We start from the raw sequence: 144,179 nt of genomic DNA on the forward strand, positions 1-144,179 counted from the left end.
CTATGGCAACCATTTTTGGCGGTTTTTTGCACTAGGGGGAGGGGTTTGTGTATGCTTAAATGTTTGCTTCACTTGTATGTTGTTGGTCTGATGAAGGGGAGCATTCCCCGAAACGTTACTGAATAAACTACTTGTTTTTTACTTAAGTCCAGAGAGTGCTGTTTCCTGTTTTGCTATATATATATATATACACACACACACACATACGATTAATCATTTTATGTTACCATCTCAAAGTGTTTAATGTCGTTTTTAAGAAAGCACTGCTCATATTCCATGAAAGCTAAAAACATAATGGTATTTCTTTCATGTAATTGGCAAGAGTCCATGAGCTAGTGACGTATGGGATATACAATCCTAACAGGAGGGGCAAAGTTTCCCAAACCTCAAAATGCATATAAATACACCCCTCACTACACCCACAATTCACTTTTACAAACTTTGCCTCCTATGGAGGTGGTGAAGTAAGTTTGTGCTAAGATTTCTACGTTGATATGCGCTTCTCAGCATTTAAAGCCCGATTCCTCTCAGAGTACAGTGAATGTCAGAGGGATGTGAAGGGAGTATCACCTATTGAATGCAATGGTTTTCGTCACGGGAGATCTATTTAATAGATTCTCTGTTATCGGTCGTAGAGATTCATCTCCTACCTCCCTTTTCAGATCGACGATATACTCTCATATTCCATTACCTCTACTGATAACTGTTTCAGTACTGGTTTGGCTATCTGCTATATGTGGATGGGTGTCTTTTGGTAAGTATGCTTTCATTACTTAAGACACTCTCGGCTATGGTTTGGCACTTTATGTATTTATATAAAGTTCTAAATATAGGTATTGTACTTATATTTGCCATGATTCAGGTTTTCAGTATATTTCCTTTTTTCAGACTGTCAGTTTCATATCTGGGAAATGTTTTTTTTTTTTTTTTAGGAATTTCTTGTATGTATGTATTTCTTACCTGGGGTATAGTCACTTTTTCAAATTGACTGTCTTTTAAATTCGCGGGCAGAATTAGGCTCGTGAGTGCGCAAAATGCAAACGTTTATTGCGTCATTCTTGGCGCAAAGTTACGTTCGTTGATGCAAATTTGTAATTTCCGGCGTCTTAGTCGACGTCAAGTCCTTCACAAGGTTGCGTCCTCTGTGACACGAGTGTGTCATTTCCGGACGTTTTGGCGCCAAAAAATATTTTTCTGTTTGTTGTGCGTCAAATATTTTCATTATTTAAGACCCCATTCCTATATGCCTCTGCTTTTTGTCTCTATCAGAGGGCTATGCTGTTTGCATTTTTCCCATTCCTGAAACTGCCATATAAGGAAATTTATCATTTTGCTTTATATGTTGTTTTTTCTCTTACATTTGCAAGATGTCTCAATCTGATCCTGTCTCAGAAATCACTGTTGGAACCCTGCTGCCTGATAACAGTCCTACCAAAGCTAAGTGCATTTGTTGTAAACTTGTGGAGGTTATATCTCCTGCTGTGGTTTGTAATAGTTGTCATGATAAACTTTTACATGCAGAGAATGTATCCATAAGTAGTAGTTCATTACCTGTTGCTGTTACCTCAACATCTAATGCACAACATATACAGTACCTGTAAATTTAAAATAATTTATTTCTGATTCTATTCAGAAGGCTTTGTCTGCCATCCCACCTTCTAATAAACGTAAAAGGTCTTTTAAAACTTCTCATAAAGTTGATGAGATTTCAAATGACCGGCAACATGCTGAATTATCCTTCTCTGTTGGGGATCTGTCTGGTTCAGAAGATACTGCCTCAGATATTGACACTGACAAATCTTCTTATTTATTTAAAATGGAGTATATTCGTTCTTTGTTAAAATAAGTGTTGATTACATTGGATATGGAGGAAACTAGTCCTCTTGATATTAAAACTAGTAAACGTTTAAATTCTGTTTATAAACCTCCTGTGGTTATTCCATAGGTTTTTCCAGTTCCTGATGCTATTTCTGATATGGTTTCTAAGGAATGGAATAGGCCTGGTACTTTTTTTATTCATTCTTCAGGGTTTAAAAAATTGTATCCTTTGCCAGCAGTTACTTTAGAGTTTTGGGAAAAGATCCCCAAAGGGGCTATCTCTATTCTTGCTAAACGTACTACTATTCCTACAGAAGATAGTACTTCTTTTAAAGATCCTTTAGATAGGAAACTTGAATCTTATCTAAGGAAAGCCTATTTATATTCAGGTCATCTTCTCAGGCCTGCAATTTATTTGGCTGATGTTGCAGCTGCTTCAACTTTTTGGTTTAAAACTTTAGCGCAACAAGTATTGGATCATGCTTTGTCTAGTATTGTTAAATTGATTCAACATGCTAATAATTTTATTTGTGATGCCATTTTTGATATCATCAAAATTGATGCTAAATCTATGAGGCCTACTTATCAAGCCGTCAACCGCAAATATGCTGGAATTTCGCAGCGTAATTGTGGAGAGCCTGATTCCCCTTAGTTATCAAAGCCTACAGACCGGCAAAAGTTGAAAACTGTGACGTAACATACGATCCGCCGGTCTCAGTCCGACACAGATCGATGCTTATGTCATTACAGATGTTCCCGAATGCAAATTCGGCACTATCTGACTACTTTTGCTAGTTAACAAATATCTACGCTGGGCCGGAATAGTGGCGAGCGTACCTGCTTTTCAATCTGCCGCCCTGGAGGTGCGAATGCCATAGGAATCAATAGGTGTCTGAAAGCAGTGAAAGCTCATGTTCGCTGCTGCCTGATACCCCATTGATTCCTATGGGAGAATAAAAGTTACGTTTACACCTAACACCCTAACATGTACCCCGAGTCTAAACACCCCTAATCTTCCGACCCCGACATCGCCGCCACCTACATTATACTTATTAACCCCTAATCTGCCGCCCGACACTGCCACCACCTACATTATACGTATTAACCCCTAATCTGCCACCTCCTACACCGCCGCCACCTAACTTATACCTATTAACCCCTAATCTGCCGCCCCACCTACATAACGTTATTAACCCCTATTCTGCCGCTCCCGGAGCCCACCGCAACTAAATAAATGTATTAACCTCTAAACCCCTGGCCTCCCACATCACTAGCACTTACTAAACCTATTAACCCCGAAACCGCCAGCCCCCCACATCGCCATAAACTAAATTAAACTATTAACCCCTAAACCCAACAACCCGCTAACTTTATATTAAATATTAACTCATCCCTATCTTATAATAAATTTAAACTTACCTTTAGATTTAAATTATTGTATATTAAACTATTAATTAATCTACCCTACCTGTTATACTAAAATTACATTAAACTATATTAAACTAATAATGAACCTACCCTAACTATTATACTAAAATTACATTAAACTATATTAAGCTAATAATGAACCTACCCTAACTATTATACTAAAATTATATTAAACTAATAATTAACCTACCCTAACTATTATACTAAAATTACAAAACCTGCTTATATTTTCCCGCCTCTGGTTCTTCTTCCAAGAGTGATCTCCAAAATCATCATGGAGCAATCGTTTGTGTTGCTGGTGGCTCCAGCATGGCCTTACGGGTTTTGGTATGCGGATCTTGTTCGGATGTCCAGTTGCCAACCTTGGCCACTTCCAATAAGACCGGACCTTCTGTCTCAAAGTCTGTTTTTCCATCAGGATCTCAAATCATTAAATTTGAAGGTATGGAAATTGAACGCCTAGTGCTTAGTCATAGAGGTTTCTCTGATTCAGTGATTAATACTATGTTACAGGCTCATAAATCTGTTTCTAGAAAGATTTTTTATCGAGTTTGGAAGACATACATTTCATGGTGTTCCTCTCATAAATTCTCTTGGCATTCTTTTAGAATTACTAGATTTTTACAGTTTCTTCAGGATGGTTTGGATAAAAGTTTGTCTGCAAGTTCCTTGAAAGACCAATCTCTGCTCTTTCTGTTTTATTCCACAGAAAAATTGCTAAACTCCCTGATATTCACTGTTTTGTACAGGCTTTGGTCCGTATCAAGCCTGTCATTAAATCAATCTCTCCTCCTTGGAGTCTTAATTTGGTTTTGAAGGCTTTACAGGCTCCTCCATTTGAGCCTATGCATTCTTTGGGCATTAAACTACTTTCTTGAAAAGTGTTGTTCCTTTTGGCCATCTCTTTTGCTAGAAGAGTTTCTGAATTATCTGCTCTCTCTTGTGAATCTCCTTTTCTGATTTTTCATCAGGAAGGCAGTTTTGCGGACTTCATTTAAATTCTTACCTAAGTTTGTGAATTCTAACAACATTAATAGAGAAATTGTTGTCCCTTCTTTGTGTCCTAATCCTAAGAATTCTTTGGAGAGATCTTTACATTCTTTTGATGTGGTGAGAGCTCTGAAATATTATGTTGAAGCTACTAAAGATTTCAGGAAGACTTCTAGTCTATTTGTTATCTTTTATGGTTCCAGGAAAGGTCAGAAGGCATCTGCCGTTTCTTTGGCATCGTGGATAAAAGCTTTTGATTCATCAAGCTTATTTCAAGTCCGGTAAAGCCCCGCCTCAGAGAATTACAGCTCATTCTACTAGAACAGTTTCCACTTCTTGGGCTTTTAAGAATGAAGCTTCAGTTGATCAGATTTGCAAAGCAGCAACTTGGTCTTCTTTGTATGCATTTACTAAATTCTACCATTTTGATGTATTTGCTTCTTCGGAAGCAGTTTTTGGTAGAAAAGTTCTTCAGGCAGCTGTTTCAGTTTGATTCTTCTGCTTATGATTTAAGTTTTTCCTTTTATTTATGAGAATAAACTTATATTTGGGTTGTGTGGATTTTTTTTTTTTTTATTTTATCCCTCCCTCTCTAGTGACTCTTGCGTGGAGTTCCACTTCTTGGGTATTGCTATCCTATACATCACTAGCTCATGGATTCTTGCCAATTACTTGAAAGAAAACATCATTTATATAAGAACTTACCTGATAAATTAATTTCTTTTATATTGACAAGAGTCCATGAGGCCCACCCCTTTGTTATGGTGGTTATGATTTTTTTGTATAAAGCACAATTATTTCCAAATTCCTTTGTTGATGCTTTTTACTCCTTTCTTTATCACCCCACTACTCGGCTATTCATTAAACTGAATTGTGGGTGTGGTGAGGGGTGTATTTATAGGCATTTTGAGGTTTGGGAAACTTTGTCCCTCCTGGTAGGATTGTATATCCCATACATCACTAGCTCATGGACTCTTGCCAATATGAAAGAAATTAATTTATCAGGTAAGTTCTTACATAAATTATGTTTTTGTTAATGGGAAATATGCGACTTGAACAGCTAATACAACAGTGTTAGAAATAAGAACTATTGACAGTCACCTTGGCTTAATGCTTGCAAAACACTCACCTAAGATTATTAGGCAGACTTTATGTTACCATAGTGGAAAAAAAATGTGTGAGGTTTGTTTTTGGCATTAAGATACAACGTGTTGATTTAATACATGCAGTAACAAGTCACAGCTACTGGTGTTTTTTGTTTTTATGAAACTCTCTACCTTAACACCCAAGTAAACTGGGAGGAAAGCGGAGACCTGTTTTTTTTTTTAATTATTCTAGTGCAAATAACATCTCTCTGGAAGAACAGGGAAACACAATAATATAGATTTAGACTTAAGAATATTCATTTGGAGACTAGGCTACAGCCTGGACAGAGTAAATATTCTTAGGTGACTAGTTTAAGCCTTACACATTTTCCACAGGCAATTAAAGGGACACAAGTCAAAATTAAACTTTCATTATTCAGATAGAGTGTGTATGCCATTTTAAACAACTTTCCAATTTACTTCCATTAACAAAATGTGCACAGTCTTTTTATATTTAAACTTTTTGAGCCACCAGCTCCTACTGAGCATGTGCAAGAATTCACAGAATAAGCGTATATGCATTTTGTGATTGGCTGATGGCTGTCACATGGTATGTGTATGCATTTGTGATTGGCTGATGGTTGTCACATGGTACAGGGGGGAGTGGAAATAGACATAACTTTTAAAAATGTCAGAAAATAAATCTACTACTCATTTGAAGTTCAGACTAAGTGCTATTGCATTGTCTTGTTATCTTTGTTGATTATGCAAATCTACTGTGTTGACTGGTCCTTTAAGTCCAAAAAGGTCAGTGTTTATGGTGCAGAAATACTTCACATGTAACCAGGCCATGTTAACAGAAGCCACATCTATACTGTACCAAATTCATATTCAGGCTTCAATAATGTTCCCAAAACACTGGACCTAAACATTGAATAAGTTGCATCTGACAAATGGCCGATTTAAAGGTAGTTGCATCGGAGACCTTCAGGCTTGCCAGAAACACCAATTATGAAGCAGCGGTCTAAAGACTGCTGCTCCATAACCTGTCCGCCTGCTTTGAGGAGGCGGACAGACATCGCCGCAATTCAACCCGATTGAATATGATCGGGTTGATTGACACTGCCCTGCTAGCGGCCGATTGGCCGCAAATCTGCAGGGGGCGGCATTGCACAGCAGTTCAAAAGAGCTGCTGGGCAATGCTGAATGCGGAGAGCGTATTGCTCTCCGCATTCAGCGATGTCTGTCGGACATGATCCGCTGATCGGATTATGTCGGACAGACACATAATAAATAGACCCCATAGTCTTTTTTGTTTTTACTAAATAGAAGTCTATTATCCGATTTGCTTCATTCTCTTGTTGAAGGAGATGATATGCATTACTGGGAGCTAGATGAAAACATCAGGCAAGCCAAAGACAAGAGGCATCAATGTACAGCCACCAATCAGCAGCTAGCTTGCAGTAGTGCATTGTGGCTCCCAATCCTACCTAGGTAGGCTTTTTTAACAAAGGATACCAAGAAAATAAAGTAAATTTGATAATAGAAGTAAATTGGAAAGTCGTTTAAAATTGCATGCGCTATCTGAATCATTAAAAAACTAAATTGGGGGTTCATGTCCCTTTAAAGGGCCATTATACACTCATTTTTTCTTTGCATAAATGTTTTGTAGATTATCTATTTATAAAGCCCATAAAGTTTGTTTTTTTAAAAATGTATAATTTTGCTTATTTTTAAAGAACATTGCTCTGATTTTCAGACTCCTAACCAAGCCCCAAAGTTTTATGTGAATACCGTCAGCTACCTTCTCCAGCTTGCTCCTGTTTGTGTAAAGGGTCTTTTCATATGCAAAAGAAGGGGGAGGAGGGGAGTGTCTTATTTCCCACTTGCAGTGGGCTTTCCATCTACCTTTTCAACAGAGCTAAACTGACAGCTTCTAAGTTTTTAAACAGTTTTATACTGGATTTTATATCAGTATCTATGCATCTTATTCTTTATAGTAGTGTCTATTACATGCAGTTATATGAAAATGAGAGTATACTGTCCCTTTAAAGAAACATAGTCTGGGGTACAGGAATTAGAAATGGTTCAAAGACATAGAACAGATTATTCATTTTTTTATCATTACCCTTATGATCTCACATGATGCTTTAACTGGATATAAACTGAAACTGAACATTATGCAGATATAGGGATAAGGCTCTCAATAAGCCCAGCACTATGTACCTACATTCACAATGATCATGAAACTAGAAAGTTCATAAATACATAGAAGTCTTTATTTACAACAGAACAAAAAAATATAACATACAATGTGACATTTATCATTTGTATTTAACATAATTGCACTGGCAAAAATATATATATAATAAATCTGATGTATACAGTAACAGCTGCAATCCTGGATAAAGCCAATGTGAGTTCTGTGCATGTCCTGTGATAGTGCGCTAACTGGGCAGGTTTTATGTCATTATTTGTATGCTTGTTGTTGAAAATGGCCTATGGCCAGAGCTTAAAAAAACCCATATATATCAAGCTCCTTTTTGGCTCATCTCTCTTCCAAATAGATCTCCATAAATATAATCCCTGTATTCATATACACTGAAATCTGGTAAAAGTTTTATAACTAGTAGATTTCCTTAAAGGGATACTAAACCAATTTTTTTCTTACATGATTTAGATAGAACATGCAATTTTAAGCAACTTTATTTACTCCTATTACCAAGTTTTCTTCGTTCTCTTACTATCTTTATTTAAAAAGCAGGAATGTAAATCTTAGGAGCTGGCCCATTTTAAGTTCAGCACCCTGGATAGCGATTGCTTATTGGTGGCTTCATTTAGCCACCAATAAGCAAGCGTAACCCAGGTCTGAACCAAAAAGGGTCCGGTTTCTAAGATTTGTTTCCTGCTTTTTTAATAAAGAGAGCAAGAGAACAAAAAAAATTGATAATAGGAGTAAATTAGAAAGTTGCTTAAAATTGCACGCTCTATCTGAATCATGAAAAAAACAGAATTTATGTTTACCTGATAAATTACTTTCTCCAACGGTGTGTCCGGTCCACGGCGTCATCCTTACTTGTGGGATATTCTCTTCCCCAACAGGAAATGGCAAAGAGCCCAGCAAAGCTGGTCACATGATCCCTCCTAGGCTCCGCCTACCCCAGTCATTCGACCGACGTTAAGGAGGAATATTTGCATAGGAGAAACCATATGGTACCGTGGTGACTGTAGTTAAAGAAAATAAATTATCAGACCTGATTAAAAAACCAGGGCGGGCCGTGGACCGGACACACCGTTGGAGAAAGTAATTTATCAGGTAAACATAAATTCTGTTTTCTCCAACATAGGTGTGTCCGGTCCACGGCGTCATCCTTACTTGTGGGAACCAATACCAAAGCTTTAGGACACGGATGAAGGGAGGGAGCAAATCAGGTCACCTAAATGGAAGGCACCACGGCTTGCAAAACCTTTCTCCCAAAAATAGCCTCAGAAGAAGCAAAAGTATCAAACTTGTAAAATTTGGTAAAAGTGTGCAGTGAAGACCAAGTCGCTGCCCTACATATCTGATCAACAGAAGCCTCGTTCTTGAAGGCCCATGTGGAAGCCACAGCCCTAGTGGAATGAGCTGTGATTCTTTCGGGAGGCTGCCGTCCGGCAGTCTCGTAAGCCAATCTGATGATGCTTTTAATCCAAAAAGAGAGAGAGGTAGAAGTTGCTTTTTGACCTCTCCTTTTACCGGAATAAACAACAAACAAGGAAGATGTTTGTCTAAAATCCTTTGTAGCATCTAAATAGAATTTTAGAGCGCGAACAACATCCAAATTGTGCAACAAACGTTCCTTCTTTGAAACTGGTTTCGGACACAGAGAAGGTACGATAATCTCCTGGTTAATGTTTTTGTTAGAAACAACTTTTGGAAGAAAACCAGGTTTAGTACGTAAAACCACCTTATCTGCATGGAACACCAGATAAGGAGGAGAACACTGCAGAGCAGATAATTCTGAAACTCTTCTGGCAGAAGAAATTGCAACTAAAAACAAAACTTTCCAAGATAATAATTTAATATCAACGGAATGCAAGGGTTCAAACGGAACCCCCTGAAGAACTGAAAGAACTAAATTGAGACTCCAAGGAGGAGTCAAAGGTTTGTAAACAGGCTTAATTCTAACCAGAGCCTGAACAAAAGCTTGAACATCTGGCACAGCAGCCAGTTTTTTGTGAAGTAACACCGACAAGGCAGAAATCTGTCCCTTCAGGGAACTTGCAGATAATCCTTTTTCCAATCCTTCTTGAAGGAAGGATAGGATCCTAGGAATCTTAACCTTGTCCCAAGGGAATCCTTTAGATTCACACCAACAGATATATTTTTTCCAAATTTTGTGGTAAATCTTTCTAGTTACAGGCTTTCTGGCCTGAATAAGAGTATCGATAACAGAATCTGAGAACCCTCGCTTCGATAAAATCAAGCGTTCAATCTCCAAGCAGTCAGCTGGAGTGAAACCAGATTCGGATGTTCGAACGGACCCTGAACAAGAAGGTCTCGTCTCAAAGGTAGCTTCCAAGGTGGAGCCGATGACATATTCACCAGATCTGCATACCAAGTCCTGCGTGGCCACGCAGGAGCTATCAAGATCACCGACGCCCTCTCCTGATTGATCCTGGCTACCAGCCTGGGGATGAGAGGAAAGGGCGGGAACACATAAGCTAGTTTGAAGGTCCAAGGTGCTACTAGTGCATCCACTAGAGCCGCCTTGGGATCCCTGGATCTGGACCCGTAGCAAGGAACTTTGAAGTTCTGACGAGAGGCCATCAGATCCATGTCTGGAATGCCCCACAGCTGAGTGACTTGGGCAAAGATTTCCGGATGGAGTTCCCACTCCCCCGGATGCAATGTCTGACGACTCAGAAAATCCGCTTCCCAATTTTCCACTCCTGGGATGTGGATAGCAGACAGGTGGCAGGAGTGAGACTCCGCCCATAGAATGATTTTGGTCACTTCTTCCATCGCTAGGGAACTCCTTGTTCCCCCCTGATGGTTGATGTACGCAACAGTTGTCATGTTGTCTGATTGAAACCGTATGAACTTGGCCCTCGCTAGCTGAGGCCAAGCCTTGAGAGCATTGAATATCGCTCTCAGTTCCAGAATATTTATCGGTAGAAGAGATTCTTCCCGAGACCAAAGACCCTGAGCTTTCAGGGATCCCCAGACCGCGCCCCAGCCCATCAGACTGGCGTCGGTCGTGACAATGACCCACTCTGGTCTGCGGAATGTCATCCCTTGTGACAGGTTGTCCAGGGACAGCCACCAACGGAGTGAGTCTCTGGTCCTCTGATTTACTTGTATCTTCGGAGACAAGTCTGTATAGTCCCCATTCCACTGACTGAGCATGCACAGTTGTAATGGTCTTAGATGAATGCGCGCAAAAGGAACTATGTCCATTGCCGCTACCATCAACCCGATCACTTCCATGCACTGAGCTATGGAAGGAAGAGGAACGGAATGAAGTATCCGACAAGAGTCTAGAAGTTTTGTTTTTCTGGCCTCTGATAGAAAAATCCTCATTTCTAAGGAGTCTATAATTGTTCCCAAGAAGGGAACCCTTGTTGACGGGGATAGAGAACTCTTTTCCACGTTCACTTTCCATCCGTGAGATCTGAGAAAGGCCAGGACGATGTCCGTGTGAGCCTTTGCTTGAGGAAGGGACGACGCCTGAATCAGAATGTCGTCCAAGTAAGGTACTACAGCAATGCCCCTTGGTCTTAGCACAGCTAGAAGGGACCCTAGTACCTTTGTGAAAATCCTTGGAGCAGTGGCTAATCCGAAAGGAAGCGCCACGAACTGGTAATGATTGTCCAGGAATGCGAACCTTAGGAACCGATGATGTTCCTTGTGGATAGGAATATGTAGATACGCATCCTTTAAATCCACCGTGGTCATGAATTGACCTTCCTGGATGGAAGGAAGAATAGTTCGAATGGTTTCCATCTTGAACGATGGAACCTTGAGAAACTTGTTTAAGATCTTGAGATCTAAGATTGGTCTGAACGTTCCCTCTTTTTTGGGAACTATGAACAGATTGGAGTAGAACCCCATCCCTTGTTCTCTTAATGGAACAGGATGAATCACTCCCATTTTTAACAGGTCTTCTACACAATGTAAGAATGCCTGTCTTTTTATGTGGTCTGAAGACAACTGAGACCTGTGGAACCTCCCCCTTGGGGGAAGTCCCTTGAATTCCAGAAGATAACCTTGGGAGACTATTTCTAGCGCCCAAGGATCCAGAACATCTCTTGCCCAAGCCTGAGCGAAGAGAGAGAGTCTGCCCCCCACCAGATCCGGTCCCGGATCGGGGGCCAACATTTCATGCAGTCTTGGTAGCAGTGGCAGGTTTCTTGGCCTGCTTTCCTTTGTTCCAGCCTTGCATTGGTCTCCAAGCTGGCTTGGCTTGAGAAGTATTACCCTCTTGCTTAGAGGACGTAGCACCTTGGGCTGGTCCGTTTCTACGAAAGGGACGAAAATTAGGTTTATTTTTTGCCTTGAAAGGCCGATCCTGAGGAAGGGCGTGGCCCTTACCCCCAGTGATATCAGAGATAATCTCTTTCAAGTCAGGGCCAAACAGCGTTTTCCCCTTGAAAGGAATGTTAAGTAGCTTGTTCTTGGAAGACGCATCAGCCGACCAAGATTTCAACCAAAGCGCTCTGCGCGCCACAATAGCAAACCCAGAATTCTTAGCCGCTAACCTAGCCAATTGCAAAGTGGCGTCGAGGGTGAAAGAATTAGCCAATTTGAGAGCATTGATTCTGTCCATAATCTCCTCATAAGGAGGAGAATCACTATCGACCGCCTTTATCAGCTCATCGAACCAGAAACATGCGGCTGTAGCGACAGGGACAATGCATGAAATTGGTTGTAGAAGGTAACCCTGCTGCACAAACATCTTTTTAAGCAAACCTTCTAATTTTTTATCCATAGGATCTTTGAAAGCACAACTATCCTCTATGGGTATAGTGGTGCGTTTGTTTAAAGTGGAAACCGCTCCCTCGACCTTGGGGACTGTCTGCCATAAGTCCTTTCTGGGGTCGACCATAGGAAACAATTTTTTAAATATGGGGGGAGGGACGAAAGGAATACCTGGCCTCTCCCATTCTTTATTAACAATGTCCGCCACCCGCTTGGGTATAGGAAAAGCTTCTGGGAGCCCCGGCACCTCTAGGAACTTGTCCATTTTACATAGTTTCTCTGGGATGACCAACTTGTCACAATCATCCAGAGTGGATAATACCTCCTTAAGCAGAATGCGGAGATGTTCCAACTTAAATTTAAATGCAATCACATCAGGTTCAGCCTGTTGAGAAATGTTCCCTGAATCAGTAATTTCTCCCTCAGACAAAACCTCCCTGGCCCCATCAGACTGGGTTAGGGGCCCTTCAGAGATATTAATATCAGCGTCGTCATGCTCTTCAGTATCTAAAACAGAGCAGCCGCGCTTACGCTGACAAGTGTTTATTTTGGCTAAAATGTTTTTGACAGAATTATCCATTACAGCCGTTAATTGTTGCATAGTAAGGAGTATTGGCGCGCTAGATGTACTAGGGGCCTCCTGAGTGGGCAAGACTCGTGTAGACGAAGGAGGGAATGATGCAGTACCATGCTTACTCCCCTCACTTGAGGAATCATCTTGGGCATCATTGTCATTATCACATAAATCACATTTATTTAAATGAGAAGGAACTCTGGCTTCCCCACATTCAGAACACAGTCTATCTGGTAGTTCAGACATGTTAAACAGGCATAAACTTGATAACAAAGTACAAAAACGTTTGAAAATAAAACCGTTACTGTCACTTTAAATTTTAAACTGAACACACTTTATTACTGCAATTGCGAAAAAACATGAAGGAATTGTTCAAAATTTATCAAATTTTCACCACAGTGTCTTAAAGCCTTAAAAGTATTGCACACCAAATTTGGAAGCTTTAACCCTTAAAATAACGGAACCGGAGCCGTTTTAAACTTTAACCCCTTTACAGTCCCTGGTATCTGCTTTGCTGAGACCCAACCAAGCCCAAAGGGGAATACGATACCAAATGACGCCTTCAGAAAGTCTTTTCTAAGTATCAGAGCTCCTCTCACATGCGACTGCATGCCATGCCTCTCAAAAACAAGTGCGCCACACCGGCGCGAAAATGAGGCTCTGCTTATGCTTTGGGAAAGCCCCTAAGGAATAAGGTGTCTAATACAGTGCCTGCCGATATTATTATATCAAAATACCCAGATAAAATGATTCCTCAAGGCTAAATATGTGTTAATAATGAATCGATTTAGCCCAGAAAAAGTCTACAGTCTTAATAAGCCCTTGTGAAGCCCTTATTTACGATCGTAATAAACATGGCTTACCGGATCCCATAGGGAAAATGACAGCTTCCAGCATTACATCGTCTTGTTAGAATGTGTCATACCTCAAGCAGCAAGAGACTGCACACTGTTCCCCCAACTGAAGTTAATTGCTCTCAACAGTCCTGTGTGGAACAGCCATGGATTTTAGTTACGGTTGCTAAAATCATTTTCCTCATACAAACAGAAATCTTCATCTCTTTTCTGTTTCTGAGTAAATAGTACATACCAGCACTATTTCAAAATAACAAACTCTTGATTGAATAATAAAAACTACAGTTAAACACTAAAAAACTCTAAGCCATCTCCGTGGAGATGTTGCCTGTACAACGGCAAAGAGAATGACTGGGGTAGGCGGAGCCTAGGAGGGATCATGTGACCAGCTTTGCTGGGCTCTTTGCCATTTCCTGTTGGGGAAGAGAATATCCCACAAGTAAGGATGACGCCGTGGACCGGACACACCTATGTTGGAGAAAATGGGTTTAGTATCCCTTTAACTGGACTATGTACCAGGAAAATCCTAAAGAAACTTGGAGATCTCGAGAACACTTCAGGTGTTTACTCCCTTTGGTCCTTTCTTAGAACAAACTTCTAAAAAGAAACTTATTTTATAACTTGTTGCTGCATTTCTAATAATGTTAATCATAATGATACAGTTTGAAAATGTATAAAGTTAATCAAGTGTTGGTGTAAGACATTTTTATACCTGACTTTTCTAGGTTATATAAAAGTAATCAGTTAAGCATCTCATATCTTCATAAAAAAATATTTTCTGTGCTTTTAAATGTACTTGTTAATATTAAATTGTAAATGTGATTATAAAATATAGGTGCTGGATTTGATTTCTTACAAGACTTAAAGGGACACTGAACCCAAATTTTTTCTTTCGTGATTCAGATAGAGCATGCAATTTTAAGCAACTTTATAATTTACTCCTATTATCAATTTTTATTTGTTCTCTTGCTATCTTTATTTGAAAAAGAAGACATCTAAGGTTTTTTGTGGTTCAGACTCAACACTTTTTTATTGGTGGATGAATTAATCCACCAATCAGCAAGAATAACCCAGGATGTTCACCAAAAATGGGCCGGCATCTAAACTTACATTCTTGCATTTCAAATAAAGATACCAAGAGAATGAAGAAAATTTGATAATAGGAGTAAATTAGAAAGTTGCTTAAAAATGCATGCTCTATCTGAATCACACACACAAAAAAATTTGGGTTCAGTGTAACTTTAAAAAGGGATACAAAACCCATTTTTTTTTTTCTTCATGATTCAGATAGAGCATGCAATGTTAAGCAACTTTCTAATGTACTCCTATTATCAATTTGTCTTTGTTCTCTTGCTACCTTTATTCGAAAAAGAAGGCACCTAAGCTAAGGAGCCAGCCAATTTTTGGTTTAGGACTCTGGACAGCATTCTAAACTGTCCAGAGTGCTTCTAAACTTACATTCTTGCTTTTCAAATAAAGATAGCAAGAGAATGAAGAAAAATTGATAATAGGAATAAATTAGAAAGTTAAAATGTGGGTTCATTGTCCCTTTAAGTAATAAATTGAATAAGCCTTGCCTAAGGTTCTCTCCTGTTATGGATGCCAGACCAATATGTTCACAGCACTAAACATTTGTGGCAGATTGTCCTTACTTCTAATAGAAAAAGTAGTATAAGTAAGGAATGCACAGCCACTGCAAGTAGTTCACCAGCAGACTAATTCATGAATGAAGAATACACAAATATCAGATGAGGAAATATTAATTCATATCCTTTTATCCATTAAGTGGTCAGCAATGCTTGACAAATCTGTTTAAAATGAGAGGCCAGTTAGAAATTAAGAGCCAGACATACTTTTGGGAGCCCGACAGTAGTATTTGTATAGAGATATATGAAGAATAACTCAAAAAGTTAGGAGCCAGGGGTAGATTTCTAGGTGCCAGTGGCACCATGGCTCCTGGGTTTGTCAAGCCTTGTCTTACAGTGCCTTTAATCAGCAAAGAAAAACATCACTGGTCCTTGCATGAATTAAGCATAAATACTGTTAGCATAGCACAATTATTGCCCTCTATAAAGTGACCGAATCTACTAATCTTATACTTATTTCCTTTACCTATACTGTTACTAAGATCTCATATTTTGGGTTACACAGTCTAATAAAACCATAACATGTACAATGAGTGTATATAAATTAAGATTTTCTTTAAATTTGTATGGTTCATTTTTTTCTTCTTCCCGTTAACTGGTCCGTAAGGTTGATCGAAAATGACCTGGCCTTTTTTTTTTTATTAATAAGAAGATGTTTCTTGGTTAATTTAAATTAATAGAGAAAAACTATTTTTAAACAAAGATTTCATGAGGATCCTATGAAGCTCAAAATAGTTATAAGATGAAAGGAAGTACAGCACTTTTTATTGCCACTTTTATTTAGTCTAAGGCACATTCTCGGCATTTATGTTGTTTTTGGGGACTTGCTATTCAATATGAATAGTAATCTATTCTCTAACTAGCAAACTCCAGTTTAGGCCATATAAATGCTTGTGTCATCCGTCACAACCTTTTTTAAAATAAAATCCGCTTGGCAGTCATGATTGTGCAGACTTGCTAAGTGGATGGTCTAATGGAAGCGTCTGTAAATGTAAATAAAACATGAAGAAATAAGAACTATTGACAGTCACCTCGGCTTAATGCTAGCAAAACACTCACCTAAGATTATTAGGCAGACTTTATGTTGTTTGCTGGGCTCTGTACTTGATTTCTGTCTGCTACAAACCCTTCCAAAATAAAGTCCTTGAAACAGGTTTCATTATTACCATAGTGAAAAAAAAATGTGTGAGGTTTGTTTTTGGCATTAAGATACAACGTGTTGATTTAATACATGCAGTAACAAGTCACAGCTACTGGTGTTTTTTGTTTTTATGAAACTCTCTACCTTAACACCCAAGCAAACTGGGAGGAAAGCGGAGACCTGTTTTTTTTTTTTTTTAATTATTCTAGTGCAAATCACCTCTCTCTGGAAGCACAGGGAAACACAATAATATAGATTTAGACTTAAGAATATTCATTTGGAGACTAGGCTACAGCCTGGACAGAGTAAATATTCTTAGGTGACTAGTTTAAGCCTTACACATTTTCCACAGGCAATTAAGTCCAAAAAGGTCTGTGTTTTCGGTGCAGAAATACTTCACATGTAACCTGGCCAACCCTTAACAGAAGCCACATCCATACTGTACCAAATTCCTATTCAGGCTTCAATAATGTTCCCAAAACACTGGGCCTAAACATTGAATAAGTTGCATCTGACAAATGGCCCATTTAAAGGTAATTGCATCTGAGACCTTGAACAAAATCTGTGATTATTGAAGCAAGTAAGGCACTGCTTCTTATTCAGAAATGCTATACTCTGAAGTAGCTTGGTTCAAATAAGTGAGGTTACAGCCGTTAACACACAACTTCTGCTTGTATCTCCTGAAGAGCAGTAAACTGATTTCTCACACCTTTCAGGTCAGTCTCTATGGCTTCCTGGCTTTCCAGCTGCCGGCATGGGCAATGTACAGTGTATGAAGCCAACAGAACTAATTCCTCTGTGCCCTCTTGGGGCTTAAGTTCATTTTCCTTCTGTTCACAGGCTGTGTCCTGATCCTTGGACTCTGTATAAGAGGTGAGCCATGGGTGTTGTAGGCACTGCTCTGCTCGAGCCCTTTTCCTGCAAATATTAGGGAAGATATTAGTTTACAGAAAGCCTACAATATATTAGCATTAAATAGACTGTATTGATAAATACAATTGAAACTTGACATATGTATGCCTGTTCTGATTTGCTCATAACGCTGTTCTAGCACATTGTTAGCTCCGATCTATACCACATGGCTTCAAATTGAACAATTACTCGCATGTGCATGATATCACATGTAAAGTTATTATCATAACCAAACCAAAAACACCATCCCACACATTGTTTAAGAAAGCCTGCACAGATAACTGAACTAAAAATGCTAAAATGTTCAAATCAATATCAGTGACCACAATAAACTGCAGCCCATAAACTGTTAACTGCATTGTATCAGAGGATTGCTCTCAGTATTAAACTAATAATACCATTATGCTAGTAAAAAAACACTACAGAGCATGGTGCATTCATCAAATAAAGGCTTCCGGTCATCAAAAGGTGGATGCAGACCTGTTTCGTGTGGGGTTACCACACTTGCTCACTGCTAACCCCACACGAAACATGTCTGCATTTTTTGCCTCTACTGAAAACTACTATTTGGTGTTGTGAGCTGCATGCTCACTTTTGTTTTTAAGCTGACTCACTAATAAAGGTTACTTTTTACGGTTTTGGCCCCCCTGCACATTCTTTAATTATTCTCTCACTTCCTTGTGATGCCCAGAAGCCTTTGTTTGATGTCTGTTACTTTGACGCTGTGACGTAGGCGTCTGCTGGTCTGGGGCTCGCCAGGAAGTGAGGAAGAGCTTGAAGAGCAAGGAGACCGGTGCTTTGCCGAAGACACGCTGCCCTGAACACAGGTCCCCGGAGGCTGGTAAGCGCCACTATTATTTTGTATGCTGTACATGGTGCATTCATACTGCAGAGTATTGTACAGTCATGCACTACTGTCCTGGTCTCTGCTAGAGTGCACATAGGTGCATGTTAGGAGTCTAATGTTCATAAATTAATGGAACTAAAACAGATAGGAGAAATGGGGTGTTACACTTAAATACTAGATTTTATATATATATATATATATATATATATATATATATATATATATATATATATACCAAAGTTTTCTCATTTGCTGAAATAGCTCTTTATTGTGTTGTATTCATAAGAATGTATAGTATGTTTGTTTAATGTGAACATGGTCCAGTATGATGAAGGTTAACTGAGCATAAGTCATCAGCAAGGGGGGGGGGGGGTCAGTAATGGTGAGATTGGCTGGGGAGCAGATTATATTATACTCACAGTTATTTTAAAGATAACACCTCAAAATAAAATTAAAATACAATTTAGATTAAAAAAAATAGTAACCATTAGAAGAACATTAAAAGTGCAAAAAGAAAATGTGTTTGAGCATTTATTATTGTACTGTTGTTTGCATATAAATATATGTTCAACCCTTGTAAGGGCCAAAACATGTTAGGATAGCAGGAAGAAGTGTCTGGAGAGGCTGGAGGCACCGAGTGTGTCAGGGCCTGAAAATGAGCCATGTCACCTAATCAAAGTGAAAGCATCTATGAGGAACACATGGGCTACTGGTGCTTACAAGTCTGTATACATCCGGGTCAAATTAGATTAAGTGATAAGAATCATGTTTGAGGCAAGCAGAACTACATCTGAATAAGCTTCCAGTGATTCAATTTCTCTCCCTTACAATTAAAAGATGGGTAAAGTGAGTTTTAGAATCATATTGTACTAGAATGTAGAATTTGTAGCTTGGCCTTGTGAAACGTCAGCAAGAAAACCAAAGATCTCTCATATGTTTAAAAAATATTATAAAGGACATGCTGCGAATTGTTTCGAGTATTAAACTATTTTTTTTTCAGTGAAGTAGCCATTTATGAGACTTCTTGAAATATTTCAGCACTATTTGCAGGTACAAGGAAATTATAACTACATCGTTGGCAATAATCAGGTTTATAGAGCTTGTTACCTTGGGTTCTTTACAAGCAGAGATTTGATAAATTCTATGGCAAGATCAGAGATTCCATCAAATTCCTCTTCCGTGTACTGGATATTTACTTGGGAGATGTTAAGGAAGGTCTCCTGTTTTGTTTCTCCTTGGAATGGAGATTCTCCTGTAAGCATAACATATGTCAGCACTCCAATGCTCCTAGGATATAAAATAAAATGAGAAAGAAAAAGATTAGGTCATCTGAAAGGAGTATAAAAGACTCTTGGTATATACAAGCATGACCTTGCATAACAAATGCACAATCTTTGATCTAAAGTATTAAAAACAATTAGATGCCCAGAAGGGTATAATAACTTACTACAGATCAGTCATCAATGGAGAGAGGATGATTACTCACATTTAAATAGCTTCAGTATGGCGTGTCAGAATGTTTTACATTATAATGGTCAGCGAAACAAAAAAGTACGATTATATAGGGCCAGATTACAAAGGTATTTAATGCTCCCACTCGAGTGCTAACTCTGCTAGGAGTAAACTTTTTGCGTGTGTCAGGTAGCACTTGTATTGCAAGTTGAAAGTATGCAGTTTTCACTCACGCACTAACACGATGCGTGCAAAAAGTCAAACTTAGAATATCGTGCACACAATAACGTGTTCCCCAATAGAAGTCAAAGGAGCAAGAAAAGTGGAAAAAAACACCCTACTCGCATGCAAACCAGGTTGCATATTCTCAAGTGTGCTAACCAGACATGAAAATATGAATATTTCACATTCCAATGTTCTTCACCTAGAAGAATATGTTCAATTTATTAATAAATACATATTTCTACATATATCTGATAGTATTTTGGTACAATATAGGTATAGATATATACAAATATATAAGAATATCGGTTTAAAAATACATCAAACGTATTCCCCTATGTTCAGAACATTAGAATGTGAAATATTTACAGTAAATACACAGTACAACACTTACCCTTTATTAAATATTAATATTGCATATATATGATTTTACATGTTTTCATCTACTCGACTATAAGGGCTTCTTTATATGTCTATATATGTATACATATGTATTTCTGTGTATATAAATATATATATATATATATACACACATATACACACACACACACACACATACATATTTAGACATGTGTGTGTATGTATGTACCTCTATGTTAAAGCCTTTTGCATCCTTTTTCTCTAACAATAGAGACCTCATATCTTTAAGCTAAAGCCAGTATAACTTTTTTGTGAAAAAAAAAATTTCAATATTTTTTTATCAGACAGTTATAATGAGTGTGTTTTGTTAAAATTTGCAAAAGTTAACCAGAGCTGTGAGAAGGCAGTAATCATTCTAGAGTAAATTGTGATTGCAATCAAGCAATCAAGTTTACTTTCAACTTGTAATATGAGCGGTAAACCTGATGTGTACAAACCTTGATAGGCCCCTTTTCGCTCACGTGTAACTGTTAACGCATTATTCGTAATCTGGCCCATAATATTTAATAAAAATTACAATTAAAAGACTGGGTGGGGACAACCTTGCTCTAGTAAAAGGAATGCAGCCAGGTCAGTGCGCCCCTCCCTCTGTACAGTAGATTTAAACTTGTTACAACATTTTGTTGCCTGAAAAAAAATTACTTTGATGCTAATAGCTGATCCATTGAGCAGAAACCAGGGGTCAAGTCAAGCGGGAACACATGGGAACGGAGTTCCTGCACTATTTTTGCAGGAGGAACTAAGTTCCCTTTGGACAGAGAACAGAAACACTTCAGAAAACACTGCTGCTACAGCTGCTGCTGGTGGAAGGAACTGGAGCACAGTTTGGTTAAAGGGATAGTGAGATTCTCTAGTATTGGGCAGTTACACTTCCTACAATACACTAAATGTAAGATTGTCCGTGGTCCTGCTGTGTGATCACCCCGCAATGTGTTGAACACCAGGTGCTTACATTTCTCTGTGGCTTGCTCTGGGGATATTTAGCTCCCCTCAGCAGAAATAGGACTATTGCACCTTAAGTGGGTGAGACTCTGTGACAAAGGAGGATTCTCAGGCACAAAGACAACCATTCAACCCTTCATAAGATTTAATTTGCTTTCTCTAACCAAAGTGTATAGATTATTTACATATAAATACAGTCTCTGTGTGTGTATATATAAAATATATATATATAATATACAGGGAGTGCAGAATTATTAGGCAAATGAGTATTTTGACCACATCATCCTCTTTATGCATGTTGTCTTACTCCAAGCTGTATAGGCTCAAAAGCCTACTACCAATTAAGCATATTAGGTGATGTGCATCTCTGTAATGAGAAGGGGTGTGGTCTAATGACATCAACACCCTATATCAGGTGTGCATAATTATTAGGCAACTTCCTTTCCTTTGGCAAAATGGGTCAAAAGAAGGACTTGACAGGCTCAGAAAAGTCAAAAATAGTGAGATATCTTGCAGAGGGATGCAGCACTCTTAAAATTGCAAAGCTTCTGAAGCGTGATCATCGAACAATCAAGTGTTTCATTCAAAATAGTCAACAGGGTTGCAAGAAGCGTGTGGAAAAACCAAGGCGCAAAATAACTGCCCATGAACTGAGAAAAGTCAAGCGTGCAGCTGCCAAGATGCCACTTGCCACCAGTTTGGCCATATTTCAGACATCACTGGAGTGCCCAAAAGCACAAGGTGTGCAATACTCAGAGACATGGCCAAGGTAAGAAAGGCTGAAAGACGACCACCACTGAACAAGACACACAAGCTGAAACGTCAAGACTGGGCCAAGAAATATCTCAAGACTGATTTTTCTAAGGTTTTATGGACTGATGAAATGAGAGTGAGTCTTGATGGGCCAGATGAATGGGCCCGTGGCTGGATTGGTAAAGGGCAGAGAGCTCCAGTCCGACTCAGACGCCAGCAAGGTGGAGGTGGAGTACTGGTTTGGGCTGGTATCATCAAAGATGAGCTTGTGGGGCCTTTTCGGGTTGAGGATGGAGTCAAGCTCAACTCCCAGTCCTACTGCCAGTTTCTGGAAGACACCTTCTTCAAGCAGTGGTACAGGAAGAAGTCTGCATCCTTCAAGAAAAACATGATTTTCATGCAGGACAATGCTCCATCACACGCGTCCAAGTACTCCACAGCGTGGCTGGCAAGAAAGGGTATAAAAGAAGAAAATCTAATGACATGGCCTCCTTGTTCACCTGATCTGAACCCCATTGAGAACCTGTAGTCCATCATCAAATGTGAGATTTACAAGGAGGGAAAACAGTACACCTCTCTGAACAGTGTCTGGGAGGCTGTGGTTGCTGCTGCATGCAATGTTGATGGTGAACAGATCAAAACACTGAAAGAATCCATGGATGGCAGGCTTTTGAGTGTCCTTGCAAAGAAAGGTGGCTATATTGGTCACTGATTTGTTTTTGTTTTGTTTTTGAATGTCAGAAATGTATATTTGTGAATGTTGAGATGTTATATTGGTTTCACTGGTAAAAATAAATAATTGAAATGGGTATATATTTGTTTTTTGTTAAGTTGCCTAATAATTATGCACAGTAATAGTCACCTGCACACACAGATATCCCCCTAAAATAGCTATAACTAAAAACAAACTAAAAACTACTTCCAAAACTATTCAGCTTTGATATTAATGAGTTTTTTGTATTCATTGAGAACATGGTTGTTGTTCAATAATAAAATTAATCCTCAAAAATACAACTTGCCTAATAATTCTGCACTCCCTGTATAATTGTGAGGGGGGTGGGGTGGAAGTCTTGGTGAGTGCCCACACTTTTTTTTGTAGACAACAAAACAAGGGGTGTCTTTTGAACTTAATAAGCAGATATAGCCTACAACTCACTGATCACACCTCACAAGGTGTGACCTAATTTATATATCAATAAACAAAGGGTGTGGGGGCGCCAAGCGACAATCTTCCATTCACTAGAAAATCTTCAATTTTCCTTCTGCAATGTAAATATAGAAAAAAACTTCAAATACACCTTCTGCAATATAAATATAAATATAAATACAGTCGTATGCAAAAGTTTAGGCACCCCTGACAATTTCCATGATTTTCATTTATAAATAATTGGGTGTTTGGATCAGCAATTTCATTTTAATCTATCAAATAACTGAAGGACACAGTAATATTTCAGTAGTGAAATTAGGTTTATTGGATTAACAGAAAATGTGCAATATGCATCCAAACAAAATTAGACAGGTGCATAAATTTGGGCACCCTTGTCATTTTGTTGATTTGAATACCTGTACCTACCTAGCACTGATTAATTGGAACACACAATTGGTTTGGTGAGCCCATTAAGCCTTGAACTTCATAGACAGGTGCATACAATCATGAGAATTTTGGAAGGTGCTGTGGACTGATGAAACAAAGATTGAGTTATTTGGTCATAACAAGGGGAGTTATGCATGGTGGCAAACGAACACAGCGTTCCAAGACAAACACTTGCTAGCCACAGTAAAATTTGATGGATGTTCCATCATGCTGTGGGGCTGTGTGGCCAGTGCCGGTACTGGGAATCATGTTAAAGTTAAGGGTCGAATGGATTCCACTCAATATCAGCAGATACTTGAGAATAATGTTGAGGAATCAGTCACAAAGTTGAAGTTACGCCGGAGCTGGATATTTCAACAAAACAATGACCCAAAACACTGCTCAAAAACTACTCTGGCATTTATGCAGTGGAACAAGTACAATGTTCTGAAATGGCAATCCCAGTCCCCAGACCTGAATATCATTGAAAATCTGTGGGGTGATTTAAATCGGGCTGTCCATGCTCGGCAACCATCAAACCTAAGTGAACTGGAGATATTTTGCAAGGAGGAATGGTCCAAAATACCGTCATCCAGAATCCAGACACTCATTACAGGCTATAGGAAGCATTTAGAGGCTGTTATTTCTGCTAAAGGAGGGTCTACTAAATATTATTGCGATATTTCTGTTGGGGTGCCGAAATTTATGCACCTGTCTAATTTTATTTTGATGCATATTGCACATTTTCTTTTAATCCAATAAACCTCATTTCACTACTGAAATATTACTGTGTCCTTCAGTTATTTGATAGATTAAAATGAAATTTCGGATCCAAACACCCAATTATTTATAAATGAAAATTATGGAAATTGTCAGGGATGCCTAAACTTTTGCATACGACTGTATTTTAATCTACAATCCTGACAAAGGCTTTGTAAAGCTAAAACGCGTAGACACATCTTTTGTAGCTCCTGACAATTGAAATGTGAATACTGGATGAACTCCCATAACAGCTACGCTAAAAATACTACCAAAAACGGAGCGGTAGGAGTTTGAAGCAGTCCTTAAATTTGAATTAGTGCGCGCACTTTTTTGTCACATCGTATTGGACAGAAAAAGGAAACACACCGTTAAACCAACAAAAGGTGTTTATGGACGAGCGGAGAACGCCAGAAAAACAGTGAGTAACAGTGAAAGTAAAAGTAAAGTTAACTTCAAACCGCTGTAAGGGTAACTTCAATCCACTGTGAACATTTTTAAGGCTAAAAAATCGATCACTGTTTAAAAAATCTGATGTAAGAGGAACTGCCACGGTCTATAAAGATTTAAAAAAGCACTATATGGTATGTGCTAGGTGGTGATAAGTAACATACAGATATAACTAAAGACTTTGGGGATTTACAAACTAAATAACCCGCGTATTTGACTATTGCTTAATCATGCATTACTGATGTCTCTCTATTGAAATTATTGAATACCAGCAAATTGTAAACATTAATACATTGTATCATTTTCTAACTTGAATTGTTTCTGTTATAAGACAGGCCACAATAGTTTCAATAATAGTTTCAATATCTGTTCCCTTTAAAGAACAATCAAACACAGGAACTATAGGATAATATTCTACTTATACTGTATTTGTCACTTTATCCTTGTATGTTGCGATTGTATTAATGAAAACTCTAACTCTGTCTTTTTAGACATCTATTTTTTTTCGCATTAATGTTTAGGATCTAGTATGAGTTGTTTAGAGCATACTAATGCTTGAGTAAACTTTTGAACATATTTTTTACTGTGTATCTTTTTATTGTATTGGTATCTTTATTTAGATCCAGACGCCGGTGTCCCTTTTTATTAACATTATGGAATTTTGATGTTTTGATTTGTAGATTAAAATATTTATATTTATATTGCAGAAGGTGTATTTGGAGTTTTTTTCTGTATTTACATTGCAGAAGGTCAATTTGAGGTTTTCTAGTGAATGGCAGATTGCCGCTCGATGCCCCCCACACAATTTTTTTGTAGGGCTTGATCCCTTGGCAGAAACTAATTGGCTGATAAGGAGGAATCCCACAAATCTGCTATTAGCTGCTGCTAATTACTTTATGTAGGAGATTCTGAATGTAATGTCTTGATATTGCCCCATAACTATAGTGTTTATGCTACCTTCAATCCAAGAGGCCTATATATTCAGAACCTTTACCTGACTATTATCATGTGTGTATAAGTTATTTACAACACACTGATAACAAACATTTCCAACACGATCTCTAGTGACAATGGATTGAATGAAAGGTCTTCAATTAAGAAGAAAAGCATTGATTCAAAAAAGTTCTTAAAAATTACAAATTTGAATTATCTTAAAATATTATGTGGCATGTCCCAGAATGAAATAAGTTATACAAGGTGGGGCAACCAAATAAATTAATTTAATATTTTTAATTAATTTTGTTAAGCAACAATATGAAGAAGTTATTGAAAACATCTAATTGTACAAAATATGGCTTACAAGCTACAGAAATACATATAAACTCTTTTCTGCCTAACTTGGGTAGTAAGATATAAAAACACATCCTTTTGTGTGCTTGCACATTCATAGGGCCAAAAAAGCAGAAAAACTAAAATAAATAAAATAATAAAACAATGCATTTTAGAACATTAGTTGGCATATGTTGAAACTCACCACATATCTGTTGCTGTGCTGATCGGTTCATAATTCAGCACCTCAGGAGCTACAATCAATAAGAAATATCAGGATCTCAATTAATGATTGATTGTGATAGGTTTTTAATCCCCATGTGATCGCATGTCTTATCTTTATGTGCAAATTTGTTTGTTATATGACTAAAACAATAAGTTACAGATGTCTTTAGAATGGGAAGAGTTGCCCCATGGTGGTAATACGTGAAAATTCACTCTGGAATCTGAGTGTACTACTGGTAGTAGCATTTATGTGAGTCAGTCTTAATATTAGTAACATATTGAGGGCTCAGTCCCAGGTAGAAGGCTAAATATTTAGTAATTAAAGTATGATTTAATTAAAGGAACATTCCAACCCCTTAATCAAACAAACTCCATGTTCTGTAGACTTACCTACATACTCAGGAGTTCCCAAAATCTCTCGCACTTCTTTAATGCTGTCAACCTGCCTGGACAACCCAAAGTCAACAATACGTATATCACCCAGGGGATTGTCACTTGTAAGAAGTATATTCTGTGGCTGTAACATAGAAATATATAAGAAGATTAGACACTGAGAAAGTAAAAAGGACATTAGCGCCATTGCACTTTTAAATGAGATGCATCCAAACTTGGCACCATTCCATTACTGCCTTCTCCCATGTGGTTTAATCTGAGTAACTGAACAAGTGCTCAGAAATCATGAAAATCTGACCTGTTTTCGTCTGTGTTTGGACCTATAAGTTCACAAATTGTTTTTTTTGTTTTTTTTTAGCAATGATGAGATGTCAATCGGAGTTGGAATTTGGCATCTTAGAGGTACCAGTTTTGTTGCATTTGTGTGAACTGTAAGAGATTGATTCTATGTACACTTCACAGACTACCCCTTCTTATTTTAGTGACTGGGAAAACAGACAAATCAAACAAACTAAACACATTCATTTGAATGTACACTAGAATATAAGCACTGCAAATCAGAGTTCATCTACTCCTGTAACAATATATATATATATATATATTGTGTATTTTTTTAATGTAGTAAAGTATTGCTGAGTGTATTTTTATACCTTGTTGATCCTTCATTCAACATTACTCTCCCGTTTTTAAAATCAAATCCGGAATGTTAGTGACATTTCAGATAGAGTTTAATTCATCAGTTGTAATGAAGCTGTGCTATCACTTACTTTTTAATATACTGTAGATATAAAATTGAAATACCCCACGCTCTGCCGCCTACTTCACAGTCAATTTTTCTGTGAGCTAAAGGTTTGAATTGTTGTCCAATCAGCGCTCTCCCCATATGGCACTTTTGTTGTGGGCAGCAGAGCAGGGGGGTATTTGAATTTCATATCTATATTAAAAAAGTGAGTTATAGTGCATCTTCATTACAACTGATGGATGAAACTCCATCTAAAACATCGCTAATATTTTGTATCTGATTTTAAAAAGGGGAGAGTTTACCATCACTTTAAAATGTGCTAGGATGACACCAAACACACATTGTTAACATATCACATACAGCCCTAGTATTATCTGTATTATAATATATATAATAAGCAGACCATACAGCTTTACATTGAAGTATGGCAAAAGGATCAATCTAAAAGAAAAATGCAACTCATTTACAAATTATAGAAAAAAGTCTCAATTAAATATTCCAAATATGATCACATGTGACCAACCCCTGGTGACTTCCCACTTGCAATATTTTCTCATCCATAATCCTGCAGTTGTAACAATTGTATGCAATATCACAGCCCACTTTATAACTAATTCAAAATCTGGAGTGCAATATAGTTGTTATCGTTTGTGCTAAACTCAATGGTATTCGGCATGTTGCAGCCCTTTTTTTTTTACAGCCAAATGGTTAATTTGACTTTTTCCAAATTTGAGTTGCCCACAAAGGGTTACATGCATTTTTTCAAGACACACTACTTTTATTTACACATATGGCTGTGGGCAGGGCAACATTCTATTTCCATGCCACCAACATTTCTATGTCACAGGACTGTCACCATTAGCAATATAAATGTGACAAATCTGGTTTAAATCCTCTGTATTATGGGTTCCTCTAAATACTACTCCACCTGAAGGTAAAAAAAAACCAAAGCAATACTTTTGAAATAGAGCCATTTATTTTAAAAACTAAAATTTTCCATAAACTTTCCTGTGGACACAAGGGGGCCCATTTACTATCGGTCTGTCCGACATGATCCACTCAGCGGATCATGTCCGACAGACATCGATGAATACCGACAGCATACGCTGTCGGCATTTATCATTGCACAAGCAGTTCTTGTGAATTGCTTGTGCAATGCTGCCTGCAGATTCACGGCCAATCGGCCGCTAGCATGGGGTGTCAATCAGCCCGATCTTATAGGATCGGGCAGATTGCAAACCGCAGCATCAGAGGCAGCGGACCAGTTATGGAGCAGCGTTCTTAAGACTGCTGCTTCATAACTGCTGTTTGCGGTGAGCCTAAAGGCTTGCGCAGAAACAAGGGCATCAAGCTCCAATCGAAGCTTGATAATTCGGCACCAAGATCTCTACATATTTGAATTATCCTCAATGTTTAGCATTTTTTCCTTATTTATTGTTTTTATTTTACTTTTCTCTAACAATCCTTCCTTATGTAGCTTTGCCAAATAGTAATACAAACGGAGAAATGACAAGGATATAGCTTTATTCTACAGACTATTCAGCATGAGGAATCGCAAAAACATAATTTATGCTTACCTGATAAATTCCTTTCTTCTGTTGTGTGATCAGTCCACGGGTCATCATTACTTCTGGGATATAACTCCTCCCCAACAGGAAATGCAAGAGGATTCACCCAGCAGAGCTGCATATAGCTCCTCCCCTCTACGTCAGTCCCAGTCATTCGACCAAGAATCAACGAGAAAGGAGTAACCAAGGGTGAAGTGGTGACTGGAGTATAATTTAAAAGATATTTACCTGCCTTAAAATAGGGCGGGCCGTGGACTGATCACACAACAGAAGAAAGGAATTTATCAGGTAAGCATAAATTATGTTTTCTTCTGTTATGTGTGATCAGTCCACGGGTCATCATTACTTCTGGGATACCAATACCAAAGCAAAAGTACACGGATGACGGGAGGGATAGGCAGGCTCATTATACAGAAGGAACCACTGCCTGAAGAACCTTTCTCCCAAAAATAGCCTCCGAAGAAGCAAAAGTGTCAAATTTGTAAAATTTGGAAAAAGTATGAAGCGAAGACCAAGTTGCAGCCTTGCAAATCTGTTCAACAGAGGCCTCATTCTTAAAGGCCCAAGTGGAAGCCACAGCTCTAGTGGAGTGAGCTGTAATTCTTTCAGGAGGCTGCTGTCCAGCAGTCTCATAGGCTAAACGTATTATGCTACGAAGCCAAAAAGAGAGAGAGGTAGCAGAAGCTTTTTGACCTCTCCTCTGTCCAGAATAAACGACAAACAGGGAAGAAGTTTGGCGAAAATCTTTAGTTGCCTGCAAGTAGAACTTGAGGGCACGAACTACATCCAGATTGTGTAGAAGACGTTCCTTCTTTGAAGAAGGATTTGGACACAGGGATGGAACAACAATCTCTTGATTGATGTTCCTGTTAGTGACTACCTTAGGTAAGAACCCAGGTTTAGTACGCAGAACTACCTTGTCTGAGTGAAAAATCAGATAAGGGGAATCACAATGTAAGGCTGATAACTCAGAGACTCTTCGAGCCGAGGAAATAGCCATTAAAAACAGAACTTTCCAAGATAACAATTTTATATCAATGGAATGAAGGGGTTCAAACGGAACACCCTGTAAAACGTTAAGAACTAAGTTTAAACTCCATGGTGGAGCAACAGCTTTAAACACAGGCTTGATCCTAGCTAAAGCCTGACAAAAGGACTGGACGTCTGGATTTTCTGACAGACGTCTGTGTAACAAGATGGACAGAGCTGAAATCTGTCCCTTTAATGAACTAGCTGATAAACCCTTTTCTAAACCTTCTTGTAGAAAAGACAATATCCTAGCGATCCTAACCTTACTCCAGGAGTAACCTTTGGATTCGCACCAGTATAGGTATTTCCGCCATATTTTATGGTAAATCCTTCTGGTAACAGGCTTCCTAGCCTGAATCAGGGTATCAATAACCGACTCAGAAAAACCACGTTTTGATAAAATCAAGCGTTCAATTTCCAAGCAGTCAGCTTCAGAGAAGTTAGATTTTGATGTTTGAATGGACCCTGTATCAGAAGGTCCTGTCTTAGAGGTAGAGACCAAGGCGGACAGGATGACATGTCCACTAGATCTGCATACCAAGTCCTGCGTGGCCAAGCAGGTGCTATTAGAATTACTGATGCTCTCTCCTGTTTGATTTTGGCAATCAATCGAGGAAGCAGCGGGAAGGGTGGAAACACATAAGCCATCCTGAAGTTCCAAGGTGCTGTCAAAGCATCTATCAGAACTGCTCCCGGATCCCTGGATCTGGACCCGTAGCGAGGAAGTTTGGCGTTCTGGCGAGACGCCATGAGATCTATCTCTGGTTTGCCCCCAACGTCGAAGTATTTGGGCAAAGACCTCCGGATGAAGTTCCCACTCCCCCGGATGAAGAGTCTGGCGACTCAAGAAATCCGCCTCCCAGTTCTCCACTCCCGGGATGTGGATTGCTGACAGGTGGCAAGAGTGAGACTCTGCCCAGCGAATTATCTTTGATACTTCCATCATTGCTAGGGAGCTTCTTGTCCCTCCCTGATGGTTGATGTAAGCTACAGTCGTGATGTTGTCCGACTGAAACCTAATGAACCCCCGAGTTATTAACTGGGGCCAAGCCAGAAGGGCATTGAGAACTGCTCTCAATTCCAGAATGTTTATTGGAAGGAGACTCTCCTCCTGATTCCATAGTCCCTGAGCCTTCAGAGAATTCCAGACAGCGCCCCAACCTAGTAGGCTGGCGTCTGTTGTTACAATTGTCCAGTCTGGCCTGCTGAATGGCATCCCCCTGGACAGGTGTGGCCGATAAAGCCACCATAGAAGAGAATTTCTGGTCTCTTGATTCAGATTCAGAGTAGGGGACAAATCTGAGTAATCCCCATTCCACTGACTTAGCATGCATAATTGCAGCGGTCTGAGGTGTAGGCGTGCAAAAGGTACTATGTCCATTGCCGCTACCATTAAGCCGATCACCTCCATGCATTGAGCTACTGACGGGTGTTGAATGGAATGAAGGACGCGGCATGCATTTTGAAGTTTTGTTAACCTGTCTTCTGTCAGGTAAATCTTCATTTCTACAGAATCTATAAGAGTCCCCAAGAATGGAACTCTTGTGAGAGGAAAGAGAGAACTCTTCTTTTCGTTCACTTTCCATCCATGCGACCTTAGAAATGCCAGAACTAACTCTGTATGAGACTTGGCAGTTTGAAAGCTTGAAGCTTGTATTAGAATGTCGTCTAGGTACGGAGCTACCGAAATCCCTCGCGGTCTTAGTACCGCTAGAAGGGCACCCAGAACCTTTGTGAAGATTCTTGGAGCCGTAGCCAATCCGAATGGAAGAGCTACAAACTGGTAGTGCCTGTCTAAGAAGGCAAACCTTAGATACCGGTGATGATCTTTGTGGATCGGTATGTGAAGGTAAGCATCCTTTAAATCCACTGTGGTCATGTACTGACCCTCTTGGATCATGGGTAAGATTGTCCGAATAGTTTCCATTTTGAACGATGGAACTCTTAGGAATTTGTTTAGAGTCTTTAAATCTAAGATTGGCCTGAAAGTTCCCTCTTTTTTGGGAACCACAAACAGGTTTGAGTAGAACCCTTGTCCTTGTTCCGACCACGGAACCGGATGGATCACTCCCATTGTTAACAGATCTTGTACGCAGCGTAGAAACGCTTCTTTCTTTATCTGGTTTGTTGACAACCTTGACAGATGAAATCTCCCTCTTGGGGGAGATAATTTGAAGTCTAGAAGGTATCCCTGAGATATGATCTCTAGTGCCCAGGGATCCTGAACATCTCTTGCCCAGGCCTGGGCGAAGAGAGAGAGTCTGCCCCCTACTAGATCCGGTCCCGGATCGGGGGCTCTCGGTTCATGCTGTCTTTGGGGCAGCAGCAGGTTTCCTGGCCTGCTTGCTTTTGTTCCAGGACTGGTTAGGCTTCCAGCCTTGCCTGTAACGAGCAACAGCTCCTTCCTGTTTTGGTGCAGTGGAGGTTGATGCTGCTCCTGTTTTGAAATTCCGAAAAGGACGAAAATTAGACTGTCTAGCCTTAGCTTTGGCCTTGTCTTGAGGTAGGGCGTGGCCCTTACCTCCCGTAATGTCAGCGATAATTTCTTTCAAACCGGGCCCGAATAAGGACTGCCCCTTGAAAGGTATATTAAGTAATTTGGACTTAGAAGTAACATCAGCTGACCAGGATTTTAGCCACAGTGCCCTGCGTGCCTGTATGGCGAATCCTGAGTTCTTAGCCGTAAGTTTGGTTAAATGTACTACGGCCTCCGAAATGAAAGAATTAGCTAGTTTAAGGACTCTAAGCCTGTCCGTAATGTCGTCCAGCGTAGAGGAACTAAGGTTCTCTTCAAGCGACTCAATCCAAAATGCTGCCGCAGCCGTAATCGGCGCGATACATGCAAGGGGTTGTAATATAAAACCTTGTTGAACAAACATTTTCTTAAGGTAACCCTCTAATTTTTTATCCATTGGATCTGAGAAAGCACAGCTATCCTCCACCGGGATAGTGGTACGCTTAGCTAAAGTAGAAACTGCTCCCTCCACCTTGGGGATCGTTTGCCATAAGTCCCGAGTGGTGGCGTCTATTGGAAACATCTTTCTAAATATTGGAGGGGGTGAGAACGGCACACCGGGTCTATCCCACTCCTTAGTAACAATTTCAGTTAGTCTCTTAGGTATAGGAAAAACGTCAGTACTCGCCGGTACCCGCAAAGTATTTATCCAACCTACACAGTTTCTCTGGTATTGCAACGGTGTTACAATCGTTGAGAGCTGCTAAGACCTCCCCTAGTAGTACACGGAGGTTCTCCAATTTAAATTTAAAATTTGAAATATCTGAGTCCAATCTGTTTGGATCAGAACCGTCACCCACAGAATGAAGCTCTCCGTCCTCATGCTCTGCGAGCTGTGACGCAGTATCAGACATGGCCCTAGCATTGTCAGCGCACTCTGTTCTCACCCCAGAGTGATCACGCTTGCCTCTTAGTTCTGGTAATTTAGACAAAACTTCAGTCATAACAGTAGCCATATCTTGTAATGTTATCTGTAATGGCCGCCCAGATGTACTAGGCGCCAAAATATCACGCACCTCCCGGGCGGGAGATGCAGGTACTGTCGCGTGAGGCGAGTTAGTCGGCATAACTCTCCCCTCGCTGTTTGGTGAAATTTGTTCACATTGTACAGATTGACTTTTATTTAAAGTAGCATCAATACAGTTAGTACATAAATTTCTATTGGGCTCCACCTTGGCATTGGAACAAAAGACACAGATATCTTCCTCTGAGTCAGACATGTTTAACACACTAGCAAAAAAACTTACAACTTGGTTATAATCTTTTTTAGCAAAAAAACGCACTGTGCCTCAAAGAGGTACTAACGATTAAATGACAGTTGAAATAATGAACTGAAAAACAGTTATAGCATCAAACTTTAAAACAACACAACTTTTAGCAAAGGTTTGTTCCCATTAGTAAAAAACAACACTAATTAAATTTGTACATAAGAAAACAAAACAACGTTTTTTATTCACAGTCACTATAAGAATTCTCACAGCTCTGCTGAGAGAATTTACCTCCCTTCAAAGAAGTTTGAAGACCCCTGAGATCTGTCAGAGATGAACCGGATCATGCAGGAAATATAAAAGTAGCTGACTGGAATTTTTTGATGCGTAGCAAAGAGCGCCAAAAAACGGCCCCTCCCTCTCCCACACAGCAGTGAAGAGAAACGAAACTGTCACAATTAAAGCAAAAAACTGCCAAGTGGAAAATAATGCCCAAATATTTATTCACACAGTACCTCAGCAATGTAAACGATTCTACATTCTAGCAAAAACGTTTAACATGAGAATAGTTATTAAAAGGATTAGTGACCTTTAACACAGTAGTTCCGGTGAAATACCATCCCCAGAATACTGAAGTGTATACATACATGTCATTTTAACGGTATGGCAGGCTTTTCTCATCAATTCCATTCAGAAAATAAAAACTGCCACATACCTCAATGCAGATTCATCTGCCCGCTGTCCCCTGATCTGAAGCCTTTACCTCCCTCAGATGGTCGAGAACAGCAATATGATCTTAACGACTCCGGTTAAAATCATAGTAAAAAAATCTCTGTCAGATTCTTCCTCAAACTCTGCCAGAGAAGTAATAACACGCTCCGGTGCTATTTTAAAATAACAAACTTTTGATTGAAGTCATAAAAACTAAGTATAATCACCATAGTCCTCTCACACATCCTATCTAGTCGTTGGGTGCAAGAGAATGACTGGGACTGACGTAGAGGGGAGGAGCTATATGCAGCTCTGCTGGGTGAATCCTCTTGCATTTCCTGTTGGGGAGGAGTTATATCCCAGAAGTAATGATGACCCGTGGACTGATCACACATAACAGAAGAAAACAAGTTTATACAAGTTTTTTGTCTGAAGATTATATATATATATATATATATATATATATATATATATATATATATATATACATATACATACATACACTGAAGGAATAGCGCACTCCCACTCACTTCAGAATATAGTACCAGGGTGCAAAACTGCTACATACAAGAATCCAATAATTGCACTCTCTGGATTTGAATCACAGCAACCTTTAATGTGTGACGTTTCAGGGCATTCACCCCTTCCTCAGACTGGCATTGCCAAATAATACAAACGGAAAAATGACAAGTATATACATATAGCTTTATTCTACAGAATATTTAGCGTGAGGAATCGAAAAAAACAAGTTTATACAAGTTTTCTGTCTGAAGATTATATATATATATATATATACTGGAGGAAAAGCGCACTCCAACTCGCTTCATAATATAGTACCAGGGTGCAAAACTGCTACATACAAGAATCCAATAATTGTACTCTCTGGATTTGAATCACAGCAATTATTGTATTCTTATATGTATATATAGTTTAATACAAAGAACTTGAAAGAGTTCTAAAAAATTGGTGACAGTAATGTGATTTATTGTGATTTGTAGGAAAGAATAACACATGATGAATATCATGAATGACAGTTTAAGTTGGAAAGACGCAACTTTATTGACAAAAGCATCTAACGCATTAGATATAAGCATCAGAAATCTATTAAGTCTCCCAACACCTTACTAATAGACGTTCCATAGCTCTTTTCACGGACAAATGCTGAATTCACACAAGCATTGACAACTACTTGCTAAAAGACTGTGAGCCTCTTAATTAAAAGCTAAAAATTATTTCATAAGAACAGTAGCCAAGTTACGTTTTAAAACTCAAACTGTTTTATATTGGATTCTAATGTCAAATGTCAGTCCTCAGCCTTGATCCAATCACTCCTTGATGAGAGCTCAGTGCTCTTTATTCTTTGACTTTGGGTTAAATATTGATGAGGAAGATTATGAATATCTGTCTATACTTTAGCCAAGAAAAAGAAAAAAACAGCAAGCACATGAAAAACCAGCTACGAAACTTTACATACAAATTACCTTTAAGTCAAGGTGGACAACGTTATTTCTATGCAAGTAAAGTACCCCTTGTAGAATCTGACGGATCAGTCGGATGACGTCCTTTTCGGTAAAAGCCTCATCTCTGTCTGCCACACATTGGTTAAATATTTCTCCTCCGGCTGCACTGTAGAAAAAGGTTACACAAGTTAAAAAACAAACAAACAAGATTTTTACATTATCTCTTATCTGAGCAATGGAGAAACTATTGGTTTTATTATCAACTGTACAAAACTACTGTGCCCATGCAACACAAGTCTTTCCATCTAAATGTTTTCATGGTTGGAAAATGATTTCTAAATGTAAACAAACTAAGCTGTATCTTGTGTGTACTGTATATGGATGATAATTGGTTGACAGGTACAAATGCTTATTGTAACTAATTAGCCAATCAGCATTAGCAGGAACAGCACATGAGACTGCCCAACTCATGGCACTCATCTCTGCTCTGGACTCACAAGTCTGACTTCCTAATCGGAGCTTTAAATGACCTGCTCATTGTTTTAGGCAACCTCAATATAAACATGCTTTAAACTGACTGGCATCTTTTACACGCTCCTGGTGCCAACTTCAGAATAAATCTACTCCTTTTTTAAATGTGAGATTGGGCACAAACTAACAGTACGTTTTAAAATGTGCCTTTAAAAAGTAGCTTTGAAAATCCCTATGAGAACAAGCTCAAGTTAATTATTTTTCTATAAAATTCATTATTTAACTACAGTAAAAGTAGTCAACCCTGAGCTTGACTGTACAGACATTTTACAAAAAACATTCAGTCTTTGAAATCTGCAGTTTTATTTTTTAAAACTGACAATCGGCTAGATTACGAGTTTTGCAGTAAGAGCGGCTCGGTACGAACTTGCAAGTTATTTCCACCGCTCACTGCCCTATAACGCTGCTATTACAGGCTTTCATAAACCCGGCGTTAGCAGGCAATGAGGCCGATTTACCAAATGTCTGTCGGACCTGATCCAATAGTGCGGATCAGGTCCGAAAGACATCGCTGAATGCGGAGAGCAATACGCTCTCCGTATTCAGCATTGCACCAACAGTTCACAAGAGCTGCTGGTGCAACGCTGCCCCCTGCAGACTCGCGGCCAATGGGACGCCAGTAGGGAGGTGTCAATAAACCCGATCATACTAGATCGGGTTGAATTGTGACGATTCCTGTCCGCCTCATCAGAGCAGGCGGACAGGGTTATGGAGCAGCGGTCTTGACTCGCCAGAAACACGGGCCCTCAAGCTCCATCTGGAGCTTGATAAATGGGCCTCAATATGTGAGCTTAGAGCAAAATTGAGCTCCATACCGCACTTCAATACCAGCATTGCTTTGAGCTGGTTTTACATGCTCGTGCACGATTTCCCCATAGACATCAATGGGGAGAGCCGGCTAAAAAAAGCCTAACACCTGCAATAAAGCAGCATAAAGCTCTGTAACGCAGCCCCATTGATTCCTATGGGGAAACAAAAGTTATGTTTACACCTAACACCCTAACATAAACCCTGAGTCTAAACACCCCTAATCTGCCGCCCCCGACATCGCCGCCACCTACATTACACTTATTAACCCCTAATCTGCCACCCCGACATTACACTTATTAACCCCTAATTTGCCGCCCCAATGTCGCCGCCACCTACCTACACTTATTAACCCCTAATCTGCCGCCCCCAATGTCGTCGCTACCTACCTACACTTATTAACCCCTAATCTTCTGCACACAACGTCGCCGCCACTATACTAAAGTTATAAACCCGTAAACTTAACCCTAAGTCTAACCCTAACCCTAACACCCACTAACTTTAATATAATTAAAATAAATCTAAATAAAACTTACTATCATTACCTAACTAATTCCTATTTAAAACTAAATACCTATAAAATAAACCATAAGCTAGCTACAATATAACTAATAGTTACATTGTATCTATCTTAGGTTTTATTTTTATTTCACAGGTAAGTGTGTATTTATTTTAACTAGGTAGAATAGTTACTAAATAGTTATTAACTATTTACGAACTACCTAGTTAAAATAAATATACATTTACCTGTAAAATAAAACCTAACCTGAGTTACACTAACACCTAACCTTACACTACAATTAAATAAATTACATTAATTAAATACAATTAACTAAATTACAAAAAAAAACAAACACTAAATTACACAAAATAAAAAAGAAATTATCAAATATTTAAACTAATTACACCTAATCTAATAGCCCTCTCAAAATAAAAAAGCCCCCCCCCCAAAAAAAAAAAAACCTAGCCTAAACTAAATTGCCAATAGCCCTTAAAAGGGTCTTTTTCGGGGCATTGCCCCAAAGAAATCAGCTCTTTTACCTGTAAAAAAATACAAACAACCCCCCAACAGTAAAACCCACCACCCACACAACCAAACCCCCCAAATAAAATCCTATCTAAAAAACATAAGCTCCCCATTGCCCTGAAAAGGGCATTTGAATGGGCATTGCCCTTAAAAGGGCATTTAGCTCTTTTTCCGCCCAAACCATAAGCTAAAAATAAAACCCATCCAATAAACCTTTAAAAAAAACACATCCATCCTCAACGAAGCGGCAGAAGTCCTCATCGAAGCCGGCAGAAGTCTTCATCCAAGTGGGCCGAAGTCTTCATCCAGACAGCATCTTCTGTCTTCATCCATCCGGCGCGGAGCGGCTCCATCTTCAAGACATCCGGCGTGGAGCATCCTCATAATTCGACGTCTCTTTCAGAATGAAGGTTCCTTTAAGGGACGTTATCCAAGATGGCGTCCCTTGAATTCCAACTGGCTGATAGATAGAATCAGCCAATCGGAATTAAAGGGTAAAAAATCATATTGGCTGATGCAATTCGATGAGGACTTCTGCAACTTTGTTGAGGATGGATGTCGGGTCTTCAAAAAATGTAAGTGGATCTTCGGGGGTTAGTGTTAGGTTTTTTAAGGGTTTATTGGGTGGGTTTTATTTTTAGCTTAGGGTTTAGGTGGAAAAAGAGCTAAATGCCCTTTTAAGTGCAATGCCCATCCAAATGCCCTTTTCAGGGCAATGGGGAGCTTAGGGTTTTTAGATAGGTTTTTATTTGGGGGGTTGGTTGTGTGGGTGGTGGGTTTTACTGTTGGGGGGTTGTTTGTATTATTTTTCTACAGGTAAAAGAGCTGTTTTATTTGGGGCAATGCCCCGCAAAAGGCCCTTTTAAGCGCCATTGGTAGTTTATTGTAGGCTAGTTTTTTTTTTATTTTGTTGGGGCTATTAGATTAAGTGTAATTAGTTTAAATATTTGATAATTTCTTTTTTATTTGTGTAATTTAGTGTTTGTATTTTTATGTAATTTAGTTAATTGTATTTAATTAATGTAATTTATTTAATTGTAGTGTAAGGTTAGGTGTTAGTGTAACTCAGGTTAGGTTTTATTTTACAGGTAAATTTGTATTTATTTTAACTAGGTAGTTAGTAAATAGTTAATAGCTATTTACTAACTAGTCTACCTAGTTAAAATAAATACAAAAATAGCTGTAATATAAAAATAAAACCTAAGATAGATACAATATAACTATTAGTTATATTGTAGCTAGCTTAGGGTTTATTTTATAGGTAAGTATTTAGTTATAAATAGGAATTATTTAGGTATTAGTTGTAATTTTTATTTACATTTATTTGAATTATATTAAAGTTAGGGGTGTTAGGGTTACACTTAGAGTTAGGTTTAGGGGTTAATAACTTTAGTATATTGGCGGCGATGTTAGGGACAGCAGATTAGTTGTTAATAACAGTAATGTAGGTTGCGGCCATGTTAAGGACAGCAGATTAGGGCTAATAATATTTAACTAGTGTTTACGATGTGGGAGTGCGGCGGTTTAGGGGTTAATATGTTTATTATAGTGGTGGCGATGTTGGGAGCAGCAGATTAGGGGATAATAATTTTATTTTAGTGTTTGCGCTGCGAGAGGGCCTCGATTTAGGGGATAATAGGTAGTTTATGGGTGTTAGTGTACTTTTTAGCACTTTAGTTATGAGTTTTATGGTACGGCGTTGTAGCAAAGAAGCCATAATGACTGACTTTCATTTTACGCTATGGATCTTGACGGTATTGGCTGTACCGCTCACTTTTTGGACTCCCAGGCAAACTTGTAATACCAGGGCTGTGGAAGTCCCATTGAAAAAGGACTTTTGGAAAGCTGCGGTAGTTACGTTACAGCCAAAAAAGTGTGCGGTGCAGCTTAACCTGCAAGACTCGTAATACCAGAGTTGTGAAAAAGAGCAATAACAATGCTTTTTCACTCATACCGCAATATTCGTAATCTAGCCGAATGTTTTTAGTGCAATGAAATCAGACATAAGAAGATTGTGTGTAATGATTTTCAGAAATGATTGTAGAACAACAAAATAGTCTAATAATCAAGACTAAAAAAACAGATGAAGCATAATCATTGGACATGTGGTTTGTATTGTCGTGGAAGGAAGGACATGCACTTCAAAGACGTTTGAGCTTTGCATTTTGCCAGTAGGTATTAATATTTTTTTTCTATTAACTTTTTATATATCATTAAACACAGATCTAAACCACATTATTCAAGGAAAAAAAAACAGCAGATGTTAACAAATTAAGCCTGATGCAGGATTTATTTTTGCAGAGAAAATATATCAAATACCAAAAGGTAAAAAATCTAGCAAACTGACTTGATTCTCAACATTATGGTGAAACTGCATGGGTCTTTATGGGAGATGCATATTTACTAGAGAGCTGATGCAGTTGCTAAATACACTAACGGTTCAATTTATCAATTGCCGGGCAGACGAGGTTCAAGGAGTTGTGTTTCGCCATGCCAAAGCAGGGGCTGTAAATCATCACAAACGGATCGGAATGGATGACTGAAAACTGACACACCATATTCAAAGCAACCCAACGTTGCTTCTGAATCTTTCTAGGTGTGCTTTTCAACATGCCAAGAAAACAAAACAAATTCGATCATTGAACAAAATTAAAAATGCATGCTCTTTCTGAATCATGAAAATTTTGACTTTACTGTCTCTTTAATGGAAACCAAGCACATAACCTTTTACAGACTGTCTGCCTCTCTACCTGTCTCTTCCTACCTGTCTAACCGTACCTTTAGTGTAGCCTTCTCTGGGGCTTCCTCTGCCCCGTCACCACTTTCTCTTGGGGTACCGCAAGGCTCTGTCCTCGGTCCCCTTCTCTTCTCAATCTACACATCATCATTAGGTTCCTTAATAAAGTCCCACGGTTTTCAATATCATTTGTATGCCGACGACACCCAAATCTACCTCTCTACACCAGGACCTATCTCCTCCTTGCTAACCCGTGTCACTGTCTTTCTCACATCTCTTCCTGGATGTCCTCTCACTACCTTAAGCTAAACCTCTCCAAAACTGAGCTCCTTATTTTCCCTCCTTCTTCTAAAATCTTCACCCCCCCCATCTCTCTATAACTGTCGAACACTCCATCATTACCCCTACCCTTCATGCCCGATGTCTTGGGGTCACATTTGACTCAGATTTTTCTTTGACTCCTCACATTCAGGCCTTGGCTAAATCCTGCCGCTTCCACCTTAAAAACATCTCTAAAATTAGACATTTCCTTACACAGGACACAACTAAGATTTTAATCCACTCTCTCAACCTTTCCCGCCTTGACTACTGCAACTCCGTCCTCTCTGGTCTCCCAAGCTGCCATCTAGCTCCTTTACAATCCATAATTAATGCCTCTGCCAGGCTCATCTTCCTTACACGTCGCTCTTCATCTGCTGCACCTCTCTGCCAATCCCTTCACTGGCTTCCTCTTGCCTCCAGGATTAAACACAAAATTCTCACTCTGACATACAAGGCCCTCAACTGCACTGCTCCCACCTATATCTCAGACCTTGTCTCCAGATACTCTCCCTCCCTTCCCCTTCGCTCTGCTCACGACTTCCTACTCTCCTCCTCTCTTGTTACCTCCTCACATTCCCGTTTACAGGACTTCTCTAGACTGTCTCCCATCTTGTGGAACTCTCTGCCTCGCTCCACAAGACCCTCCCTTAGTTTTGAAAGCTTCAAGCACTCCCTAAAGACTCTTCTGTTCAGGAATACATACAACCTACACTAACCTTTCCTAATACCAGTTCCTCTCCTCCATTACTATCCACCATGAACCCCCTTAGCATGTAAGCCTAAGAGCCCAACTGTTTGTAGATCACCTTCATAAGAGCTGACTGCAACAGTGCAACTCTCGGCAGGGCCCTCTACCCATTTGATCCCTATAAATGTTACCTTGTATACCGCCTATGTTTATAGCGCGTTGGCGCTCTACAAATAACCGATAATAATAATAATATGAGAGACTTACCGCTTAAAAGGGACAATGTAATTAAACATTGTCTAGCACATGAAAGCTTTAGTAAAAGCTGTTCAGATTTATTATCAAATTAGAAGCAAGATTAGAAGGGCTTGCCGCTCGTATTACAAGTTGAAAGCAAATGCACTCGCTTCAGCACAACTGCGATTTACGCTAGAATGATTACCGTGTCCTCAGAGCTAACTAAAAAAATGCACAAAACACATCAAAAATACATTACAAAGTACACTTACACTCGTAATAACACTATCTAATAAAAAATATTGCACACAAAAGTTATAAGGGCTCTAACATAGGTTAGAAAAAAAAAAGGCAGGCAAAAGGCTTTAACATTGAGATACATACATATACATATCTAAAGATGGATATGTATGTATATATATGTGTCTATATGTGTATGTGTATATATATATTTACAGACATATATACACATATAAACACAAATACATATGTACACACATAAAACATATATAAGTGCATTGGAGCCCTATGCTGTTAAGTAGATTAAAACATGTAAAAGCATATTTAAGCAATATTCATATTTAATAAAGTGCTATACTGTGTATTTACAGTGAATATATTTTACATTCCAATGTACCGCACATAGCAGAATATATTCTATGTATTTTTTAAAAAAGATATTCCTATATATATATATCTGTATATATCTATACCTATATATATATATATATATATATATATACTATATATAATAATAATAATAATAATAATATGTGCGTGTGTATATATGTGTATATATATATATATATATATATATAGTACCAAAATTCCAGCAGATATATATATATAGAAATATGTTTTTATGAATAAATACAACATATTCTATGTAAATAACATTGGAATTCGAATATGGGATTTGATTTGCGTGAGAGTATGTTTTTTCCCCAACTTTTTTCTCCTCTATTAACTTCTATGGGGGAATACGTAAACGAACATGCAATATTTTAGGTTTGGCTTTTTGTGCTTGTCGAATTAGCGCGTGAGCGAAAACAATTTACTTTCAACTCTTAGTACGAGCGCAACCCGACAAGCACAAAAGAAAAAGCTTACTTCTAGTGCAATTAAAGCTTGAGCAGGTACGTTAATTAGCACTCCACTTGTAATCTGGCCCTATGTATTTACGGATTATGCTATTCTACAGTGCTTAGACAAGCAGAAGAAGAAATATTTGGATAATTCAGCTTTGGAACATCCATTTTACAGAAAACAGAATGCTCTATTCCAGACACTGGAAGTTCCATATCATTCATCAGCCTCGTCACAACAAATGTATCTATTGTTTGTCAAGTGTATTTGTGCCACATAAAAACAGCCTATACTTTGCATGGAGTCAGTTCAGCAGTGCGATTTCAACCAATCCAGGCAGCTGTCTGTCAAAGGTTTTTGACTTTTCAAATTGTATAAGGAAAATGAATCTGCTTCTGAGCCTACTTAGGATTTTTTTTTATTTTAACAAAGTCTATAGTGTGACCCTCCAAGGTATTTAATGTGGCCTTTACTTCTCAAACAGAAAACTGCATGAATATATATTTTTTAAAGTATTTTTGTCTTATATCTGTTATATTCCTCTTCAACAGTAAACTTGCACCTAAAGAGACATATTAGACATAAAATTGAAGGAAATATCATGTCTGCTAACCATTTTAAGTTAGTATATAAATATATATTATTATTATTTTTCTCCATGTATAGTATCCCTAAAGCATGTGTTCTGCTCCTACATGCGAAAATATTGTGACATGAAAAGATAGGATATAAATGTTTTAGATTTCTATGGAACAAAATACTAAGCTATATTTTAAAAAATGATACTTCACATGTTTGTAAATGCTTTGTTTTAGTGTCCCTTTAATTATGTCACTGTGATAACGATGGTTCTTAGAATGACTGAACCTTTTAAGTCATGTTAAACTGGATATAAAAGGTATTTTGTTGCTAGGGATCAGCGTAGCCCTTCAGGTATGTAAAGCATAAAAGCCTGTATAATTATACTGATATCTGTAATGGTTACTGATCAACCAAACATTGCAAAGTAGCAAAGCCTTAAGGCACAACTGTAAATACGAGCCCTATTCCTATTGAGCTAATGCATGCACCCTGCCAGGAGCGACAATGTAACATGCTTTTGTTAGTACTGTAAAGTCACATTACTGACTGACGCTAAATAATGACGCACATTTCCTTTCTCTAATGTCCTTAAAACATTCATTTGCTTCAAGTGTGACAATGTTTTTTAGATACAATAATACATTTATAGAAAATGTGGCGTTTACATCATATATTATCTGAGGTTGTACACTACTATTAAATAAGATTTATTTTGAGTTTTTTTTAATAATGATTATGAAGAGCAACACAAAGTTACACACTGTTATAGCTAGCTTAAAGTTCATTAAATAGGTAACACCTTTGGGATCTAAAGAAAATTAGAGTCATAACAGGTCTCAAGTCACATGTAATACTCAAATTTACATAAAGGTGTAAAAAGAGACTGCTCTAGTCTAAAGCCTTACATCATTCTATTATTGCATTGTGTTTAACCCTTGATCTACAAATCAGCTCCAGAGCAGCAATGCACTACTGGAACCTAGCGGAAAACACATCTGGTGAGCCAGTGAAAACAGAACATGCAACCACCAATCAGCAGCTAGCACCCATCAAACAAAGGATAGTAAAAGTACAAAGTAAATTGAAAATTCTGATAAAACTGCATGCTCTATCGGAACCAGGAACATTTTATTTTGATTCCTATGCCCCTTTAAGGAACGTTCTTGACAAAATTGAATTGCACATAAGGATAAGGGCATATAAATTTGAATAGTAACATTTTTTGCATTACTATGCAGTAGTAATAATGCTTAAAGGAAAAGCTATCACAATTTCAACTGCATATTTTTGCACCTGGTATATAAACTTATGCTCTGTACTCCCTGTACAGATTAAAAGCTGTTACTGAAAGGCTGTCCGATCATGCTATAAGCTTTTTTATTTGTTTCACTAGAATGTAAAATATAAATATTTTACAAGTGAAAAGGTAGGTACCTTTGGGTCACAAGACCAGTTGAGATTGATAATACACATAGGATTTGATCTCCATTTTCCAACAACAGCATTTAAAACTGCCAATAATGGATGCAGATCACTGAAGTAACAAATGGTTTAATTAGGTTAATGTAATTAGTGTCTGGGTTTTGCAAATGGTAAGAGTGATGTTTATGATAAGTTTAAAAAACATGAATACTATTTGTATATGGGCATGATGAGTATACTGGGCGTTTTTGATCAATTATGTTTTTTAAATGTTAAGGTGTGTTTTTTTAACAGTTCATTGTAAAATTGTTTTTCCCTGAATGTGTTCCTTATGACTTGTTATACCAGCTGCAGAATATAAATTGCATGAGATATTGCTCATTTATGCTTTTTTTTGCAAAAGAAATAGCTGGATTTGCTTTTTAAAACTAACAGCCCATCAAAATAGGCTAAATTTGCAGACAGATCAGATTTTTATATCTTTTCACTCAAATGCTTCCGTTTCTTATCTCTGTCTCTGTACAATAATACTTAGAAAGAACAATTGAAAATGAACATTTTAGAGCTGTATCTCTTCAACCTCCCACTGTAAGTGCAATTTCTTATGCTTCCTGTGTTTACATAGATATTCCAAAGCATATACCTAGGTATAGAAACTTTCAGCAAAGGTAGGGATACTACAGGCTATATCAGCTATTTCAAATGCAAATATAAAGGCTAAGGAACTATTTGTAAACAATTTAATACACTCCACCAGGTGAAATGGATCATTGGGACCAAATTAAAGGAGAGAAAATGTTTGGGTCCCTTTAAAAAAACGTTGTTTTCCATTTTCGGGAGATATTCATCTAAAATCAAGAACAATGCAGGATTTTAATTTCTATAAGAAGAAAGAAGACACAACTTATCTTGGAATTTTAACAGTTCTCATACTGTAAAATCATTGAAACTGCTGACAAGGTTTTAAAGATAGTCCCAAAGTTGCAGAACTGATGTACAAACTGCGTTTAACCCCCGCCCCCCACACTATACAAACAGCGAATTCCAAAAACCTCCTTCTCACTGTACAGATCAGGGTTTCTTTTTGTGGCACTTCTATAACTGTGAGAAGATTGCACTTTTAAACAAACTTAGCTCCCGATCACGATGATGCAATTGCTAAGAGAAACCCAGTTCATAAAGATGTGAATATTGTACTTAATAATTCCAAAAATATGAGTATGAAATAAAAACAAAGATATTAAAAGTGTGATTGCTAAACAACATTTCTTAATGTTGCGGGTTGTGATTTCCTTTTCTCGCACTTTCTGCAGATCTTGTTTGCGGTATAAGATATCATGTATCTGTCTGTTATTATTTTTTATTATTCTTCTTCTTATAAGTTATTTGTATAGCGCCGCAAAATTCCGTAGTGCTGGGTATTAAATACGTGTACATATGTAAACGTCTGTCCTGCCCACTACCGAGGTATTATACAATAGCCCTGAATATATGTTTAAAATATCTACTGTAGATCATATATTGCTATATACATCTAAAATGTATCTGTGGCCATTTCAGAGTGTATTGCACATGCACAAGATAATATAATGAATCCAAATTGTCTTGGGATGCTGTTTTACACTTTATCAGCAACTTTTGTTTGTTGAATTCGATGTGTCCATTTTGCTCCAGAAATAAAGTGCAAAACCCATGGTCGGCAGGATTGTGTCTGCTGCTATCTGGTCATATTTGATTCAGATTTTTTTCCATTACAGAAATAGTGTTATGGTTTAGATTATATACATATACAGTATCTCACAAAAGTGAGTACACCCCTCACATTTTTGTAAATATTTTATTATATCTATTCATGTGACAACACGGAAGAAATGACACTTTGCTACAATGTAAAGTAGTGAGTGTTCAGCCTGTATAACAGTGTAAATTTTCTGTCCCCTCAAAATAACTCAACACACAGCCATTAATATCTAAACAGTTGGCAACAAAAGTGAGTACACCCCTTGGGCCCAATTAGCCATTTCCCTCCCCAGTGTCATGTGACTCGTTAGTGTTACAAGGTCTCAGGTGTGAATGGGGAGCAGGTGGTGTTAAATTTTGGTGTTATCTCTCTCACACTCTCTCATACTGGTCACTGGAAATTCAACATGGCACCCTCATGGCAAAAAACTCTCTAAGGATCTGAAAAAAAGAATTGTTGCTCTACATAAAGATGGCCTAGGCTATAAGAAGATTGCCAAGACCCTGAAACTGAGCTGCAGCACGGTAGGCAAGACCATACAGTGGTTTCATAGGAGAGGTTCCACTTAGAACAGGCATCGCCATGGTCGACCAAAGAAGTTGAGTGCACGTGCTCAGCATCATATCCAGAGGTTGTCTTTGGGAAATAGACGTATGAGTGCTGCAAGCATTGCTGCAGAGGTTAAAGGGGTAGGGGGTCAGCCTGTCAGTGCTCAGACCATACACCCCACACTGCATCATATTGGTCTGCATGGCTGTTGGCCCAGAAGGGACCATGCCCTGTTGTCCGATGAGACCAAGATAAACTTATTTGGTTCAGATGGTGTTAAGCGTGTGTGGCGGCAACCAGGTGAGGAGTACAAAGATAAGTGTGTCTTGTCTACAGTCAAGCATGGTGGTGGGAGTGTCATGGTCTGGGCCTGCATGAGTGCTGCCAGCACTGGGGAGCATGATAATGACCTCAAACACACCTCCAAGACAAACACTGCCTTGCTAAAGAAGCTGAGGGTAAAGGTGATGGACTGGCCAAGCATGTCTCTAGACCTAAACTTTATTGAGCATCTGTGGGGCATCCTCAAACAGAACGTAGGGGAGCGCAAGGTCTTTAACATCCACCAGCTCCGTAATGGAGGAGTGGAAGAGGACTCCAGTGGCAACCTGTGAAGCTCTGGTGAACTCCATGCCCAAGAGGGTTAAGGCAGTGCTGGAAAATAATTTGGACATTTCCACTTAGGGGTGTACTCACTTTTGTTGCCAACGGTTTAGACATTAATGGCTGTGAGTTATTTTGAGTGGACAGCAAATTTACACTGTTATACAGGCTGTACACTCAATACTTTACATTGTATTAAAGTGTTATTTCGTCAGTGTTGTCACATGAAAAGATATAATAAAATATTTACAAAAATGTGAGGGGTGTACTTACTTTTGTGAGATACTGTATATATATATATATATATATATATATATATATATATATATATATATATATACACACATATTGATCCTTTAAAGGGACATGAAACTCAAAAACTTTCAGGATCCAGATAGAGAATACAATTTTAAACAACCTTCCAATGTACTTCTGATATATAATTTGCTTCATTCACTTGGTAGTTTTTGTTAAAAAGAATTCCTAGGTAGGCTTAGGAGCTGGGAGCTAGCTGCTAATTGGTTACTGCAGATATATGCCCCTTATCAATGTCCTAACAATGTGTTTAGCTAGCTGAAAGTACTGCATTGCTGCTCCTTCAATAAAGGACACCAAGAAGCAAAATTGATAATAGAAGTACATTGGAAGGTTTTTTAAAATTGTATGCTTTATCTAAATCATGAAATAAAAATGTTGGGTATCATGTCCCTTTAACAGTATTTAGTACAGATAATATGACTTGCTTGTTTCATAGGAGCATTTTGGGACACTACAGTGACACATGCTTAAGGGTCAAATTAAAATGGAGACGTTTATTTTAATTCTGTCTCCTGATACATAAATTAAGAAATTCTAACCTTCATCTGCCTCTACACACAGCAGTGTGCGAACATATATTTCTGCCAGCCTATATGCATGTGTATGCACTTTTATTTATTTTTCCCCACAATTTTTCACTGCATAAATATTCATGTGTTGCATGTATTCTGTAGAGTCTATAAATTATCCGGACAATGCTTTCAGTGAACCCTGCCAGGTGTTTTATAAATTCAAAGAGAAATCAGCTACAAAGGGTTTATAGCATATTATCTATTTTCCATGACGTTTAGCCAGAGGCTAGAGGGACAGGTGTGAGGGGCTCTGTTTATGGAAATTGTATTCCTGTAATAATTGTTCCTGCTAAATAGATTTATTCCCTATACTTCCTTGCCGAGGGGACAAACTGTCAGAATAACCATTATATCCATCTTAAAGTGACACTGTAATCAACTTTTGTTTTATAAAAGAGGATACTACTAGGCTAAATGAACCAACTTTTTCTTGTAGAGTTTTAAAAATCTATTTTCTGCTATTTTCAACTGAATTTTTTTCATTTTTTTTAACATGATAGAGTCTTCTTTCTGCATTCTTTGCCCTCTGTTAGGGACCCAGCACATGAAGTTATTTAGATTTCTTTGTATTCTGATTTAACTAGTGCACAGTAAACTTGCTATACAAAGATAATAGCTAAGTTTGAAATATGAACATTGGTATCAAATGTGGTTACAATTTCCAGCTATCGAAAACCTCATATTTAAATGTCTGATCACATGTTCTGCTGAGCTGTATGTGATATTCTTATATCTCCATATAAGGTGAAGCGTATAAAGCCCGCGTAGACGTGCACTGTGCTTTGGGCAGGATGTGGCTACCTGTGCACCTTATGAGGAAGGATACAGATGTGAATTTGTTTATTTCTCAGAAAACTAGTATGGTTTTTGAGCAATAAGCAAAATCAGCAAGCAATTATTTTAATAGAAAATGTGTCATTCTCCAACAAGAAGAAAGGTAATCATAAAATAAGTGATGTGTCCTCAATTTGCTCTGCAATACAACATCCACAACGGTGTTATGTATGGTGTTGTATTATATAGCTTCATTACATTTTATAGCAAACGTATTATAGTACTAAAATAAAAGAGTAATCTATCACTTTGCTTAGAAATAGGATCATAATTTGCTTAAATTAGGTAAAAGTGTGAAGGCGAAATAGAACATATGAATCTAAGCCATTGATAATGTTGTTTGTCTAAATGACTATGGGCCAAATTACGAGTTACGCGTAAGCGTTGTCTGGTTTATCGTGGTTGCTTGTATAACAAGTTGAAAGTAAATGTGAACATGTGAGCGCAATCGTGATTTACGCTAGAATGATTACCACATACTCAGAGCTCTAGTGAACTGTTTCATGAAACAAAAAAGTGTCCCAAAACACATCAAAAATACATTGAAAAGTACAGTTGCACTTATAATAACATTATCTAATAAAAAATATTAAAAAACAATACTGTATTGCACAAAAAAGTTATAATGGCTCAAAGAAATGAGGTTTCAGGTGTTAGAAGAAAAAAAAGGCAGGCAAAGGACTTTAACATTGAAATACATACACATATACATGTCTAAATATGTATATATATATATATATATATATATATATATATATATGTGTGTGTGTGTACTCATATGTATTTATGTATATATATATATGTGTTTACAGACATATATAAACACATAAATACATATATATATATATATATATATATATATATATATATATATATATATAGATATAAAGACACATATATATAAGTGCATTAGAGCCCTTTGCAGTCAAGTAGATGAAAACATGTAAAATCATATTTATACGATATTCATATTAAATAAAGTGTTCAACTATGTATTTACTGTAAATATTGCACATTCCAATGTTCTTCACATAGGGTAATATGTTCTAAGAATTTATAAATAGATATTCCTATATATATCATGAGATATATATAGAAATATGTATTTATAAAAAATAGAACATATTACCCTATGTGAAGAACATTGGAATGTGCAATATTTACAGTAAATACATAGTTGAACACTTTATTTAATATGAATATCGTATAAATATGATTCATATGTGAAGAACATTGGAATGTGAAATATTCATATTTTCATGTTGGGTTAGCACACTTGAGAAAATGCAATTGGGTTTGTGCACAAGTAGGGCGTTCGTTTCCCCCCCACACTTTTTGTGCTTCATTGAAGTCTATGGGGGAATGCGTTACTGCGGTTGCAATATTTTACCTTTGTTTTTTTGCGCGCATCAGGTTAGTGCGCAAGCAAAAACGTTTTACTTTCAACTTGTAATATGAGCGCTACCTCACGCGTTGAAAAAACTTACTTCTAGCAATAAATAGCGCTCCACTCGTAATCTAGCCCTATATAAGTAGCATTTCAGCATTTAAACCAGTTACATCTACATTGAATGTACCTGCTTTTCCATTAAAACAAAAAAATGCAACACTTAAAGGGACATTGTAGTCAAAGTTAAAAACGTTCATGATTCAGCTAGACCATGCAATTTTAAGCGACTTTTCAATTTACTTCTATTATCAAATTTTCTTTGTTCTTTTAATATCGCTTATTGAGCCGCACAGAAGCAGCAATGCACTACTGGGAGCTAGCTAATAATCGGGGGCTGCAGAGTTTAAACACACATATATAGACAAGCAATAGTGCAATAAGAAAATGCTCTAACTTTACACTTTTATATTCCTTTAATGATATGTGTAAATCTTATATTGTATTGAAGATACAAGGGAATATTTTTTTTTTAAGGGACAGTCTACTTGAAAATTGTTATTGTTTAAAAAGATAGCTAATGGGGCATATTTATCAAGCTCCGTATGGAGGTTGACGCCCCGTGTTTCTGGCAAGCCTTTAGACTCCCCAGAAACACAAGTTATGCTGCTCCATAACCTGTCCGCCTGCTATGAGGAGACGGACAGAGATCGCCACAATTCAACCTGATCGAGTATGATCGGGTTGATTGACAACCCCCTGCTGGCGGAGTCTGCAGGGGGCGGCGTTGCACCAGCAGCTCACAAGAGCTGCTGGTGCAATGCTGAATACGGAGAGCGTATTGCTCTCCGCATTCAGCGAGGTCTGTCGGACCTGATCCGCACTGATCAGGTCCGACAGACCTTTGTTAAATAGGCCTCAATGCCTTTACTACCCATTCCCCAGCTTTGCACAATCAACATTGTTATATTAATATACTTTATAAACTCTAATCTCTGCCTGTTTCTTATCCCCCCGCAGGTCACCTTTTATCTCAGTGCATTTTTATAGCTTTTCACAGCAATACACTGCTAGTACATGTGTGCCATATAGATAACATTGTGAGTCAGCACTAATTGGTGAATGGAGGCTGCACACTTGCGCCATATGCGATTGGCTCATCTGCCCATGTGCAGCAAAGGATATAAGTACAGGTAAGCAATAGTGACTCAAATGTAAAAAAACCCCAGATATTCGCCCATTACTTATTGTATTACTTTTTTTTTTAAATAGATGGAAAGCTGGGAGTATGGGGTATCAAATATCAAAGCTCAAACTTTAGTATTGACTATAAAGATATTTTGGTATCAATTAATCCCTAAAAATTGTAAGTTACAATTACCCAGAGGTTTTGCAAAATAAAATGTTACAGCAAAAAAAGTTAAAAAAGCACAAGGTGCACTGGTCACTTACTATTCCATGACGAGAATGATCTCACTGTTGGTCTCATAAACTTCATGGAGGTCCACAATGTGTGGTGAGAATCTGGACATTTCCAGGATGGCAATTTCATTGACAATATCATTACGACAGTCTTCCCCTTTCCTTCGTTTTCTCAGGAACTTAGCAGCATATTCACGACCACTTGCTAGCTCCAAACATTTCTTGACCACTGCAAATTTCCCCCTGGGAGAATGACAAAAAGATGGATTATTGGTTAAAAAGTTTTTTAATTCAACTGGATAGATGCATCTTATTTTTCTTTAACTCTTTGAAAGTCGAGAGTGTTTGGTGAAATGTGGTGACTGATGGGATAGAATTTTCCCTTTTAGTCCTTCCCATTTAGTTATTATGCACAAATAATTTCTATAAGCATCCCACCTAATATGTGCCAATAATTCTATCTAATGAGACTCTATCTTATGAACAAGACCAGTCTCATAGGCAGCTCTAGTGTTAGGCCAAATAGGCTACTGCCTAAGGCCTCACTCATGATGGGGCCTCAGCTTTTCTCCCTCCCTCCTTTCTCTTGCTCCTTTTCTCTCCCCCTTCTAACAACATTGTAATTTCTACCTCTCTCATCTCTCAATTATCTCTATCCATCCTTTCTATTTTTCTCTCTTTTCACTGTCTTCTCCTCTCTTTTTCTCTCCCTGCTCTCTCCGTTCTCTCCTTGCAATTTAACTGTCTTCTCTACCCTCCCTATTTTGCTCTCCCCTCACCTGATATCTCTACTCTTTGTCTCTTCTACTCTCCATCTAACTCCCAACTGTATCCAGCCTGTCTTTTCTACCTCTCCCTTCTATAGCCACTCTGTATTCTATGCCCACTCTCATCCTTTTTTCCTCTCTTATCTCTTCTTTACTCTCTCTTTCCTCTCCCATTGTTATTTTGCTTTCTGCTACTCTCTCTACTCTCTCTTTCCCTCCCGCCTCTTGCTCCTGTCTCTCTTCATCATCGCTCTTTTTCTTTTTCTATCTGTCCCCCATATTATTATTGAGAGATTTGGTGCAATTGTACTCCAGCACATAAATTATCTAAAAAAAAAAAAAAAAGAGTGAACAATCTTGTACACAACCAGGCATATAGTATAGGGCCATATTGATAAGGTAATACAAATTAAGCATGAAAGAAGCCTCATATTTAAATTTAGCCTATGACCTCACTAACTCTAGAGCCGCCTCTGACCATATGATCAATTGCCGGCATTGCCTTATAGTTACTAAACACACTCGTTATGAAAGACTCTTTCTGACTCTAAAAAACTCCAAGTTACTCCCTTACATAGAACAAAGCCCTCTCCTAATGAAGGGTATTACCTCTCACTAAGCCTAAGTCAATCTAAAAATGATACTACCTTACACTGAATATAGGCCCCTGAAAATGAGGGATTCAAGACTGAGGCCGATTTAACAATCTCCATATCGGCCCCCAATGCGTCTGTTTCCGCGCAAGCTTTTAGGCTCACCCGCAAACAGGAGTTAAGAAGCTGCTCCTTAAAGGGACATAATACTCATATGCTAAATCACTTGAAACTGATGCAGTATAACTGTAAAAAGCTGACAGGAAAATATCACCTGAGCATCTCTATGTAAAAAAAGGAAGATATTTTACCTCACAATTTCCTCAGCTCAGCAGAGTAAGTTATGTGTAAAAAGTTATACTCGGCTGCTGCCCAGCTGCAGGTAAAAAAAAAAAAAATGAAGAAATGAACAGCAGCCAATCAGTATCAGCAGTGCTGAGGTCATGAACTCTTTTTACTGTGATCTCATGAGATTTGACTTAACTTTAATGAGATTTCATTGTAAACTTCCTTACACTGAATAGGGAAATAACATGAGAGTGCACGAGGGCTCATCCCTTCGGCTGTCCCGGGACAGACATACTGATTTGTTGCTTAGAAGTCCTTTACAATGGGATGTGGCTACTGAGAAACTTTTGAGGTAAAATACCTTTCTTTTTTACATAGAGATGTTCAGGTGATATTTTCTAGTGAGCTTTTTACAGCTATACTGCATCACTTTCAAGTGTTAAAACCATTTGGGTATTATGGCCCTTTAACTCGTCCGCTGCCTCTGAGGCTGTAGACATCAATCTACCCGAATACGTTTGACACCCCTCTACTAGCATCCGATTGGCTGCGAATCAGCAGGGGGTGGCATTGCACAGGAGTTCACCCAGAACTTTTGTCATTCAGATAGGGCACGTAATTTTAAACAAACGGTCCAATTTACTTTTATCACCAATTTTGTTTTGTTTTCTTGGCATTCTTAGTTGAAAGCTAAACCTAGGAAGGCTCAATTCATATGATAATTTCTAAGCCCTTCAAGGCGGCCTCTTATCACATGCTTTTTTTATTTGCTTTTCACAACAGGGGAGAGCTAGTTCATGTCAGCCATATAGATAACATTTTGATCACGCCCGTGGCTTGTGGCAGACACTGCACTAATTGGCTAAAATCAAAGTCAATAGATAATAAATGAAATGTCATGTGATCAGGGGGCTGTCAGAAGATGCTTAGATACAAGGTAATCACAGAGGTAAAAAAGTATATTAATATAACTGTGTTGGTTATGCAAAACTGGGGAATGGATAAGAAAGTGATTATCTTTTAAACAACAAAAATTCTGGTGTTTGACTGTCTTTTTAAGCTACTGTCATATCTAAGCAATAACTGTGTAGAACATAACAGCGCCAGGTTCAAAATTTTGCAAGATCCTCTCCAGCCTCTTGGGGCAGTGCAAAAACTACAAGTTTCAGAACTTACAGGAAAAGTGGAATAAACAAATAATAAAAGTTGTTTTACTAAACATAACTTCGGGGGAATTACCCAGTGAGCCACAGTGTTCTCAAGGCCCTTTAGTTCCCTGTTGACAGCAGACAGTTGGTACCTAGTCAGCAAGCTAAATAACACAGTTCTGCAATATCAGTGCCTAAGAACATAAAAAGGTCAAACTTCAAGGTAAGATTTGAAGCCAATTGTTCTTACACACTATAGTGTAACACAGGGACTAATCTTTGTAAAGTACACACAAATATGCACTTTTATTGTGTTTTGCACAGAGTATTACATTGATAATTTCACATTTGGTAAAAACATAATTAACTTGCAATAACATTTAAGGAAAAAAAAGTAAATTAAAAAATGTAAATGCATAAGTAAATTAAAAATGTAAATACATAACACATTGCTTGTGCAATGTTAAATGCCGACAGCGATGCTACAGCGTGTCATGCCGGATAGACATTGATAAATAGGTCCCTAAATGTTAGTAGCCGGGGTAAAATTCTAGGAGCCAGTGGCCCCCTGGCTCCTGGGTTTGTCGAGCTGTGAATTACACAATACAAAGAAAATGCAAAAGCACTTTGATTTAGAGATGAGTAGTAGAATATTTTCAGAAAATATTCAATATTAATCCAATTGTCTCTCCCTCTGTACCATATGACAGCTATCAGCCAATAACAAAGTGCATATACTGTGTACTTTTGCACATGCTTAGTAGGAGCTGAAGCCTCAGAAAGTGTGAATATAAAAAGAATGTGCACGTTCTGACAATGGAAGTAAATTGGAAAGTTTTTAAACTTGTGTGAATATATCTGAATCATGAACTTTAATTTTGACTTTAAGTGGCCCTTTAAATTAAAGGAAAAGTGTGCACAATACATAATAAATTGTATAGTGCTAAGTTTTCTTACTACACATTAATAAAGATTTCATATTACAATCTGTGATTATTGCCCCTTTAAACTTAAATGATTTAATCATGTAATTTGTAAGAAATTAAAAATATAAGTAAACTGTTTGAAAATGGTTATTGCTATAAAATTTTTTATTTGCATGCCTGTAAAACACCTGACTTTTGCTGTAAAAATGTGTGCATGTTTCATGCTCTTGAGACAGTCTAAAGGGTCAAGTTTTGTAACCTGACTGCAGCAAATCGTGTTAACCAGCTACATACTACAAAGTGATTGCTTAGAAAAAGGTCTCAAACTCATTTACATCTATCCCTTAGACATATATACAATCTACTTTTAATGTATTGTCCAATAAACTTTGTTACCATACACAAGAATGTATGTATATATATATATATAATTTATTTTACATCTACATTTGCAAAAATATTCACACACCCACACAAACCTGCAAAACAATTGTTTTATTGGTTACCATCGCAACTGCCTCCGTGTTGTTTTAATAGCGGCCCAGTAAGAGGAAATAAAATCTAAATGGCTGGAAATTAGCACTTGAGAAACTGAATTCTATTTTCCAGGAGGCTAAACAAAAACATTCTAATGTGCAATGTGACTGGATAGCAACCGTGGACAAGTTACACGGTGCTGGAGATTTCCACTAGTTGGAGACTACTAAGGAATTACAGCAGATAAATATATATTAAACCGTTTCCCATCTTTATCTTGAGTGGACTAGTAACTGTTAATCTTCTGACTAAAAAAAATACTTTATCTGCATTAAAATCCCTCTTACATCTATAAGCTCTTTTTTTTTAAATTGTCCTTTTTTTTAATTTTTTTTTAACTATTCCAAGAATATAATTTTAATTTTAGCCCCTCTATTTTAAGTTCTGAATGAGTTGAAAAGGCTTGTCTAAGTTTTTTAAATCTGGGGTTTTAATAAAAAAATGGACATACAAAAAACACAGACATGCCCCCTAGAAATAAATACAGTATAATTACTTGGATTAAATAGTGTGCTTAGAAAGCAAGGATCACTCATGCTTTTTCAACAGTACCACCTTTATTTGCACTCTTTCAATAGAGTGCTTACTGAAGAACAATGTGATACAATTCTTGTATTACATAAATACAAAGCAAAAATACAGGTATGAGGACTGACAAGTCCATGGTGCCTTAAAAATTGTCAGATATTCGGGTAATCCTAGGATTACCCGGGTAAAACGGCGCATTACCTTAAGCGGCAGTGGGTAAAGCCCCGATGTATGGTAATTCCCAGATCTACACTATTTCTTTTGCCTCCGCCTGGGGGGTTAAACGAAGGCGCCCGCCGATCCTCTGGCAAAAAAGACAGTAAAGATGGGGGAATTACTGTGTATCATAGATATATATATATTTATAATTGATGCTGTGACTCGGATGATCTTATGATCTTACATCGGGCTTTACCGACAGCCGCTTAGGTAATGGTCCGTTTTAAACCCGGGGTAATCATAGGGATTACAAAATATCTGACTTTACCCATAACATATACAGTATATATATATATATATATATATAATATAATGTGTTTATGATGACGTGTTTAAGGTATCAGGAGGGTTAATATTTATTCTTTATGTAGGTAACACCTAAATGTCGGGGCAAGGGGTGGGCCAAACAGGGGGAGGGAAATAAGGTCACTCACTCGGCTGAGGGCGCTACAAATTTATGTTGCTCAAGCGACCCGCAAATTGCTAAGGCTCATGAATTAATCCAATAGAAAACAATGGCAAGGTTGTCACTTTCATAAGGGCATTCTAATAGGATAACACTGAGTTTAAAGGAATGCTGAGGTGCCTAGCCAGCTGAGCCAGAGAGGCAGTTGGTAAGATAAGAACTCAAGAGGATGATCATGTCAGTATTGCATATAGGAGGATTCTGCAAACCAAATAGGTAGACGCATGTTCTTTTGTTGATACATTACACGAAGGATATAGGATTGAAGAGATTGTTCTGTCCATTTTTTCATACTACTATACTTGTCATGTTGCTAAATCTAGCCAACAACAGAAACATATAAAAACACAATTGTATTATTAGAACAATATAGAAGGACTATTTATTGAATCTTTAGTCTTTTTATATTGTTTAGGGGATTAATATGCAAACATTAATATTCTCGTGCTTTTAAAGGAATTAAACATAGTAACAAAATGTAGCCTCGGTGTATTTCAGGATTCACAGAAAGGTTTACTTTATGCAGGTCTCTGTAGATTTGTGGATTGGATAAAGAGGATTTATCAAATCATGATTACAATGGATGTTTACCTGGATAAATACAATCTGAATTTTAAAAAAAGTAAAAATTAAACTCTCACCATGCATACAATTAAAGTAAAAAAACATTAAAATTAACTTCCATTATCAAATTTTAGTTTATTTCTCTTGGTTGGTATCCTTTGTTAAAGAGCATACATACCTACTAAGAGCATTCATAAATTGTAAGCACTTTATGGGATCAGTGTTTGCAATACTATTTACAACAATGTTATACATTGTTGCAAAGAGTGATGCTATATATTACTCAAGACACATGCATGCTTCTTAACATATCTATACAATTATTTGTTTGTACTAGCTATTTTACAGACAGAAGCCTTTGTTTGTAAAAGAGCTAATGCATACAAACAATTGTAATAGGAAAGCTGCTCATTCTTGGGGGAGTGTGTACAGTTTTTTTTATGTGCACAAAGTCGGAGGCACCAAATAATATTAGCCCCTCGTGCCGAAATGATATAGATCTACGTCATGCGGTACATAGCCCATCATAGCGCATAACGTAGATCTACGACGCAGCTTCAGGAAGCTTCTGCAGTCTTGGTTGACAACCGATAACTGCTGCTGTTCCTAAGCTGCAGGCATCTTTCTTCATATGGTACACACAATCGGTCTGTGTCACTTTCTGTAACAATCTCCACTGGTTCTGGCGGGGGGTGTGGTAGGAAGGCTGGAGGCGGCCCATCGACGGAGGGGGGGAGGGAGTTTGCCCTACACTGCAGAAAAAGTAGGAAGGGGGGCCACTAATTAGTTTTTATTTTTTGTGTAATCAAAAATATAATAATAAAAAATACTATTAAAAGTGGGTACGAGCAGACAGAGGCTGATACCAAAGATGGCCGCCATTAGTGGGAGGGGGAGGGTTAGAGAGCAGTTTGGGATGGATCAGGGAGGTATGAGAGTACTCAAGATGGTGGGGATTGGTGTGGCAGGGTGCTGTTTGGGAGGGATCAGGGACGTGGGTAATACTTATATTACTATACTATTTCCCTTACCAGCTAACTAATTAACCCCTTCACTTCCTGGAATTTCAGAAGTGTGGCACGCAGCTGCATTTAGCAACGTTCTTATTACCAAAAAACAATTATAAAGCCATGCATGTCTGCTAATTCTGAACAAAGGGGTTTCCAGAGAAGCTTTTACAGACAATTGTGTCATTGCACAATCAATATGTAAATCATTTCAGTGAGTATATACTGTAAATATTTCACATTCCAAAGTTCTGCACATAGCAGAATATGTTCAAGTATTTATGAATAGATATTCCTAGGTATTGATATATATTGTACCAAAATACCATCAGATATATGTAGAAATATGTATTTATGAAGAAATAGAACATATTCTTGTATGTGAAGAACTTTTACAATGTGAAATATTCATATTTTCATTTTGGGTTACCACAAATGAGAATATTGGATCGGGTTTGCGTGATAGTGGGGTATTTTTTTCCACTTTTTTTCTCAATTGACTTATATGGGGGAATACGTGAGCATGCACTGGATATTCTAACTTCAGCTTTGTGCTTCTCGGGTTAGCGCAAGAGCGAAAACAGTTTACTTTTAACTCGTAATATGAGTGCAATCCGACAAGCGAAACCTACTTCTAGCACAATTAGCGCTCGAACTGAAGCATTAATTTGCGCTCCACTTGTAATCTTGCAAAAAAACAGAATTTATGTTTACCTGATAAATTACTTTCTCCAACGGTGTGTCCGGTCCACGGCGTCATCCTTACTTGTGGGATATTCTCTTCCCCAACAGGAAATGGCAAAGAGCCCAGCAAAGCTGGTCACATGATCCCTCCTAGGCTCCGCCTACCCCAGTCATTCGACCGACGTAAAGGAGGAATATTTGCATAGGAGAAACCATATGATACCGTGGTGACTGTAGTTAAAGAAAATAAATTATCAGACCTGATTAATAACCAGGGCGGGCCGTGGACCGGACACACCGTTGGAGAAAGTAATTTATCAGGTAAACATAAATTCTGTTTTCTCCAACATAGGTGTGTCCGGTCCACGGCGTCATCCTTACTTGTGGGAACCAATACCAAAGCTTTAGGACACGGATGAAGGGAGGGAGCAAATCAGGTCACCTAAATGGAAGGCACCACGGCTTGCAAAACCTTTCTCCCAAAAATAGCCTCAGAAGAAGCAAAAGTATCAAACTTGTCAAATTTGGTAAAAGTGTGCAGTGAAGACCAAGTCGCTGCCCTACATATCTGATCAACAGAAGCCTCGTTCTTGAAGGCCCATGTGGAAGCCACAGCCCTAGTGGAATGAGCTGTGATTCTTTCAGGAGGCTGCCGTCCGGCAGTCTCATAAGCCAATCTGATGATGCTTTTAATCCAAAAAGAGAGAGAGGTAGAAGTTGCTTTTTGACCTCTCCTTTTACCAGAATAAACAACAAACAAGGAAGATGTTTGTCTAAAATCCTTTGTAGCATCTAAATAGAATTTTAGAGCGCGAACAACATCCAAATTGTGCAACAAACGTTCCTTCTTTGAAACTGGATTCGGACACAAAGAAGGCACGACTATCTCCTGGTTAATGTTTTTGTTAGAAACAACTTTCGGACGAAAACCAGGTTTAGTACGTAAAACCACCTTATCTGCATGGAACACCAGATAAGGAGGAGAACACTGCAGAGCAGATAATTCTGAAACTCTTCTAGCAGAAGAAATTGCAACCAAGAACAAAACTTTCCAAGATAATAACTTAATATCAACGGAATGTAAGGGTTCAAACGGAACCCCCTGAAGAACTGAAAGAACTAAGTTGAGACTCCAAGGAGGAGTCAAAGGTTTGTAAACAGGCTTGATTCTAACCAGAGCCTGAACAAAGGCTTGAACATCTGGCACAGCTGCCAGCTTTTTGTGAAGTAACACAGACAAGGCAGAAATCTGTCCCTTCAAGGAACTTGCAGATAATCCTTTCTCCAAGCCTTCTTGAAGAAAGGATAGAATCTTAGGAATTTTTACCTTGTCCCAAGGGAATCCTTTAGATTCACACCAACAGATATATTTTTTCCATATTTTGTGGTAAATTTTTCTAGTTACAGGCTTTCTGGCCTGAACAAGAGTATCAATAACAGAATCTGAGAACCCTCGTTTTGATAAGATCAAGCGTTCAATCTCCAAGCAGTCAGTTGTAGTGAGACCAGATTCGGATGTTCGAACGGACCTTGAACAAGAAGGTCTCGTCTCAAAGGTAGCTTCCATGGTGGAGCCGATGACATATTCACCAGATCTGCATACCAAGTCCTGCGTGGCCACGCAGGAGCTATCAAGATCACCGATGCCCTCTCCTGATTGATCCTGGCTACCAGCCTGGGGATGAGAGGAAACGGCGGGAATACATAAGCTAGTTTGAAGGTCCAAGGTGCTACTAGTGCCTCTACTAGAGTCGCCTTGGGATCCCTGGATCTGGACCCGTAGCAAGGAACCTTGAAGTTCTGACGAGAGGCCATCAGATCCATGTCTGGAATGCCCCACAGTTGAGTAATTTGGGCAAAGATTTCCGGATGGAGTTCCCACTCCCCCGGATGTAAAGTCTGACGACTCAGAAAATCCGCTTCCCAATTTTCCACTCCTGGGATGTGGATTGCAGACAAGTGGCAGGAGTGAGTCTCCGCCCATTGAATGATTTTGGTCACTTCTTCCATCGCCAGGGAACTCCTTGTTCCCCCCTGATGGTTGATGTACGCAACAGTCGTCATGTTGTCTGATTGAAACCGTATGAACTTGGCCTTTGCTAGCTGAGGCCAAGCCTTGAGAGCATTGAGTATCGCTCTCAGTTCCAGAATATTTATCGGTAGAAGAGATTCTTCCCGAGACCAAAGACCCTGAGCTTTCAGGGGTCCCCAGACCGCGCCCCAGCCCATCAGACTGGCGTCGGTCGTGACAATGACCCACTCTGGTCTGCGGAAGTTCATCCCTTGTGACAGGTTGTCCAGGGACAGCCACCAACGGAGTGAATCTCTGGTCCTCTGATTTACTTGTATCGTCGGAGACAAGTCTGTATAGTCCCCATTCCACTGACTGAGCATGCACAGTTGTAATGGTCTTAGATGAATGCGCGCAAAAGGAACTATGTCCATTGCCGCTACCATCAAACCTATTACTTCCATGCACTGCGCTATGGAAGGAAGAGGAACGGAATGAAGTATTTGACAAGAGTTTAGAAGTTTTGTTTTTCTGGCCTCTGTCAGAAAAATCCTCATTTCTAAGGAGTCTATTATTGTTCCCAAGAAGGGAACCCTTGTTGACGGAGATAGAGAACTCTTTTCTACGTTCATTTTCCATCCGTGAGATCTGAGAAAGGCCAGGACTATGTCCGTGTGAGCCTTTGCTTGAGGAAGGGACGACGCTTGAATCAGAATGTCGTCCAAGTAAGGTACTACTGCAATGCCCCTTGGTCTTAGCACCGCTAGAAGGGACCCTAGTACCTTTGTGAAAATCCTTGGAGCAGTGGCTAATCCAAAAGGAAGTGCCACAAACTGGTAATGCTTGTCCAGGAATGCGAACCTTAGGAACCGATGATGTTCCTTGTGGATAGGAATATGTAGATACGCATCCTTTAAATCCACCGTGGTCATGAATTGACCTTCCTGGATGGAAGGAAGAATTGTTCGAATGGTTTCCATTTTGAACGATGGAACCTTGAGAAACTTGTTTAGGATCTTGAGATCTAAGATTGGTCTGAACGTTCCCTCTTTTTTGGGAACTACGAACAGATTGGAGTAGAACCCCATCCCTTGTTCTCCTAATGGAACAGGATGAATCACTCCCATTTTTAACAGGTCTTCTACACAATGTAAGAATGCCTGTTTTTTTATGTGGTCTGAAGACAATTGAGACCTGTGGAACCTCCCCCTTGGGGGAAGCCCCTTGAATTCCAGAAGATAACCTTGGGAGACTATTTCTAGTGCCCAAGGATCCAGAACATCTCTTGCCCAAGCCTGAGCGAAGAGAGAGAGTCTGCCCCCCACCAGATCCGGTCCCGGATCGGGGGCTAACATTTCATGCTGTCTTGGTAGCAGTGGCAGGTTTCTTGGCCTGCTTTCCCTTGTTCCAGCCTTGCATTGGTCTCCAGGCTGGCTTGGCTTGAGAAGTATTACCCTCTTGCTTAGAGGACGTAGCACTTGGGGCTGGTCCGTTTCTACGAGAGGGACGAAAATTAGGTTTATTTTTGGCCTTGAAAGACCTATCCTGAGGAAGGGCGTGGCCCTTACCCCCAGTGATATCAGAGATAATCTCTTTCAAGTCAGGGCCAAACAGCGTTTTCCCCTTGAAAGGAATGTTAAGCAATTTGTTCTTGGAAGACGCATCCGCTGACCAAGATTTCAACCAAAGCGCTCTGCGCGCCACAATAGCAAACCCAGAATTTTTCGCCGCTAACCTAGCCAATTGCAAAGTGGCGTCTAGGGCGAAAGAATTAGCCAATTTGAGAGCACGGATTCTGTCCATAATCTCCTCATAAGGAGGAGAATCACTAGTGATCGCCTTTTCTAGCTCATCGAACCAGAAACACGCGGCTGTAGTGACAGGGACAATGCATGAAATTGGTTGTAGAAGGTAACCTTGCTGAACAAACATCTTTTTAAGCAAACCTTCTAATTTTTTATCCATAGGATCTTTGAAAGCACAACTATCTTCTATGGGTATAGTGGTGCGTTTGTTTAAAGTAGAAACCGCCCCCTCGACCTTGGGGACTGTCTGCCATAAGTCCTTTCTGGGGTCGACCATAGGAAACAATTTTTTAAATATGGGGGGAGGGACGAAAGGTATACCGGGCCTTTCCCATTCTTTATTTACAATGTCCGCCACCCGCTTGGGTATAGGAAAAGCTTCTGGGGGCCCCGGGACCTCTAGGAACTTGTCCATTTTACATAGTTTCTCTGGGATGATCAAATTCTCACAATCATCCAGAGTGGATAACACCTCCTTAAGCAGAGCGCGGAGATGTTCCAACTTAAATTTAAATGTAATCACATCAGGTTCAGCTTGTTGAGAAATTTTCCCTGAATCTGAAATTTCTCCCTCAGACAAAACCTCCCTGGCCCCCTCAGACTGGTGTAGGGGCCCTTCAGAAACAATATCATCAGCGTCCTCATGCTCTTCAGTATTATCTAAAACAGAGCAGTCGCGCTTACGCTGATAAGTGGGCATTTTGGCTAAAATGTTTTTGATAGAATTATCCATTACAGCCGTTAATTGTTGCATAGTAAGGAGTATTGGCGCGCTAGATGTACTAGGGGCCTCCTGAGTGGGCAAGACTGGTGTAGACGAAGGAGGGGATGATGCAGTACCATGCTTACTCCCCTCACTTGAGGAATCATCTTGGGCATCATTTTCTCTAAATTTTGTGTCACATAAATCACATCTATTTAAATGAGAAGGAACCTTGGCTTCCCCACATTCAGAACATAGTCTATCTGGCAGTTCAGACATGTTAAACAGGCATAAAACCGTTACTGTCACTTTAAATTTTAAACTGAACACACTTTATTACTGCAATTGCGAAAAAGTATGAAGGAATTGTTCAAAATTCACCAAAATTTCACCACAGTGTCTTAAAGCCTTAAAAGTATTGCACACCAAATTTGGAAGCTTTAACCCTTAAAATAACGGAACCGGAGCCGTTTTTATCTTTAACCCCTTTACAGTCCCTGGTATCTGCTTTGCTGAGACCCAACCAAGCCCAAAGGGGAATACGATACCAAATGACGCCTTCAGAAAGTCTTTTCTATGTATCAGAGCTCCTCACACATGCGACTGCATGTCATGCTTCTCAAAAACAAGTGCGCAATACAGGCGCGAAAATGAGACTCTGCCTATGATTAGGGAAAGCCCCTAGAGAATAAGGTGTCCAAAACAGTGCCTGCCGATATTATTTTACAAAATACCCAGATTAAAATGATTCCTCAAGGCTAAATCTGTTTATATATGAATCGATTTAGCCCAGAAAATGTCTACAGTCTTAAAAAGCCCTTGTGAAGCCCTTATTTACTGTCTGTAATAAAAATGGCTTACCGGATCCCATAGGGAAAATGACAGTTTCCAGCATTACATCGTCTTGTTAGAATGTGTCATACCTCAAGCAGCAAAATTCTGCTCACTGTTCCCCCAACTGAAGTTAATTCCTCTCAACAGTCCTGTGTGGAACAGCCATCGATTTTAGTAACGGTTGCTAAAATCATTTTCCTCTTACAAACAGAAATCTTCATCTCTTTTCTGTTTCAGAGTAAATAGTACATACCAGCACTATTTTAAAATAACAAACTCTTGATTGAATAATAAAAACTACAGTTAAACACTAAAAAACTCTAAGCCATCTCCGTGGAGATGTTGCCTGTACAACGGCAAAGAGAATGACTGGGGTAGGCGGAGCCTAGGAGGGATCATGTGACCAGCTTTGCTGGGCTCTTTGCCATTTCCTGTTGGGGAAGAGAATATCCCACAAGTAAGGATGACGCCGTGGACCGGACACACCTATGTTGGAGAAAATTAATTTCATGCACCTCCCTATAATTGTGAATACAGCCATTTTGGAACTGAAGTTCCACTGCTGGTATCTGAAGTAGAGTTGCTGCACATGTGCAAACAGGTCGGCACTGGAATGTAGTAAAAGATAGATTGCAACATGGTGGCACGCACGACTAGAGGGAAGCACGGATCAATCTACATACTATGTTTACAAATTGTATTTAGTGTTTAACGTCTCTTTAAATTGATCAACTGATCACAGGGGTATTCTGCTTCAATCACAATCCTAAGGACCCACTGACAGCCCAGATTTTCAAGATTGCCTTGAATGATAACAGGTTAATTATGCACAATTAATTGCATGTGTTGTACTTGGGACATCTGAAAGTCTGACCTGTTAAGTGGGTCCTTAGAACTGGTGCAGAAATGGGATAAGCGTGTTACATTTACTGTGGATTTAAGTGTTTATTTATGTACTTGTGCATGTTGCTATTCTAAATACTAAAGAAAAGTAACTGGAGAGAAGAAAACAAGACTGACATATTTTGTTTCCACTCAGAAATCTGTGGTACAAAATAATTAAAGTAACCTTTTGCATTTAGAGGGAATTCATTTTTTGCTTGGTGTTTTGTAAATGCATTTGCAAGTCAAATTTACAATATACACTATGGCAATGTATTTCAAATGTGAATAAAAGTATTTTGGCAATATACATCTACTTGATATGATACCAGTAAATTTGTCACAGGACTTTTGACACTTAGGGGCTGATTTATCAAAGTCTGGCAGACATCGCTGAATGCCGACATTGTGAACTGCTTGTGCAATGCCGCCCCCTGCAGATTTGCAGCCAATCAGCCTCTAGCAGAGGATGTCAATCAACCAGATCGTATAGGATCGGCTGGATTGATGTCCGCTGTCTCAGAGGCAGCAGACCAGTTAAGGAGCAGCGGACTTAAGGGCATCAGGGGCAATTCGGCCCTTTATAAATCGGACACATATTGTGCATGTGGTGAAAGGCCCCATCTCTCTCTTCCACATGCTCTAAGTACTGGTGGAGATAGGTCCCACACCACACTATGAATCGTAACCTCACTTTAAAGCCTGCACAAGAGACAAATGGGCATGCATTTGACCACCCACCATCTGCTCATTAAAGCTTAGCACAAAGCCTGTGATACATTTTACAAGAAGCATTGTTGCCACTAGATGCATAGTGCAAAAATGCCTTTATTCAGATTTTAAATATACTGTTAACTGTAAGAATCTAAAAAGGTCCACAGTCTCCTGAGGAAGGCTGGATCTATAATGCATATTTATACATTTAAATGATTTCCATCTGTCCCGCGTGACACTCTGGAATGTGCCCTGGTGACTTTGAATGTCAAGATCAAATATGTAGGAACAGAACTCTGGAAATTAGTCTTGAAGTGCCACTGTTTTAATTAACTTGTTTTGCTGTAAAAAAAAAAACAACCTTAATAAGGTTCTAATAGCAAATACACTGATGAAAACGTAGTACTTTAACTAGTATTAATGCACAGTTTAAAAAAAAAAATGCAGTGTCACCAAATGGCAATGATTGTAGGAATTATGAATACACAGAAATATTAAACCCTGCGCTGGTATAAATGCTAATAGGCCAGTGGGGGAAGGGAGGGTCCCAAACCTCAAAAGTATCTAGAGAGAAAAAAAATAGGAGACTTTTACAAAGTAAAAATGACCTAAACCCACAGCGCTGTGAAAACAGCTTAAATTAGATAAAGGGTATGATAATGTAGCTTACCATAACGCAACATGACCACAGATATAGGTATAAAATCTACACACTTAAAATTTAAAATATTTAGCAAAGAGAGTTTAATATACAGTATGTGACAATAAATCAAATTATATACAGTCAATTAAATAATAAATACGCTGATCAGACGATATATAGTAGAATAAGTGTAGTATCCAATTGATTTGAACAGTTACAAATAAGAAAACTAAAACTTCATAATAAAAAAAGCAATACATACAATAAAAACAATAATCAAGATGGGCTTAAGGGGATCCCATAAGTTCGACCAATGGATAGATATAGGAGAGCCAGGGGCGAAATCAGGCTGACCAAAACGATGTCAGGTGTGAAGCTGGAATACAAAGAATTCCAAATCAAAGACAAAGGAAAAAGAACCAAGCAAAAGGTTTCCACTTTTACTTACACCGGAAGGTTCTTTGAAGATGTGTGGATGTCCTTCTTGTGGCTACTCACCTCAAGGGTACCTGAGAGGTTCACAGCGTTTACCTGACTTTCTATTCGCTTGTTGATGATGGTCGGTTTGTTTGGCAGCTCTCGGGGAACTTTCTTCTATGGAAGCCTATGAGGGGACAAAATCAAGCAGCAGGAGCAAACGCGTTTTTGATTGTTTTACAAGATCCAATTATATCTTTTTGGGCTTTAATAAGCGGACCCTATTCCTCCATCTGGAGCTTGAAAAAGGCCCGGTACGGGCTGAAACGCGTTGCTCCTGCTGCTTGATTTTGTCCCTCATAGGCCTTCCGTAGAAGAACGTTCCACGAGAGCCGCCAAACAAACCGACATCACCATCAAGTGATTAGATATAAGTTTTTAGTTTTCTTATTTGTAACTGTTCAACATCAATAGGATACTACACTTATATACTATATATACGTTTGATCAGCGTATTTTTATTTAATTTGACTCACTTGTATATAATTTGATTTATTGTCCATTACTGTATATTAAACTCTCTTTTCTAAATATTTTAAAATTTTAAGTGTGTAGATTTTATACATATATCTGTGGTCATTTTGCGTATGGTAAGCTACATTATCATACCCTTTTATCTAATTTAAGCTGTTTCCACAGTGCTGTGGGTTTAGGGTCATTTTTACTTTGTAAAAGTCCTCCTATTTTTTTTCCTCTAGGAATATGAATACTCCTAAAGGGACATAAATGGCTGTATATAAGGTCAAGATGTGTTTTGGAGAGCGTTCATTTTAGCTTTAATTAAAGGGATATGAAACCAAAAATACTCTTTCATGATTCAGACAGAGCATACAACTTTCTAATTTTGTTTTATTATCTAATCTAATTTGTTCTCCTGGGGTATTCTTTGTTGAAAAGAATACCTATATACGCTCAGGAGCTGTGAGATTGCTGCTGATTAGTAGCTGCACATGTATGCCTGTTCTCATTGGCTTCAAATAATATAAAGGATACCAAGAGAATGAGAGCAAAATGATAATAAAAGTAATTCCTTTCCTTGATCAGTACCTCAAACTGGTTCCAGGCATACTCCACAAACAAGGCTGAGCTGATATGGGAGGAATTCACATAGGGGTTGATTTATCATGCTGCGGCAGACAGGGGCGTACAATGCTCCCCTGTCCGCTGCAGCTTGGTTTCTGGCAGACTGAATTCTGCTGCCAGAATTCAGCGACTGAACAAGAACGCAATTTGTCTCTCTTGTGCAATGCCGCCCCCTGCCCATGCACAGCCAATCACGCGCAGCAGGCAGGTGTTGTCATTCCTCCCCGGTCAGATAAGAGCGGGTAAATTGAATTAGCCACCTTAGAGGTGACAAAAGGTTAGGGGAAGCAGCGGTCTGATGACCGCTGCTTGTTTAAATACAGACTGCAGGTTCTCCTTGTGAGAACCTGCAGTCGTAGGGAGTCGAAAGGCTTTGCGAAGCCCTTGATAAGTCTACCCCATAGTGGTGCTTTTCCACGCACCAATCTTTTGCACTAAATTGTAAAAGAGGGATATTCACACAGTACTTTGTATTGCCAAATACAACCTCCCCAAAAATACATAAGAACATAGAATTAACAGAGTCTGAATAAATATGTAACAATAAATAAAAGATGGTTTTATAAGAGGGATTTTAAACTACTTATAAACAATTCCTTGGTTTATTTATTGAGCATATTTAGCAAATGATTTCATTGTCAGGGTACTCTGCACTTCACAATACAACTCATTTTGTTTTTATACGATTTTAACTGATTACAAATGTATACTATTTTTTTATATTAATTTTTTATTGAATTCTTATGAATGAAAATCTAATGGCCCAGAGGGGGAAAAGTTACTAATCTACTCAATGTTGAAGATAGAAAAGAGAGCCATTTTTTTAATGGTCCACTGCAATTTCTTACTAAATTCTGACTAGTGGAAAATTACCAGCCCTGCTGGGTTGGGTTATGGTATTTCAGGATTGGGTCAGGGACAGGGTGGTCCAAGGGTGACTTGTATAAGAGTTAGGGGCAAGTTGTCCCAAAATCTAAAAGACAATCAGGTGTTAGAAATATACATATACAACTTAGTTAAAAGATAATTTAAAGTAATCCTATCAATAAAAGGACACATACTCTAATGTTCGCATATCACAATGCAAATTTAATGTTGCATTGTGACGCTGAAGACACATTTATTGCTTACAAGACATCCCTACCCCCTCCAGAGTATTACTCACCTGCCAGGCTATTGCTGGCAGATCATTTGCATTAGTTGTCCTTGACAAATTAAAAATTTCCAAGATTTTCAAAGAGAAATCTTGACCTGCTTCTAAATAGAGTAACATTGTATTTATATGGACTAGTCAGTAGCTAATAAAAATACTGTATCCTGAAAGTATATCTTTAAAAACAATCTTTAACAGTAAACCCCTGCTGATTTATAAGCCAAGATTAATGTTCTAAAGCATAAAAATTTGGACTTACTTTCTGGGCACTAATTTACTATTTGCTAAGGTTCAGTTAGTTTCATTAAATATCTGAATTATTTTGTTGCTTTAAAGAGAAATTCTAATACAACCAGTTATGGGGTTGAGTTTACCTAACACCAGATGCTTAATCCATGAATCAATAGCTGTCTTCTGCTCAGGAGTTGACATTCTTGTGACTCCTAGCAAGACTTTACCTATATATGTACATGCCAACTGTCCCAAATATTGTTGGATTACAATTAGTTGGGAGGGTCTGACCACTCTTCTCCTGAAACCTCTTCCATCAAGGGCAAATGATGCTCTTTCCAGGGACTGCCCAGATCCATCCAAAACATGCACAGTCTCTGTCCAACCCTGACCATAACCTGCACAGCTCTATCCACTATTTGCCCACAGCCCTGTTCCACTTAGTTTCCTCTCACCTCTGTGTCCCAGAAACCTCTGGGAAAGTTTAGGAGATATGTTGTTGTTAAGGACCATAGGTAGCTAGAGGAAGTAATTGCAAAAGCAAATTAGAGCATGTGATCTTGGCATTAGAATGTTTCCTTTAAAGATACTGAGGGGCCCAATGATCTACAGCTCTCCACGTAGTGATATTGTCTTATAGCTGCAAGGTCCATCAGATAATTTTAAAAAGGCACATTTTAGCTTGATAACTGTTCATCTTCATTCTGGGTATAAAGGGAGAGAAACCTACATTACCGTTTAATGATCAAAATAAGCCCCTAAAGATTTTGTGTGATTTCTCTCCATACCAGCTAGTTTTTGATCATCAGGCCCTTAGTGATTTTACCTTCTTTGTGTTTATAAGCCAAGACTGACTAAGATCTAAGATCTACACTGACAATTTCAATAGATTCCGTGATCCAATTGAGGGGAGGGAGACACTTTATAAAAATATGGAAAATGTAATACAAAATAAAATAGAAAATGGAATACAAAAACTGACAGCACAATTATCAATTTGATTTAAATCCTGTTTTATTTGTAAACAATGTCTTGAAAAAGTACAATTATTTAGTTCCCATAAAGTTCTTTAATAAAACAAAAAATAAAAAAACAAAATTATCTGACAAAATATTTTGGTTTTGTTTGCTTCTTTCCAGTTAATATACAAATACTGACCAGTCACCTTATGAAGATGCTGAGTGAGGCATAATAAGGTCATATTATTATGAAGTCTATGAGAGACTGCTGACTGAATACTATTTGTTCTTTCTAATGAGTCTGAAGGATAACCAAAGATTTAAATGCACTGTTTGTGTATTTAACTAAGTAAAGACTTTGTACCCATATTCACTACATGGAAATATACTAGTACATCTTATTTGAAGTCGGCAAACATGAAGCCAAAACTGGCGTCTACCTAATCTGAAAGAGCTACAATTTAGAAGGACAAATTTGAAATGGAATGTTTACCATGAAAAAGTTTACCTTGTTTATCTGAATAAATCACATGACATGAAAGCACATGACCACCATGATTATTCATACTCGTTTCAAGAGGGAGATAGGGTGAAGTATATGCGAAGATATATTAAAAAGTACTCTCTAATCTTATTTAACTTTATTTGCATTGTGGTTATACTACAGTGTCCTCCACCCTTTTCCCCATAGTGTATGGACTTTTTTTTTTTTTTTTTTTGCAGGAAAATTAATTGTGCTTCAATTCTTTGTAAATATTGACATCTTAAGACAGGCAATTAAACTACCACTAGAAGGCCAGCTATTAACTTAAATGGCCTGTGACATCTACTTTCCACTTTCTATGATTACCTTCAATATTAATAGGACACTAAAGTTCTTATATATACATAGTAAAATATCAGCAATTATTCACTGCAAAAAAACAAATAATCTTCATTAAAAAAAAATCTCCTTTTTTCTCAACAGTCCTGGTACATACTCCTTTAAAAGCCTTTTGATATTTTTTATCTCATTTTTTTTGCTATGTTGACAGCTACAAATAAGAATAAAGGGACCGTTTACCCAAAAGTGTTCTTCTATTTAATGTGTTCCCAATGATCCATTTTACCTGCTGGAGTGTGTTAAAGTGATGGTAAATCCAAGCGTTTAACAAACGTTAGGGTTTTACCTTTACTAAGAATAAATATTGGTTTCTGTCATCGTTTCCTCAAAAAAGGCTGTTACACTCACCCTATCTGTAAGGTAAGTATATCGCTAACTCAGCGCCTCCGGCCACCCACTGCACAGCGCATTTTCTAATGAGGTGATGTTTCCACCTCTAGACCAATAGCCATGCTAGGATGTCAGTTGACACACATGGCTATTGGTTTCGAGGTGGAAAAGTCACCTAATTTAAAATAGCGATGTACGGTGGGCAGCTAGAGGCGCTGAGTTAGCGATATACTTACCTTACAGATACAGTGAGTTTAAGATCTTTTTTTAGGAAACGATGACAGAAACTAATGTTTATTTTTAGTGATGGTTAATCCTAGCATTTGTTATACGCTTGGGTTTACATTTAAATTGTTTACAAGTAGCTCCTTTACCCTTATTTCAGCACATGTCCTGTAGTATCCCCATCTATACTATTGACAAGCTATATAAACACAGCCAGCAGAAGAAATTACACTCCTGTGTAGGAGAATTGCATAATAAAATGTTAATTTTCCATTGCTTCCTCTAAGTATTGGGCATTGGTTTACAAGACAAATATAAGATAAGGAAGCAAATGTGTGTGCACAAACTGATAAAATAAGGAGATCTGATTTTAACTTCAAGCTTAACCAATTTTAATAGGTTGTAGTTTGGAAAAGCATTTCCATATACACAAAAAAACCTGAAAATGCAAATTTCTCATACATTTTATACTCTGCAGCTGGTCCCAACAAGTCATCGGGGAAAAAAAAAACAATTTACAGTATACTGTCCCTTTAAGCATACCTCCCAACATTTCAAAATTCAAAAGAGGGACACCCCCCCACCCCCCTCGCGGCAAAAAAATTGAAATATGGTGGGTCGGGGGCTTAAAAAAAATCATACGATTAAAGTAATATAAATACAATTCTAAATAAAGTCATATATTTTAATACACTTAGGCAGCAAATCAAACACAAGCTCAAACTTAATTGGACATTTAATAATAAATTCTTTAAAACTGCTCTCTGCATTCCCCATTAATATTCTAGATTCTGGCCTTTAAAGTCAGCAAAAATGCACAGTAGCACACTACATAGCATACACTTACACATGCAGATACACACACACTACATAGCATACACTTATACATGCAGATACACACACACACTACATAGCATACACTTATACAGGCAGATACCCACACACATTACATAGCATACACTTATACATGCAGCATACACTTATACATGCAGATACACAGACACTGCATAGTATACACTTATACATGCAGACACACACACACACTACATAGCATACACTTATACATGCAGATACACACTTATACATGCAGATACACATACACACACTACATAGCTTACATTTATACATGCAGACACACACACACTACATAGCATAAACTTATACATACAGATACACACACAGTTATGGATACAGATAGACACACACACTACATCATATATGGGTATCTATAATTTATTGTATGGGGTCCTGGGGTTGGCAAGCACATTAGCTGGCAGTATGTGGCTGACACTGTTCGTTACCCTGGTATTAGCACTGTATAAAACTGAAGGCATGCTAGTATTATCACCAGGGGTTAGACATCATCAGGTTAGAGAGGGTCACCATTACCCGTGGTCAGAGTGTATACAGCCTTCTTACTCCTGCTTTAACCCACACACCATTCCTTTTCCACAGGGAATCTAACAGGTATCTAACCCTGTGAGAGCAAAGCCAGCTGCTTCTGAGTATGGGCCCAATAGAATAAAAAAAAAATATATATATTTTTTTTTATGCATGGGGCAAATCGGGACAGATGCTAGCAACCAGGGACAGACCCCTAAAATCGGACTGTCCCGCGAAAATCAGGACAATTGGGGGGTTATGCTTTAAGCAATGACTGTATGTGTAGCATGTCACAGTTCTGAGTTTAATTACAGAAAAAGCAGGCAATATAAAAACTAAATTAAACAACTTTACTAGTTTTATTTTAAAATGTGTGCTGAAACAGTTGGTGGGAATTATGTATCCCGTATCACATTGCTTATTGACTAGCAAGTGAAGGTCACTTATTGCATAAACAACAAATGCATGATAAAAAGACAATGCAATAGCACTTAACTGAACTTTAAATGAGTAGTAGATTTTTTTCTGACAAATGTCTATTCCACTCCTCCTGTATCATGTGACAGCCATCAGCCAATCACAAATGCATATACGTATACGGTGGCTCCTCAGTTTACGCCGGTTCAATTTGCGCCGTTTCAGAACAACCATTTTTTTTCAGTCATGTGACTGCTATTGAAAAACATTGAAAAGCAGTGCACTAATTAAAATAGCCAGTAGGTGGAACTGTCCGCTTGTGTTGCAGCAAAGTTATGCAATTTAGCAGACTGAAATTAATCTGTGTACACAGAACAGACCTTAGCTATAGAGCAACAAGATCTAGCAGCCACTTCCCTATTATCTTCCTGTCCAGCTGCTTGAGGTGAGGGGTGCCTAACTGCCTATTAATCACTCCCAGATTGAAATGCATATAATAGGTGCAGACCCAATATTATCTAACATGCTAACAATGCAGAGAACTGTTTGCAGAAAAATGCAAGTAAAAAAATGTTTTTGTTCATTAAACTTAGTTTGATGATACAGTCTGTTGTGTGATTATTTAATTAGGTTTATAGTGCTGTTTAGCATTTAAAGTCTTCATTTCAAAGCTTTAAAATAATGTATTAGTTGTTACTTATGACAATTTTGGGAGAGGCCTGGAATCTAACTCCCTCACTTCCCATTGACTTACACTAAAAACTGTGGTTCAATTTACAACAGATTCGATTTACAACCATTCCTTGTGGAACCTAACCCCGGCGTAAACTGAGGGCTACCTGTATTCTGTGAATTCTTGCACATGCTCAGTAGGAGCTGGTGACTCAAAAAGTGTAAATATAAAAAGACTGTGCACATTTTATTAATGGAAGTAAATTGGAAAGTTGTTCATTTTGACTTGAGTGTCCCTATGCAATGACAAATGAAACAATATTCAGTACAACATAGTAAGGCATATCCACGTCCTGTGCTTCCTCTGTAAGAACAAATGTACTTATCTGTCAAAACCTGCTGGATTTCTAAAGCTGTGAGTCAGACTTAATAGGTGCCCTAATATCACAGCCGCATGTGGCTGAACAATGCTTCCTAATCACTCCTTTATAGCCAGATTACAGCAGAGACACAAATGTGCTGCCAGAAAAGGCTAAATAATCCCTGTGCACAAAAACACACCTTCTGAAAACTGAATGGAATTACTAATTCATGCAAAGGGTGGGGAATTCGCAAAATAAATCTGTTTACAACACTGGGTAAACAGATGTAAAGGGGCATTAAAAACGGCCTTTGTTGAAAAGCATACACCTTTGTAATATACTTTCATCATTTATTTTGTTACCTTTTCCTGTAATTTAATTATAAATATTGTGGGCTTCCCAAATTCCTGTTAAAAGTGGAAGTGCAGACACAGTTGTATTCCATACAGTCATTGGTTGCACACTGTAGTAAGTCATTTATAACTGTCCCTAATTGGCCTTAGCAGAAAAAGAAACCTAAGTTACAATATGGGGGTGCCCACTGCTTTATGGTCATTAAAATGTCACCTTTTTTTTTTTTCAATATTTAAACAATTTATCATTAAAAAAACAATTATGTTTATATTATTTCTGGCTAATCTTTGCTCTGAAAACATAATTCTATCAATGATTTATTTAGGGCTAGATTACAAGTGGAGTGCTAATTTAACGTGCGCCCGTAAACAAGCAAGTTTGACCGTTTACGGGCGCACTTTAATTAACCAGCCATTACAAGTGGTTGGTTAAACGGACACTCAACTCAAAAATAACTTTTAGGATTCAGATAAAGCAGCATTTTTAAGAAACTTTCCAAATCACTTCCATTATCAATTTTTTGCACAATCTTTTTATATTCACACTTTCTGGGGAACAAGATCCTACTGAGCATGTGCACAAGCTCACAGGGTATATACGTATACTAGTCTGATTGGCTGATGTTTGTCACATGATACAGGGGGCTGGGAGAAAAAATAAATGTATCAGAAAAAAAATCTATGGCTTATTTGAAATTCAGTGTAACTGCTACTGCATTGTCTTTTAATTATGTACTTGTTAATTATGCAATTCTACGGCATTGAGGGGTCCTTTAATGCTACCGTGAGCTTGCGGTAGCACTTTGTGCTCAAATTCATTAACCAGAGATCAGATCTCTGGTTAATGAAAAAAATGCCCCCCAATTGTCCACAAAAAAGTGTATAGTTCCTTTATTAAAATAAAAATTGTAGCATCTTGATTTTTAAAAACAAATAAATGCTCAAAGCAGTTATAAGGGTTTAAAGTGTGGATACACTGAAAAGTGCCTTTACATGGATGTCAATGGGGACTGTGTGTTCACTGTAAATATGTGTGTTAATAAGTGTATATACACATATAAACACATAAATAAATATGTATATATTCATATGCATATATATTTAATATTGCAGCCAACTTACTCCCTTTGCTGCGCTAGGTTGTGTGCCGTGTCTATCCATGCAATGGGAACGCAAGGTTGTGTTCGCATGGTGCTTTACTTGTAATACCAGCACACATTTGCTTGCGTCAGTATTACTGAGTGGAGTGCAAATATTGCTCTTGCGAAAACGCAGATTTGCACTCCTCTCGTAATCTGACTCTTAGTGTTTCAATAAAAATAAAATCATACTTTTTTAATGAGGGGGTCTCTATGTATAACAGGCATAAAAAAAAAGCCTAGAAACCCCCAAGACCCCTTATTTTAAAGCCCAAAAATCCCTCTTTAAAATAAATCCTGTGTATAGGTTTTAATGGGCCAGGTGATCATTGTGGTAATAGTGATCACCTGGCATGAATTAATGTGCATTTATTGCAGTAGAGACACCCGGAACCCCTACATGCACCCAAACATTGTACAACTATACCCAAAGTTCCTTATTTATAAGAGGTTAGCTCCCTCTTCTTTTTACAATAGAGTTTACAAATGCACACACCATTGTTTACAACCTTGCTCACTACATTTATTAATAAAAATATGCATTTTGTTGTACCGTTCTCACGTGTCATAATATATACATAAAATAAAGGTATAGTTTGAATCTGCTGGGTCTGCAAAAAAAAAAAATATATTGTATGTGGATTTCTCGCTGAAAATGACCTAGAGTAACGGTTAAATGCGTGCAGTATCTAGAAACCCCAATACAGCTCAGCACTGGGGTTCACCAGTTAAGGGGTTGAAATTCTCTGCATTATGAAAGAAAAATTTTGGGTTTCATATCACTTTAAGGTGGCAGCAGCTTATAACAAGCAAAACATTGTTTGCAATAACAGTGAGGATACTATGCGGTTAAGGGTGGATATTACTTCAGGACACTTAGAAATTTGCAAAATTTGCTTGAACAATAACTTAGTTTGTAGGCTGCCTTTCATCATCTAGATATTAATATTTAGAATGAGCGTGAAAATGAGAATTTGTGCCTTTGTAATAAGTGGACAGAATCAGTGCTAAACCACATTAAAAAATGCAAAGAGGGAGGCCCTTTCTCCTCTCTTTTTACTACTACACCTGAGTGAACTACAATGCAAATTCATACAACATCCACACTGAAAGTGTTATGATTGGTTAGCAGGTGTCCTCTAGGGGCAGGGAAATCAGTAAAAAGGAAAAGCAAAAATGATACCAATCTGATGGATCCTGAATTGGGTAGTCAGACCTGATGTGCCTCTTTCCTCTATATTTGTTATAGTTTCCCGATAGTAAGCCACCAGTCCAGGACCACTTAGCCCCAGTCTCCAACTGCCAAGACTTCATCACAGGATAACCGACTCCCTTGTTTTGGAATCAACCTATGAAATGATTGGGGGTATGCTTGCCTCATAGAGGCATATTTATGAAATGTCTTGCGGACCTGATCCGACACTGCGGATCAGGTCCGCAAGACATTGCTGAATGCGGAGAGCTATACGCTCTCCGCATTTAACATTGCACCAGCAGCTCAAAAAGAGCTGCTGGTGCAACGCCGCCCCCCTGCAGACTCGCGGCCAATGGGCCGCCAGCAGGGGTGTCAATCAACCCGATCATACTCGATCGGGTTGAATTGTTGCGATTCCTGTCCGCCTGCTCAGAGCAGGCAGACAGGGTTATGGAGCAGCGGTCTTTGTGAAACACGGGCCGTCAAGCTCCTTTCGGAGCTTGATAGATAGGCCCCATAGGCACTAATATTAGCTATTTACTCAATTTTGAATGTTGCTTATCTAGCTAGGTATATTGAACAAAGTTCCAGTGTTTTCCCATTAAAAAAATGAAAGAAATATGTCTGCCAATACAGATAGTAAACATTCCATCTCTAGTTATGAGCTGTCCACAAACATGAATATTCTGTTGGTTTTAAAATGAATCGGGACACTTTTCCATGCAAAAAAAAAAAAAGTTGTACAGGGGTTTAACCACCCCTGCAACAATCACCAGTTTCTCACCCACCCTTTCCACCTTAACCAGTTTGTCACAGTCTAACCAATCCAGGCAAGCATGTAACTTAATTCAGTGGGTGCAAGGGTTAACAAGCACTCTCTCGTCTGTAATAGACCCAGAAAAATGCCCAAACTCCCCTTTAATGCCACCCACACTAAACTATATCTGCTGCCAGCACCTTAAGATTGTTAGATGGGATATCCTAAGGAAAACCCCAGACTAAGGGCTAGATTTATCAACGCTGAGGCGTACAGGGGCGCGTATACGCGCCCCTGTACGCCTCAGCTCGCCTATGGCAGGGCAAAATTACCCGCAGGTAATTAACATTGCACACAAGCGCAATTTTGCGCTTGCGTGCAATCCCGCCCCCTGCCCGCACACAGCCAATCACGTGCGGGCAGGAGCTTTCAATCTCCTCGGTCAGACTCGACCGAGGAGATTGAATTTCGCCACAATAGAGGTGGCGTAGATGTTAGGGAAGCAGCGGTCTGGTGACCGCTGCTTGATAAATCCCGGCGAGCAATTTCTTGAGAGAACTTGCTGCCGTAGGGGCTTAATAAATCTAGCCCTAAAAGATTGAAAATCCAGAAAAAAACATTTATTTTTCCTGAGGTCAGGTTTCTGACTAGGCCCCTTCCAAAAAGGGCAAGGAACTTAGCTACCCCTTTTTTATGGCACGCCATAAACCAAATTGTAAGCCCTGGCTGAAGTTATAGGATACCTTATAATTTTAGTTATGTATATACAGTACACATACACTTATAAACAATCTCATTGTGACATCATGAGGATTATTTTGATACCAAACATGACGTCTATCATATTTGGCCACCGTGTAACATTAAAACATGCCTTAAGATATCCTAGAGTGTCACCTCTAATTGACCTAAAGTTTGTGTCTTGATAGAGGACACTGTCTTCTGTCACTTAGCCCATAAAGCAACTGTAGTGAGAAGAGTGAATTGCCCCTTGTATGTGTTTCACCAGATCTAGGCAATAAAAACCTTTCCTTTTTTTAAATAGTTCTGAAAAGAAGTTGTACATAGCAGATATGGAAATACAGAGCACAGAAGAAAATAAGAAACAAAAATTAACCCCTGGCATCTGATATCCTACATTTATGTGGTCTACACGACAAAAAAAAAAATACACATTTAAATAGTATTGTTTTATACGCATGGATTTAATGTACCAATGTTAATGCAGTATGTGGCTTTCTATGAATCAGAGCACAATGGCTCTTAAAAATATTGTTTTGGTGGGTTCCTTTTTTTTTTTTAAATACATATATATTTTTGGAGAACTCTTCCCTGGCTGCTAAATTTGTTATACATTTATGCACCCCTAATATCCGCACACTTTTCATTTTAATAACTATGTAACACGGGGAACACAATGTTTTCATTACGCACGTGGGAAGTCTATTCCTATTTTCATAAGTTTGTTGATGTAATGTTTGTACTGTACTGTTTCTCAAACAAGTTGGTTTAACAGAATAGAAGACTGTGCCATAGGTAATCTTCATTGGGATCCAGGAACTCATATGAAATCTAAGGGAACATAATATAAGAAACACTTTTTTTCTGTCCTGAATGTACTTTTCAAACTGGAAATTAATAAAGAAACCAATAAACGCTAGGATTTACCAGGGCAACAAATCAGGATTTACCAGTGAAACACTAGAATTTACCAGTGCAACAAAGAGGACTTTCAGTCATGAAGTATAAAATACTTAATGCTAAAAATTCCTTTATTGGTCTGCAGCGTTTGCCATGTTGAGAGCCTCAGGCCAACCATGGCAGAAAGCTTCAATGAGATGATGTTTTCAACTCTAAGCCAAAAGCTGTGCGGGCCAGCTTAGCTAGCAAGCTATTCGCTAAGATTACCTCACTGCAAAATAGCATTCCGCCGTGGGCTGCCTGAGGAGCTTAGCGCGGTGAACGCTGCAGACAAATAAAGGAACTTTCAGCATGAAGTATTTGATACTTTATGACTGAAAGTCCCCTTTATTTGTTGCACTGGTAAATCCTAGTGTTTCACAAACGCTAAGATTTACTATTACTTTAAGATTGTGGTCCCTTGCTTTGCTTTTTCTATTTTTGTGAAAAATGTATTCAGCTTCCACTTTATTAAAGTCCCTTCATATATTTGAAGGTTTCTATCATGTCACCTCTTTCCCTTCTCTCCTCTAAACTATAAATTGTTAGAAGATAGAGTTTTTCTTTGTATGTTTTAAAATTTTATTTTTCTCTAATTTCCTGTAATTTAGCTCAAAAATTAAGATTTTCCAATACTTAGAGTTGGAAGTGCTTATGGCAGATTAAAGAAACCGATCCCTGACAAATATCTCCCCCCCCTAATTTGCCTCAGCAGAGATTATCATATAAAAAAATGCAAAAAATATTTTCCTAAAAAAAAAAAAAAGACAGTGGCTAGTTAAATCTACTCCAGTGACAGGTCCTGACTGGTTCTTCCAAGTAAGGCAAGTCGTGGGTGTCATTTAGCTATTGAAAAGCAATTGCAGGAAACAAGGTGTTAATACATACACATTCTTTTTTCATAGCCACCTAATATATTGATTGCAAAAGAGCAGAAGAATATTGTAATTACAAGGTGTTTACCATATCTTTACTTTTGTCATGCCGTTTTCCCCTGCTCCTACACGATGCTAACCCCATCTTACATTTTGTATCATATACTCTTTGTACACCACAGTTACACAGACACCATTTCATCAGGACCAGCTGCTGCATCTCTTAATTTAAAATTTACTTTAATTCCTTTTTTCTTTGTCCTTAAATCCTTTATTGAGGAAAATGTATTATGTATGTTTACAGCTTTACCCTATATAGGATCTCCCAGGCGCTATGGGGTGCCTCATGTTGATATATTCCATGCATGTGCTTGTCTCTTTGATGCCTGACAGACTGACATTCTGCGTGTTTACAGATGCTCATTATGGCTGATAACACAGATACTATACTGGGTCATGAAAGGGTTGACCCACAAACCCCAGGCCCACTCCACACTCCCACTCTGATAACAACATTTCTGAAGACATATACAACATCTTGACTAGTACTTGTTAGATAAAGCAAGGAGCCAACTACACTGTCATCAGTTTAAAGCAGATTAGTTTTATTTTCTTTGCATTGCTACCAGTCATTACAGTGACATAAAAGTCACTGTCCAAGGTAAGCAGTATATAAATAACACCAATCTATAAGTATAGTACCTCCATTAAATCCTCTTTTTGGCTTTGCTTGAAAGCACATTGCCTCTGGTGCTTTCCACTACACTCCAGATGTGCACTCCTGTATTCTGGATTGGATGTGAGCCAGGAGGAGAAATTCATTTCAGAGCAATGGAAAGTGCTAGAGGCAGCAGTGAGAGGATTTCAGTGAGGTAAATGTTATTGTTAAAGGGATACTAAACCCAATTTTTTTTCTTTATAATTCAGATGGAGCATGCAATATTAAGCCACTTTCTAATTTACTCCTATTATCAATTTTCTTTGTTCTCTTGGTATCTTTATTTGAAAAGCAGGAATCTAAGCTTAAGAGCCAGCCCATTTTGGGTTCAGCACCTGGGTAGCGCTTGCTGATTGGTGACTAAATGTAGCCACCAATCAGCAAGCACTACCCAGGGTGCTGAACCAAAAATGGGTCAGCAACTAAAGCTTAGATGCCTGCTTTTTCAAATAAAGATAGCAAAAAAAACAAAGAAAATTGATAATAGGCGTAAATTAGAATGTTGCTTAAAATTGCATGCTCTATCTAAATGTAGCCACCAATCAGCAATCGCAACTCAGGTGCTGAACCAAAAATGGGCAGGTTCGTAAGCTTACATTCTTGCAAGAGAACAATGAAAAATTGTTAATAGGAGTAAATTAGAAAGTTGCTTCAAATTGAATGCTCTGTCTGAATCATGAAATATTTTTTTTTTTGGTTCAGTGTCCCTTTAAACTGTTTACAAAGTACATCACTGTGAATGGCCAGTTACCCTTGCCAGTCAGTCTGTGAGGGAAACAAATCCCAGGATTTCATTGTATTGGGATTTGGAAGTAAGCAGTTAAAGGGATATTATATACTAAATAAATGTATTCAGATAAAAGATTAGCCTGAGAATACTATTCAGATGTTTTTAAATATTAAAAAAATAAGTATAAAAAGTTAATTATCCTGTTAGCCTATTCTTATCTCTTCTGCTGAGGCCATAGGGATAGTTATAAATAACCTTAGAAAGTTACAAGCAAATAAACTGATTATCACAAAAGCTGGGTAATAAAAGGATTATCTATCTTTTTAAACAATAAAACATTTCAAGTAGACTGTCCCTTTAAGTATATGACCGATCACTGTGCATCAGAGTTGCACAGGATTCTCTATAAGGGTGCAGGTCCTATATGAGAGGAAATGGACACAGATTACTGCACACACACAAAAATAAATGTTTCAAGAAATTGCTTAGCCACACAACTGGTTGCAGGTAGATGGTGCAAGTTCTAGGCAGAAGTCACAAATAAATGCAATTGTCCTTGGTTCTGAACATGAAACAGATAAAAAGGGCATATGATAGGACTGACCTATAAATAGGACATTAGACAATCAATCGGTGACTAGGCAGGATTGTAGGTGGGGGTCACACAATGCTACCCCAAAAGTCCTACCTTAGCTTCTGCTCTTGATCCCACAATTTATAATTGTCACAACTGAGCAGTCATTTTACCCCTTAGCTGCCGGTAACAAATCAATCATTGTACATCTTTGGCTGTGGATAAGAAACATAAACATAAGTGATTTGACTCCCTTTACTGCCCCTCACTTCTTTCTGCTCCATATTTGTAATACATTTAGACACAACAATGTTGTTTATCTTTAGTTAACACTTAGGGACTCAACAGCCTGCTAAAATACTGGATTACCAGCAACCCTACTTATAAAGACATATAAAACAGACTAGACCATGCAAATAGTTTGTGCATATATATATATATATATATATATCCAAATGTGTCTTTCATGATTTGTAGCACACAAATTTAAACAACTTTCCAATGCACTTATTTTATCTAATTTGTTTAGTTTTCTTTGTATCCTTTGTTAAAAAGCATATCTAGATAGGCTAAGAAGCTGGGAGCTAGCTACTGATAGGTGGCTGCACATTTGCGCCTCTTGTGATTGGCTTACCAATGTGTTCAGCTAGCTCCCAGTAGTGCATTGCTGCTTATTCAAGAAAGGATTACAAGGGAATTAATCAAAATTCATAACAGAAGTAATTGGAAATTTGTTTACATATCAATGCTCTATCTGAATCATGAAAGAAAATGTTTGGCTTTAATGTAACTTTAATGTGTTTTCTTTTTTGTTATCATATTTCCAGAGCTACAAGATAATGATAATAATTATAAAAATAATGTCTTGTCCCTGAGAACCTGCAACTGATGTGGCATTTTAAGAAACAATGATGTGTGTACAAGCCTGCTTGCACGTGTACAGCAGTCATATTACAAGCACTCGCATATTTCCAATTAAAAGGTCAGAACTCAGTAGCAAAAGATCTGTTTTTCTTACTGATCCCAAGAGAAAAGTCCAAAAATGTTAAGCAGGGAAAGGGGCCTCAGGCTAAAAGGGTCTGTCAGAGCGAATCTGTCAGGACAGCATTCTACATTTCCATTGGGAAGAGAGGCTGAAAAATTAGTGATAATTAAGATTACAAAAGTAATTCCAGTGGTACTGGCAAGGGCTGGGGCAGGCACTCCAAATCAGGCCTCTCTCCTTTTCCAATGAAAATAAAAACATTTTACTGTGCAAAAGAGATAGACAGTGATATTAGCTATGTTTTTAAGAAGAGATGTTGATTTAATAGGATATCCTCTTTACATTTGCAACACACAGAGAACAACAAGTACATTATTGTTTTTGTGTGTGAAAAGCAACATATATATTCTTGGTTTTGTGTTATGTCTAGGTTTGCGGTACCTATATTCAATTGAAGTAGTTTGTATAAAATCGTAAAATTCTCCTTCAACGTACAGTATTTCATAAATGTGTTCACTAAGTCACATCATATGAAATCACCTCCCTTCAGAGATGGTAATAAAAGAAAAATAAATAAATAAATTAATGTTTAAAGGGAAATAAAATTACAAAAAAATAATGCTCTGATATGAAAATGATATAAATGCCATTTTGAAACTGATTAAGCAATCTGTTCCATTATTATTGTAATCATTTATTTGTGTACGGCCACAAAATTCTGCAGCGCTGGATCTTCCTTGTATATAACTGAAAGGCAAATAAGCTGGTTAGTATAAAATTTTTTCCATGAAAAGAAAACAAAAAAGGGGTCTACAGGCATTTTGTTTGTGTTATTTTATATGCAAACTAAAATTTTGGTCTTTACCGACCTTTACCGTCTTTACCATGTGTTTTTTATGATGAGTTTAACCCCCGAGGTGCCAATGAGGGCTGACCTCTTACTAAAGGGATTAAAGAGTGTACAGGTCAAATTCTTATTTTGCAATGGAGCTAAAAAATAAAAAGGTAGGATAATATTTACTTCATCTACATACACAAATACCATTTTGTGTCAAGTACATATCTATTAACCCCTTGGCCCAGAGCTGTTAATTTGCAATTACTGACAAGTGAGATTTGTGACTTTTAAATGGCATTTTAACCTTTAACCTCTACTAGTGAGATTCCATTAAAGACAATAAAAAGAGGCTTTGTGCTTGAGGAAAAAAAAACCTTGAGACCAGATACTATATCATTGACAGAATGCAGGAGATCTTTTTAAGATGGCATTTCATACCTTAAAAAAAACAATTTGTTCCAATCAATTTAGCAATTCCTTCTAATATTAGCACCTTAATTTTGTATATATTTTGCATTCAATATATCCACTTTATTATATATCATATTATATTATATATGCCATCCAGCTTAAAATCAGGGTTTTGTGTAAAAAAAGTGCTTTATTTATAACATACAGTAGATCTGTAACTCAGTCTACTATGTTATTGCCCAGAAAGTTTACTTTTGGGAAGAACCAATAAAAAGCTTAACCATGAACAGTTGCTTTTTATTTTTCCCCTAACCCTGATGAAGTCTCACACATGACAAAACGTGTTGGTGGGTGGCACTTAATGGTGTGAGAGACTGTGAAAATTGAATTAAACGGACACTGTACCCAAAAATGTTCTTTTGTGATTCAGATTTAGCATGAAATTTTAAGCAATTTTCTAATTTACTCCTATTATCACATTTTCTTCATTCTCTTGGTATCTTTTATTTGAAATGCAAGAATGTAAGTTTAGATGCCGGCCCATTTTTGGTCAACAACCTGGGTTGTCCTTGCTGATTGGTGGATAAATTCATCCACCAATAAAAAAGTGCTGTCCAGAGTACTGAAACCAAAAAAAAGGCTTAGATGCCTTCTTTTTCAAACAATGATAGCAAGAGAACGAAGAAAAATTGATAATAGGAGTAAATTTGAATTAGAAAGTTGCTTAAAATTGCATGCTCTTTCTGAATTACAAAAGAAAAAAATTGGGTTCAGTGTCCCTTTAAGTGTGATTGCAATAACTTGTTCATTAACGTTGCTATAGATAATGATCTATAAAGCTATTTAAGCATGCAAAGTTTTTTTCATAGTCTAAATATTCATATAGATGATGCACCAAATGGATTTGTTTGAATTTGATGGTATAGATATATTAACCAGAAATCACAGACAGGACATGTGCCCTTGACATTTGCAGGTAGCGAATTGCCTGTGAGCACATAGGTATGTCTATTGTGAAGCAGGGAAATCCCAGTTTTCCTCATCTCTTCAGTGATTGGTTGTATGAGTGGTTACACAGCTGGTTATATTACTGTGGCTATTTAGATTGTCAAGCCGATAAGCCTCTCTTGCAGGGCCAGCTTAACCATTGGATCGAGTGTTCCAACAGACCCAGGCAGCAGTTGACAAGGGGAAGCACTTCAGTCACTGAGTCACTGTCAGACCCAGACCACTCCTATCCTCTGTCTCCCCAGCAGCATAACCTCATCAAGCACAAAAACACAGGACAGGTCAAGGGCGACATTCAAAGTTGGACAAGTGCATTTCTTCCCTAACTACCATCACACTTATTATGCAAAAGCATTGGTTACATGAAGGTTGGCAGGTTTAGTAAAGCAAGCGGCCAGGCTAGTAGGCTGATCTGCTAATCAGTAATGTTACTACTGGGGAGGGGAGGGGCATAAATTCATTCTCAGACCCGGGCAGCACAATATCTTGAGCCGTTCCTGAAAATCTCTTGGTTCTTTTTTTTTAAAAGAATTCTGAATGGGTATCTAGAAAATTATTTTTGTGAAGAAGGGAGTGATTTGAACTCTTTCATTTCCAGATATCTATTCATTCTTTTCACTATAATGGTTTTGATCAATGTTTCTAATAAAGATTAATAATATTTAAATTTAGAAATATCTCTATTATTCCTTATAGAAGTTTTCTTTAACTGTGTAATTAAAAAGGTAATAACTCAAGCCCTTCTCTCCCCTATCTACTGCAGGTTTGCACAAACAAACCTGTACAGGGATGAAACTACAGGGGGTGCAGAGACCGCAATTGCGACAGGGCCCCCAAGGGTGGGGGCCCAGCTTAAAAATTTTTTTTTAATACAAACCGTTGACCTACCCCTGCCTGCACTGATATCATGTGAGTGTGATATGATGCTTCACTAGTGTCTCAGACTACAGGGGTTAGTCTTTCTGTTTTACCCATTGGTGTTTATGTATGTATGTGACTGTGTGTGTATTTATGCATGTATGTGTGTGTATATGTATGTATGTGACTGTGTGTGTATTTATGCATGTATGTATGTGTGTGTGTATGTATGTGACTGTGTGTGTATTTATGCATGTATGTATGTGTGTATGTATGTATGCGACTGTGTGTGTATTTATGCATGTATGTATGTGTGTGTGTATGTATGTATGTGACTGTGTGTGTATTTATGCATGTATGTGTGTGTGTATGTATGTATGTATGTGACTGTGTGTGTATTTATGCATGTATGTATGTGTGTGTGTATGTATGTGACTGTGTGTGTATTTATGCATGTATGTATGTGTGTATGTATGCATGTGACTGCATGTGTATTTATGCATGTATGTATGTGTGTATGTATGTATGTATGTGACTGTGTGTGTATTTATGCATGTATGTATGTGTGTGTGTATGTATGTATGTGACTGTGTGTGTATTTATGCATGTATATATGTGTAGGTATGTAACCGTGTGTGTGTGTGTGTATGTATGTGACTGTGTGTGTATTTATGCATGTATGTATGTGTATGTATGTAACTGTGTGTGTATTTATGTATGTGACTGTGTGTGTATGTATGTATGTGACTGTGTGTGTATGTATGTATGTGTGTGTGTGTATGTATGTATGTATGTAACTGTGTGTGTATTTATGCATGTCTGTATGTATGTGTGTGTGTAGGTATGTATGTGACTGTGTGTGTATTTATGCATGTAATTATGTGTGTGTATGTATGTATATGTGTGTGTATGTATGTATGTGACTGTGTGTGTATTTATGTATGCATGTGTGTGTGTGTGTATGTGTGTATGTTTGTATGTAACTGTGTGTGTATTTAAGCATGTCTGTATGTATGTGTGTGTGTAGGTATGTATGTGACTGTGTGTGTATTTATGCATGTAATTATGTGTATGTATGTATGTGACTGTGTGTGTATTTATGCATGTGTGTGTGTGTGTATGTATGTATGTAACTGTCCGTGTATGTATGCATGTATGTGTGTGTGTATGTTTGTGGAACCAGCAAATTACAGACATTGTTACAACAGCATGGGGGGATGGGGTAAACAGTGTCACTATACAGCAGGGGTCGAAGGTCGACAAATCTGTATACAATTTAGGAGCCAATAAGAATATTTAGGAGCCGGACATATTTTTAGGAGCCTGAAAGTGGTATTTGTAAATAGATCTATGGAGAATAACTCAAAAAGTTAGGAGTCAGGGGTAAAATTCTAGGAGCCAGTGGCTACCTGGCTCCTGGGTTTGTCGAGCCCTGCTATACAGTACCACTATATACAGTATGGGGGGGCTGGACTATGTCACAGACTACTGTGGTCACTTTATAAAGTACTGGGGCGGGCAGGGTCAGGCCAGCCATCTCACCGGCAGATTACAGACTGTGTCACTGACTCACTATATACAGTACTGGTGGGTTAAACAGTGTCATTATATACAGTAATAGGGGGTTAGACCATCTCACAGACTGGGCACAGGGTACCTCCTTTTGCAGACATGTAATCTGATTCACATTTTTTTCTGTGTTAAATGTTTAAAAAAAAAAAAAAAAATAAGTATCAAATTCACTTTTTTGGGGGTGGGGGGCCCTTCTTAGATTCTTGCACCTGGGCCCTGTGGTTTCTAGTTATGCCTTTGAACCTGTAGTCAGAATTTATCAAGCAGCGGTCATCAGACTGCAGCTGCTTCCCTGTCCTGTAATCCACCTCTTAAGTGGAAAATTTCAATCTCCCGGTCTCTTCCGACCGTGAAGATTAACTGTTTCTGACTGCACGTGATTGGTTGTGCGGGGCAGGGTTGCACAGGAGCACTTGTGTGCAATTGTATATGCAGGCAGCAGATTGCTGACCACCAGAGGAGAAGCCAGGCGGACAGGGGTGAATATGTACGCTCCTATCCACCCGTGGATGATAAATCAAACCCTTTATGTTTTCAAGTTGTAATCTTGATTGGAATTTGTTTTCTGCCAAGATTGAGAATCAATGCATTTAAAAAAAAATTAATGACAGGTAGAATAAATTAATAATAAATACTTCCAAAATCTGAGCTCCTTAGTAGACTCCATCACCTGAATAAAGGCCCAAGACAAAGCAACACAAAATGACGTAGATATAAAGTGTCAGCCTCCTTTTCACCAAACAGAGACAGAAAATAAATCTTGTAACTATAACTCTCCCCAGCATTTTTAAGTAATCATTTTTATACAAGGAGGAGAGTTAACAAGTCATTATTGTTTAAGGCCCTCTGTTGTAATTTATTAGATTTTGGAATCCTCTCCATCAAAGAATGTTTTAATGCCGCTGAGGGTGTAAATATATTTATTAGATTTTGGAATCCTCTCCATCAAAGTGTGTTTTAATGCTGCTGAGGGTGTAAATATATAGATACAGTTGTACAGGCTTTATGTGTGCACCTGACCCCTGCTAGAATCTCAAGCTTACATTCCCAGACCAGCAGTCGCTTTCTCTTATTATGTGGTGAGTTCATAAAAGCAGCGTGGCTCCAGCAAAACCACAGGGACCTTAAAAGCAGGAAGTCCACTTCTGACTTGCTGGGTAAGCCTTAAGGGACGTAATATGCAAAAAAAAGAAAAGACAAGATTTAAGAACTGCTAGACCAAATAAGTGTTTGGAAATATTTCGCCCAACAACTTTGTCCCGACTTCGTTAAAAGCATAGGATGAAAAATCCCATTTATACTTGTTAGATCCATTTCATCCAGTCTGTGTACTGAAAATAATATGTATAAATGCATTTGGTTTAGCCAGCTAAACACTTTATTTCTCAAAATCTGGCAGATCTACTTTAGCTCTAGCATTAATAATCTTGATTTTCTATACAAATAACTAAGGCCATTTTGGTGAAATTTAGTCTGCTTTGAACCATTCTAAAGCACTGCTTCCTGAGAGCGGCAATAGAGTAAGATCTGAGTTTCATTACAGGTGCAGCCATATAAATTTAGACACCTGTTTTCATATGTGGAAGTCCTTAAATGCTGGCCTGTTTGGATTCCCTTGGCCTTGGGACACATTTGGAAATAACTACCTGCTTCATCTAATGACAGCTAATATTTTCCCAATTCAGAGATGCTGGGCTGTGCAGTTACCACTTCTCTGAATAAATACTTGACAGACCAGTGTGCACTTTACAAATACATTGTGTGCTGGAGCTGCAGGATTCTTGTAAATCAACTATATAAAACTAGTATGTTAGAATGTATCAATACATTGATTCAGGACGTATCCAATTACATTACATTTAAAGAGGGAAGCCCACTAACACGTGCCCCCCCCCCCCTTCATGTGAGTTTTAGGATGTGCTAGCAATTACATATTCATATGCAACTTTGAATTCTAAGTCTAAATAGACATAATTAGCAAGAACAAAGATTTTACAGCTTTCTGTCTGTGTACTAATTACCAACCAATAAACTCATAATCTCATGGATTATTGTAGATTATTGCAGCTCCTTTAAGACTCAACTTCCAACTGTTATTTTGTTGTTTTTAGCAACAACATATTTCATTTGATTATTTAAAAAGAACAGGTTTATTGAACTCCTTGGGTGGTCCTGTGGGTAGACAGACACTAATTAGCACATCTTAGTTGCATAAGTAAAGGCTGGGCTGGAATACTGTATCTAATGCTTGTGCAGAGCACAAAGCCCCAAACAAATGTGATTTACCACTGTGGTGTGAAGGATACTGAACTGTGGACAGTCAATTTGTCCTAAGTCATACATATAAAGTTGCAACCGCTTATTATTGCCAACTGTAGCCCAATTTTGTATCATACAGTATATTGTTTCCAAGTAAAAACACTTAATATTGCGCCTCTGCCGTTTTAAAATATCCGCCTGCCCCTCCCCTATTTCGTCACCAGCATCGTGATCATCTGCCTGTGATCGCAGTTACTTTGCGATCGTACCCGTTCCTGCGCCGAATTTACTGAAGGGGGACATTTCAAACAGGAACTAAAAATACCAGCTCATTATCCTAGCCGTTTCATAACGTTGAACTGAAGCACACTGGTATGCCGCAAATATGAATAATGAGCTGGTATTTTTAGTTCCTGTTTAAAACGTCCCCCTTCAGTATAACCGCAGAGCACTGCTGGTCCTGAGCACAAACTGCTGCTGATGCCATCACCAGTTCTAGTTACACAGATGAGTAATGCAATTGGTGCTGCAGAATGGATCAGTGCTCGGCGGGTCCCAAGTGGTATTTCTACTTTGTGTTTAACTCCTTTGAGGGGGTTAAATGCAGTAGTGCAGGGTTGATAGTCTTAACATTACATAATCTAGCAAATTAGAGCATGTACATTTTTAACTATATTGGCCCTTTAATATATCACAAAAGATTTTTTTTATGTCTACATGCATCATATTAGAATGCCGTGTTAATTCTCTCTAAATATCCACTCTTTGCCCTTTCACATCTTCTAACCCATCTGGAGACTCACTTGCTCAAAGCAGCATTTGCCCACTACTACCTGAAATACAGTACTGTATGGCAGCAGTACTTAAAAAATGGATCAAGTTTTGACAAAAGATACCAAGAGAAAGTGTTAAATTTGATAACAGTAGAAAATCATAGTTTGTTTTTTAATTCTACTCTCAGCAAATGCTGATGCCAATCATTGATTATGTAATATATGCACCTGCAGAGCAAACTCACCTTAATAAATGTAATACATTGTATAACTCCTTGAAAACTCACCTATTCAGAGAGGCTTACCATCTCTCCTCCATCCCGCATCCGAACCAAACTAATACATGTACATGAACTGCCTGACTCACTGCTGCAAATACAACCGATGTAACAAGCTACCCCAACCTTATGTCTCTGCACCCTAAACTTATAGACTGTGAGCTCTCCGGAGCAGGGCCCTTTTCCTCCTGTATTAGATTTGTTTTGTTATGTTTTGTATTTTATGACAAATCTTTGTCATTGTATACCCCTATCACTATACCCAGCGCTACGGAATTTGGCGGCGCTATACAAATAAATGATACTAATAATAATAACTCGTTCTGCCGCTTTGTACTGCAATGTAATTACAGGACCCACCATTGTGACATGCTAAAAGAACTAAACTGGCTGTCGCTGGAATCCAGACGCACCCTCCATTTTTCCTGCCTTGTGTTTAAGAGCTTTTCTGGGAAGCTCCCACCCTACCTGAGCAGAATGCTCTCCCTGGCTGTTCCCACCTCCTATAACCTCCGATCCAATACCAGCACATTATTTAATTTACCTCAATACAAAAAAGAAAGCAGCTCGATCCTCCTTTTCCTACAGAGCACCACAATTATGGAACAACCTTCCGTACACTTTCAAACCTTTCTCAAGCCTAATATCCTTTAAGAGATCCCTCTCTGTATATCTCAAAACAGAATGCACCTGTCATGGTTGATTATATATTTCCTACCTGTTCTATGTTAAATTTTGCATATATTGTGTATTATTATTGTTTTTGTATTTCATTGTACTCTATTGTATCAATGCAATGTTTTGTGGACCCAGGAAATACTTGAAAACATTGAAGAACCCTGGAGGGGAACTCAAAGAGGCGCGCTGAATGTATGTTTGTGTAATGTCCAAATATTACCAGAAAGTTACTTTTGTGTAAAAGTAACAAATGTCCAAGATGCAGAATCTATAACGACATAAAATGTTTCCAACGTGTGGCAAGGCAGCTCCACTTGAACCCGGTGCGCAGGGCAATCTATGCAAATAAGAAAACAAAAAAAAGGTGCCTCATAGTGTAATATGTCCCATATGGGTTGGTGGATGTTAGTGGTAAATATCCTTACCAGATCGAGTTGCACCGTACTATGACCAGTGCTAGTGGGCAGGCTAGCACTCTACAGTGACTAGTACACTGATCAGGGTGTCCCCGGCATAGTTCTCGACTGGAATCCAAGTTTTGGCAAAACCGCAGACACTTTCAATACCCACTTGTGGGGTTAGAGGAAGGATAAAAACAAGAGGACAACTTCCGATATTTAAAAGGTAAGAAAACGCTTTATTTTTTACAGCAACGTTTCGTTTTTTATACTGCCTGAAGAAACGACCAGTGTGTTTTGGTCGAGAAACGTGTTGCTGTAAAAAATAAAGTGTTTTCTTACCTTTTTAATATATGAAGTTGTCCTCTTGTTTTTATCCTTCCTCTAACCCCACAAGTGGGTATTAAAAGTTTCTGCGGTTTTGCCGAAACTTGGATTCCAGTCGAGAACTATGCCGGGGACACCCTGATCAGTGTACTAGCCACTGTAGAGTGCTAGCCTGCCCACTAGCACCGGTCATAGTACGGTGCAACTCGATCTGGTAAGCATATTTACCACTAACATCCACCAACCCATATGGGACAGATTACACTATGAGGCGCCCTCTTTTTGTTTTCTCATTTGAAAATGAGAGAAATCTCAATGTATCCTTCCTGGTAAAATATTTTATAAATAATAATTAACTTTCATAATTTAGTGTCTCTTTCTCATAGCACTATGGGGATCTATCTGAATGCATTGGCTGAGCCATTAACATGGTGAATATATGTGCAGCCCCCAATCAATAGCTCATAAGTCTACCTAGATATCCCTTTTTAACAAAGGATACCATAACTAAACAAATTAGACAATAGAAGTCAATTAGAAAGTTGTTTAAAATCATCTGCTCTATCTGAATCTTGGAAAAAAAAATAGGTTTCAAGTCCAGAGTGTAATAATACACAAAGCATATTTTCTTGTGCTCTGCAATAAAGGATGGGTGCTGTATGAGACGTGCCCTGCGGCTGCATGCTACCCCCAAGACACCCCTGTTATAATCTAATCAAGAAAGCTATAAAACATGATAAAATCTGGCCCTTGATCACCCCTCTGGGCCAGAATAACTGAAGAATCTGATAATCTACTGTTGAAAGTGGCTCAGTAATTTGTATGTCCACCTTAGTTTCCCATACTCCTCTTTTTAGACACAAAGGTTTAGATCACATTGCAACTGTGTAAGTAACCTAAAAAAGAAATCTCCCAGTTTAATAATGGAATGTGATGTCACCTGAAATGTGATAGTCATAGTTTTGATACTGGCAGATATTTTTAAAGTGTTAATAAATTCACATCTTCATTGCTGCATATACAATAAACAATAAATTCTGTAGACAAGAAAAACAATACAGATTATTCTAACAGTGGAGGCTGGCTGGCTTAATGTCAGAAATGTAGTAGATTTACTCCATGCACTATCAGGAAAATTGTATTTGGGCATGAGAAGATTATTTTGTTTACATTTATATCCTATGTTTATGTATTATAAATGTTATCATAACCTACACTGGAGGGAAACATCAGGCTCCCATCTCCATAAGGAATGCATGCTGGGAAGAATAACCTATTATTATTATTTTTATAGCCCAATTAAACAAAGGAGATAATCACTCAGGGAGCTAACGTAAACACATTCTAATGACTTGCAATACTTTGTTGGGAAACATTCACAACAGGTATTTCAAACAATCCAAACAGGTCTGCCCAAAAAAACAATACAATGTATAATGTATTAAGGAAATGGGTATAGAGGGTGTAAAAAAACAAATAATATTCTTAAGCATTTTTTTACTAAGAATTCAGCCAAGCAATTAATTTATTATCAGCTGTTGGAAAGAATTATGCGCTTTGTCTAATGCACAGGGGGGCGAGGACAACATACGTTAGAGAGACGTTTAGCACCTGTGGCACAACAGCCATGTGTGAGGTTGTTTTATCAGTGCGAGAGCACGTGACAACACCAGCAACTCTGGTTAACAGCGATTGGTCGGTTTGGTTTTAAGGTGAGTGAAGTTATGCACGGGCTATAAAATATCACCAAAATGTACCAGTTATAGTAACAGGAGGGAACATGTTTGTAGATTACTTCATTTTTAAAATAGGGAAAAGACTAATTTCTTATCTTATGCATTTTCTTACTGGTCAGGGTTCCATAAAAATACATCACAAACTAGTAAGAAATGCAAGGGGTAATTAATAAGGTTTTTTTTGTTTCTATTAACTAGTAACGTTTTACAATTACCATGATCGTGTTTAATTTGATACATACATAATATCTACATATACTCAAAAACATCAGCAGTTGTTACACAGCATGAAGTGTATGTATATGTATATATATATATATATATATATATATATATATATATATATATACATATATATATATAATATATATTAGACACAATGAAAATATTACAAGATTTATAAACGTGTTATATGCTTTGTAGTTTTTTTTTTGGAGCATTAACAAAAATGTCAAATCCTTTTAATAAGTACATTCTGTAGTTCCCATCTTACCTGCCCAGTACTTTGCCCACCACGGTGTAGTTGTTGGAGAACGAGTCTGTCCTCAGGAGAGTCTCTATGTGAGAAACCAGACAGCTCTTATCCATCATAGCAACTGCTCCAGTTCCCAATCAAATACTGTCCAAGAAAACGTCAAACTTCAAGCGAATTGGAAGAAGAAAAAAGTTTTGCAATGTTATAAAATTAATGTAACCAAACCTGGATACAGTAAAATAAAGAAAAAAAAGTGCGTTTGATAAAAATATGAAATGCAACTTAAAGTTTGCAAACAGAACTGAGTCAAAGTTTTCCTTTTTTTTCTGAAATGCAAAAAGCTGAAAAGCGACCTCACTAGAAATGTCTATATATCCTCGATCTTAAATTCAACTTCGTTTTCAGACTTCCAACAATGCCCGATAAAGCTGCTAAAAGATATAAAGCAGTACAGGCTTGAGATGCTGGCGGCTTCCTGTGCAGCGCTGGTTTAGCAATGCTTCCTTTCCCACAGCTGCTTGCTCTGTATACAGTCTGTCTGCAAGGAGTTCTGTGTACTACAGATAGAGATCTCACATCTGCCTAGGCACAGCTCCCACTCCCACACAATGACACATGAGTGTAATATGAGACAATAACTAATGTACAGCGCCCCTAGTGAGCATTCACTGTATAGCACTTTTTTAACTTGCTGTCAGGCATCCAGCAACTATTATTAACAATTACATTTTTATATAAAATAATGTAGCTAGGGTTGCAGTGCCAACTTTTTTTTCTTTAAGGAAATAAGGGAGACTAAGGAATCAACAAATGTAATGTAATAAATTGACAAATTATACAGTAGTTACTGAAACAAACCATTTAATTTTACAATTTGATACAGTTTGGTGCAGCAGAATTCTTCATACAAATCATCTTCATTCACAGTCTACCTTAATACATTCAACAACTTTCCGCAAATTCTATTCTGTTTCTTAGTTAAAGGGACATAAAACCCAACATTTTTCTTTAATGATTCAGATACAGAATACATTTTTTTAAAAGTTTCCAATTTACTTCTATTATAAAATTTGCTATCCAGATAGCTAGTGTGCACGTGTGGAGCACTAAATGACAGGAAATTGTTCTGCCATATAGTGCTCTTGCTTAATGACATTGTTGCAAAACTACTGCAGACACGTGCACACTCCCAAACTTACCTTCCTGCTTTTAAACAAAGGATAGCAAGAGAATGAAGAAAATGTATTAATAGAAGTAAATTGGAAAGTCTTTTAAAAGTGCATGCTCTCTAGGAATCATGAAAGAAAAATCTTGGGTTTCATGTCCCTTTAAGGCACAGTGGGAGAAAAGACCTTAAACTGTCAGATACATCAAAATGATTAAAGGGACATGAAACACACACTTTTCTTTCATGATTCTGAGAGAGCATGCATTTTTAAAGGACTTTCTAATTTACTTATATTATCTAATTTGTTTAATTCTCTTGGTATCCTTTGTTGAAATGCATAACTAGGTAGGCTCAGGAGCTGGTGGATGCACATATATGCCTCATGTTATTGGCTCACCCATGTGCATTGCTGCTTTTTCAACAAAGGATACCAATATAATAAAGCAAATATAGCATGTTTTATTCTCAAAATCCCAAAGTACATGCAAAAGACAGGGTTTTGGGTATCAAACCCTTTAAATGGATACGAAACAGTGCTCCTTTAGAAAAAACAAATATGATCAATTAAACTAATTATAAATCAGATTATGTTAAACAGCAAACAATTTACTGGTTTTCTTGCTAAATAACCACTTAGAATTTCTCATTGTAGCCAATCCATGTAATTAGACAAGAGAGCAGGCTTTACAGAACTTAAGTTCTACTGTCAACTGATTTTTTTCAGCGTCGGGCAATAAACTACCTAAGCTGCTTTTTTGCCATCATGTAGAGGCCACGTCCCCCTTGTGGGGTTGTTACAGGAATGAACGGATTCTTCCCAAATTAAATTAAAAGTAAAAACTTTTTAAAATGATAAATAATACACATTGCCTTAAGTATAACCCACTGCTTAGTGCTTTTTTATTACAACAATTAAACTTATATCCCTTTGATCATGTAAGACCAACACTAGTACTCCATTTATGCTGATCTATTAAGGGTGACATGCCAGAAATGTTGTCTTTTGCATGCACCTTGGGATTTTAAAAATAAAAGTTGCTTTATTTAAAGATTGACAAATGCTGCTGGTTTTGGGAACATTGTACAGTAGTTATAAGATGCACATGGTCACAGGCTTCTTGTTGATAATGTTTGTGTGACATAGCTGACCAGCAATCGATAAGACACCATATGGTAAGGTCACATGGTCTCACACAGTTAACTGCGTTACTTTCTAGTATTCCCTATCTACAAAAGTTTGTTGATCAATACATGGGAGCAGGTGAATGTATATACAAATTATTACATCAGTCTGAGATGGGGTCATAGACGTCACCAGACTGTTTTTTTTTTTTAATTTTTGTTTTTATTAAATTTTTCAAAAAGAAAAAAAAAGTAAAATAAACAAGTAGAGCAATTAGTACATCCAAAACGTACAGTTTCAATTGCAAAACAAACATGAAAGAAAAATAAAGAAATGCATTCTGTACGTTAAGTATTCATAATCAGTAATTACATGACATGGAAACAGCCAGAAGGAAGTAAAAGAAAACAGAAGGAAAATATACGGTTTCTGTGACATTCGAAAGGCCGTTCTTAGGCCTATTTAGCAACGACGGTAATGGTGCTACAAAATAAAATGTACAAATATATATGAAAACAACTTTACACTAGATAAGGGACTATCCCTCGAGGCTATCCAGCAAATTGTTAAAAATTCTTAGATATAAATGATACATCACTCTCATTGATTAGTCATACTATTCTTGAATATAAAATCCTTATATATATAAGAGGAGAAAAAAGAAAGAACAATCAAAAAAGAGAAAAGAAAGAGAGCACTCATAGCCGAGCAAAGTTAGCTTAGCATTATGCTAGTTCAAGCTGTAACCTAAAATTACTACCAGTAGTTTTCTATATCAAGTATTTATTTGAGCAAAAAAAGAAAATATTTATCGGCTAGTGTCTTCTCGACATATTCAAGCTGAGGCCATTATAAAGACGGGCTTGGATCCCGGGGGGGGGATGGTGCCCGGCCGGAAAATAAGAGGGAAGAGGAGGAGAGAGAAAAAAAAAAAAAAAAAAAAAAGGAAAAAGGGAGAGGAGATGGGGGAGAGATTTTTCAACTAGTTATCTGAACTATTTCTGTAGCTTCTAATAAAGTCTAACCACTTGCATTCAAATCTGTGCTGATGACTTATTCCATTATTAAAACTATCAAGCTGTTCTAATGTATATTGCGAGTGTAGCAGGTAGGTTAAGTTATTAATTGTTGGTGCTCTGCTGGATTTCCAGTTTTTCAAAATGAGGTATCGCCCCCCCAAAATTGCAGTGTTAATTAGCTCAATGTTAGGGGCATATTCTGCTATGTCGTTCCGATCTACTAGAAAGATAACGTGTTGTAAGTCCAGAACTAGATGGATATTAAGTACTCTATTCAACCAGAATTGAATTTTACACCAGAAGTGTTGGATCTTTGGACATCGCCAAATCATGTGGACCAGGTCGGCATCGGCTGAGCTGCAGCGAGGGCACAAGTGAGATGAGTTTCCACGCCATCTATTTAAGTTGGCCGGAGTTATATGGATACAGTTTATAAGTTTAAAATGTGACTCTCGCCATGACGCTGATAAAGTGGCGCGTTCCACCATTACTATGCTATGTTTAATTGTAACAGGCTCTAAGGTTTGAATGTCTCTGCTCCATTTTAAATGAATGTCTGCCAGATTTGTTTCACCGGACTCGAGAAGCATCATTTTATACCAGTAACTAATTGCGTGTTTGCCTGCCTTAAATAGGGCAAGACCCATTTTAATGCCTGGATGTAGGTGATCTCTAGCTGGGTCTTTAATGGTCTCAGTGTACCAGTGCCGCACTTGTAAGTACGCATAAAAGTCAGTATTTTTAAGATGATATTGATTTTTTAAGGTAGCGAAGGTGGATACCCCAAGCGTTTCTGGATCCCTAAGTTGTACTAAGTGTTTCAACCCCAATCTGGACCATCTACTGAATAATTTGTTCCTGATGCCTGGGATGAAGCGCGGATTCCCTACAATAGGTACATATTCTGAAATTTGTGGAATGTCCATCATGCACATCCTAATAAATTGCCAGGCTTTGATAGTATGGATTATTGTAATTTTCGTTTTAACCTTATGTGGTAGGTCCTTGATAGGGCAGTGTAGCAGTGCCGCTAGGTTGAATGGAGTGACTAGATTTTGCTCAATTTCATAGGAAGCAACAAATGATCCAGCAGTGAGCCAATCCATGGCAACTTTGGCCAAGCATAATTTATTATAGATCAGAAAACTAGGAAGTGATAAGCCTCCGCTTTGCCTGGGGAGCGAAAGTTTTTGTAAAGTAATGCGTCTCTTGCCCGTACCCCAAATGAACAGCCTGATAGCACTTTCCAGACGTTTTAAGTCGGCATTTGTTAGGGGAATTGGAATGTTTTGCATTATGTAAAGTAGTTTAGGTAATATGATCATTTTAACCAGATTGATTTTTGCCGTCAATGATAAAGGTAACTTTGCCCAATTTTTGAGATCCAATTGAATTTTAATTAATAATGGAGAATAGTTCAATGGATACCATTCCGCCGGGTCTGTGCTAATTTTAATTCCTAAGTATGTAATGTATTGATCTGCCACCCTGAAAGGTGGAGAATAGTCTATACCCATTGGTCTGGTTATCCATAATAGGTCAGATTTAGAGATATTTATTTTATAGCCTGAAAATGTACCGAATTTAGCGATTATATCTATAATTATTGGGATCTCGGATTGTGGTTTATTAAGAAAGAGTAGCAGATCGTCCGCGTAGAGAAGTAGTTTAAGATATTTGTCACCCAAAGAAATCCCTTGTAAATGTTGTTTCAGCATTAATGCCAGAGGTTCAATTGCTAAGTTGAACAATAGAGGTGAAATTGGACAGCCTTGTCTCGTCCCTGTCAGAATCTCAAAAGTTTCTGTAAGGGAGCCATTAACCACAAGTACTGAAGAGGCCTTCGCATATAGGGCATGGATACATTTAGGAAAGTGGTCCCTAAAGCCAAATTGTTCCATAGTAAAGAATAGGTGGTCCCAGATAATTGAGTCGAATGCTTTTTGAGCATCGACTGACAAAATCGCTGTTTCTTCCCTATTGGGTGCCTTATCTGTATGATGAAAGTCTAACAATAATAAGATTTTCCGAATACTAGCGGCTGGGTTCCTGTTCAACATGAAGCCGACCTGATCCACATGAATCAGCGAGCCAAGTACACGTTTAAGTCTGTTCGATAAAATAGTTGTGAATATTTTGTAATCTGTGTTGAGTAGTGAGATAGGGCGGTATGAGTCAATTAGTTCTGGATCTTTGTTCTTTTTTGGAATTAAGATAATTTTAGAGGCTGCGAAATATGCTGAGGGCACCTCACCCTTACACAGGTAGTCATTAAATAAATTGACCAATGGAGTGTTAATCTCCTCTTTGAGAATTTTATAAAATTCTGACGGGAGCATATCGGGGCCGGCTGCTTTATCCAAACTGAGTTTAACAATGGCTTGCATTACCTCTATAGCTGTTATAGGTGTATTAAGTTTCTCTGCCTCGTCTGAGGGTAGCCTTGGGAGTGAAATTTTTTCCCAAAAACAATTTTTATTCTGTATGTGAATCTGAGGGGCTGCGTAAAGTTTTTTGAAAAAATTAGCAAAGCCATTTTTGATTGCCTCTTTCTCAGTAACTCTTATCCCATCCACCACAATAGCCTTAATTGGTTTAGGTGCAGTGTGTAGTTTCACCTGGTTTGCTAGGAGCTTGCCTATTTTACTACCATATCTATAATAGCTGGTTCTTTGACGCTGATCTTGTTTTATGGTCTGTTGGAGATTGAATGCCTCCCATTCCTGTTTTGATTTTATATATCTATGCCAGTTAGTATCATTAGGTGATGTTATATAGGTGTTGTATGAGTTACTGAGGCAGTTAGACAGCTGAATCTCCCTTAAGCGTAAGTTTGCTCTGAGTTTACAGGTGTATTGCTTAATTTCTCCCCTCACCAGACTGTTAAGGGGCATATGACACACACAGTTAAAGAGACACTAAGCAATAAACATTTTATTCCAGCATTGTACAGAATACATATTGTCGGTGGACGGTAGAGTTCAAAATACTTTATAAAACCGAAGTTCTGCATTGCAGTTTATGCTGAGTTATCTTTGCTGTGTGGTTTTATTCTCTTTTACATTAGAGGGCAGTGCAGCAAATCAGATGCTGAACCATCCACCCAATATAACAGACAGCACAATGCACAGCCAGATCTTTGCTGCTAGGGACAACACAAGACAGTGCTAGGTCGCTGATTGACCGAGCTACTGTATGCAAACTAGAGAGATGATAGGCTGAGAAGACTCAGACTGTAATACAAGCTGTATTACCATTATTAGTGGTCTGGTGTCTAGTTAGGCATAAACCCTACCCAAGTGTGGGTAGCCTTAGCAAATGGAAGGTGCAAGAAGAGTTGAGCTAGGAGAAATATATAGTACGTAACTTATAAAAATACACAAAGGTGAAAAGGGCCTGCAGCTAGGTCTGGGGAGAGACTGAGCTAAATTCCTTGTGTAAGCTACAGGAGCAGAGTATAGGGTATACACTTTGCAATCTATGTATTTGACAGCAGGTGGTATTGCATCTGACTTTCTTTACTGTCTGTTATTTTTTTTAAAAGAAAAAGGAAACCATACAGAGAGGAATATCCAAGAGCAAAGGTAAGTTGCTATACACAGACATAGCAATGCACTACTGGTCTGAAGCTCAACATGGCCTTGAGCCAATCAGAGGCTGCATATGAGCATAGCTGCAAATCACTGGTCATCTTCAGCTCCGGATCATCAGTGCATTGCCAGCTCAGAGCTGGATTTATCTATCAGTTTAACTGCTTTTGCAGGAGTTATTTTATGTCCCTTTAAGAGAAATGCTCATACTTCTTGTAATACTTAAGAAACTCTGGGTTTTATATTTCATAGAGTTAACATTTTGCTGCTGGAAAACAGGATTGGAGTTAAGGATTTGCTATCAAATGTCCTGTATTTAAGTGGTCTGGAAAAGGGGTTTGGGTGGTCCAAGGTCTAGGGGTGTTTCATGTGCAGTCTGTATAGTGTGGGCGTATTTACAGAAAGAGAAGTCTGAGTCATTGTTCATTCCTAGTTGAGCACTTCTTTTTTCTGTAAATATGTGTATTAAGACCCTGGGGACTGTTTCCCTAAAGGTAATGGGGGAAACTCCCTGCCCAATGTGCTTTGCTGAGTTTAGCTGCACCTCACTGTTGAGGCCCACAGAAGACCCAAACGATTATCTGGGGATTCCGTGTTTCTCGTTCAGAGGAGGATATCCCATTATTTCATTCTTGACTGAGCTTTTTAGGCAGCTTCAGACTAAAATACTTCAGGAAAGTTCTCCTCTGTGAAAAGCACAATTGGGCTAAAAGATGGTGAATTGCCACAGAACAAGCTAATCACCCATTGCTCATTCATGGTTAAGCTCTTCTGTAAATAGGGTTTGGGCACATATGGGTAGTTTGCTCAAAATATTGGTTGGGTTTGGGTAGTCTTTTGGCATTATTTGGGCAGTATATAAGTGGAGTTTGGGCAGTCTATTGGCATAGTTTGAGCAGTATATGGATGGGGTTTTTATAACCTTTGGGTTGAGATTTGACAGTCTAGGAGGAGGGTTCGGGAAATCTGTTAAGAGCAGTGTATAGACAGGTTTGGGTAGTCTTCAGGCAATTTCAAGCTGTCTATACCAGTGATTATCAAATGTTTTCAGAGGAGAACCAAGCCTGGGTATGTAAACTGATTACATATTTGATTGGCAAAAGTTTTAATACAAATATTATTATATAAATAGACAAAAGCGAGCTGTAGATTGGACAAAAATATTTTTCTTTTATTTCTTTCTTACTTATCTGCTTTAAGATTTACCCAGTGTCCAATGGCAGGGGTGCATAGGTATGGGAGCAGCCCCCCACCAGAAAGTGCAATGCTGAGAAATTACAGGCAGCATTACACCTCTATGGGACAGGTCTAAATCCTTAATGTAACACTGATATGTCAGGCAGGGAGTTACAATGTTTTTGGGCATCAGGTATGTTATCAGTTATACATTGCATATTGTGATCAAACTATTAAAAAGAAAAAAGAAAGAAAATGCATATAAAACAACGCATTTAAACCTGCGAAAACAACATTTTAAAAATATTTGATTTTATTCATAACTAGTGCAATGGTATCAGTTGTGTACTTCTTGCTAAAATATATATCCAATGGCCTCATTTTGCAGCATCATTCCAGCAGTAAAGCCACACCAGCCCAGAGACTTATCCCTTGGGATGACATCGTCAGCACAGAAAGGAGCGTGCAGCCTGGAGAGGAGCACTTTCTGTGTTGCCCAGTGGTAGAAGTGGAGGAGTGAGTGGTCGTTTAAAAGAACTGATGGGACAGGGACAGCGTGGCCCATGGGCCTTAAAGGGATATTCCAGCCAAAATTGGAAACCACATGGGTGCATTTTGGTATTGAACAGAAGCAATTTTGTAATATACTGTACATGCATTAGCAAAAATGCTTCTAATAAAAGCTATAGCTGTTTCAAAGGTGTATTTAAGTATGGAACGTTCACCAGCATTTTAAACACAGCACTTGCTCAGAGAGCGTAAGGTGCTTGTACCATCTGGTAATGACTCAATTTGTTAATTGCTGACATGATACAAGCCCCACTGATTATCTGAGCAGCTGCAGTATGTAAAATGTGGGGGCAGTGACAAAATCTATCTATGCTTGAAATGCACATGCAGAGAAAAATGTTAACACTAAAACAGCAATAACTTTTACTAGAAGCATTTTTGCCAGTACATGTGTATTGCAAATATGTTTCTATTCAAAGATGTAATAAATCTATGTGCATTTAAATTTTGACTGGAATGTCCCTTTAAGGATACATCCATTTCAAAGGGTTCCACTTTAGAGAGAGAATACTGGAATATGGAAAGAGTTCCAGGCTGCTGCATGAAATTAGTCTTCTATGTGTGAATGAAAATAGTAGAGGGATTGGTTGAGGAAACAAGGACAAAAACGTAAGAAACCACCATTGTTGAGTATCTTTAAATGTAATTCTCTAGATGGAGATAATTCAGGCATTTGCAAAGAAGGGCAGCTCAAGATAAACCACACTGCATTAACATATACATTTGATCTGTGCTTGCAATACTTTTTTGATTAATTCCCTCTGACATTATGGGGTAGATCTCATGCAAGTCACACATTGTAGAGATAGGGTTGCTACATGATGACAATACAGGATCTATATTGGGCAGCTCTCAAGCAAGCAAAATCAAGCACGCCAAAAATAAATCAGTAGCCCTCTATTGACAGTACTCAAGTGATAGTACCAACAACATAGTACCAACAGTATTCTTTTCCAGTAAATTCTTGATCCATCTATTTACTAAGCCACTTTCTCCCTATAGCTGCCGTGGCATGGGGTAACCTCCTACTCTAAATGGGGATAACCCTGGCCCCCAAAACTCAATTTTCATGACTAGCCTTAATTTCCCCCTGTTAGCAATTCCCACATGGCAAGAACTAACAACACAATAAATAAATACATAAAGAATTCTTTACCCTCATCTTCTAGGAAGCCCTCCCAAAATGCACAATATCCATATTAGAATACCAACCAAGATTGTGGTTGGCTCAGTAAGCAAGATGATTCCTCTGTACTTTTGAGCCTTCTTATTTTCATGGAATGGTGAATGGAATTTTTAGTAAACTGACTTTTCAATGGCCCATTGATTACCTTATTCCAAGAGGATTCACACTCGAAAATTTGACATGTCTATCAGCAAAACATGCAATTTGGTACAACAAAGGGAAGGTAAGTAACTTATCCAAGTACACAACAACTGGTTGAACAGATTATATGGCTGGTGGGATTAAAAATGGAGTTGTTGGAATAAGAAAGAGATTATTGCCCTTTTTCATTTACTATTATAGTGCAAGTTCCTCCTGTGAGTACAGTAGTAAGGAGTGGACAATATGAAGGGACACTAAACACTTCATGCACCTCCCTCTAAATATGGGTGCCACCATTTTGGAACTTTAGATTACACTGCAGGTATCTGAAGAAGAGTTTCTGCATGTGTTCACACATGTCAGTAATGAAATGAATTAAAAGACTGATTTCAGCATGACGGCACATTTGACTAGAAGGAGGTGGGGAATAATCTCATATGCTTATAAAATGTATTTAGTGTTTAATGTCCCTTTACTCCCACACTCTTGTGCTGTTTTTTTAAGATATCAGATTGATTCATGATTTTATCACTTTTTATTTTTGATGTATTTTGATTAAATACTGACACTTGGGTTTGTCTATTAGCTAGTAGCTGTAACTAATCTTCCATTTTTTTAATATTTACATCTACTTAAATGGAGATGAAACCCAAAATGTTTATTTTATGATTCAGATAGATTATACATTTTTAAACAACTTTCCATTTTACTTCTGTTATCAATTTTGCTTCATTCTCTTGGTATCTTTTATTGAAGAAGCAGCAACACACTACTGGGAGCTCGCTGAACACATTTGTAAGCTAATGAAAATGGGCATACATGTTCAGCCACCAATAGCAGCTAGCCCCAAGCTCCCGAGCTTATCTAGATATGCTTTTCAACAGAGGATACCAAGACAATGAAGCAAATTAGATAACAGAAGTAAATAAGAAATTTTGTTTAACATTGTATACTCTATTTGAATCACAAAAGAAAAATTTGGGTTTCATGTCCCTTTAACTGAGAGTGAGTGCCAGAGTTCTAGTGAATGCTGGATACATTGGGGGGTAGTTATCAAGCCGTCAACCTCAATTACGCTGGAATTCCGCAGCGTATTTGTGGCGAGGCTGATTCGCCTTAGTTATCAAAGGCTCGAGACCGGCAAAAGTAGAATTTTGTGACGTAAGCATCGATCCGCCGGACTCAGTCCGACACAGATCGATTCTTACGTCACTCCAGATGTTCCGCACACAAGTGCGGCACAATCTCACTACTTTTGCTAGCTATCAAAAAACTAGCAGGTACGCTCGGCACTTTTACGGCCCAGCGTACCTGGTTTTCAATCCGCCACCCCTGGAGGTGGCGGATCCCATAGGAATCAATGGGAGTCTGACCATAGCGAAAGTACAAGTTCGCTGCTGACAGACATCATATTGATTTCTATGGGAGCTGTCTACACCTAACACCCTAACATGTACCCCGAGTCTAAACACCACTAATCTGTCCCCCCCTACACCGCTGCAACTAAATAAAGTTATTACCCCCTAAACCGCCGCTCCCGGGGCCCACCGCAAGCTACTCTATACATATTAACCCCTAAACCGCCGCTCCCGGAGCCCACCGCAACTATAATAAATGTATTAACCCCTAAACCGCCGCTCCCTGAACCCGCCGCAACCTATATTAAATGTATTAACCCCTATCCTGCCCCCCCTACACCGTCGCCACCTATAATACATTTATTAACCCCTATCCTGCCCCCCACTACGCCGCCGCCGCCACTGTCATAAAATTATTAACCCCTAAACCTAAGTCTAACCCTAACCCTAACGCCCCCCTAACTTAAATATTAATTAAATAAATCTAAATAAATTAACTCTTATTAAGTAAATGAATCCTATTTAAAACTAAATACTTACCTTTAAAATAAACCCTAATATAGCTACAATATAAATAATAATTATATTCTAGCTATTTTAGGATTTATTTTTATTTTACAGGTACCTTTCAATTTATTTTAACTAGGTACAATAGCTATTAAATAGTTATTAACTATTTAATAGCTTACCTAGCTAAAATAAAGAGAAATGTACCTGTGAAATAAATCCTAACCTAAGTTACAATTACACCTAACACTACACTATACTTTAATAAATTATTCCTATTTAAAAATAAATACTTACCTGTAAAATAAACCCTAAGATAGCTACAATATAATTAATAATTATATTATAGCTATCTTAGGATTTATATTTATTTTACAGGTAACTTTGTATTTACTTTAGCTAGTTAGAATAGTTATTAAATAGTTATTAACTATTTAATAGCTTACCTAGCTAAAATAAAGAGAAATGTACCTGTGAAATAAATCCTAACCTAAGTTACAATTACACCTAACACTACACTATACTTTAATAAATTATTCCTATTTAAAAATAAATACTTACCTGTAAAATAAACCCTAAGATAGCTACAATATAATTAATAATTATATTATAGCTATCTTAGGATTTATATTTATTTTACAGGTAACTTTGTATTTACTTTATCTAGTTAGAATAGTTATTAAATAGTTATTAACTATTTAATAACTACCTAGCTAAAAGAAATACAAAATTACCTGTAAAATAAATCCTAACTTAAGTTACAATTAAACCTAATACTACACTATCATTAAATTAATTAAATAAACTACCTACAAATAACTACAATTAAATACAATTACATAAACTAACTAAAGTACAAAAAATAAAAAAAGCTAAGTTACAAAAAATAAAAAAATAAGTTACAAACATGTTACAAATATTACAACAATTTTAAGCTACTTACACCTAATCTAAGCCCCCTAATAAAATAACAAACCCCCCAAAATAAAAAAATGCCCTACCCTATTCTAAATTAAATACATTTCAAAGCTCTTTTACCTTACCAGCCCTTAAAAGGGCCATTTGTGGGGGCATGCCCCAAAGAAAACAGCTCTTTTGCCTGTAAAAGAAAAATACAACCCCCCCAACATTAAAACCCACCACCCACATACCCCTAATCTAACCCAAACCCCCCTTACAAAAACCTAACACTAATCCCCTGAAGATCATCCTACCTTGAGTCGTCTTCACTCAGCCGAGCCACCGATGGAACTGAAGAGGACATCCGGAGCGGAAGAAGTTAATCCTCCAAGCGGCGCTGAAGAAATCTTCCATCCGATGAAGTCATCTTCCAAGCCGGGTCTTGAATCTTCCTTCCGCCGACGCGGAACCACCTTCTTCACCGACGGACTACGACGAATGACGGCTCCTTTAAGGGACGTCATCCAAGATGACGTCCCCTCAATTCCGATTGGCTGATAGGATTCTATCAGCCAATCGGAATTAAGGTAGGAAAATCTGATTGGCTGATGGAATCAGCCAATCAGATTCAAGTTCAATCCGATTGGCTGATCCAATCAGCCAATCAGATTGAGCTCGCATTCTATTGGCTGATCGGAACAGCCAATAGAATGCGAGCTCAATCTGATTGGCTGATTCCATCAGCCAATCAGATTTTTCCTACCTTAATTCCGATTGGCTGATAGAATCCTATCAGCCAATCGGAATTGAGGGGACGCCATCTTGGATGACGTCCCTTAAAGGAGCCGTCATTCGTCGTAGTCCGTCGGTGAAGAAGGTGGTTCCGCGTCGGCGGAAGGAAGATTCAAGGCCCGGCTTGGAAGATGACTTCATCGGATGGAAGATTTCTTCAGCGCCGCTTGGAGGATTAACTTCTTCCGCTCCGGATGTCCTCTTCAGTTCCATCGGTGGCTCGGCTGAGTGAAGACGACTCAAGGTAGGATGATCTTCAGGGGATTAGTGTTAGGTTTTTGTAAGGGGAGTTTGGGTTAGATTAGGGGTATGTGGGTGGTGGGTTTTAATGTTGGGGGGGGTTGTATTTTTCTTTTACAGGCAAAAGAGCTGTTTTCTTTGGGGCATGCCCCCACAAATGGCCCTTTTAAGGGCTGGTAAGGTAAAAGAGCTTTGAAATTTATTTAATTTAGAATAGGGTAGGGCATTTTTTTATTTTGGGGGGGTTTGTTATTTTATTAGGGGGCTTAGATTAGGTGTAAGTAGCTTAAAATTGTTGTAATATTTGTAACATGTTTGTAACTTATTTTTTTATTTTTTGTAACTTAGCTTTTTTTATTTTTTGTACTTTAGTTAGTTTATGTAATTGTATTTAATTGTAGTTATTTGTAGGTAGTTTATTTAATTAATTTAATGATAGTGTAGTATTAGGTTTAATTGTAACTTAAGTTAGGATTTATTTTACAGGTAATTTTGTATTTCTTTTAGCTATGTAGTTATTAAATAGTTAATAACTATTTAATAACTATTCTAACTAGCTAAAATAAATACAAAGTTACCTGTAAAATAAATATAAATCCTAAGATAGCTATAATATAATTATTAATTACATTGTAGCTATCTTCGGGTTTATTTTACAGGTAGTGTAATTGTAGTGTAATTGTAACTTAGGTTAGGATTTATTTTACAGGTAAATTTCTCTTTATTTTAACTAGGTAGCTATTAAATAGTTACTAACTATTTAATAGCTATTGTACCTAGTTAAAATAAATTGAAAGTTGCCTGTAAAATTAAAATAAATCCTAAAATAGCTAGAATATAATTATTATTTATATTGTAGCTATATTAGGGTTTATTTTAAAGGTAAGTATTTAGTTTTAAATAGGATTCATTTACTTAATAAGAGTTAATTTATTTAGATTTATTTAATTAATATTTAAGTTAGGGGGGCGTTAGGGTTAGGGTTAGACTTAGGTTTAGGGGTTAATAATTTTATTACAGTGGCGGCGGCGTAGTGGGGGGCAGGATAGGGGTTAATAAATTTATTATAGGTGGCGACGGTGTAGGGGGGCAGATTAGGGGTTAATAAATTTATTATAGGTGGCGACGGTGTAGGGGGGGCAGGATAGGGGTTAATAGGTTTAATATAGGTTGCGGCGGGTTCATGGAGCGGCGGTTTAGGGGTTAAACTATTTATTTAGTTGCGGAGAGGTGCGGGATCAGCAGGATAGGGGTTAATAATTTTATTATAGAGGGCGACGGTATAGGGGGGGCAGGATAGGGGTTACTAGGTATACTGTAGGTGGCAGCGGTGTCCGGGAGCGGCGGTTTAGGGGTTAATACATTTATAAGACTTGCGGCAGGGTTTAGGAGCGGCGGTTTAGGGGTTAATACATTTATAAGACTTGCGGCAGGGTTTAGGAGCGGCGGTTTAGGGGTTAATACATTTATAAGACTTGCGGCAGGGGCTAGGAGCGGAGGTTTAGGGGTTAGTAACTTTATTGAGTTGCGGGAGGCTCCGGGGGCGCCGGTATAGGGGGTAGAACAGTGTAGTTTAGTGTGAGTGCTTAGTGACAGGCTAGCAATAAAGCTGGGAAAAAGCTGAAGGGCAGCGAGATCGGATGAGTGATAACTGTCACAGTCCGCTGCTCATCGCCCCGCGGCTTTTTGACAGCTTTATTTGATAACTTAGGCGTATTTTTTCAGGTCCGCGGCGGCGAAGGTAGGCGAGCTTAGGCGGGCGTATTGGGCCGGCGAAGCCAGAAAAGTAGACGGCTTGATAACTACCCCCCATTGTGTTAAAGACCTATAACAATATTCTTATTCCCGAAATTGCTGTATTTTTCAAATATATTATAACGTTACCATATTAAAAACTCTGCTGCCATATAGTAGTTGACATGCGCATGCTCTTGAGGCCTACCCTACGTATGCTCTTTAACAAATTATACCAAGAATAAATTTGATAATAGAATAAATCAGAAAATTGTTTAAAATCGCATGCTCTGTCTGTATCATGAAAAGTTTAATTTGTCTTTCATGTTCCTTATTAATGATGATTATACACTTCAAAAAATGGTTTTATTTCAAATGCTCAGTTGTTTTGTGAATATGTTAAGGAATGAGCCAAAAATATTTTAAATAAAATTAATCTTCCATTATATAAATAAAAATGTGTACAATCTAGTAGTTTTTTTTTCCGTGATGCCCCTTTCTGTGACATCACAAGATATGTAAATTAATAGGTACTATAAAATACTTGGTTGGTCTACTTCCACATTAATGTTGATTTTGGTTTTTCAGTGCTGGTGTAAGGATGTCTCTTTAACTGAGATAAAAGTTAATTCAGCAGCATTATTTCTGCTCTAATATGATTGAGTAGCATTGTATGAGACTCTAGAGGGGATTAGACGCAAATGAAACTCATAACTGAGAGAAAGTAACTTTGGCAAGAATCACAGCTGGTCCCTCAGGAGGCAGGGGACAACATTTTCTCATCTAGACAGTTGGCACCACTGGAATTATAAGGACATTTAATGAGATTACTTATGAGGAAGAAAAAAACAACTCGTACTTCTATGAGTAGTCAATATTTAAAAAAAACGTGTTATATAGAGTAATAGCTATATTAATATCTTATATTCTGCTTAACTTTTAACAATATTTTTTTAGTAAATAAACTGTAATATTAATATTTGAAAAACTGAATTAAAAGTTGCAGCCTCAGTGTGAAAATTCAAATGTAATTGAATTAAAGCATCATTAGACATTATAAAGACAAATGTTTTATTTTACTTATAGACAATAAATCTACATTGACATTTAAAATAATTGGATTTTAGTAAATAGAGTAATACTTTATAAGACAAAACTTCTACCAGTTTATCTAACATATCAAATTCACTGGGATCACAATGGAGACCAATATATTCAACCAGAAAGAATGTTTCAGGCAGTTTTTCTATTTTTTTTCCTGGCTTTTTAGGTTATACACCTGTTTTGGGGAGAATTTGTTTGGTGGCTTGTACTAGACATGTGCATTCCTTTGGTAGGATCCAAATACAGAAGAAGTCAGCCACTCATGGCATTCGCCTCTTTTAGGAGCCGGATTTATTATTGTGAAATTGCAACACACTAATATATGTGCAAATCCAGACCACTTTAACAAGAATATATCTGGCTCCAAAAAGAGGGAAATGCCACGAGCGGCCGCCTTCTTTCGCTCTTGGATCCTAACAAAAGATCCAAATGCACATGTCTAGTTTGTAAAAGGTTATGCAGAATATTAGATGTTAATATAGTTACAACTCTTTATTTTTGTCAATATTAAAGTTCTTATTGAAAGTTAGAAATAAAGTTGAAATCGTCACCCAAAAATATTACATTTGTACGCAAATACAATCCAATCATCATTTCTGGGTGCAATGAATAGTTTAAAGGGTTAAAAATGTTAATTATAAAATTAATTAAAATGGTATGAAACCACACATGTCATGCATAAATACTGGCTTACAAGTGAAGCATAATAATGGTAGCGCTGCGGTGCCCTAACATTGCTAGAGCAAATGTTAGCGCTTTAATGTCTGGAGATCGGATAGCTAGGCCGTGGCAAATCACGCACCTAATAGACGTCTATAAGGCACACTCCAAAACTTGCTTAAAAAGAAGAAGAAATAATAGTGGAGTTTACAGTCTAAAATCAGGGGACAAGTCGGGCAGGAACGCATGGGAACACTATTTTTGCAGGAGGAACTAAGTTCCCTCTGAACAGAGAACAGAAACACATCAATAAACACTGCTGCTGCTGGTGGGAGGAGCTGGACCACAGTCTGGTTAGAAGGATAGTGAGTTCCTCTAGTAATGGGCAGTAACACTTCCTACAATACACTAAATGCAAGACTCTCAGCGGTCCTGCTGTGTTATCATCCCTGTTATGAATATTATCTTTATTATCTTGTATTACACATGGTGCTTACATTTCTGTGTGGCTTGCTCTGGGGTTATTTAGCTCCCCTCAGCAGAAATAGGACTATTGCACCTTAAAGGGACAGTCAACCCAAAAATTACTGTAACTTATTTAGATTAGTTAAATCACTATCTTTACAGTAAACTATAGCCAAATTTTCATCTAAATAAACTTTGGAAGAAAATAAACTTACTAGATCTCATCTGGTAGTTTGGAAATGGCTGCCTGACCCCTCCTTCTCTGACGTCTCCCAAAAGCTTGCACTAGTACAGGATCCTTTTCTCGAGTCTAGTAGTCTCGTCCCTGCGCGCTCCTGCAATTTCAGCTCTCTAGCAGCTGTTAATACCCGGCACTCACTGCCTCTCATCCATGCTGTGCGCTGTGTGTTACAGAGAATGAGAGGCAGTGAGTGCCGGGCAGGCAGCGATGTGATGGTCTGTGGCTGTGCTTTAGTTAATAAGAGTCCAATGAGATTATAGAGACATGTTTTATTTTTATTGTATTTCCCTCACTACTCAGTCCTCTCTGATGCCCTCACCGAGTTAGCCCTTAATTTGCAGTATTGACCGTTGTTCATAACGAGCGTCTTCCAGGATTTGTCTTTTGAAAATCTGCCCACCCTGTACAAAGGAGCTGGATAAATCTGCCCTCTGGCTTTTGAATGCATTACTCTATTTGTTAGACTTATGGAAGAGTAGTATAGCTGTATTATGTTAATGCATCATCGTAATTTTTGGGTTGACTCAGCTGTCCCTTTAACCCCATGTTGTCCAAAGCAGGCAAGAGATTGCATCCCTTTCTTGCAATTATGTGCTGCACAATTAATAATACTGTTCATATTTGTCAAAAAGCTTGATGCCCGGACAAACATAACAATCAGAGACTAATCCACAGATCAGCCCGCAGCCTAGGGCTGGACCTACGAAACTGCGTTGTCATACCACAGTCTCAGTCAGGATCTACCGCGGAGCTGAGAGCACACTGCCGAAAAACCGGATCATTCCGGAGGAATCAGGAGAGGCGACAGGTACTCAAAATTAGCTTACCGAGCAAAGAGGGCATGAAACATATACACGGCCACATGGCCACCTAATTGCAAGAAAGGGATGCAATCTCTTGCCTGCTTTGGACAACATGGGGTTAAAGGGGCAGCTGAGTCAACCCAAAAATTACGATGATGCATTAACATAATACAGCTATACTACTCTTCCATAAGTCTAACAAATAGAGTAATGCATTCAAAAGCCAGAGGGCAGATTTATCCAGCTCCTTTGTACAGGGTGGGCAGATTTTCAAAAGACAAATCCTGGAAGACGCTCGTTAAGAACAACGGTCAATACTGCAAATTAAGGGCTAACTCGGTGAGGGCATCAGAGAGGACTGAGTAGTGAGGGAAATACAATAAAAATAAAACAATGTCTCTATAATCTCATTGGACTCTTATTAACTAAAGCACAGCCACAGACCATCACATCGCTGCCTGCCCGGCACTCACTGCCTCTCATTCTCTGTAACACACAGCGCACAGCATGGATGAGAGGCAGTGAGTGCCGGGTATTAACAGCTGCTAGAGAGCTGAAATTGCAGGAGCGCGCAGGGACGAGACTACTAGACTCGAGAAAAGGATCCTGTACTAGTGCAAGCTTTTGGGAGACGTCAGAGAAGGAGGGGTCAGGCAGCCATTTCCAAACTGCCAGATGAGATCTAGTAAGTTTATTTTCTTCCAAAGTTTATTTAGATGAAAATTTGGCTATAGTTTACTGTAAAGATAGTGATTTAACTAATCTAAATAAGTTACAGTAATTTTTGGGTTGACTGTCCCTTTAAGTGGGTGAGATTCTGTAACAGAGGAGGATTATCAGGCCCAAAGGCTGCTTCATTAGATTTAATTTGCTTTCATTAACCACAGTCTATAGATAATATACATATAAATACAGTGTGTGTATATATATGGTGAGTTCCCACACTTTTTTTTGTAGGACTTGACCCCTGTCTAAAATGATATTCTAATTTAAATATTAAACAGTAAACACAGTAGATTTGCATAATCAAACAAATGCAAGATAACAAGACAATACAATAGCATTTACTCTGAATTTCAAATGAGAAGTAGATTTTTTTATAACAAATTTCAAAGTTATGTCTATTTCCACTCCCCCTGTACCATGTGATAGCAATCAGCCAATCACAAATGCATATACATATAGCCTGTGAATTCTTGCACATGCTCAGTAGGAGCTTGTGACTCAAAAAGTGTGTTTTTGAGTCACAACAGTAAATTAATGGAAGTAAATTGGAAAGTTGTTTAAAATTACATGCTGTATCTGAATCATGAAAAATTAATTTGACCTGAGTGTCCCTTTAAAGGGACAGTAAAGTAAACAAAAATATTTCATGATTTAAATAGGGCATGTAATTTTAAACAACTTTCCAATTTACTTTTATTACCAATTTTGCTTTGTTCTCTTGGTATTCTTAGTTAAAAGCTAAATCTAGGAGGTTCATGTGCTAATTTCTTAGACCTTGAAGACTGCCTCTAAACTGAAAGCATTTTGACAGTTTTTCACCACTAGAGGGCGTTAGTTCATATGTTTCATATAGATAACTTTGAGCTCAGGCACTTGAAGCTCCTAGGAGTCAGCACTGATTGGCTAAAAATGCAAGTCTGTCAAAAGAACTGAAATAAGAGGGCAGTCTGCAGATGCTTAGATACAAGGTAATCACAGGTGTAAAAAGTGTATTATTATAACTGTGTTGGTTATGCAGAATTGGGGAATGGGTAATAAAGGGATTATCTACCTTTTTAAATTATAATTTATTCTTATTGTTTCAGCATGATAAAGTTTAAACAAATAATTTACGCCATACAAGGCCAATAATTAATATGATCATAAAAAAACATAACATAGTGTAACATTGACAAAATTTAAATTGCAACTTGACTAGTTTAAATAGTTAACATTAACGACCTTGAATTTCTCTTTTAGAGTGCTGAGTCATTTTATATCCCACAATACCCTCTACCCATAAACAACCAAACAACACAAAAAAAGGGGGGGGGGGAGTAAATCAGCTCCTTCTGGCTTGTCCTACTATATTACCAATTATCCAATAAAACTAACTCAGAGTTCCTGAATGGGAAAATCATATAATCTATTTCCGTAGCCGGAAATGTTTTGATAAATACAGACCATTTGTTAAAAAATTGTCTAATGTCTATTTCATTGTCTATATTAGTATCTTTTTGTTCCAGTATACACTGCTTCTTTAATGAGTTCCTGACCTCCGGAATACTTGGGATAGTTTTCATTTTCCACTTTTTAAGAATTAAGTACCTATCTGCTAGTATAGATAGAGTTATTATTTTTTCATTATGCAGATTGCCAATACTATTCTTCAGGCAAAGTATAATTTGCATTGGTGTTAGAACCAGAGGGGAGATTTTTAGTGAATTATTCAGCCAGTATTCTAATTTACACCAGAAATGTCTAATTTTTGGGCACTTCCATAGCATATGCAAGAGGTCTGCCGCAGGAAGGGAACATTTAGGGCTAGGGTTGCCACCCGTCCCTTAAAATACAGAACACTTATAAGTTACACATGCTGCAGGGAGGAATATGAATAATGCTGTCCAGAAACACAATACATGTTCCTCCCTGCACACCCCGCAGCATGTGTAACTCATAAGTGTCCAGGAAAACATGGCTGAGGTGGCAACCCTATTTAGGGCATTTGTTAAAACGTAAGTTGCAGAGTTTGAAACCTTTTTTTCGGAGGGTAAAATATGTTCTATGTAAAAGTTTAACATGAGATTCTCTTCAGGTAGCAGAGGTGGTCTGTGCTATTTTATCAATCGATACTTGGAGAGATTTTAAGTCAATGTTATTCTGTGGTAACAGCAGATTCCAATCTGAGGCGATCTTATCTAAAATTGGAGCTCCTTTACTAACACCAAGGAGGTGATAACACGGAGTAATTGACATATATCCATTCTTGACTAACGTGAGCCAGCTATCTAGCTTGCCCAAGGCCCAAATCCAGCCTACATCTTTAGTTCATTCTAGAATATAATGTCTTATTTGCAGGTATGCAAAGAAGTCTTTATTAGTGATGCTGAATTCGATCTTCAGTTCTTCAAAGGTTTTTACACATTTTTTTTCTCTATTGATAAGATAAGATACCCTATTTAATCCTAAGGTGTGCGATTTTTTAAAAACTGCTCAATTTAGGCCTGCTTGAAATTTTGGATTCCCTGTTAAAGGTAAATATTTGGAGGCCTTGTAATTAATTGATAAGAAACTACATAATTTCCACCAAGTCTTTAGTGGGTTGAAAATAGTTTTAAGTCTCTTGATTTCCGTTGGCAGCTCTTTTATATCACAGTGAGTTAGTGCTATTGGAAGAAATGGGTTACAAATGTTTTCTTTCAGCGTGTTATTAAGAACATAGATGCTGGAAAAAATCCAGTTGGCCACTATGCGTGCTAGAAAAGCCAGATTATATTGCCTAACATCCGGCAAGGCAAGACCCCCATATTCTTTTGAAAGTGAAAGTTTAGATAGGGATATCCTAGATCTTTTCCCCTGCCATATGAACCATCTTATCACAGTGTTAAGTAATCGAATATCTTTTTCAAAAAGAAGTATCGGAATGTTCTGTAAAACATAGAGCAATTTCGGCAGAAGGATCATCTTGAATAATGCTACCTGCCCAGAAACAGATAATGGCAGATTTTGCCACATTTTTAATTTCTCCCTAATGCTTGTGATAATTGGATGTATGTTAAGATTATATAAGTTGCCAGGAGTGACTGGTATCCAAATCCCTAAATATTTAAAAGCATCGCTTACTGTTTTAAAGGGAATGTTAAGGATAGAATCATGGTTTTTCCTAAGCCACAGTAATTCAGATTTTGCAGCATTCACCTTGTATCCTGAAAAGGATACAAATTGTTCAATTATCCGGAGAAGTTCGGGTATACTAGTTTTAGTATTTGCTAGATACAGAAGAATTTCATCCGCGTATAACGCGATTTTCAGCTTATATTTGTCTAATTTAATGCCCTCCAAACAATGTCTAACCATAATGGCTAATGGTTCAATAGCGATATAAAAAAGAAGGGGTGGAAGAGGACATCCCTGACGCGTCCCTCTCCCGAGTGTAATCTCCGAAGAAGGATGTTGTTAACTATTAACCTCATGCGGGGTTCAGTGTATAAGTTTCCAATGAATTTAAGGAACTTCCCTCTAATCCCGAACTTATTTAGGGAAGTAGTTATGTGATCAAAATACACCAAATCAAAAGCTTTTTCAGCATCAACTGAGACAATAGCAAGATCAGGGAGGTCCTCCGCCCCCACCCCCTGTGATTCCCTCATATTCGCAAAGTACTCCGTTATGACCAATACCTCTCTTATTTTCACTGAGGAATTTCGTTTGTACAAAAATCCCCACTTAATCTGTGGGAATAATATTTGAGAGGATTGTCTGAAGCCTGACTGCTTCAATAGAAGTTAATATCTTGTAATCTGTGTTTAAGAGGGCTATAGGTCCAAGCTGCTTGCCTATTGCACCAAGCTGCAATAGGCAAGCAGCTTGGTGTGAAGAAATCAACTGTGGGAGCAATAATTAGAATGGAAGACATACAAGACCACTGATAATCTCCCTCGATCTGGGGCTCCACGCAAGATCTCACCCCGTGGGGTCAAAATGATCACAAGAACGGTGAGCAAACATCCCAGAACCACATGGGGGGACCTAGTGAATGACCTGCAGAGAGCTGGGACCAACGTAACAAAGGCTACCATCAGTAACACACTACGCCGCCAGGGACTCAGATCCTGTAGTGCCAGACGTGTCCCCCTGCTTAAGCCAGTACATGTCCGGGCCCGTCTGAAGTATGCTAGAGAGCATTTGGATGATCTAGAAGCGGATTGGGAGAATTTCATATGGTCAGATGAAACCAAAGTAGAACTGTTTGGTAGAAACACAACTCGTCGTGTTTGGAGGAGAGAGAATGCTGAGTTGCAACCAAAGAACACCATACCTACTGTGAAGCATGGGGGTGGCAACATCATGCTTTGGGGCTTTTTCTCTGCAAAGGGAACATGACGACTGATCCGTGTACATGAAAGAATGAATGGGGCCATGTATTGTGAGATTTTGAGTGCAAACCTCCTTCCATCAGCAAGGGCATTGAAGATGAAACATGGCTGGGTCTTTCAGCATGAGAATGATGCCAAACACACCGCCCGGGCAACGAAGGAGTGGCTTCGTAAGAAGCATTTCAAGGTCCTGAAGTGGCCTAGCCAGTCTCCAGATCTCAACCCCATAGAAAACCTTTGGAGGGAGTTGAAAGTCTGTGTTGCCCAGCAACAGCCCCAAAACATCACTGCTCTAGAGGAGAGCTGCATGCAGGAATGGGCCAACATACCAGCAACAGTGTGTGACAACCTTGTCATTGCCAACAAAGGATATATAACAAAGTATTGAGATGAACTTTTGATATTGACCAAATACTTATTTTACACCATAATTTGCAAATAAATTCTTTCCAAATCAGACAATGTGATTGTCTGAATTTATTTCCACATTTTGTCTCTCATAGTTGAGGTATACCTATGATGAAAATTACAGGCCTCTCTCATCTTCTTAAGTGGGATAACTTGCACAATTGGTGGCTGGCTAAATACTTTTTTGCCCCACTGTAAATAAATACATAGAAGTCAACACACATACATTTTTGCCTTTGAACTCTTCCCAGTCCAACACCTTGTCTTATACTATATCCCTTTAAATAATTGTTTCAATAATTTGTTTTAATAAAACATATATATTGCTTTTAATATTTATAATAAATATGAGTAAAATACTTTATTTCAATGTTTTAAATTTGTTTACTTCAAGTCTCACAGCATGCTTTTTTCACTACTCAAGCACAACATATAACTCATCAGTTAATATGAGCAATGTTAGACGCCCGCTAACTTGTGTTATTCTTAGAGCAGGTCTGCGATACAGATAGTGCTCCCTGAGCTATCAAAAGTGCTCCACTTGTAATCTAGGCTATTATTGGTTATGTGGAAAAATCTGTGTTTAAATGTTTTAAGCTATAATCATCATTATTTTAATAATCCTTCATGTTTTAATTTCACAATAAAAAAAAACAATTATCCCTGATATAAACAAGGTCATTGTCCATTAGAAATATATAAAAAAATAAACAAGGCCCCAAACTTGTCTTTAATCATACATAGTAAAGGAACTTAGCAATATACTTTCATTATTTATATATGTTGTCCCTTTCCCTGTTATTTAACTTTGAAAATGAAGAGTTTTCCGATTCTGAGAATTGGAAGTGCACACTGCAGACTTAACAATTCTAACCATGCCACACATAAGTCCCTAAGTGATCTCAGCAGGGGGAGAGCAAGTAAGGTACTGCCACACACTGATCATTTTGCTAAGCAAATGACAGTAGATAGTTGTGTATACTGCAGTAAACAAGTCTGGATTGGCTTCTCCGCATAAAGCAATTAGTGTGTGGGGGGCGTTGGCTATTAAAAAAAAACTTCTACAAACGGTGTTAAGGCAATAAAAAATACACTCACCAAGAATGTTTATTTAGTGCTGGACTGCAGAAAAATCTTTAAAGTTTGAAATTATTCAAGAACACTAGCATTTCTTTTGTACACTTTACATGGGTGGTGGTGAGCTCATAGCATGTGTACCCTAGGTGGCACATACAAGTCTTGATGGCATGCAACCTTGTTCCAGACAGCCACTGATTGCAGATGTGTATAAAGCCACATCCAACAAGACTGCTCTTAGGGAACTGTCCCCTGCTGCCTAGTTGGATCCTGGCACATGCACCTGTATATTATTTAAGGGCATGAAGTGGCATTATATTGGGCAGTTGAAATTTGGGGAAGACAGCAACCATGATTATCAACATCCATGAGCAGCCACCTCCATCAGGAGCCCATCAAAATCTGCATTAAGAAAAGGTTTTCATAAGCGTGCACTGGTATTTTCAAGAGCAATTAAAATGACAGTGAACTGTAAAATTGGTGTTTCCAATAACTTGTTATACAAGCTGCAGAGTTTAAAATGTATGCAAGATTGTTCCTTTAGGTATATAATTGTATATGAAATAGCTGTTTCTGCTTACTTTAGCCACAACTCCATACAGAGGTCGAGGACTGATCTTGTAGGGAGAGAATACCTCATTATGGGCCAGATTACAAGTGGAGATGTATTTAATGCTCCCGCTTGAGTGTTAACTCCGCTAGAAGTAAGCTTTTTGCATGTGCCGAGTAGAGCTTGTATTACAAGTTGAAAGTAAACTGTTTCAAACTTGTGTGCTACCCCGACACGCGTAAAAAGCCGAACTTAGAATATTGCAGGCGCAATAACGTATTCCCACATTAAAGAACAATCAGCAATAGGAACAGCACAAGAGATAGTAGGTGCAATTCTGTCAGGGGCTCCACACCAGACCCCAATGTAAATCAAACAGTCCAAAAGACAGCAGCACTCACCATATCCAAAAAATTCAGATATTTATTGAAACACCAAGGTGCACAAATAACAATGTTTCGGACCTCAGTCCTTAATCATGTCAATACACATAATGAACATACAAAATACTTAAATAGGGGTTGGTACCAAAGCCACACCCCCATTTTTACAACACACCTGTGCAATAATATAATGAGGCTGAGTGCTAATATCCTTTAAAATAAAAGTCTAATTCTTACATCTAACTTATACATGCAGTGTAACAACATCATAACAACAATATTATTATGTATAAAATACTAACCTCTCCAAGAAATGTCCAAAATCACAAAGCTCCATATGAAAGATTTATCTATGTGTTTAACATACAATTTTAAGTTTCAACACAATAATTAATTGAACTTTTTTGCTATGGACCTTAATAAGATGCAACATTGTGTGAATAAATTGTACCTCATATTATAAAAATAAAGACAGGTTGAGGGCGGAGTCTAGCAGCCCAGGTTAGTGGCTGCACACTAAGACGGCTCTGCAGATCTGAAAGTTGCCGAGACAAGTTATGATGATACCTAATTAGCTATCATTCGCCTGGGACTGGAGGCGGATATGGTTTAGAAAGAAGTGCTGACACCCTGGGACTTTAATCTCAACATAACTTGAGCAAAATTAAGCCTCTTTAGAAGCATCACGGAACTGCGCCATTACTACCGCTCTCTATAATAGGGCAAACCAAGCATCATACCTATTGAGCATCGGTCAGCTGCGGTGACTAGCTTGAGGCTAGTACACGTTAAATGTAATGTTTTCTTGACACTATGGCTCGTCCGTGCGCGTTCTGAACTCGGAACAGTTCTAACATATGTCCTTTGGTTCCGTTGTGGTTTTGTAATTTCTGTATTCATTAGTAATGTTGAAATTTGTAAATCTTTGGTTACAGTAAAATCGTATTATGAAAAAAGTAGCCAGGTCGCTCAGCTTAATCTAGTGTAATCTTTTTGGTATTACATCTGTTTTTAACGATCCTCCCTGTTATGAGCTCTGGGTCTTAATGTTATTAAAGTGTGTATGTTCTTAGTGTTAGTATTATTATTATCGTTAGTATTAAACTTCACACTGTAAGGTATTAACGTAACATTGGACCATGTTTTTCTATGAGATTTAATGCCATCTAATTCCTTGGATTACATCTTTTTAAGTATGAGACAGCTTCTTGTAAGAAACAGAATGTATCTATAAACAAATTTAAGAATTTAAAATTTGAATTTTAAATATTACGTTCTGATATTCAAACCCTCCTTTCTCCTTTGCTCTGTGTTACGCTCAATATTTGCCATTGTGACATCTAACTTTGGGCTTGCTTAATAACTATGTGTAGTGCTAGCAAGATGAATTTTTGTATGTACTTCATATTATAGTTGCGTAGCCTACATTTAGATATCACATATTTTTCAGTCACTTTAAAATCAAATTGGTATTTTATTTGAACATGAAATTTCTCCAAACTAATTTTAATTGCAAAGATAGTGTATAAAAATTATTCTAATATTTTGTTAATATTTGTATGGTTTGAATGTGATGAAATGTTTATTGCATTTAATGTGATATATGCACCAGGTGTGGGAGGAGTGTTTTTCTCCAGGTTTGGGTTTAAAGGGTTACCTGCACACCTGCTTTGTAAGCTCTGATGAAGTGCCGAGTGTGGCAGGAAACGCGTCAGCGGTGATCAGGTCTGAATGTGCCTTTTGAAAACTTTTATCTGAGTAACCAATAAAATGGACGTTTTAATTGCATATTTATAGCCTGTCTTTGGTCATATCTGGGTATAAAAATCTGAGAGGTGTTGTACCTTTTGTATCTAGTACACGTTAAAACCAGATGCTTACCCGTAGTCAAAGTAGTATGTGAGGGAGAGCGGCACAGAGACTTTCACTGTATCGGAGGCTGATCACGGGCTGTGACCCACACGCATCGGACTCTGTTCTTGCCAAGCCCCAATAGTGTTACATCGACTACGGCCTGCAATCCCCGCCGAATGCAACGGAGGGCATACAACTCAAAGGGGTAAGATTGCATGTTAAAGGAGACACATTGCAGGCCTCTATAAGCAAGCCACGTGGGTTCTCACTAGATTTCTCACTAGATTTCTCACTGCTTGTAATTGCAACACCAACTGTAATTGGCAACAATACTGCTTTAAATTCTGTGCCTCCCTTTAGGCCTCAGACATCTATAATCCTACAACATCCAGTTTGGCCTAAGAGACACACTTTTCAGGCTCTAGCGCTACACACTCAGTTGAGGGCACAAAGGCACCAACCACTTATAACAAAGGGCACTAATTAAGGTGCTATACCCAGGGGCATGCCCTGCAAACGCGCTCCAAAATCAGATAAACAGGCCTCCTCACTGCTTATTCACTACATGAAACCTCAGCCACCTACAACTGATCAATTAACTGACCAGAGCTCACAGCCACCTGAGATACCTAATAGGAACACGTTTCAAGAAATGGAGCAGACAGAGGCCACAGTTATCACCAGGGATGATCTGAAACTACTTTCTTCTAAAGAAGATATTTAAGAAATCCTATCTGAGGTTAGGGGTCTTTTTGGAAAACTTAAAAAGGATGTATCTCAGCTTACTACCAGAATAGATTAATTAGAGCAATCACAATCCACAGTAGGAAGTGGGAAACAACTGCCAAACCATAGCACAACAAAACGATGCTATCAACTTCCTCTTGGATAAAATGGAAGATCTTGATAATCGCAACAGGAGGAACAACTTACGTATCAGGGGCATCCCTGAATCAGTATCTCTGGTGGCACTTAATGGATATCTTCAAGCTCTATTTAGAGTAATCAAGAACACCCCTTCCTCTCCAGACATCCCAATAGAGAGAGCCCACAGATCACTACAAACCCACCGCCAAAGCACCCCCCAGGGATGTGATAATCCGATATCTAAGCTTTGTGGACAGAGAAGACATCGCTAGAGGGGCTAGAACTAAAGCACCGTTAACACATGCGGGTATATCACTGCAGGTCTTCTCAGACCTTTCGCCTGCAACATTACAGAAGCGAAGAGAACTTAAACACATAACAGAAGCTCTCAGAACCCATAAAATACCATATCGCTGGGGGTTCCCTCTCAGTATAATAGCAAATCATAATGGACAAACTGTTGCCTACAGAACAGAACAGGATCTTCCGAGCTTCTATAAGGCATTATGTATCACACAGAACAGAAACACAAGTCCAGAATCATCATCTCAGAACCGAACACTTCAAGAAGACAATCTGCACCAGCCTACGACTCCTAACCAAGATAGCCCTAAGCTATGGTAAGACAATCTATCAGGAAAAAGAGCTGGCAAGAGGAAAATAATGCATTGAAGGCCGCTGGGAGTGTTTTAAACCCTGAGATCTACTGTACAAAATGAATATTTGCATTATCTTGCTGGTGTTTATTGTGACTCTTCCTTCTTGTGGACCCCCGTGAGAACATTAAGAGAAGACCCTATTGACTTAATGGGACAATTCTATGGGACGTATAGGAAATGGCAGTAAGCTGATGAGTAGAATATAATGTGTTGGGTTAACCTGATGATATTGTTATTTGTTTCACATGTTTTGTTTATGTTTTACGATGCATTGATTGTTCCTTTACTCAGATAAAGAGACGCACATAGACCCACAATGAACAACTATAGACCTCACTACACAGACATCAGGTTGACTATACTCATTCATGACACTTAACCAGCAATCATTTGGCTGTGTGGTGCTCCTGCAGGACAAGGGGTTAACAGAACAGGTAAATACCTCAAACCTGAGACTCGCAACTCAGAAACTTGGATCCTTGGGCCTGTAGTAGCATCAGGTGTTAGCGCAGATTGCTTCGCAGAGACATTGACGAGAGCCCTTCGGCCCAGCACTAAGACACTACATTTTGTGCCCACGTGGCACGTCAGGACTGACTATGGTTATTTTACCTACATGCCCCTTAAAATATTTACAGTACCCCCTCCACGACACACACGACCCCCCCCCCTCCCTATGTTGGTGAATGGAGACTTTTAAAAGGAAACATAGTATCATACTACACGACCACATCGTACTGAACTACGGACCAAATAGGCAACGTAAGATCTCTTTCCCCACAACTTATTGTTAACATTGTAATTGTTATATTGTTATTATTTTGCATCTTTACCCCAGTTCGGCTTGTTAACTTGAGAACTTTAGTCAGAGAGTAGAAAGGACCTCTGCTTCCAACGTTTTGCTTACATCATTACATAGAACTTGTACTTTACTTGTATAACACTGACACTTGAGCAGGGCGCGGGCGGCGCTCTACCTCCTCATTTACCTTATACATCCTTATCCTCCTCCCCCCTCCACTACTATTATGTTAGGCATGACCGCTAGGTATATACTATACTCCAGCTGGACACTTATCTGTATCATTCTCATATTGCATACTCAGATCTGCACAATGTCTGCTACAGGCAGAACACAATTCATCACCTTCACCACCATAAATGTCAAAGGCTTTAATACCCCGCAAAAAAAGATGCATAGTACTCACAGATTTACACAAACAAAATTGCGCAATCATACTTCTCCAAGAAACACATTTAAAAAAAGGTAAGGAACCGCGTTAGCTCCACCACAAATACCCTTCTGCATTCTTCACCTCTGGCCCAACAAAAAGAAACGGAGTAGTTGTCCTCATCATTATATAATAGACCTATCACGTTAGTCAATGCTTACTTCCCTAATCGGGCACAAAAAGCCTTCATGCGGCATCTATCTAGCAAAATCTTTGACCACAAAAAGGGAATGCTAATTATTGGGGGTGACCTAAATACTCCATTAGATCCAAAAATAGACACTCATAGAAGTTTCTCACATATACCGAAAACAGACATTAAAAGTATATATAATCAAATACATACTCTAGCTCTCCATGATGTCTGGCGCACCTTCCACCACACCACCTTTGACTATACTTTTTATTCGCACCCACATAACTCCTACTCACGTATTGATTATATATTAACTGTTGCATTTACATTGTCCCTAGTCAAAAGTATCCGTATACACTCAATCACATGGTCAGATCATGCACCTGTCTCCTGCACTATCAATTGGACTGAAAAGCCAATAACACCTTTCCAGTGGAAACTGGATGATTTCCAATTAGATCACCCGATTGTTAGCCTAGAAATAGAAAAAGCAATAACAGAATATTTTCTCCATAATGACGAAACTGACACCTCCTACTCTAACATATGGGAAGCACATAAGTGCGTCCTAAGAGGCGAGTTCATCAAACACAAAGCCAACATAACTAAACAACACAGGCTCAAAATTGAACATCTCCTGGATAAAATACGTACACTGGAATTAACACATAAACAGTCTCCCAAAAATGACACGCTACTGACAGAGTTAAAAGCAACTAGGACAGAACTTAATGAACATATGCAATATGAATATCAGAAACAAGCTTTCACTCTTCAGCAATAATATTACGAACAAGGGAATAAATCAGGTAAACTATTGGCTAGAATAATCCGTAGGAAACAACTCAAATCGCACATATACAGGACCATCTTTAACACAGGGCAAAAGGGGCAGCTGCCCAGGGCCCAGTTTCTGTTGAGGGGCCCAAGAGTCCTAAAAAAAAAAAAATTTTTTTTTTTTTTTTTTAATGATTCATACCAGACTGCTGATTTGACATGGGGAACACACACATTCAGTCCTAATACTGTCACAGTCAAAAGTACTCTGCTTATATATATATATATTTTTAATCTGTGCCAGACCATGCCAGTGTCATGTGACATGCCAAGCTATTGCCATGTGCTGTTTTAGATGTGCACTGTGCAGCACTGAATGCAAAGCCCTAACTCAGTATCCAGCCATTCCCACTGCATCATAAAAGGTCCTACTGGGGTTACCACTGTTACCGGGTAACTGCTCTGGTGGTGGGGATTGTTTCTGGATAGGGCTGACTGTAAGTGCATGCAGCAGAAAGCTGGAGCGGCAAGCACGTGAGGATTTGAGCATCTGTGCAGCTGCATACTCTCTTCAGTCTTGAGGCTGTGTGACTCATCTCACACTGTATCCATGCAGCCTTGGACAGACAGCATCCAGTCTGCTGGTCCCCTTAGCCCTGCTCTTTCTGCTGTGGCCCTAAGATCAACTAACTGAAGTTTGTTAGGAGAACAGTGCTTTGTAGAAAGGTGTCAGTGGGAAGAATAAGTGAGTGTACTCACACCCCTCCCCATGCAGCATTGTCTAGTGCAAGGTGAGAGGGAACTTTTTCCTAGCAAAGAAGTGCCATGTGCTGCTGTGGCTGATGTATAGTGTCATGCTGATACTTCACACATTAATGTAAGGTTTATTCTTATAGTTTTTGTTTTCTCTCTGTCTCAGATTTTACAGCTTCCCATAGTAGTTCTGCTGTTCCAGTCAGTAAACTTATACTGCACCTCCATGCTTCCTCCTCAGTCTTTACCTTGCTTTGCTCCTGTTGGCTGCCCTAAATCTCTTTAACTAGCTAACCCCACACCAGAATCACATTAAAAAGAATATTAAATGAATCCCCAGTGGAGAAATTTATATATTTATTTACTTATTAGTACTGCTTAGGTCCAGTTTCACATATTGCAATTTATTTCATTTTTTTAAATGATTAGCTCAGCAGTGGATAATCCACTGCTGGGCTAATAATTAAAAAAAAATTGATTTAGTTGTTTTTTGGGATGTTGGGGTGGAGAGCGAAATTGAATGGGGGGGGGGGCCCAAGAAAATTTTCGCCCAGGGTCCACTCAATATTAAAGACGGCCCTGCACATATATGTAGTTAAAAACAGGGAAGGAACGAAAAAAAAGTATAGTATGGCCATAGCAGATATCTTCCACAAATACTACGCATCACTTTATTATTTATCCGGGACTCTACCCCAACCACACACAAATGAAATTAAAAGAAATGAACTGGCCCATTACCTAGAGGATGTAAATATACCCAGTCTTACGGAGGAACAGTCTCATAAACTAGATACCCCTATTGCGATTACAGAAATAATGACAGCCATTATAAACGTACCCACTGGGAAAAGCCCGGGCCCAGATGGGTTCAGCACTAAATATTACAAAAAATTCTGCCAGATCCTAGCCCCCAGTCTACACAAAACATTTAATGCCATGGAAGAAGAGGGAGGCTTCCCAAAATCTATGTTGGAAGCCCACATCACTGTAATACCAAAACTGGGAAAACCCCCTAATGCTCCACAGAATTTCCATCCCATCTCCTTCCTAAACACAGACATTAAAATTTTCGCAAAAATCTTAGCTGATAGACTGAATCCAATACTTAACCAAATCATATCCCCGGACCAGGTCGGCTTTATCCCCAACAGAGAGGCTAGGGATAACACTCTGAAGGTCAATCAACTTGTAGCATATGCTCAAGTCAACCACATCCCACTATCTCTTATTTCCATCCAAAAAAGCTTTTGACAAGGTGGACAGGGATTTTCTCAGGACTGCCCTGTCCAAATTCAATATTGGCCAGATGTTTATAAACAAAGTTTTTTCCCTATATTCAGAACCCACGGCTAGAATTAAAGTTAATTCCATCTTGTCGGAACCCTTTCACATCAGAAATGGCACTCGCCAGGGGTGCCCATTGTCACCCATTCTATTTGCACTATCTAAAGAAATCCTAGCACATAAAATTCAGTTAAATCCCCTTATAAAAGTTATCCACACAAAGCAGATTACAAACTGGCAATGTATGCGGACGATATCCTCCTAACTATCACAGACTTAGAAAATTCGTTACCCAAGTACATACAAGGAATAAAAATGCAATACAGAAAGCTCTGATCATATATACTTATGCACCAAGGTACAAGTAATTACATTTACTACATATACAACGCAAATTGCTATGATACAGAAAGTTTCAGAAAAAAAAAAGGTGTATATTAAAGTACCATATTGCGCAAGAAACCTCTTTTTCTTTTTCTCTTAGGTTTGTTTGAAAGGGGGTTCACAGCAAAAGTATAAGCATGTAAATCTAAAGTACCCCTATGCACAAATAACACTTGATATACGTGAAATTATATAACATGGAATAGATGAATATAATTTGAAGTTTGCTTATTGGTTAAAATGAAAAGGGAATGAAGACCTGCAGCAATGCCTGAATTTGTTAAGATACATAAAATTGAGGCAAAGGAACCAGGAAAGAAAACATTAACTAGGGAATAGGACTATCAATACATTAGCAAGAGGTAGGCTTACAAGAAGCTAGGGGCCATATTCTATAAAATAATGCTCAGGATCCGGCGCCACCCAGGGCCCTTGGGTTGGCGCCAGACACCCATGAAAACAGAATGGGGTCCCATACTTAAAAACAAAAACAAACTAGAATCTCTTTGTGAGAACTGAAATGATTTGAAATAGTATATGTCTCAGTCCCCGGGTGTCTTCCCAGCTCTACCCTAGTGTTAGTATAGCCTCTATCGGCACTGCAACTGGTCCCTAAAAATAAAAAGGTCATATTGAATGCGGTACTTATCAAGGGAAACCGCGCAGTAAACTTTGGGATTTAAGTAAACACCCAAAGCTCTAGATAAAGTGGGGGGGGGGAGTGATAAAAGTAAAAATAAAAACATATAGATAGATATGGAGCCAGCCGCTCAGCTATTAAAGAACCGTGGAATAAAATATTGAGAATTCAGTGGCCTCTTAACACTAACTGTATAAACGCAACTTGAAGCTCAAATACTATCTGTAGAAGCCAACGCATAAATAATCAAATAGAACAGTGTGGAGGAGCATAATAACAGCATAGTTAATGAATTTTCTCTTTCTTTACAACATTTGAATGAGTGAAATAAAAGCATGCATATAGTATATATGAACATCAGCAGCTTATAGATCTGATGAATAAATGGGCTAAATTGAACTGTAAACAGGGCAAAGAACTGGTTAACAGTGTAAATGTATACATCCCTATTGCACAAAGCAATTTAAAAGAAAAGAAGCACAATTGGTCAGTAGCATGCTGCAGTTAACTATTGTGCAGAGGGATAACGTGGTTGTAGCTATGATAATGCAGTTTGGGCATACTTGCTATAGCGAGGCTCATGTAACAGTAACTTTACACATACAATGTCCGCTCAGATAATGTCACATAAGGGCCAAAGTACATCATTTACATAAGTGTTCAAAGCCACCTCTGCAGAACTATATAAGAGCAGTCAATAGAGTTATCGTTATACATTTAGGCAAACAGTAACTTTTGAAGAACGATTATCGTAGGAGAACTGCCATATAAACCTGTTGTGCAAAACAGAACACGCCAAGTACTCAAGTATTAAATAGAGACTAAAATATTGAGGAAGGCTGTTCTGCAACAGGGTATGCTTAAGTTAATAATCTATCAGTGACATAAAGTATTATAAATATAACATTGAGTTCAAATATTTTTCCGTGTAAAGATAACATGCCTGCAACACATCAAGTTATACAAAAAAAAGAGGAATTAATAGAACTAGGGGTTCTATTTAAATGTACGTCTGTTAACAAGTTGCAAGGTATCTGACTGCATAATATATCCAATGCACCTGTGATATAGATGAACAGTTAGAAACAGCACTAGCCTGCTCCATAAAAATGTGAGGTGCAGAGCACAGCACAGCGTTCAGTTCCACTCAATAAGACTTTACCCTATGCCAGATCGACAGAGCAGGTCTCAGTTGGAGGGATTGATTAACCGGCTCACACACAGCATTGGAGGAGGACGATCATTGTGTACTAAGGGTGGTTCCCAGCTTTGAGAATAGAGTTGCCATGTAGGTCTGGATCTCGATGTCCGGAATGGTGCGTTCCCACTACTCTGCTCTTTTGTACGAGATTGAGCAGCCTCTAATAGTAATGCCCCAAATTTTATTCCAACAGCATGCCTCTGTTACTCCACTATACCATGCGTCTGAAGGCATGGCCCTGTAGGGGACACATGTAAAGCTAGCGAGTAGGGGTGTAAAGGCATCCGTATATCCTTACCGCTCTGAGAAGGGATCTGATGCGGCACACCACGTGGGAGGGTCGGCGGCGGATTCTGTGATTCCACAAGAGAGACAGCTGCCTGCGTGGGTATAGGCTCAGTGCTCCGCTTCTGTGCTGGATAGTGAATCCCTGCTTCTTGGAGCTCCACCAGGAGCAGTAAGTTTTGTAGGTCCCTCTGCATGCTCTTAAAATGTTGCGCTATTAGCGCCTGGGCCTTCCGCTCCCATATGTCGACTGCCTCCATTTCAGCTGACCAGGGTTCCTCTACTGAGGTGGATAACGGCTAACAGTAGCTGAACTCCTCTGTTACACCCGGCCAACCGGGGTGGGGGTTAGAATCAGTGAGTAGAATTGTGCTAATGGCGACTGTAAATATTAGCCTCGTGGGCCCGCCAGGGCATCAAATCTCAGCTCCAGGTAGACTGTAAGTTCTGTGGCCGCTCCTTACCATCAATATGTGGAGCCGTCACACCATATATAAAATTAAAATATTTTAATGCCATCCATGACTTTTTTGGCTCTGAAAAGAAACAAAGTCAGGAACTCTGGATGCTCACGTCCTGCCATGTTGGCGGCTAGCTCCGCCCCCAGTAAGTCAGAAATATTAAACATAAATGTCCCAGCCCACACCATGGAAAAACTGAAAGAATCATGCCCCCTCCGCATTCAGAGTACACAATTAAAGTATTTGGGTATATACCTGACCGCGGACATACAGACCTTGTCCTTGGCAAATTATAAATTGTTACAAGCGGATATCATTAGGGATCTGTCCTGCTGCCCAGGATTCTATATCTACTGCAGACCCTGCCTATCCCTCTACCCAAAAACTATATAACACAACTGCAGAAAAGCATAGAACAGTTCATATGGGGCCTTATCTAACCAAGAATCCCCAGAAAGACCCTATATATGACTAGAGACAGGGGGGGAGATATAGACTCACAACAATTATACAAAGACTGACAGACTGGTGCCACAATTCCATTCACAAACAGTGGATACATCTGGACAGGGAGATACTTAAGGTTGCTAATGTGGGTTGTTTGAGCTGGCTCTAACCTGCTGACAGACCTAAGGTGATACATGACTATCCCCTCCTCTTGGAATTCTTTTCTCAGTGGGACAAACTGGTAGAAACCAGTACCCATGTCACATCCAAACCATCTCCATTGACTCCCCTATCTAATAACCCTGAACTTCCTTTTCTTCCCCCTTGTCATTACATACAACAATATGCTCCCACGATTTCAACACACACCTGGAAAAATATTACCAAGAATGGAAAACTTGTTACAAGACAAGAACTTAATGAAAGAGAACCATGGTTTCCCTCCTCCTGGTACTCCATACACAGCTATCTCATTACTTAAGCTCCCACAAACAAAAACGTAATCTTACCAGGCCTCTTACAGTGTTTGAATTTTTGTGTACATTGCCTTTTATACCCCGCCACACAATTTCCACCATATATCGGATTCTATCAAATACAGGGCCAGACGACCTCCCCGCATATTGTCACAAATGGCACAGAGACCTGGGCATTGCGATAGATAATAAAGAGTGGGGGAAAGCATTCAGACACCACAAAAGAACCTCCGTCTCAGCAAAGATCATGGAAATGAACTATAAGTTATTGGCCAGGTGGTACCTCACACCGCAGAGGTTACACAAAATATTCAAACACGCTAGTAACATGTGCTGGCGGAACTGTGGTGAGACTGCTGACCTTCTACACATATGGTGGGCTTGTCCCAGATTAGACTCCTTTTGGAACCAGGTCATTACACACATGAACAAAACACTCTCATCTCATATCCCACGGGACCCATGCATCCTACTCTTGCTTGACCTGCCAGACCTCAGAGACGACGCTAAAATGTCTCTAATGTACATAATGATAAGCAGCGCAAAAACCTTAAAACCACAGAGATGGCAAACACAAAATATACCTACCTTGAACATGTGGATGTACCAAGTAAACACACTATTAGCACTGGAAAGATAACACTTCCTTTGGATAGGAAAGATAGTTACACACAAACGTATGCTTAAGAGATGGAATACCTCCAAGACCATATAGATTGACTAACAGACTCAGTAATGCAGTAACCCATAACACAAAATTTACTGAACCCCTACCTCATGCCTAATCCACACCCCCTACTGTCCACAAACCCCCCCATCTCCCCTTCCGCCCACGCCCGACAACATCAGCGATAGGTCAGATTGGGTGAAGGAATATATAAGTATGTTAACAAAAGACTCTCTGTACGGAAGAACTTGTGAGACCCCAGTCACCCAGATTCTCACCTCTGTCAATGATGAACTTTAACATATATACCTATGTTTTTAAAGACTTCAAGGTACCAGACATCCGCCTCCCCTAGCCTACATTGCCATAAAATATAGACTCCACAAGCAGGAATAATCGTTAAGGATCTTTAGTCTCCTGCCCTTTACAGAGTCATGGCGCTAACATTTTCAAGGCAAGAGGCGGATGATTGTTTGGACTCATATCTTATATGATAATAACCTAATCGTTCAATGTTTCATGTATCACAGTATAGTGTACCTTCTCTTATTTTTTCTTATTCTGTATTGTATTTGTTATCTCAATAAAAGAAATTTAAAACTCAAATTTTTTTTAAAAAAAATTAAAAATAAAGACAGGTCAAAATCTCTATTAAGACCCATAGGGCTCAAGGTCTCCAATCTATCAAACCAAAACATCTCTTTTTGTTTAAGATATAACTTCCTCTCACGCACCCCCCCCCCCGTCTCAGGCAGCCAATATAGTCAATGATTTGAAATCTTAGCTGACAAATATTGTGGATCCCTCATCGACTTTATTAATCAGTTAAATAGGGCTACTGCTCATATCAAATTTAGCCTGACTTATAGTGAGGAAAAAATTTACGCCTTGATTTAGAGTTCTGTGTTAGGGTTAAAAAGCAGCATTAAGGGGTCCTAACGCTGCTTTTTAACGACCGCTGGTATTTAGAGTCAGGCAGAAAAGGGTCTACCTCTCACTTTCTTTCCGCGACTCGAGGCTACCGCAGATCCCCTTACATCAATTGCGTATCCTATCTTTTCTATGGGATTTGCCTAATGCTGGTATTCCGAGTCTTGGAAGAAGTGAGTGGTAGAGCCTCTACCGACAAGACTCCAACCGCAAAAAAAAGTCTGTAGTTAAGAGTTTTATGGGCTAACGCGGGAACATAAAGCTCTTAACTACTGTGCTATAAAGTACACTAACACCCATAAACTACCTATGAACCCCTAAACCGAGGCCCCCCACATCGCAAACCCTATAATACATTTTTTTAACCCCTAATCTGCCACTCCGGACACCGCCGCCACCTACATTATCCCAATGAACCCCTAATCTGCTGCCCCTAACACCGACAACACCTATATTATATTTATTACCCCCTAATCTGCCCCCCCAATGTCGCCGCCACCTACCTACACTTATTAACCCCTAATCTGCCGACTGGACCTCGCCACCACTATAATAAATGTATTAACCCCTAAACCGCTGCATTCCCGCCTCTCAAACACTATAATAAATTGTATTAACCCCTAATCTGCCCTCCCTAACATCGCCGCCACCTACCTACAATTATTAACCCCTAATCTCCTGCCCCCAACGTCGCCGCTACTATAATAAAATTATTAACCCCTAAACCTAAGTCTAACCCTAACACCCCCCTAAATTAAATATAATTTAAATAAAACTAACTAAATTTACTATAATTAAATAAATTATTCCTATTTAAAACTAAATACTTACCTATAAAATAAACCCTAACATAGCTACAATATAACTAATAGTTACATTGTAGCTATTTTAGGATTTATATTTATTTTACAGGCAACTTTGTATTTATTTTAACTAGGTACAATAGCTATTAAATAGTTAATAACTATTTAATAGCTACCTAGTTAAAATAATTACAAAATTACCTGTAAAAAAAATCCTAACCTAAGTTACAAATACACCTAACACTACACTATCAATAAATTAATTATATAAATTACCTACAATTAGCTAAACTAAAATACAATTAAATAAACTAAACTATAATACAAAAAAACAAACACTAAATTACAGAAAATAAAAAAAAATTACAAGAAGTTTAAACTAATTACACCTAATCTAAGCCCCTTAATAAAATAAAAAAGCCCCCCAAAATAATAAAATGCCCTACCCTATCCTAAATTACAAAGTAATCAGCTCTTTTACCAGCCCTTAAAAGGGCTTTTTGCGGGGCATTGCCCCAAAGTAATCAGCTCTTTTACCTGTAAATAAAAATACAATACCCCCCCCCAACATTACAACCCACCACCCACATACCCCTACTCTAAAACCCACCCAAACCCCCCTTAAAGAAACCTAACACTAACTCCCTGAAGATCTCCCTACCTTGAGTCGTCTTCACTCAGCCGAGCCGAATTCTTCATCCAAGCGGGGAAGAAGAGGTCCTCCATCCGATTGAAGTCTTCATCCAAGCTGGGCAGAAGAGGTCTTCCATCCAATTGAAGTCTTCATCCAAGCGGCATCTTCTATCTTCATCCATCCAGAGCGCAGCGGCAGCATCCTGAAGATCTCCGACGCGGAACATCCATCCTGGCCGACAACTGAACGACGATTGACGGCTCCTTTAATTGACGTCATCCAAGATGGCGTCCCTCGAATTCCGATTGGCTGATAGTATTCTATCAGCCAATCGGAATTAAGGTAGGAAAATTCTGATTGGCTGATTCAATCAGCCAATCAGATTGAAGTTCAATCCGATTGGCTGATCCAATCAGCCAATCGTATTGACCTCGCATTTTATTGGCTGATCGCAACTATTAAACAATTTAATACACTCCAGTGGGTAAATGGATAGTTGGGAACACATTAAAAGGGAGAAAATATTAGAGTACACTGCCCCTTTAAGTACTGCATACACAACAATATATATATGTAAAGTATGTTTCAGAAGTTAGTAGATGCAGAGTACAATGCATTGCCTATTATCATGTCTTGTATGTATTTGTGGTATTTGTTTATATTGTTTCTGTTTATCTGAGACCCTCAGGTGGATATGAGTTTAATTAGCCTATAGTTGACAGGACAGAAGTTGAAATGGGCCTTTCAGTGTGCAGATGAATACCAGGTCTGTAGACTGGCTGACTTGCCAGGTAGTCAAGGGTTAAGGTGTTACATGTACAAGAACCTGTTAAAACAAGATCCTCTTCAATTCTCCATAGTGAACATACATAAGTAATCCTCTGCATGTCATAGTAGTCATGGTGATAAAATCCTTGCCAGTCAGCCTTTTCATGATTTATTGCTTCATTGGTTTTGTTTTCAGTTTTGTCCAGATAAAGGTGCATTATGACAATTTATTCTATTTGTGAGGTATGAATAAATGCCAGCATAGTGCTGGTCCAGATTACAAGTGGTGTGCTAACTTTTGTGCACAAGCGATATTGTTTTCGACTTTTTGCGCACAACAGAAAGACTGATAATATTACAAGTTGAAAGTAAACTCAATCGCGAGAGCGCAATCGCAATTTACGTCCGGTTAGCACAACTGGGTAGGGAGTTAAAAGATGTTGCACTAAACACAACATAAATACATTTACAATTACAGTTTACACTCATCACATAGTTACACTATGTGATAAAATGTATTCATATAAATATTACAAAAAAATAGAATGGCTCAAAGGTATATGGTATATGACAAGGTGTTTCACTGCAAAGGGCTCTATCATATATATACATGCATATGTATGTCTAAATATGTGTGTATATATGTGTACATATGTATTTATGTTTTACTGTGTATTTACTGAATATAGGAATGTAAAATATGTGTAACGAACGCGGTGTCAGGTTAGCGCACCTGAAGAATTAGTAATAATTAGTAATCTTAAGGCGCATTATTGAAATATTAAATATTAAAAATATTTGTTAAAAATGATTATAGATATTGTAAAAACATATATTCTATGTATTATTTAGAATATTTAACATTATCGATAATAATTTTGAATTTTTAAAAACGATTTCAATAACACATTTTAAGATTACTAATTTGTCATGTGTGCTAACCAGACACCACATTAGACCTAAAGCGTGAAACTCGAAGTGCGTTATGCATATTTTACATTCCTATGATATTCAGATATATATTTTTTTAAATTTTATTATTAAATATATATTTCTATATATATTTGATAATGTTAATGTCAAATATAAATATATACCTATATATCATTGGAATAGATTTACAGGTATAGGTATATATATTTACAATAAAAATACATTTTCCATTGGAATGTTAAATATTAATAACTCCTGTTGGGTTAGCACGCAAGCGATAAGTGTTAGTTTTTTTTTTTTTTTAACGCTTTCCATTGAAGTCTATGGGGAGAAGTTCATGCAGTTGCAATATTCAAAGTTAGCTTGCCTTGAGTTTTATTTGCACACAAACCTTTTACTTTAAACTTGTAATATGCACGCTATCCGTGTGCATAAAAAGACTATTTCTAGGGAAGTTTACGCTCGAGAGGGATCGCTAAATAGCATGCCACTTATAATCTAGCCCTATATGTGTGTGGAGTGTCTGTTGGTGTGTGTGAAGGTTAAGAGAACGAGCAAGTGTATGTGCTCCGCTAAATGCAAATAGAGAGGGAGGGCAGCGTAGCTTATAGTCTGTATGTGTGTAGAGAGAGACATATCAGGCTTGTGTTGTTTTTGCCATATGTTTGTGATATAGCAATGAAGAGTGTTTCTGTTCTTTATTATTTATGTATACAAAGGGATACTAGGTAAAAGAATGGAAAGCTATTAGTGCGCTCTAAGATGAGCTACACGCATGGAGTTAATCTTTAGACAAATATTATATGTATATATAATATAATAATAGACAATCGTAATATAAGATATTATAAGAATAGGACTTAAAATATAAATACATTGACAATATACAAATTAGTCTAAAGGTTGGCGCTAACAGCTTTACATTCTTTTCCTGTCTTGAGTGATTAGGGGAAATCCATTTTAAAATGTCTCTTCTAAGAGAAAGGCTATTTAGTGCCGGGGTAAACACATTTTTTGCACACACAGAGATACGAGGTAAGAATAAAAAGTGAAAAATACCTAGAGCCTGACTGGCTCTACAAAGTGTGAGTAACCCCTTGGCGGGACCACCAGTAGGAATGTTATCTCCTTATTAAAAAAAAATATTGCACTTTATTTTCTTTTTCTTATTTTTTAAGGCAAGCAAACACTTGAATCACTAAGATTGAGGAGGACTTCACGGATATCCTTAAAATTGCATTTGATTGTTTTTGATTTGTTTATTTTTTACTTTTTATTCTTATCATTATTAATATACCAAGTGATTTTTGTACTTCTTTGTTTATTAGAGATACGAGGTGTTGGGTCATTTCTATAGCTTAAAATCAGGTTGCTAACAAAAGTTGCCATAAAGCTACAAATTTAGGGTGGTACTGAAGTGAGGCGGTGTCACCTGTTTCTGCTGCTTATTCTGGCATATAGCTCCATCTCTCCATTACTACTAGGGATGGGCGAATTTAAAACAATTTTTTTTATACATTCGTTCGTTCGAATCGAATTTCGAATGTTTATATAACATTCTATTTTCGAATTTTCGTTTTCAAATTTTTCAATAAAATTCGAAAATATTCAATAGAATGTTTAGCTATGTATTCATTCAATTTTGAAATATAATATTCAAATTCGAATGTGACATTCAAATTCGAAATAGTATTTCTAGTCTACAACTGTGTTTAATAAATGTAATATTCGAATTTGAATGCTACATTCGAATTTGAATTAGTATTTCTAGTCTAATACTGTGTTTTAAATGTGACATTCGAATTCAAAATAGCATTTCTAGTTTACAAATGTGTTTAATAAATGTGATATTCGATTTGAATGTGATATTTGATTTGAATGTGACATTCGAATTCGAAATAGTGTTCTAGTCTACAATTGTGTTTTATAAATGTAATATTCGAATTCGAAAGTGACATTCGAATTTGAATGTGACATTCGAAAACTGTAAATAACATTTGAAAATCGAAATTTTAAGAATATTCGTTCTTATCAACATTCTATTATATAAATCGAATTTCTACAATAACATTATTTCTAACATTTGAATTTGAATATAAACACATTCACCCATCCCTAGTTACTACTCTTAGCCAGGATCGAGCAAAGAATATATAAATAAAGGAATGCCCCTCACATATATGTCTACTGACACATTTGAGAATGGGGATTATAGAATAATAACTGGGGCGTGCTAACCCTTGAACCTCCCCTGTGAGGAGTGTGTCTGCTCTGCAGTATATGTGGCGAAAGATAAAGGTGAGGACTATTATGCAGTGCATTTCTGTATAGTAAGCGATGCTGGGATATATATATATATTTTAAATGTTCTCTAGCATTTTTCTGGCAACAAAATAGAGACACAAGTAAATCTGTTCTGTAGTATAAAAGTGACATATGAAAGAATAATACCATTTAATATAATAAAAACAAAACCCCATATATTTTAATTGTGAATTTTGTTGAAAAATGTGTGTATTTCAGTATACTTGTGCAATATTTGTTGGTATATAGACATTTAGGAAATAATTTGTTCTTCAGAATATGTGCCTAGAAAGCACATATTTGGAGAATATAATTATGTATTAAATACAGAAGATTTGCTCAAGGTACTGCTTAGTGACAACTTTAGCAAGATTATAATATACAGTACCATTTTTAGAGGTCTTGCTTAAACATATACTATATATCAACTAGCTGCCATTATCCTTTCCTTCCATTGTTTTATAAGAGAACAGACTTTTAAAGGAAGATTAAACCCAACCATTTTAATTCATGATTCAGATAGAACATACATTTTCCTAGTTACTTCTATTATCAATTTTGTTTAATTCTTTTGGTATCCTTTGTTGAAGTAGCAGCAATGTAATACTGGGAATAAGCTGCACACATCTGGTGAACCAATAAAAATAATCATATTGTGCAGCAATTAATCAGCAGCTAGCTCCCAGTAGTGTATTGCTATTCCTGAGGCTATCTAGGTATGCTACCAAGAGAACTAAGCAAATTAGATAATAGAAATACAAAAGTTGTTTAAAATTGCATGTTCTTTCTGAATCATTAAGGAAAACATGTGGGTTTCATGTCCCTTTAAATGCTCAATCTGATGGATCAACAGAGCAACAGTGTAAAATAAATAAAATCATACCTTGTGCTTAATTTACTTTGTTTAGACAGCACAACAATATTGGAGACAAGATACATGAATAGGTGAATAAGTTTTGAAAGAGTAATAACTGGAAATAATTTGCTTAGCATAGGTTATGTGACCATGTGCTGCTAAAATCTATTTAAATGTTAAATGGCATTCAAATGTGCATTTCACTCTAATGGCTGTAAAATGTATTTTCAGTCTTTGGATGGCCAATTAAACCACTTATCTCAGAATGAATTAATTGAGAGTGGCAAGACAAATGAATTTGTGAAGGCATAAACCTTATATGAGTAGCACTCTATAAAGCTTTGGAGCCAAATAATATTTACAAGGGAAATACAGTTTAGCAAGAAAAACAATATTAAACCTAAGCTCACTGTCTTTTAGGATTTTCCCTTGCTGGAATAAACACACCCCTAACATATATTTCATTAAACCTCAATAAAACCTAAAGGAAATACCCTTTAGTTAATACCAAGATGGCAAGCACACTGCTAGCAACACAATGTCAGACTAATAGGATTCATTATGACATGAGCCATGTATGTTCTCATTTCTAATCTTAAAGTCATGTTTGTAACCCATCTTGTTCCCAATCATCTTGGATTCTTCAAATTCCTTCCAGTTTGCTATGGAAATGGCAGGAAACAATTAAGAAAACAATAGGCAAACAGTCGGGAATGGAGACAGTAACTAGGACATATACTGTTCATCTTAAACCCATGTGGTGCAGCTTTTTTTGAGGTAAAGAAACCAACAAGATTATGATTTTAAATGCATAGCATTTCGGAAACAGAGGTCCATTGTCCCTGCTGTCCCTTTAAGAGACCTAAAATTACATGACAAGGTCATAAAACATAAAATAAAGTAAAAGGCTTTGTAGGAATTGCCCATTTACCGTCATCACAACTTGAATAAATTAAAGTTCTTAACCCCTTAATGTCAGGGACGAATCCTGCATGTTGCCTTTCAAGTGATGTAGCATGCACAATTAGCGCAGTCTTAAATGTAAAGATAGATAATCCCTTTATTAACCATTCCCCAGTTTTGAATAACCAACACGGTCATGTTAATATACTTTTTACCTCTGTGATTACCTTGTATCTAAAGCCTGTGCATTTTAGCCAATCAGTAACTCCATGGCATGAGCGCAATGTTATCTATATGGTGCACATGAACAAACACCCTATAGCTGTGAAAAACTGTCAAATGCATTCAGATAAGAGGCGGTTTTCAAGGACTTAAAAATTAGCATATGAGCCTACCTAAGTTTAGATTTCAACTAAGAATACCAAGAGAACAAAGCAAATTTGATGATAAAAGTAAATTGGAAAGTTGTTTAAAATGACATGCACTATCTGAATCATGATTTAACTAGATTGTGTCAGTGCGACACACACTCTTACACCCCTGGAAGCGTAACAGACAGCTGACATACAGGGTATGTCTGTTATTGTAAAGTGGTTGAAAAGTAAGCATACTTATATTACACTATAATTATGTGCATATAAATATACTTGCAAATAGAGGTACATACTCTAATGGGGTATGTTAATGTTGGAGTGAGATCCAGATAGGAGGTAGGAAATATTGG

The 144,179-nt window shown here is 38.1% G+C and overlaps 1 protein-coding gene across 1 annotated transcript; it reads right to left on the reverse strand.

The window, feature by feature from the left end:
• Positions 1-15,469: 15,469 nt before the first annotated feature.
• LOC128645877 (serine/threonine-protein kinase 17A) lies at positions 15,470-97,476 on the reverse strand. Its single transcript, XM_053699187.1, has 7 exons — positions 96,941-97,476; positions 52,842-53,054; positions 35,969-36,113; positions 26,712-26,838; positions 26,302-26,350; positions 19,364-19,543; positions 15,470-17,415 (listed from the first exon to the last, which is right to left on the reverse strand). Exons 1-7 carry the CDS (start codon positions 97,036-97,038, stop codon positions 17,151-17,153), a joined length of 1,077 nt encoding a protein of 358 aa, XP_053555162.1. The 5' UTR covers positions 97,039-97,476; the 3' UTR covers positions 15,470-17,150.
• Between the last annotated feature and the right edge of the window lie 46,703 nt (positions 97,477-144,179).

The sequence above is a fragment of the Bombina bombina genome, chromosome 1 (assembly GCF_027579735.1).
Source record: "Bombina bombina isolate aBomBom1 chromosome 1, aBomBom1.pri, whole genome shotgun sequence".
In the NCBI taxonomy this organism is placed as follows: domain Eukaryota; kingdom Metazoa; phylum Chordata; class Amphibia; order Anura; family Bombinatoridae; genus Bombina; species Bombina bombina.

Excerpts from the sequence above, each read along its gene's own strand:
- LOC128645877 (XM_053699187.1), bottom strand. The coding sequence starts at position 97,038 with ATGATGGATAAGAGCTGTCTGGTTTCTCACATAGAGACTCTCCTGAGG. Across the intron at positions 36,114-52,841 it reads ATCATTCTCGTCATGGAATA|TGCAGCCGGAGGAGAAATAT; the intron begins GTAAGTGACCAG and ends CTTTTTCTACAG. Across the intron at positions 26,351-26,711 it reads GGGAACTCCTGAGTATGTAG|CTCCTGAGGTGCTGAATTAT; the intron begins GTAAGTCTACAG and ends TATTGATTGTAG.